A 144,179-nucleotide genomic window follows, 5' to 3' on the forward strand; every position below is an offset into this window, starting at 1 on the left:
ATTTTAGAACACCTAATACATATTATATACAATACATTTCTTCCATGACACCGAATTATCACAACTAGTGGTCGCCTAGTGGTCGAAATTCGACCATATACGATTTAATTTACAATACCACTTAACATACGTTCAAGGATAATTTTTATTTAATGAATTGCTATTAGTTTTGTAAAATTCAAATTAATATATTCCGGCGCATCATGAACAGGAAAACTCTATTCATATGAGACGTGAGAATATCATCGCAATGTCTGTCGATTTTGACGTTTTGTCAAATAGGATCAGATACTATGCATAGTAGTGTGTGTAATGTTTTATTTATTGATTTAATGTACTTTATAAGCATTATTTTTGAAAAATATTAGCGTTCTGCACTTCTCCTACACATAAACTATAAAAGTACCAAATTTTATGCTCCGACGTCCACGTAATTTTCGTAAAAAGGGGTCCAAAGTTTTTGCATCACGTATTAATATATAGATACATACATCTCTACTTACCCCTGTTTAAAATAACATAAGTATTAAGCATTTCGCCCGACCCGGGAATCGAACCTGAGACCCTTTGCCTGGCAGTCGCACTTGCGGTCTCGGGTTCGATTCCCGGGTCTGGCGAAGTATTACTAGGCTTTTTTCAGTTTTTCGAAAATTTCTCTTATTTTATTTGCCTGATACCTTTTTTAGGGTTCCGAAGCCAAGTTCCAAGCCGACTGCCTCGTTGGTCGAGTGGTCGCTAGTGCGACTGCCGGTCAAGGGATCTCGGGTTCGAATCCCGGATCGGGCAAAGCATTATGGGGCATTTTTCGGTTTTACGTATATTTTTCAGTAGTAGCACGGAGTCTCGAATTGTGCCAAGTGCCATTGTGTGTGTGTACGGTAATAGGCTTCCAATTACATGTATAGGGTTATACATATGGTTTCCAATTACAGAATAGCTTAACCGTTCTGACATTAATAACTTTTAACATGTCAAAAGTGAGTTCATTGTCTCGCAATTAATATAAATAACAAAACATGAGTATAGTGTCTGGCCATATTATTAGACGCACCAAACATTTTTAGCAGGCAATTAATAAGATGTTTAGATGTCCCTATCGGCGTTTATCATTCAATGACTTCTCTCGCCTACGACTACCTAGCGGGTTTACCGGGGCTCCGGCTCGAAAAACAGGAGTAGGAACGGGATGGTTTTAGTCAGTAAGAGTCTGACACTCCCTCTCGCCTCGCCCAAGGCAGGAGAAGTTATTAGATGATTTCCCCTATTAAAAAAAAAGAAACCCAAAAAGCCGGCAACGCATTTGTAACGTCTGTGGTGTTTCGGGTGTCCATGGGCGGCGGTGATTGCTTATACCATATGTACTGAATATAAACAGTCAGTATACTCATCTATATACAGTGTAGCGACACATGACAGAAGTCGCACATAGACTATCGACGAGTAAATCAACGGATGACGTCATAAATCCTACATCGCACATATGAAGTTTACATGCGAATAAACATGGATAGAAAATCCCAACGAACAACAGTTGGGCAGAAAGCCCGAAGCCCGCCAGACACGACCACCTCGCCTGGTTGGAGGATCCTCCTTTTCTTAGGGAACTTTGCTCTCTGTTCCCTAAAATGTTTTAAATTGAACATAAAAACAAGAGTGCGTCTACTAATGTGGCCACGGACTGCATATTACACCGATACATAGCAATGATAATCAATATTGACACAGCTGCTTAATAAACTAACTTTCCAACTGTAAGGCTGTATAATATATAATTCTTTGTGTGCAAATAATAATATTTGTAACGTAATAAATCATTGAGAGTACAATGGATGTTTAATACGTATGAGAGTAGACAGAATGCCAGGTAATGCGCATTTAATTATTTCTTTCTCACTTTCCCTAATAGAAATTTAGCCCGTTGGCGGTCTGCGGGAGGCAAGCAAGGGTAGCTCGCCAGAACGGGTGGACCCACCCGCCGCCCGCCAACCGCGCCTCAAAGAGTCATCAGACCTCTACAGATGGGGCCCAATAGAGTTGATGTCCAATCCGGAGCTACGGACTAATTAGCGAGTTACCGGGGCAAGCTGGAGTAGGAACGGGGTGGTTTTTAGTCAGTATTCTGTCAGTACTCTAGTTTGGCACTCCCTCTCGCCTCGTTAACACGTTCGCGGACGCGACGGTTATAGCAGTAATCAGTAGTTTACTCAGGGTGACGCGCCGGCTATAGCCGTATTTTTTGCGCGCTCAAGTGGCATAACGGCTTTAGCAGACGATTTTCTATACTGTTATCCTATATTTCGATATTAAGTGCCCCCAAACTAAAAGTTTCAAATCGCTAGGTGTCATATAACATCACTTTTTACGCCGTCAAACGTGTCGCTACTTGTCGCTATTTGTGTGCGCACGCACACTGACGCGTCGGTCATAGCAGCGAGAATTGTATGGCGATTGGTTCAGTCAGTTCAGTGTTGGCCGGCGAGTGCCCCGCGGAGCGGGAGTGTTGTGACGTTTTTCGCACGTGATTTTTGTTGTGCCGCAACGGTGAGTTTATTTGATTTTTCTGACTAAATAAGACAAATATTTCAATGGAATTTAATGATATTATGATAATGACAATATAAACAAACATTATGATACAATATTTCTACGAATTTCTACATTCTGGTGTAGGTATTTGTGCATAGTTTTGACCTACTAAAATAAGGTTGATCAAGCTTATTTAACGACAATGTTTTGTGTGATGGTTGTGGGATAGCTATTAAACCTGGGTTTAATTGCTATTAAAGGTGATTTACTACTGATACACTGCTTTTTCATTCATATAATTATGTTTAGGTACCATATTTGAGTGTTAAATTATACTTTTCAGATGTCGAGACAAGGACTAAATGGAAATAAACGAAAAAATGACCCATGCGAAAAAGAAAATGAACGAATTATGAAATTATTCAATGATGTGGACACAGATGAGTTGTCTGCTGATTCAGAAAAACCCGAAACTTCAAGCGATAGCGAATCATTGTCAAGTGAGTCGGAACAGGATCCCTATAAGGATTGTGATGGTTCAGACACGACTTACATACCCAATGAAGACAGCTTATCGTCCACAACTCACATATCTGACTCGGAAGAGGATAATGGTAAGCTAAATTTAATACCTAAGTCGAAACACAATAAGGTGTTTTCTATAGATACTCCACATACCTTAGAAGGTGAGAGCGTCCATGTTCAACAACAACAAGTGCCTTTAGTCGATTCCCCAATAACGTTAAAAGAACTGGGAATTCATGTTCGTGTTCCTGCTTCAGTTGAGTCAGCAGATTCAATGGCTGTATCGCCCCCAGTCAATATGGAAAATGTAGATAAGGCAATCCAGTCACTAGACATTATTAACATGTGTTCGTTTAATTCCGATACCACACCACCCAGATCAATGGAATCACAAACGCTCATACAAGAGATTGACTGGCTGGACAGTGAAGGTTCAGTATCTTATCCAAATACCGATGCTACAGAACAAGTTCCAAGATCGCAAGTGGTTGACAATCAGCAGCAACCTATGACACCTCTAGATTATCAGCAGCCTAGTACATCTTCTTTTTTAAACGTACCTAGTGTATCTCATCATCGTCCTAGGTCACCACGTATCACAGACGAAGAATGGCAAACATCCACTGCTCCTATACCAGAGTTTGAATTTAACGACGGCTCTGTTGGACCTCAGTTCTATGTTGATGCGAATACGTCGCCAATTGAAATATTTAATCGTTTTTTCCCTCTGTCTACAATAGAGCAACTTGTTGAACGCACTAACAAGTACGGGGCTGCATTATGCAATATGAATAGACCACACACAAGACACAGCCGAAAAAGAACTTTTAATCCTACTTCCATTGGAGAAATGAAGCGATTTCTGGGCTTATGTATTTTACAGTCTCATGTCGAAACACCAAATATTCGAAAACTATTCACATTCAGTGATCCATTATATTACCATCCCATATTCAATCACTGTATGTCAGGAAGACGATTTGAACAGTTGTTGAGATGCTTGTGTGTTTACGAAGGGAATGCTAAAGGCATAAACAAGGTCTTAGACTTCGCTAATCACATGATTACTATTTTTCAGAGTTTATACAAGCCACATAAACAGCTTTCTCTAGATGAATCTATGTTATTATTTCGCGGTCGATTGTCTTTCAGACAGTATATTAAATCAAAGAAAGCAAAATATGGAGTAAAATTTTACATACTAACATCTAGTGATGGCTACATTTTAAATTTTAAAATTTACCAGGGTAAAACTGAAACTAGTATTGACATAGACACTGAAACTAGTTCAAAATCAAAGACTGAAAAGCTTGTTTTGAATCTGATGCAGCCTTATTTATACCTGGGTCACGAGCTTTATATGGACAATTATTATAATAGCGTGGCCTTATCCGACAAACTTTTAAGTTGCATGACGCATACTACAGGCACTTTAAGGAAAGATAGAAAAGACAATCCAAAAGATGTTATTCGCAAAGTACTTAAGAAAGGTGAGCATGTATGGACCAGGAAAGGAAAGGTGTACGTTTCAGCTTGGAAAGACAAACGAATTGTGACCATGATCACAACACAACACCACCCACGCATGGTCACAACACGGAACAGATTTGGCAAGCAAATAACCAAGCCAAAGGAGGTCGAAATGTACAATAAATATATGTCTGGGATAGACCTTTCAGATCAGATGTTGGCCTACTATTCAACCCCGAAAAAGACAGTGAGGTGGTACAAAAAAGTATTTTTCCATATTTTTGACATGGGCATATGGAATGCCTATTATATATTCCGTAAACATTGCAACGAAAAAGAAACTATGTTGGGCTTCAGAGAACATATCATTAGATATTTATTAGGATTTGACAACTTGACTTGCTCCAACATTATTTCTTCTAGAAAGCCAACAAACCCGAGAACTTCAAATAATTCAGGAATGACTCTACCAAATAGTAATCAGGGCAGTTCCCAAGAAGGCGCGTCTTCGCAACTGTTAAACACACACTGGCCTGAACCGATACCAAAAACAGAAAACTGCAAACGTAACAAAGCTTTTTTAAAATGCCGCCTATGTGCAAAAAATAAAATTAAAAAGGAAACAAGTTATCGGTGCAAAGGATGCACCAGTAAACCACCTTTATGTCCTGGATGTTTTGAGCAATGGCATTGCCAAGCAATATTGACTGATTTATTATAGTATAGATTATAATATTTAGGTAACGATTTTTATTATATTTATATTTTATTAATGCTATTGTGCTGTGACTAAAAATTTAATTATAATTCTTGGCAATGCAGAGTATAAAGTTAATTTAGTCTGATTAGATTTAAGTCTGACATAAAGTTATTTTTTTTATTGATGATACTATTTGATTACCGACAGTACTGTGATTAACTTAAGTCTGATCTAGTTTTTATTCTAGATATAATAATTAAAATAAGGAGAAATGTTATGTTCTGGTTAGAAGTATGTTCATTTATTTTTTGTTATATTATTTTGTCTCAAGAACGAGCTATCACAAAAGTAAAATAATAAAATGTGTTGAAATAGGTAGGTATACAACTTGTTTTAAACAAGATGTCTATATACTGTGATTTAATTAAAATAATTAAGAAAAATTTAAGATTTTTTGTTATGTTTAAACACACACCTTCAACACTTTGTTGTTGGCGCTATGTATGCTTCCTTACCATAAAAATAAATAATTTAATTAGTGTAATATTGTCTTTTCGTTGTGACTTTCCCAGACCCAACCAAACCAATATAAGTATTCACCAGTAACACATCAGCTACAGCAGGTGAAGGCCGTAGCCGCTGCGTCCTTTTAATTTAGTATAAATACGTTTCCGCAGTGACACAGCGGTTATAGCAGCCGAAGGCTACAACCGTTGTGTCCTATTTGTATAGTAATATCTATACACCAGTGACAGCCCTGCTATAGCAGTCGAATGCTATAACCGGCGCGTCCTATCTATGTACTAAAAACTATTAACCATTGACATCGCTGCTATAGCAGGCGAATGCTATAGCCGGTGTGTCCTGTCTATGTAGTACAAACTTCTCGTCCCCGACACCTCTGTTATAGCAGTCCAATGCTATAGCCGGTGCGTCCTGTCTATGTAGTACAAACTGTTCATCAGTGACACCCCTGCTTTAGCAGTCCAATGCTATAGCCGGTGCGTCCAATGTATACAGTTATAATCTATTTACCGGGGATGAAACGGCTAAAGCAGGCGAAGGCTATAGCAGTTGTGACTTTATGTATGTAATTAATTATTTTTATCAGTGACGGTGCGCCTATAGCATTCCATACAAAAATTAAGTGTCAAAGAAGCATTGCAAAATCCGGTCGAGTGTCCGCGAACGTGTTAAACACACACCTTCAACACTTTGTTGTTGGCGCTATGTATGCTTCCTTACCATAAAAATAAATAATTTAATTAGTGTAATATTGTCTTTTCGTTGTGACTTTCCCAGACCCAACCAAACCAATATAAGTATTCACCAGTAACACATCAGCTACAGCAGGTGAAGGCCGTAGCCGCTGCGTCCTTTTAATTTAGTATAAATACGTTTCCGCAGTGACACAGCGGTTATAGCAGCCGAAGGCTACAACCGTTGTGTCCTATTTGTATAGTAATATCTATACACCAGTGACAGCCCTGCTATAGCAGTCGAATGCTATAACCGGCGCGTCCTATCTATGTACTAAAAACTATTAACCATTGACATCGCTGCTATAGCAGGCGAATGCTATAGCCGGTGTGTCCTGTCTATGTAGTACAAACTTCTCGTCCCCGACACCTCTGTTATAGCAGTCCAATGCTATAGCCGGTGCGTCCTGTCTATGTAGTACAAACTGTTCATCAGTGACACCCCTGCTTTAGCAGTCCAATGCTATAGCCGGTGCGTCCAATGTATACAGTTATAATCTATTTACCGGGGATGAAACGGCTAAAGCAGGCGAAGGCTATAGCAGTTGTGACTTTATGTATGTAATTAATTATTTTTATCAGTGACGGTGCGCCTATAGCATTCCATACAAAAATTAAGTGTCAAAGAAGCATTGCAAAATCCGGTCGAGTGTCCGCGAACGTGTTAAAGGCGGGAGAAGGTATTGGATGATATTACCCCTTAAAAAAAACCTCTGCTAACGTCACCAGTAACCGGAGGTGGACAGCTGACGTTGCTAATCGCTTCATATTTATTTCTCTCTGATCTATAAAAGAGTTGATCACAGTCTCCAGCATTTTACTTAGCAATTTAGATTAAACGTCAGACTTATCACAGGGCTTCGCCCGCGTTTTCGTGGGATATATATCATATCACCCAAGTCAGCTCATACCCTGTCTGTATACCAAATTTCATCAAATATCCGTTCAGTAGTTTCAGTGTAATTGATGGACAAACATTCAAACAAACAAACTTTCACATTTCAATATTAGTGTGGTAATTACTACCTTCATTAACGCAGAGTATGTTTTTATACCACTGCTAGTCTTTCTGCGGGTGTCATATAGGTACCCGAGGAAGTGAACATTGGGTTTGGAAGTAGCACTGTCACCTGAAATTTTGAATTGCTATGTCCTACCAGCCCGCCTGCAGAGTGGCTAAGCTACTACAGGCAAGCATGAGGTTATGGGTACCATTCCCGACTCCCATAAAAGATTATTGAGTATTTCCATGTCTGGAATTCTATTTATACAATGTCTATAAGTGCATTAAATATTAGCAGATGAGCAGACGGCTCACCTGATGGTAAGCGATCAGTGACGCCCATGGACACCTGGCACACCAAGGGACTTAAGTTTTTAAACTGACATGGTCACTAACACTAATATTAGAACTTGAAACGGGATATTTACGTTCATCCGTGATCATGGCGCTTGCAACAGTGCCGAAATATCGGAAACTCATAGACACAAATAAACATGGTAAATATCCCGTTTCGACCAAGGGAGTTAGTTATCTACAAGTTTGGTGGCGTTCTGGAGATTAGAGATTACAGTATGATGATTTCAGCATAATAATGATACGTGGACATAGAATGCAAGACGCGACAGTAGTTTCTCTTTATGGTATAAGCCGGTAAACCAACAGACGGATCACCTGATGGTGAGCAATCGCCGCTGCCCATGGACATCCAAAACAGGCGTCACAAGTGCGTTGCTGGCCTTTTGAAGGTTGGGAATTTAAGGGTTGGGGAATCGGGGATTAAGAAAAGGGGTAATTGGGCCTCCGGTAACCTCGCTCACACAACGTAAGCGTGGTTTCTCGTCGATTTTCTCTGAGGCCGTGGTATCATTCCGTATCCGTGCCGAAGCATGGCTCGCCACACTTAGTATTACTCATCTACGTACATAACTGCACGATTAGAGCTGGGCAACTAGCTGCCGTGTAACGTGTAGCGGATTCGATTCCCGCACGGGGCAACTCTTTGTGTGAGCCACAAATTGTTGTTTCGTGTCTGTGTGCATGTGCATGTGAACTTATATGTTTGTAAACGCACCCACTACACAGGAGAAAATACTAATGTGGGGCAATGTTTTTAAAAACAAGAAAATAATGAGCACTGCCTCGTTGGCCGAGTGGTTGCGAGTGCGACTGCCGGGCAAGGGGTCTCGGGTTCGATTCCCGAGTCGGGCGAAGTATGGCTTTTTTCGATTTTTCGAAAATTTCTCAGTGGTAGCACAGAATCTGGAAATGTGCTCAGTATATGGCAATAGGCTCACCACCTATTACATGGGACTTACAACATAAATTGTGAAATGTGGGTGTACATTAGCATTATGTGCCATAATGTGCACCTCTGCCTACCCCTTCGAGGATTAAAGGCCACGTCCTTTGTCACCTATTACGGAGAAAGTCATGACTTTAATACCTAATTGACGTCAAAAAACATTGTTTTTCTAATTAATTATTATATGCCACACAAATAAATAAAAGGGCCGCTTATTGTTATATAAAAACATGTGCAAATGTGTTTTTGTTTGTCATAAGTAGCTATAGGTTTTGAATGCAGTTATTTACTATGACTTGGTATATAAGCCTTTGGTACCGATGGTGGGACATAGAATCACCATGAAGGTTTCTACGGTGCTACTTGTATTAGTGGTAAGTCGGTATTTGTTATCTATACTAATATTATAAAGAGGTAATGTTTATAAGTTTGTATGTAATGGGTAATCTCTGGAACTAATGATCCAATCCTAAAAAATTCTTCACTGTTAGAAAGTTACATTATTCCTGATTGCTATAGTTATTTATGTTTTGTATGGTATAAGCTTCTTCTCACACGGCGAAGGTTTGAGCATTAATCACCAGAACCACGTTTGCTCTGAGGGTTGGCGTTTTCAAAATTATAATTAGAAATTATAAGCCCAGGTTTGCTCACGATGTCTTCCTTCAGTGGTGTTTTAACAATAATAAAAAGTACATATAACTTGAAAAAAGTCACATTGGTACTTGCTATTGGTAGGTTTCAAACCCTCAAACATGAGAAGGAGGTGTTTTGAGCCGCCGGGCCACCAGACATAGGTATTAACTTATAAATAATAAATAAAAAAAAAAGTCAAGCCCAATTTCATTTTTATATTTCTTGTCTGGAGAGATCCATGTCCATTTATTTTTTGTTTTTTTTTTCCTTAAAGAATGTGTTAGTAACTGCAATTTTGTGTTCTATGGCGAAATCAATAAATTTTTGGCCTCTTGCATTTCTTTTACCGAAGCCATTAGGTTTCATGATTAGGTATTCTTCTTTTTTGGGTTTGCCGATTTTTGCGTTTAGGTCTCCCATAAGTATAAAGTCCTTTTGTACCAGCCCTAATGCCTCATTTAATGTGGTGTAGATAGAGTTGATTTCTTCTTCGCTTGCTTGCTCTGTGGGTACACTTGTATGATTGATAGCCGAGTTCCATCGAAATTTAAGTTTAGTCAAGCTACTCTTTCTGTGAGACCGACAAAGCTTTCAATGTAGTTTTTGTAGATTTTCTTGATGAGGAAACCTACTCCATACATTCCTGGTGTACTTCCTGTGTGACATAGTACAAAGTCATCGTATTCTTCTATTTTTGAGCGGCTGCGTCTTGTTTCTGCTATTCCTACAATATCGTACTTTACTTCTTTCAGTGTTTCAGTGAGTTCAATTAAACGTTCATACGATGAGAGGGATCTGACATTGTATGTCAATATGTAAAGTTTTATGGGTAGGTTTCTCTCAGGGTTTGTTTCTTTATCCTTTAGAGGGTTTTGGTCTTGATCTTCCACGGAGACCAACCGGCTTGGAAGATGGGATGTATTTCTTGTTTGAATATTGCGTAAATTTTTTGTGTGCGAGGGGTTCATTAATTGCTATTCATATCTTAAAGATATTCATACCAAATTTATATTTAGCGATTGGGCTACTGTAGGTATTCGGAAGAGCAAAGATAAACTTTTTGAGCTTTATGGCATGAAACCATATAATAACGACCCCCAATTTCAACAATACGTAACTTCGTACTCAAAGACTTTTAGATTAGTGTGCAAAGCCGCAAAACGTCTTTATATCAGCAATAAAATAAAATCAGCTGATGACAAAATAAAGACAACTTGGAAAATAATACAAAATGAAACCGGTAGGAAAAAATACATAATTGGGAAATTAAATTAAGGACTGAAAATTGACAAATTTCTTCAAAATGTGATGTAGCTCAAGAGTTTGAAAATTTTTTTACTAATATTCCTATTAAAATAACTAAACATTTAAATTCTTCAGCCACACTCTCAGCTAGTTTGCTTAAAAAAATGTAAAATCATGTCAACATGACTTTAGTTTTCAATAAACGAATCCTCTAGAGATCGTAAAAATCTTTAAAGAAATTAAAATAAAATCAACTGAAGATCTTTGGGGATTGTCGGTAAAAGTCTGCAAAACAATTATCCAAACTATAGCGTCATATCAATAAAAATATAGATGACGGTGTCTTCCCTGACCTTATAAAATATAGCAAAGTTATCCCACTATTTAAAAGTGGCGACACCAACGAACCCAATAATCATAGGCCTGTATCTGTTTTGCCGGTCCTCAGCAAAGTGTTTGAAAAGTTGATACTGTCTCAGATGCTTCATCATTTTAATAAAAACTCCATCTTCCACCATCAGCAGTATGGTTTCACTAAAGGTCGTTGTACAACTGACGCCGGTGTTACTTTAATGAAAGAAATATTTGGTGCCTGGGAGGAAGCACAGGATGCCATAGGTGTTTTTTGTGACCTCTCAAAAGCATTTGATTGCGTTGATCATGAGACACTTTTGCTAAAATTAGATCATTACGGGATTAGAAACACTGCGCTCCGTCTATTGAAATCATATTTAAGGGATAGGCAGCTAAAAGTTCATATTAACGGTATTAATTCACAGGGGTCTGAGATAAAAATGGGCGTTCCTCAAGGTTCAATATTGGGTCCTTTCCTCTTTTTAGTGTACATTAAGGATTTGCCACTTATATTCGAAAATGAACCAAAAATGTTGCTATTTGCGGATGATACATCACTGATTTTTAAAATAGGTCGACGTACGAATAATTTTGAAGACGTTAACAGCTCCATTCTTCGAGTCTATGACTAGTTTACTATTAATAACTTGACGCTTAATGAGAAAAAAACCAAATGTATTAAATTTTACTTGCCAAACGTACAAAATAACGAATGTTGTGTTGATTTGAATGGACAAAAGTTGGAATTTGTTAAGGAGACTATATTTTTGGGTATCACATTAGATGACAGATTACAATGGGGGCCCCATATATGCTTATGCAGTTAGACAGATTAGGCAGCTAACGGACATAGGTAAGGCAAGCCTTGTTTATTTTAGTTATTTTCACAGCATAATGTCTTACGGCATTTTGCTGTGGGGGGAGTCGCGGATGTAGAATCAATTTTTACTTTGCAAAAGCGAGCTATTCGAGCAATATATAACTTGCCCCGTCGCGAATCTTTGAGAGAACTGTTTAAAACTATAAATATTCTTACAGTGCCTTCTCAATTAATTTACGAAAATATTATGTACGTGAGATAAAATCAACAATTGTTTGAAAAAAGAACACAATTTTAATAGGAGAGGTAAAAATAAGTTTGCTATACCGCAATTCCGATTGTCCAAAGAAAATCCTTCATGGGATTTTGTGTTAAATGTTATAATAAACTACCGTATATAAACGTAATTCATCAAAAAAATGTTACATCTTATACACGTCTAACTAATGTTAGCGTAGTGTAGTACGGGACGTCGTAGTGCATGATCAACTACCATACTGAATCTGAACGAGAAAAAAATTTAATCTTGTATAAAGCGTGAACTGTGTAAACAGGCATATTATAAACTGTCAGATTATATTGAAGATAAAAATGCGTGGCAGCATGTTGGTCCGGCTCCACTGGACACTCGCTCACACTAGACAATGCTCTAATACGATCACTAGTTACACGTTAACTTAAAGTATTAATTTATTCCAATGTAGTCTAGGGATCCTGTGGCATCAAGCAGTTATTTTTTTGATTTGAAAAATTAAATTAAAGATTATTTTTTATTTGTATAGAAGCATTATTTCAAAATTGTAAGTGTACATATGTGGGCACTATGTTTGAAACAACCCGCTATTTTATTTTATATTCTTTACAAATTGGTTTTATTGTCCCATAGTTTTGACGTCGTATTGTCGTTACATTGTTCCTACATACACAACGTGTAACAAAAAGGGGGTATACATATCAATTGCACGGTTTCTAGATAGCATAACAAACGATACGGGAAGGGTTTTTTAAACTCATGTTTTCATGGTACCAAGTTATGAATTTTTCAAATTGCGCCGGCGCGCGAATCAAAATTAGGTAGACAGGTACTAGGCGATCAGATTGACAGAAGAAATGTTTCGTAATATTAGTGATCCCTGTAGTGTTGTGACACGTTTATATGATTTGAAATCAAGAACTATGCGATATAAGTATTTGGTACTAAATTTTTAAAACGTATTTTAAGCTGAAACTTTGTGTAGAGATTCTATTCAACCTGTATTCATCAGGGCTTCTTGATGTATATGGGTATTTTGTTACACGTTGTATATACAATAGGTAAATGCCGTAAATGATCAAATAATGTATCAGAGATATTGTAAAAAACATTTTTTAAAAAAGAGTAACGATGGAGTTTCTTGCTCGTTCTTCTCCATTCGAAGCAACACTTTGGAACGAGCGCCTAGCTTCACTGACAGACAGACTGACGGACAATTCAATTTGACGTTTCAAAAGTGCCTTATTTGGTATTAATTGAAATAACTGTCTTGACTTTGACTTTGCTAATTAATTATTTGTGGTTTTGTTTTCTTGAGTAATTGCTGCGGTGTTAGAAGTCTTGCTTGTTAGAAAGTTAAGCATGCCTGGTTTCACGGTACTTTCTGATATGCTTGACGATCGACGAATTGATGTCTGTGTCTTACTTTTCTTGCTAGCTTGCAACTTTTGCATTTCCGACGTTTGGCTCCTAAGTTGGAACGGACGGGGGCTGCGCTTAAGCGGCTCCTGCCCAACCTCAGGGGGCCAAATGCCTCCTGCCGGAGGTTGTACGCGGGGATCGTGCGGTCCATGGCCCTCTACGAAGTCCCCGTGTGGGCGCCGAACCTGATTCGGCGGCCAGCTCGGGCGCTGCTCACATCCCAGAGGGTCATGGCCATTCGAGTGATCCGCGGATATCGCACGATCTCCGGAGAGGCGGCTAACCTCCTTGCCGGACTCCCGCCGTGGGATTTGGAGGCGAAGGTGCTCGCGCGCGTCTTTAGTTTGCGCGCCGACGCGCGTCGCCGGGGCGAAACTCCACTGCCGCGCCAGATTAGTGCGTGGCGGGATGAGCTCCGGCGCGATCTCATGGCGGAATGGCAGCAGCGACTGTCGCAACCGAGGGCTGGGCTCGCTGTCATTGCAGCGGTAAGTCCCCTCTTTGAGGAGTGGCTAGAGAGGCGCCACGGCGTCCTCACCTACCGCCTGACGCAGGTGCTTACCGGACATGGAAGCTTCGGTAGGTTCCTGTTTCTAATTGGGCGGGAGGAAACGCCCGGGTGTCATCACTGCGAAGACCGCCCGGAGGACACGGTGGAACATTCGCTTGCGGTCTGCCCTGCGTGGGCAGAGCACAGCCGTGTCCTCAGGGATGTGGTCGTCGACGGCGCCCTCTCGCGCCCGGCACTGATACAAGCCATGGTGCGGAGTGAGGGGGACTGGGATGCCGTCTCCTCCTTCTGCGAAGCAGTCATGCTAGCTAAGGAGGAGGCGGGGCGCGTGAGAGAACGAACCTCCTCACGCCCCAGCCGTCGCGAGAGACACTCCGGGCGTCGGGGATCGCGCGACGATCTCCGGCCACCGTAAGTGCGGCTCTGCGGACGGTGAGCAAGGGTAGCTCGCCGCCCGACCAGAACCAGACCCGTGCGTGCGGCGCGGCGCGTCGCGTTCTGCGCGCGCCTCAAAGAGCCATCAGGCCACCACAGATGGGGCCCAGTAGGGCTGATGTCTAATCCGGAGCTGCGGACTACCTAGCGGGTTTACCGGGGCTCCGGTTTGACGGGCAGGAATATCGAAGTAAACAGCAGACTGTTCAAACGACGTCTGACGTGACGCATAAGTCATTAGTGTGACGTTTGTTTTTTTTTCATCTATAATAATATAAAAATAAGTCGAGTTTTCCTTTCTGACACTATAACTACAGAATGTATGAACCGATTTCCAAGGTTTTGCATTCGTTGGAAGGGTCTCGGGCTCCGTGAGGTTTATAGCAAAGAAAATTAAGGAAACATTTAATAGAAAAGCAGGAAATCAGGGAAAATGATTAGTGGCGAAACGGAGTTCGCCGAGTTTGCTAGTACTGTATAAATAACATCTGATTTAAAAAGTTACTAATCGATAAAATAATCGAAAAGGTTGAAATAAAAGAAAGTTTTTTGACATCAACATAATCTTCTTTAATGTAGTATGCGGTATCTTTTAGTGTGCTTCTCTTTTTAAATATCTCTATCTTTGTACCAAGTGTAGAAAAAGTAATGATAGTTGGCCGAGGTTTTTCCCCTTTTATTCCAATTTTTCTTATTTCTTGTATGTCTCTGCGATCCAACTTAACAGAAAAGTATTTTGTCATAAAGTTGATAATACTTATACTATATACAACGTGTAACAAAAAGGGGGTATACATATCAATTGCACGGTTTCTAGATAACATAACAAACGATACGGGAAGGGTTTTTTAAACGCATGTTTTCATGGTACCAAGTTATTAATTTTTCAAATCGCGCCGCCGCGGGAATCAAAATTGGGTAGACAGGTACTAGGCGATCAGATTGACAGAAGAAATGTTCCGTAGTATTCGCGAGTGATCCCTGTAGTATTGTGACATGTTTTTATGAATAGAAATCAAGAACCATGCGATATCAAGTATTTTGGTACAAAGTTTTCAAAAACGTATTTCAAGCTGAAACTTCGCGTAGAGATTCTATTCAACCTGTATTCATCATAGTCCATTGAAATGTTACATGAGCTTTACATTTTTTAGAGGACGCAATTTTATTTTTTGATCATGTAGGGGGGTCAATAGAAGCTTAACTTGAAGTTTGTGGACGAAATGACTTGCTATAGACCTATTGCGCTAGTACCAGTTTTGTCAAAGGTTTTTGAAAAAGTAATCCACGAAAATATATATAACTATTTCGAAGCTAATAATTTACTTGCAAAGGAACAAATAGGTTTTAGGAAAGGTAAAAGAATAAATATGGCAATATTTTCATTTTTACGTAACATTATGCTGGATCTTGATAAAAAAAACTATTCGTGTGCCCTATACATGGATTTAACAAAAGCTTTTGACTACGTTGATCATAATATATTATTAAATAAGTTACATGCCTATGGAATTAGGGGAAACGTCTATGATCTGATAAAGAGTTATCTCAGCAATCGAAAGCAGTCAACACATATCACAAGACTTAACTTTTCAACTAAAACGCTAACGACTTACGAATCTAAGTATAAAAATAATAATTTTGGGGTGCCGCAAGGTAGTATATTGGGCCCGTTGTTATTTATAGTGTATATTAATGACCTACCCGGAGTAACGCTCAATAATACTATATTATTTGCTGACGATAGTACAATTACATTTACTGGAAGAGACAAAGACCAAATGGAAATAGAGATAAATAATACCTTAAACAATATCGTTAAATGGCTGATTTCAAATAATTTAAAAATTAATTTAAGTAAAACAAAATTAATGACGTTTAGAAACAGGGTTGATATCTTAAAAGAAATGGATGTAAGTTACGAAGACACAAAAATTGAACAAGTAAATGTAACAAGATTCTTGGGAGTAGACATCGATTCTCAGTTAAATTGGAAACCACACGTAGAAATGTTATGCAAAAAATTAAATCAATATTCGTACGCAATCTACATGTTGTCAAAAACTGTTAATACACCCACACTTCTTACAGCCTATCATGGGTATGTTACCCCTCTTTTGATGTATGGTGTTATGTTCTGGGGCAACTCTGTAGATAAAGAAATTGTATTCAGAGCACAAAAGAAATGCGTTAGAGCGATGTTTAGGATGCCGCAAACAGAAAGCTGTAGACCAATATTCCCTAAAATTAATGTTTTAACATTGCCCTGTTTATACATATTGGATCTGATTATGTTTGTCAGAAATAACAGCAACTTTTTTGTCAAACTAAAAAGCAAGAGGTACCAATTTAAGATAAGTTTTACTTCTACCAGAACTGGCCTTTTGAATAATAGTGTGTTTTGTATGATTCCTAGAGTGTACAACCATTTACCTAACTCCTTACTCAAAATAACAAACAATAATATTTTTAAAAATCAAATTAAAAAAATACTTATTGACAAATCATATTATTCAGTAAAAGAGTTTCTTGATGATAAATTGTAGGACAGTAGTGACAAAAAAAAAATTCAATTGACTATTTCTGCTCTTTTGACGTATTATATATTTTTTCGATTAGGATTAAGATTAATAACTAAATAATGAATGTTACTATTGTAGGTAAGTTTGACATTTCTTGAAATTGTATTGATTAGTATATTCTTGTTTTCGTGTTATAGTTGCAGATACTGTATACCGTTATTTGTTTATATAATTTACATTTAAATTTGCATGGCGTGAGCCTGATTATGGTGTTTTATAATTTGTTTTTTGAAATTCTTGTTGGAATAATTTAAATTTGAAACAATACATTTGACATAAGCATCATTTGACATATTATGTAATTTTTCTAATTATTTCCTGATTATTATGATTTACTGACATCATTAAAATTAATATTGTACCCTACTATTGTACGCCCAATGGGCAGGACACAGCTGAACTCAAAAAAATTATGATACCAACTGTATTATGTACCTACCTGTGATCTACAATGAATAAATGAATTTGAATTTGAATTTGGCATATATGGTAGGGTGTAAGCAACTCTTAAAATTTAGGGTCAAAGGTTCCAAAAATCGTTTATTTGCGGTTTTTTGGAAATATCTCATTTTCTATGAGTTTTTGGTATTTGTATTCAATAATAAGATTGTAGAAAACAAAATTCTCTACAAATTTGACTAAATTTTTTTTATACGGTGAACCGTTTTCGAGATAGAGGGCGGAGAACGCGCGGTCACTGCATCACATCAGAATTTTTTTTTCAGCTAACCTATCCGTGATGGTTGGTTATGGATAGGACATTAAAAATGACGTTATACTTTCTCAAACCATTTTTTGTCAAATTCAATTGTTTGAAAGATAGACGCTTCCAAAGTGGAAAATTGACCGTGCGTTCTCCGCCCTCTAACTCGACAACGGTTCACCATATAAAAAAAATTTAGACAAAAGTTGATATTTAGACAAAACGATTTTTGGGACCTTTGACCCTGAATTTTAAGAGTTGCTTACACCCTACCATATATACCATGGTTTTGAGACAAGTTTTAGGGGGTCAATATACAAGTATATACAAACTTACAGCTGGTCATCTCGCATTCCGAGATTCTTACCTAATTTAAGCTTGTTTGACTGGACTAATTTGACGAACCCGGTTAACTTCGGAGCGCTGTAACTGAGTTTCTAATGAATGAAATTGAAAACAGTTGTAGGGAAAATTTTTTCTCGAAAAATATTCTACAAGATTGGTCTGAAGCCATTTATTTATAAAGTGTTTAAAAAAAGTTATAGAGCAAAAGAGAAAATTTTATTAAAAATTTTTCACTATTTTACTTATAACTTCTTTAATTGTTAATTTAGGGCAAAAAGGTATATAAACACATTTGTAGGCAAAATAATTTTCTACAAATTATGATTTTAAAAATTTTATTACGATGCATAGTTTCCGAGATATAGCAAAAAAAGTGTTTCCATCCCTTTTTCCGAGATGGCGGCCGGGGGACAAGGGTGGCGACCCCACAAACTTCAAGTTAAGCTTCTATTGACCCCCCCTACATGATCAAAAAATAAAATTGCGTCCTCTAAAAAATGCATTATTCGGCCCTCAAATTGTAACATTTCAATGGACTATCAGCGCTTCTTGATGTATATGGGTATTTTGTTACACGCTGTATATATACTTATACTTACTTATTATTTGATTCTAAGTTTGAATATGATGTATCGGTATCTTCCAAACCGAAAAGTACAATGTTTCTTTGTCTAGCTTGTTTCTCAATAAAATGTAGTCTTTTTTCTTGATTTTCTGTTTTTTCTTTGAGATTTTCATATTTTCCTTCCAAATTTTTAAACTTTTCTTCCAAAATCGAGTTTATGTTTTGAGTCACTTGTTGCGTAACTAGTTCCCCATTTTTTACTATCATTGATTTTTGCTCGTCCAGTTCATTTTGTATTTTTCTGAGTGTGCTTAGGATTTCTTCCATGTTTATAATTTTGTTTTCAGTATTGGTACAACTACCGCCCTCTTGCGGTTCTTTGATGTACTACTTCGTACTTGTCGTTTCGGACCGCAGCGCTAGTTCACACCGTTGTATTGGTTTTCTTCAGGGACTGCATACCGGTATAAATTTCTGTACTTTTTTTCTGTATGACATGACGTCATACAGAAAAAAGTATATATAAAAATTATTTTATTCAAAAATAACGTACAGATATTCAAACAGAAATTATTCGTGTATCTTAATTATTCTTGTATCGTATGATTTTGGTACATATATAACAGATGATTTGGGTAGCGGTAATTTATCTGTATCATTCTGTGATATTCGTTGAAATTAAATTTGGCATCAACGCCGGAGTCCCTCAGGGGTCAGTACTTTCAGCAACGCTCTTTTTGCTGCACATCAACGACCTGCTTAAGCCCGGTATCTTTGGGTATGCAGATGACAGCACAGTTGTTGAAAGGTATGTGTCCGATGCGCGGAGTAGCGGAACACAGATCCGGTCTCTAAGAGAATCCATGGTCGAACGGTTGAACTCGTCCTTGAAGGCGGTCTCCGATTGGGGTGACGCCAACTTGGTCAAGTTCAACGCTACCAAAACCCAGGCGTGTCTATTCTCTGCCAAACGGAGTCAATTTCCGCTGGCTCCCACTTTCCGAGATGTGTCCGTCCCGGTAGCGGATCGTCTTGAGCTTCTGGGCGTAACTCTATCGCCAACGCTTAACTTCGGCTCTTATATAGAGTCGAAGGCGCATCTGGCTGGTAGGAAGTTGGGTATCCTCTCGAAGGTGAGACGGTACTTCACACCGAAACAACTGCTGAGCCTGTACCAAGCGCAGGTTCGGTCATGTATGGAGTACTGTTCTCACCTTTGGGACGGCTCGGCCAAATACCAGCTGGATGCGCTCGAACACATTGAAAGGCGTGCCAAGAGGCTCATCAATGACGATGCGCTTGTGGAGGCCCGGCTTCAAAGCCTTGAACACAGGCGCAAGGTCGCAAGCCTTTCCGTTTTTTACCGGATACATTTCGGAGAGTGTGCGGGGGAATTGCACAACTTGATTCCCCCTAGTCCTTTTCATCATCGAACCACAAGACAATCGGCGAGGCGTCACCGCTTCATGGTAGATATCCCACCCACTCGCACGAAGCGCTTCGCTTCAAGCTTCCTTGTGCGAACTGCTAGGGAGTGGAACTCCTTGCCGGAGTCTGTGTTTCCTGATGGGTATAACTTGGGTGTCTTCAAGGCCCGAGTGAATAGGTTGCTTATGGGCAGACGTGCTCCACCGTAGGCCGTATCATCACTTACCATCAGGTGAGATAGCGGCCAAACGTCGACCCATTAAATGTAAAAAAAAAAAGATATTCTTATGAATTATCGGTTATTCTCGATTGTTTAGCTCATCTGCCCTCACCTATCCGCACCCTGCCCTTATTCCTTCGTGCAATACAGTCCATCTGCCATGCGCCGCCTCGTGTTTCAGTACAGAAATAAAGTATCGGTTAAAATAATCATCATCATCATCATCAGCCTATAGCAGTCCACTGCTGGACATAGGCCTCCCCAATTGTTCGCCACTTTGCTCTATCACTAGCGACTCGCATCCAGCTCCTGCCAGCCATCCTGCGCAGATCGTCACTCCACCTCGCCTGGGGGCGTCCTACACTACGTTTACCGAGACGCGGTCTCCACTCCAGGACTCGCTTACGCCAACGGTTGTCGGTCCTGCGGCTAATATGGCCGGCCCACTGCCACTTCAGCTTGCTGATCCAGTGGGTTATGTCGATCACCTTGGTTCTCTGCCGAATCACTTCGTTTCGAATGCGATTCCGGAGAGAGACACCGAGCATAGCCCTTTCCATAGCCCGCTGAGCGACTTTGAGTTTGTGGACCAGTCTAGCCGTAAGTGTCCACGTTTCGGCACCGTATGTCATTACGGGTAGGACGCACTGGTTAAAGACTTTCGTCTTTAGGCACTGTGGGATTGACGATGAGAAGACTCGACGGAGTTTTCCGAAAGCTGCCCAACCCAACTGAATTCTCCTATTCACCTCACCCTCAAAGTTGTTTCTACCTAACTGCAACGTTTGCCCGAGGTAGACATATTTCTGAACAACTTCAAGGACGGCTCCGTGAATCATGTTCATTGAACATGACCTTGGTTTTGTCCAAGTTCATCCGTAGGCCGATGCGTGCAGAGGAGTCAGCCAGGTCGTTCAGCATCCCTTGTAGGTCCTGCAGCGTTTCTGCCATTATGACGATATCATCTGCGAATCGCAAGTGAGAGATGTGTTCGCCATTGATATTGATGCCAAGTCCTTTCCAGTGCAGCGTCTTGAACATATCCTCCATTGCATTAGTGAACAGTTTCGGGGATATGACGTCCCCTTGTCTCACTCCACGATGCAATGGTATGGGACGTGTTTGCTGATTCTGTACTTGGACGGATATAGTGGCGGCTTCGTAAAGACATCTCATCACTTGGATGTATCGCCAATCAACCTGGCATCGCTGCAAGGACTCCAGGACAGACCAGATTTCTATCGAGTCAAAGGCCTTCTCATAGTCCACAAATGCTAGGCACAGGGGCTGATTATACTCTTCGGTTTTCTGTATAATCTGCCGCACTGTGTGGATGTGGTCTATGGTGCCGTATCCGCTCCGAAATCCAGCCTGCTCCGGTGGTTGGAATTCGTCGAGTAAAATAATTGTTGTACTGAAAACATCTTAACAGAAATTAGTCCAGTATATACATTTGAGTACTCATATATTTCTAATCAAATTTTAATATCTGATACCGAAATTATGCTTCAAAAGCCGGTATATAAATAAGAGTAGTGAAATTTTACTAGTACTATTTAAATATTTTATACCGATATGCAGTCCTTGGTTTTCCGTAAGAAGTGTGCGCGGTCTACGGTAGATGGCAGCACTTGTTGCAGTGATAAATTACAATTTGCAATTTAATGAATGGATGATATTATTTTTATAAGTTTTATATTACACTGATTTTTTAAGGCGGTTTTAATCCCTTTTAATTTGATAGACAGTGTTAATAAGCAGTTTAGTTGCTGTTTGAAAAGTTTTGAAAAGTTTTTAATCACTCGGTGGGTAGGAACGAAATGTTGATTATTAGAATGTTTTCACAAACAAATGTTTTTTATCGTTATTCACTAGCACTGTCCACAGTATCCGATCGAAAACAAAGTCTTCCTTTTCCGATTTGCCACTTCTTGTTATCGTATAAGAGCTGGCAACGTTTTTGAGAGAGCATTTCAAGAAGGCCAGTTTTTAGATATAGTATGTCTCTCACTCTCCCAGACATCATACGGGCTATCTGGCACCTGGTAGTGGTTGCGTTCACCAGTGCGCATCGCATTTGTACAGGTAACATTTCAACTTTTCAAACCATTTTCATTATATTTCCGAAACTGTTGGGCTAACATAGTTGAAACTTTGTAGGTTGATGTGTTTCGGTAATTGCTATTCGAATTTTGAATAAAAATTAATAAATTTAATAATTTAAGGGGGCCACTCCATACATGGAACTGAATCACAAAAATATTTTTTTCAGCTTACAATGCCGTGATTGGAGTCTATGGATAGATCTTTAAAAAAGATGTTAAGGTTTCTAAAGCCGTTTTTCGTCAAAATCAATCGTTTGAAATTTAGACGCTTCCAAAGTGGAAAAATGAGTGTCCTCCCCCCTCTAACTTTTAAAATAAGAGAGTGAGAAAACTAAAAAAAATATATGCTGTAGATTTCAATAGAAACTAACAACGAAAATTGGTTTGAACCAGATATTATTATTAGTTTTTAAGAAATAAAACATTTTCAAAAACCGCAAATATAACTTTGTCGTTCATACAAACACTATGTAAAACCAAGTTATTTTATAACTTTTATATTATGTCATCTACTTACTGTTACGGAACCCTTCACAAGCGAGTCCGACTCGCACTTGACCGGTTTTCTTACTTAAATAACATTATACAAAAATTTCAGCCATACTAAAGTAATTCAAAAAAAAAAAATGCAGAATTGGCGCTTGGCATAGCTTAAACAACAATAAAAATGCCTGGCAATAATAGATTCATGCTCCTATAAGTTCAATAAAAATAATAATAATAAAAAATGACTTCTTAAATGGTTTGAAAAGTTGAAATGTTACCTGTACAAATGCGATGCGCACTGATGAACGCAACCACTACCGCCTGCCAGATAGCCCGTATGATGTCTGGGAGAGTGAGAGACATACTATATCTAAAAACTGGCCTTCTTGAAATGGTTGTTTTTTCGACGTTGCCAGCTCTCGTACCATTATTTTTTATGCACTGTTTATTATTTATTTTAATATATTTTACGGAGTCTATAAAACGTCAGCAGTTCGACTTAGCACCGCAGCGCCCTCCCCTATTAACTTACTTATTACTAACTTAAAATTATTTAATTTATGTTTTCTAACTTTTTTCAGGCCCTGGCAACTGTTCAGGCGTTACCAAAACTATGTATGTATACTATGTATACTATTTATGTTTAAATACTATATTTACTTATTGACATGAAATTGACTGCATAGTTGGTGCAGCAGCTGGGCAACGTGTAACGGGTTCGATTCCCATACGGAGAAAAATTCTCAGTATTAGTATAGAGTTTCGAATTATACCCCGTATATGGCAATAGGCTCAACCCCTATCACATGCGACTTACAACACAAATGGTGAAAAATGGGTGTACATTGTATAGCGGCATTACGTGCCTTAATGTGCACATCTGCCTACCCCTTCAAGCGTGACAATGCAGTATTTTTTAATAACATTTTTTAAATCCAACAGCCGATGCCAGTGATGACAAGGGTATTGAAAGAAAACCCTGCAAGGGAGACCATGAGACGACCAAGAAACAAACGGTTCACGTAGAAAAAACCAGCAGCGGCAGTAAATCCCATAGCAGAATCCAATCCACTTCTCGCAGCCACTACGAGAAGACTCCAGATCACATAAAATCTGATTCGGAATCTAATACTCGTTTCGAAAATGAGAACAGTGGTTACAATGAACATATAAAGGCAAATTCTACTAAAACTGACACTGGAAGTCACGGCAAAGACCATACAAAGAAGACTTCTTCTAATGCCGCTCATGTAGAGAAGACTAGTGGTGCTTATAATCAAGAAACTAAAGGAAACTATTCATCTAACAGCAATTATGAAAAGAAGAATGATTATGAGCATTCAGATTACTCTTCTAATGGCAATATTGAACAGAAGAATAGTGAACACAATGATCAGACTAAAATAGATTCGTCTGCAAATCAGACTTACGAGAAAAAGAAGGGTTATGAGCATAGCGATACTTCTTGTGATACTAACGTTGAACAGAAGAACGAAGAGAAGAACAGTGAAACTAAAATAAAAGATTCTTATAACAGTCATTACGAAAAGGACGGAGATAAGGTAAACGTCGATGCTTGTTCCAATACCAATATTGAGCAAGAGAACACTGAAAATGAAAATGAAACTAAAGTACGGGACTCTTCAAAAACTCATAATGAAAAGAGTAAAGACTACGAACACAGGGATGAATCTTACAATACCAATGTAGAGGAAAAGAACAAAGAGAAGAAAGATGAGACAAATATAAACCAATCTTCTAACGTTCAATACGAAAAGGACAAAGATTGTGAACATACAGATTCGAATTACCACACAAATATTCAACAAAAGAACAGTGAAAGACAGGATGAAACGACAGTGAATGATTCGGGTTTTAAGCATTATGAGAAAAGAAAAGGCCATGAACATAGACATTCTTCTTCCAAAACCGACATAGAACAAAATAACAGACAATACGAAGACGAAACGAATATAGACGTTACAGGAACCGACCACTATGAAAATAACAATGGTAATGAACGTCAAGAATCTTACTTCAATACAGATATTGATCAAGAAAATAATGAAAATGAGGATCATGCAAAAGTAAGCTATTCTTCTGAAAACACTGACAAAAAACACAAACGAGGATGTCGTCATCACAAAAAACTATATGGTGATACCGAACAAGATAAAAATACCAGCGCAGACAATCACGGAGACTTCTCTGCTGAATTTAAATCTAAAAGCTCAGATGAAAGCAGTAGCAGTGATGAATATGATGAAACTAGTGAACAAGGAAATGACACCAACGAAAAGGATCAAAAGAAGCACCACAACAATAAGGGCAACAGTCCTGGAGACAAAGATAATGAATCCAATAATCAACCAAAGGGCAACAGGCCTGAAGACAAAGGTAATGAACCAAAGGGCAACAGTCCTGGGGACAAAGATAATGAACCAAAGGGCAACAGTCCTGGGGTCAAAGATAATAAATCCAATAATGAACCAAAGGGCAACAGTCCTGGGGACAAAGATAATGAACCAAAGGGCAACAGTCCTGGGGTCAAAGATAATGAATCCAATAATGAACCAAAGGGCAACAGTCCTGGGGACAAAGATAATGAATCCAATAATGAAACAAATTGCAACTGTTCTGAGGACGAAGATAATGAATCCAATAATGAACCAAAGGGCAACAGTCCTGGGGACAAAGATGATACAAATAAGCACAAACCGAAGCACCACAAAGGATGCAAACACCACATAACGGATAGTGAACATCCAAGTGGTGACAAGAATCACAGTTCTGAAAGGAATGATGGCTCCAAGGAACCTGAGGGAGGTAGTCCTGTAAAGGGTGGTGAATCCAATAATAAACCAAAGGGCAAAGATAATGAATCCAATGATAAACCAAAGGGCAACAGTCCTGGAGACAAGGATAATGAACCAAAGGGCAACAGGCCTGGAGACAAAGATAATGAACCCAATGATCAACCAAAGGCCAACAGTCCTGGGGACAAAGGTAATGAACCCAATAATCAACCAAAGGCCAACAGTCCTGGGGACAAAGATAATGAATCCAATAATCAACCAAAGGGCAACAGTCCTGGAGACAAAGATAATGAATCCAATAATCAACCAAAGGGCAACAGTCCTGGAGACAAAGGTAATGAACCAAAGGCCAACAGTCCTGGAGACAAAGATAATGAATCCAATAATCAACCAAAGGGCAACAGTCCTGGGGACAAAGATAATGAACCCAATAATCAACCAAAGGGCAACAGTCCTGGGGACAAAGATAATGAACCAAAGGGCAACAGTCCTGGGGTCAAAGATAATGAATCCAATAATGAACCAAAGGGCAACAGTCCTGGGGACAAAGATAATGAATCCAATAATGAACCAAAGGGCAACAGTCCTGGGGACAAAGATAATGAACCAAAGGGCAACAGTCCTGGGGTCAAAGATAATGAATCCAATAATGAACCAAAGGGCAACAGTCCTGGGGACAAAGATAATGAATCCAATAATGAAACAAATTGCAACTGTTCTGAGGACGAAGATAATGAATCCAATAATGAACCAAAGGGCAACAGTCCTGGGGACAAAGATGATACAAATAAGCACAAACCGAAGCACCACAAAGGATGCAAACACCACATAACGGATAGTGAACATCCAAGTGGTGACAAGAATCACAGTTCTGAAAGGAATGATGGCTCCAAGGAACCTGAGGGAGGTAGTCCTGTAAAGGGTGGTGAATCCAATAATAAACCAAAGGGCAAAGATAATGAATCCAATGATAAACCAAAGGGCAACAGGCCTGGAGACAAGGATAATGAACCAAAGGGCAACAGGCCTGGAGACAAAGATAATGAACCCAATAATCAACCAAAGGCCAACAGTCCTGGGGACAAAGATAATGAATCCAATAATCAACCAAAGGGCAACAGTCCTGGAGACAAAGATAATGAACCCAATAATCAACCAAAGGGCAACAGTCCTGGGGACAAAGGTAATGAACCCAATAATCAACCAAATGGCAACAGTCCTGGGGACAAAGATAATGAACCCAATAATCAACCAAAGGGCAACAGTCCTGGGGACAAAGATAATGAACCAAAGGGCAACAGTCCTGGAGACAAAGATAATGAATCCAATAATAAACCAAAGGGCAACAGTCCTGGGGACAAAGGTAATGAACCAAAGGGCAACAGTCCTGGAGACAAAGATAATGAACCCAATAATCAACCAAAGGGCAACAGTCCTGGGGACAAAGGTAATGAACCCAATAATCAACCAAAGGGCAACAGTCCTGGGGACAAAGGTAATGAACCCAATAATGAACCAAAGGGCAACAGTCCTGGGGACAAAGGTAATGAACCCAATAATGAACCAAAGGGCAACAGTCCTGGAGACAAAGATAATGAACCCAATAATCAACCAAAGGCCAACAGTCCTGGGGACAAAGATAATGAATCCAATAATAAACCAAAGGGCAACAGTCCTGGAGACAAGGATAATGAACCAAAGGGCAACAGTCCTGGAGACAAAGGTAATGAACCAAAGGCCAACAGTCCTTGGGACAAAGATAATGAATCCAATAATGAACCAAAGGGCAACAGTCCTGGAGACAAGGATAATGAACCAAAGGGCAACAGTCCTGGAGACAAAGGTAATGAACCAAAGGCCAACAGTCCTGGAGACAAAGATAATGAACCCAATAATCAACCAAAGGGCAACAGTCCTGGGGACAAAGATAATGAATCCAATAATAAACCAAAGGCCAACAGTCCTGGCGACAAAGATGATACAAATAAGCACAAACCGAAGCACCACAAAGGATGCAAACACCACATAACGGATAGTGAACATCCAAGTGGTGACAAGAATCACAGTTCTGAAAGGAATGATGGCTCCAAGGAACCTGAGGGAGGTAGTCCTGGAAAGGGTGGTGAATCCAATAATAAACCAAAGGGCAAAGATAATGAATCCAATGATAAACCAAAGGGCAACAGTCCTGGAGACAAGGATAATGAACCAAAGGGCAACAGGCCTGGGGACAAAGATAATGAATCCAATAATGAACCAAAGGGCAACAGGCCTGGGGACAAAGATAATGAACCCAATAATGAACCAAAGGGCAACAGTCCTGGGGACAAAGGTAATGAACCAAAGGCCAACAGTCCTGGAGACAAAGATAATGAACCCAATAATCAACCAAAGGGCAACAGTCCTGGGGACAAAGGTAATGAACCCAATAATGAACCAAAGGGCAACAGTCCTGGGGACAAAGGTAATGAACCAAAGGCCAACAGTCCTGGAGACAAAGATAATGAACCCAATAATCAACCAAAGGGCAACAGTCCTGGAGACAAAGATAATGAACCCAATAATCAACCAAAGGGCAACAGTCCTGGGGACAAAGGTAATGAACCAAAGGCCAACAGTCCTGGAGACAAAGATAATGAACCCAATAATCAACCAAAGGGCAACAGTCCTGGAGACAAAGGTAATGAACCCAATAATCAACCAAAGGGCAACAGTCCTGGGGACAAAGGTAATGAACCCAATAATGAACCAAAGGGCAACAGTCCTGGGGACAAAGGTAATGAACCAAAGGGCAACAGTCCTGGAGACAAAGATAATGAACCCAATAATCAACCAAAGGGCAACAGTCCTGGAGACAAAGGTAATGAACCCAATAATCAACCAAAGGGCAACAGTCCTGGGGACAAAGGTAATGAACCCAATAATGAACCAAAGGGCAACAGTCCTGGGGACAAAGGTAATGAACCAAAGGCCAACAGTCCTGGAGACAAAGATAATGAACCCAATAATCAACCAAAGGGCAACAGTCCTGGAGACAAAGGTAATGAATCCAATAATGAACCAAAGGGCAACAGTCCTGGGGACAAAGATAATGAATCCAATAATGAACCAAATTGCAACTGTTCTGAGGACGAAGATAATGAATCCAATAATGAACCAAAGGGCAACAGTCCTGGGGACAAAGATGATACAAATAAGCACAAACCGAAGCACCACAAAGGATGCAAACACCACATAACGGATAGTGAACATCCAAGTGGTGACAAGAATCACAGTTCTGAAAGGAATGATGGCTCCAAGGAACCTGAGGGAGGTAGTCCTGGAAAGGGTGGTGAATCCAATAATAAACCAAAGGGCAAAGATAATGAATCCAATGATAAACCAAAGGGCAACAGTCCTGGAGACAAGGATAATGAACCAAAGGGCAACAGGCCTGGAGACAAAGGTAATGAACCAAAGGGCAACAGTCCTGGAGACAAAGATAATGAACCCAATAATCAACCAAAGGGCAACAGTCCTGGGGACAAAGGTAATGAACCAAAGGGCAACAGTCCTGGAGACAAAGATAATGAACCCAATAATCAACCAAAGGGCAACAGGCCTGGAGACAAAGGTAATGAACCAAAGGGCAACAGTCCTGGGGACAAAGATAATGAATCCAATAATAAACCAAAGGGCAACAGGCCTGGAGACAAAGGTAATGAACCAAAGGCCAACAGTCCTGGAGGCAAAGATAATGAACCCAATAATCAACCAAAGGGCAACAGTCCTGGGGACAAAGATAATGAATCCAATAATAAACCAAAGGGCAACAGTCCTGGGGACAAAGATAATGAACCCAATAATCAACCAAAGGGCAACAGTCCTGGGGACAAAGGTAATGAACCAAAGGGCAACAGTCCTGGAGGCAAAGATAATGAATCCAATAATGAACCAAAGGGCAACAGTCCTGGAGACAAAGATAATGAATCCAATAATGAACCAAAGGGCAACAGTCCTGGGGACAAAGGTAATGAACCAAAGGGCAACAGTCCTGGAGACAAAGATAATGAACCCAATAATCAACCAAAGGGCAACAGTCCTGGGGACAAAGGTAATGAACCAAAGGGCAACAGTCCTGGAGACAAAGATAATGAACCCAATAATCAACCAAAGGGCAACAGGCCTGGAGACAAAGGTAATGAACCAAAGGGCAACAGTCCTGGAGACAAAGATAATGAACCCAATAATCAACCAAAGGGCAACAGTCCTGGAGGCAAAGATAATGAACCAAAGGGCAACAGGCCAGGAGACAAAGGTAATGAACCCAATAATGAACCAAAGGGCAACAGTCCTGGAGACAAGGATAATGAACCAAAGAGCAACAGGCCAGGAGACAAAGGTAATAAACCAAAGGGCAACAGTCCTGGAGACAAAGATAATGAACCCAATAATCAACCAAAGGGCAACAGTCCTGGGGACAAAGATAATGAACCCAATAATCAACCAAAGAGCAACAGGCCAGGAGACAAAGGTAATAAACCAAAGGGCAACAGGCCTGGAGACAAAGATAATGAATCCAATGATAAACCAAAGGGCAACAGTCCTGGAGACAAGGATAATGAACCAAAGGGCAACAGGCCTGGAGACAAAGATAATGAACCCAATAATCAACCAAAGGGCAACAGCCCTGGGGACAAAGACAATGAACCAAAGGGCAACAGTCCTGGGGACAAAGATAATGAACCCAATAATGAACCAAAGGGCAACAGTCCTGGGGACAAAGATAATGAATCCAATAATAAACCAAAGGGCAACAGGCCTGGAGACAAAGGTAATGAACCAAAGGCCAACAGTCCTGGAGGCAAAGATAATGAACCCAATAATCAACCAAAGGGCAACAGTCCTGGGGACAAAGATAATGAATCCAATAATAAACCAAAGGGCAACAGTCCTGGGGACAAAGATAATGAACCCAATAATCAACCAAAGGGCAACAGTCCTGGGGACAAAGGTAATGAACCAAAGGGCAACAGTCCTGGAGGCAAAGATAATGAATCCAATAATGAACCAAAGGGCAACAGTCCTGGAGACAAAGATAATGAATCCAATAATGAACCAAAGGGCAACAGTCCTGGGGACAAAGGTAATGAACCAAAGGGCAACAGTCCTGGAGGCAAAGATAATGAATCCAATAATGAACCAAAGGGCAACAGTCCTGGAGACAAAGATAATGAACCCAATAATCAACCAAAGGGCAACAGGCCTGGAGACAAAGGTAATGAACCAAAGGGCAACAGTCCTGGAGACAAAGATAATGAACCCAATAATCAACCAAAGGGCAACAGTCCTGGGGACAAAGATAATGAACCCAATAATCAACCAAAGGGCAACAGTCCTGGGGACAAAGGTAATGAACCAAAGGGCAACAGGCCAGGAGACAAAGGTAATGAACCCAATAATGAACCAAAGGGCAACAGTCCTGGAGACAAGGATAATGAACCAAAGAGCAACAGGCCAGGAGACAAAGGTAATAAACCAAAGGGCAACAGTCCTGGAGACAAAGATAATGAACCCAATAATCAACCAAAGGGCAACAGTCCTGGGGACAAAGATAATGAACCCAATAATCAACCAAAGGGCAACAGGCCTGGAGACAAAGATAATGAATCCAATGATAAACCAAAGGGCAACAGTCCTGGAGACAAGGATAATGAACCAAAGGGCAACAGGCCTGGAGACAAAGATAATGAACCCAATAATCAACCAAAGGGCAACAGCCCTGGGGACAAAGACAATGAACCAAAGGGCAACAGTCCTGGGGACAAAGATAATGAACCCAATAATGAACCAAAGGGCAACAGTCCTGGAGACAAAGATAATGAATCCAATAATAAACCAAAGGGCAACAGGCCTGGAGACAAAGGTAATGAACCAAAGGCCAACAGTCCTGGAGGCAAAGATAATGAACCCAATAATCAACCAAAGGGCAACAGTCCTGGGGACAAAGATAATGAACCCAATAATCAACCAAAGGGCAACAGTCCTGGGGACAAAGATGATACAAATAAGCACAAACCGAAGCACCACAAAGGATGCAAACACCACATAACGGATAGTGAACATCCAAGTGGTGACAAGAATCACAGTTCTGAAAGGAATGATGGCTCCAAGGAACCTGAGGGAGGTAGTCCTGGAAAGGGTGGTGAATCCAATAATGAACCAAAGGGCAAAGATAATGAATCCAATGATAAACCAAAGGGCAACAGTCCTGGAGACAAGGATAATGAACCAAAGGGCAACAGGCCTGGAGACAAAGGTAATGAACCAAAGGCCAACAGTCCTGGAGACAAAGATAATGAATCCAATAATGAACAAAAGGGCAACAGTCCTGGAGGCAAAGATAATGAATCCAATAATGAACCAAAGGGCAACAGTCCTGGAGACAAAGATAATGAATCCAATAATCAACCAAAGGGCAACAGTCCTGGGGACAAAGATAATGAATCCAATAATAAACCAAAGGGCAACAGTCCTGGGGACAAAGATAATGAACCCAATAATCAACCAAAGGGCAACAGTCCTGGGGACAAAGATAATGAATCCAATAATGAACCAAAGGGCAACAGTCCTGGGGACAAAGATAATGAATCCAATAATGAACCAAATTGCAACTGTTCTGAGGACGAAGATAATGAATCCAATAATGAACCAAAGGGCAACAGTCCTGGGGACAAAGATGATACAAATAAGCACAAACCGAAGCACCACAAAGGATGCAAACACCACATAACGGATAGTGAACATCCAAGTGGTGACAAGAATCACAGTTCTGAAAGGAATGATGGCTCCAAGGAACCTGAGGGAGGTAGTCCTGGAAAGGGTGGTGAATCCAATAATAAACCAAAGGGCAAAGATAATGAATCCAATGATAAACCAAAGGGCAACAGTCCTGGAGACAAGGATAATGAACCAAAGGGCAACAGGCCTGGAGACAAAGATAATGAACCCAATAATCAACCAAAGGGCAACAGTCCTGGGGACAAAGGTAATGAACCAAAGGGCAACAGTCCTGGAGACAAAGATAATGAACCCAATAATCAACCAAATGGCAACAGTCCTGGAGACAAAGATAATGAACCCAATAATCAACCAAAGGGCAACAGTCCTGGGGACAAAGGTAATGAACCCAATAATCAACCAAATGGCAACAGTCCTGGGGACAAAGATAATGAACCCAATAATCAACCAAAGGGCAACAGTCCTGGGGACAAAGATAATGAACCAAAGGGCAACAGTCCTGGAGACAAAGATAATGAATCCAATAATAAACCAAAGGGCAACAGTCCTGGGGACAAAGGTAATGAACCAAAGGGCAACAGTCCTGGAGACAAAGATAATGAACCCAATAATCAACCAAAGGGCAACAGTCCTGGAGACAAAGGTAATGAACCCAATAATCAACCAAAGGGCAACAGTCCTGGGGACAAAGGTAATGAACCCAATAATGAACCAAAGGGCAACAGGCCTGGAGACAAAGATAATGAACCCAATAATCAACCAAAGGGCAACAGTCCTGGGGACAAAGGTAATGAACCCAATAATCAACCAAAGGGCAACAGTCCTGGGGACAAAGGTAATGAACCAAAGGGCAACAGTCCTGGAGACAAAGATAATGAACCCAATAATCAACCAAAGGGCAACAGGCCTGGAGACAAAGATAATGAATCCAATAATAAACCAAAGGGCAACAGTCCTGGGGACAAAGGTAATGAACCAAAGGGCAACAGTCCTGGAGACAAAGATAATGAACCCAATAATCAACCAAAGGGCAACAGTCCTGGGGACAAAGGTAATGAACCCAATAATGAACCAAAGGGCAACAGTCCTGGGGACAAAGGTAATGAACCAAAGGGCAACAGTCCTGGAGACAAAGATAATGAACCCAATAATCAACCAAAGGGCAACAGGCCTGGAGACAAAGATAATGAATCCAATAATAAACCAAAGGGCAACAGTCCTGGAGACAAAGGTAATGAACCCAATAATCAACCAAAGGGCAACAGGCCTGGAGACAAAGGTAATGAACCCAATAATGAACCAAAGGGCAACAGTCCTGGGGACAAAGATGATACAAATAAGCACAAACCGAAGCACCACAAAGGATGCAAACACCACATAACGGATAGTGAACATCCAAGTGGTGACAAGAATCACAGTTCTGAAAGGAATGATGGCTCCAAGGAACCTGAGGGAGGTAGTCCTGGAAAGGGTGGTGAATCCAATAATAAACCAAAGGGCAAAGATAATGAATCCAATGATAAACCAAAGGGCAACAGTCCTGGAGACAAGGATAATGAACCAAAGGGCAACAGGCCTGGAGACAAAGGTAATGAACCAAAGGGCAACAGTCCTGGAGACAAAGATAATGAACCCAATAATCAACCAAAGGGCAACAGTCCTGGGGACAAAGATGATACAAATAAGCACAAACCGAAGCACCACAAAGGATGCAAACACCACATAACGGATAGTGAACATCCAAGTGGTGACAAGAATCACAGTTCTGAAAGGAATGATGGCTCCAAGGAACCTGAGGGAGGTAGTCCTGGAAAGGGTGGTGAATCCAATAATAAACCAAAGGGCAAAGATAATGAATCCAATGATAAACCAAAGGGCAACAGTCCTGGAGACAAGGATAATGAACCAAAGGGCAACAGGCCTGGAGACAAAGGTAATGAACCAAAGGGCAACAGTCCTGGGGACAAAGGTAATGAACCAAAGGGCAACAGTCCTGGAGACAAAGATAATGAACCCAATAATCAACCAAATGGCAACAGTCCTGGGGACAAAGGTAATGAACCCAATAATCAACCAAAGGGCAACAGTCCTGGGGACAAAGGTAATGAACCCAATAATCAACCAAATGGCAACAGTCCTGGGGACAAAGGTAATGAACCCAATAATGAACCAAAGGGCAACAGTCCTGGGGACAAAGGTAATGAACCAAAGGGCAACAGGCCAGGAGACAAAGATAATGAACCCAATAATCAACCAAATGGCAACAGTCCTGGAGACAAAGATAATGAACCCAATAATCAACCAAAGGGCAACAGTCCTGGGGACAAAGGTAATGAACCCAATAATCAACCAAAGGGCAACAGTCCTGGGGACAAAGGTAATGAACCCAATAATCAACCAAATGGCAACAGTCCTGGGGACAAAGGTAATGAACCCAATAATGAACCAAAGGGCAACAGTCCTGGGGACAAAGGTAATGAACCAAAGGGCAACAGTCCTGGAGACAAAGATAATGAACCCAATAATCAACCAAATGGCAACAGTCCTGGAGACAAAGATAATGAACCCAATAATCAACCAAAGGGCAACAGTCCTGGGGACAAAGGTAATGAACCCAATAATCAACCAAATGGCAACAGTCCTGGGGACAAAGGTAATGAACCCAATAATGAACCAAAGGGCAACAGTCCTGGGGACAAAGATAATGAACCCAATAATCAACCAAAGGGCAACAGTCCTGGGGACAAAGATAATGAACCCAATAATCAACCAAATGGCAACAGTCCTGGAGACAAAGATAATGAACCCAATAATGAACCAAAGGGCAACAGTCCTGGGGACAAAGGTAATGAACCAAAGGGCAACAGGCCAGGAGACAAAGATAATGAACCCAATAATCAACCAAAGGGCAACAGTCCTGGGGACAAAGGTAATGAACCAAAGGGCAACAGTCCTGGAGACAAAGGTAATGAACCCAATAATCAACCAAAGGGCAACAGTCCTGGGGACAAAGGTAATGAACCAAAGGGCAACAGTCCTGGAGACAAAGGTAATGAACCCAATAATCAACCAAATGGCAACAGTCCTGGAGACAAAGATAATGAACCCAATAATCAACCAAAGGGCAACAGTCCTGGGGACAAAGGTAATGAACCAAAGGGCAACAGTCCTGGAGACAAAGGTAATGAACCCAATAATCAACCAAAGGGCAACAGTCCTGGGGACAAAGATAATGAACCCAATAATCAACCAAATGGCAACAGTCCTGGGGACAAAGGTAATGAACCAAAGGGCAACAGTCCTGGAGACAAAGATAATGAACCCAATAATCAACCAAAGGGCAACAGTCCTGGGGACAAAGGTAATGAACCAAAGGGCAACAGTCCTGGAGAAAAAGGTAATGAACCCAATAATCAACCAAATGGCAACAGTCCTGGGGACAAAGGTAATGAACCCAATAATCAACCAAAGGGCAACAGTCCTGGGGACAAAGGTAATGAACCCAATAATAAACCAAAGGGCAACAGTCCTGGAGACAAAGGTAATGAACCCAATAATCAACCAAAGGGCAACAGTCCTGGGGACAAAGATAATGAACCCAATAATCAACCAAAGGGCAACAGTCCTGGGGACAAAGATAATGAACCCAATAATCAACCAAAGGGCAACAGTCCTGGGGACAAAGATAATGAACCCAATAATCAACCAAAGGGCAACAGTCCTGGAGACAAAGGTAATGAACCAAAGGCCAACAGTCCTGGGGACAAAGATAATGAACCCAATAATCAACCAAAGGGCAACAGTCCTGGGGACAAAGATAATGAACCCAATAATCAACCAAAGGGCAACAGTCCTGGGGACAAAGGTAATGAACCCAATAATCAACCAAAGGGCAACAGTCCTGGGGACAAAGGTAATGAACCCAATAATAAACCAAAGGGCAACAGTCCTGGGGACAAAGATAATGAACCCAATAATCAACCAAAGGGCAACAGTCCTGGGGACAAAGATAATGAACCCAATAATCAACCAAAGGGCAACAGTCCTGGGGACAAAGATAATGAACCCAATAATCAACCAAAGGGCAACAGTCCTGGAGACAAAGGTAATGAACCAAAGGCCAACAGTCCTGGGGACAAAGATAATGAACCCAATAATCAACCAAAGGGCAACAGTCCTGGGGACAAAGATAATGAACCCAATAATCAACCAAAGGGCAACAGTCCTGGGGACAAAGATAATGAACCCAATAATCAACCAAAGGGCAACAGTCCTGGGGACAAAGGTAATGAACCAAAGGGCAACAGTCCTGGAGACAAAGATAATGAACCCAATAATCAACCAAAGGGCAACAGTCCTGGAGACAAAGGTAATGAACCAAAGGGCAACAGGCCTGGGGACAAAGGTAATGAACCAAAGGCCAACAGTCCTGGGGACAAAGATGATACAAATAAGCACAAACCGAAGCACCACAAAGGATGCAAACACCACATAACGGATAGTGAACATCCAAGTGGTGACAAGAATCACAGTTCTGAAAAGAATGATGGCTCGAAGAAACCTAAGGGAGACAATCCTGAAAAGGACGATGACTCCAATGACCATAAAAAGAATAGTAATGAAATTAAAGATATCTCCGATGACGATACAGACACACATCCAGTAACTAATCATGTATGTAAACATCATCCTCACAAACACAGAGTAACTCACATTGAAGTTATTCCAAAACGTAGACATCCGCATAAGAGACATAGATGTCATGGTCATGGTGAACCGTTATTCGACGAAAATGTCAGCGAACAGCAAGACACAGGATCGCACAGCAGTGAACATAAGAAGGTACGTCACCCTAGATGCCATAGAAAATGTGACGGAGTCAACTGTGAAAAATATAAGGATGTAAATGGTACCGAAGGTAACAGCACACACCCTGATGATTATTCTAGTGCACCAAACAAGAAGCCTGAAGACAGTGCAGAAGGTAGTGGTAAGAAGACCAGCGAAGAAGTAAATGTATCTCCGGAACAGAAGAATGGTGGTGAGAATCCAATTAAAGATACTTCAAGTCCAGATATAGAGTCTGATGAAAATAGATCACTACCACATAAGCATGTCCACAAACGCAGTGCAGAAAAGAAATGCAAGAAGAGACACCATCATCCATCATATTCTGAAGATGATTCTTCTAACTCTAGCAGTGATAGCAGTGACAGCTCTCTATCAGACAGCTCTGATCAAAGTGACGAAACAAGTGAATATGTCAGTACAAGAAAGGAATGCACGAAAAGCCATCATCATAAGCATCATATAAAACCTGATGACGATAACACAACTAAACCTCACGATACTGATGATGCTGATGGTGATAATGATGGTGACGATAACACAACTAAACCTGGCGATGCTGATGGTGCTGATGGTGATAATGATGGTGATGATGACACAACTAAACCTGGCGATGCTGATGGTGATGCTGATGGTGATGATGACACAACTAAACCTGGCGATGCTGATGGTGATGCTGATGGTGATAATTATGATAACGAGGACACAATCGAACCTGACAACACTGAAAGCGATGAGTCTAGTCAAAGTTCCGATTCAATCGACATTATAGGAACTAGCGGTAGCGATAGTGGAAGCAAAAGTTTCGAATTAAGCCAAAGCTACGATTCGAGCGAAAGCAATAATATCAGCGAAAGCGACGAGTCCAGTTTAAGCTTTGAAAGTAACGACAGCGATTCGGATAGCAATAGCGATAGTGATAGCAATTCTTCCAGCAATAGCGAATCGTTTAGCTACAGTGGTAGCTCTTCATCAAGCGACAGTGGTAGCTCTTCATCAAGCGACAGTGATGAAAGCTCTGATAGCCAATCAACTGATGAAGATTCTACTGATGATCATAATGCAAAGAACATTTATGAAAAATCCAGTGATACTGAGGAAAGCGAGGACAGTGATGAATCTAGTGACAGCAGCGATTCCAGCTCAAGCGACAGTGACAGCTCTCTATCAGACAGCTCTGATCAAAGTGACGAAACAAGTGAATCTGTCAGTGCAAGAAAGGAATGCACGAAAAGCCATCATCATCATATAAAACCTGATGACGATAACACAACTAAACCTGGCGATGCTGATGGTGATGATGATGGTGATGATGATGATGATGATGACGCAAGTAAACCTGACTATACTGATGATGATAATGATGATGAGGATGACACAATCGAACCTGACAACACTGAAAGCGATGAGTCTAGTCAAAGTTCCGATTCAATCGACAGTATAGGAACTAGCGGTAGCGATAGTGGAAGCGAAAGTTTCGAATCAAGCCAAAGCTACGATTCGAGCGAAAGCAATGATATCAGCGAAAGCGACGAGTCCAGTTCAATCTTTGAAACTAGCGACAGCGATTCGGATAGCAATAGCGATAGCGGTAGCAATTCTTCCAGCAATAGCGAATCGTCTAGCGACAGTGGTAGCTCTTCATCAAGCGACAGTGATGAAAGCTCTGATAGCCAATCAACTGATGAAGATTCCTCTGATGAACATGATGATACTGTTAAAAGAAGATGTATTAGCACTTGTGCAGTATGTGGCAAAAAAGGGCACACGATCATTGATGTAGATAATAACAGCAATACTGAAAACGAGCCATCAGGAGACACAAGTGAACATAAACAACCTGGTAATGGGAAGAAATGTCATAGGAAACATCGTAAAGAAGACAATACTAAGGACACTGAAAACAGCGACTCTTCTGACGTAAAAACTACGTCTTCTGAAAGTGCAGATGGTAAGAATCATCTGAAAAAGCGGCATGGAAGAAATGGTAGGATTGATAAAACAAAAATACATAAAAGATCAACTGATACGAAAGGGCCTAAAGATAAGTCAGGCGATTCGAATGAAAACGAGAATGAGAAGGAAAAAGATATAAATAAAGAGAAAGATGATAAAAACCAAGGCAATAACCAGTGTGGTTGCAAGAAAACTAACGATGAAACTAAAGACACTAATACTAAAGGCGAACATAAGAAAAAGATAGTCTCACATACAATCACTAGACGCAAAAGATCGATACATACTTCAAACAAAACGCACAGATCCAAAAAACGTATCATAAGACGCTCACAAGGCAACGAAGTTGTTGAAAGTCAAGAAACGGAGACTCATACCGCGGCAGCCAAGAAATCAGAACTAAGCACAGTCGACAAAGATGTAGGGGGTACACACTACAGCCAAGCCCGTCAGAATACAGAAGAGCAGAAACAAGAAGGAAAGTCCTACCACGACTCAAAAACAGAACGAGATGCCAAAGGATCAGTTAAAAAGGAAACGGTAGATGAAAAGCAGGAACATGGAGAGTCCAAAGCAGAGAAATACGAGAAAGACTCCGTAAAAAGTGAGAATGAGAATACAGAAATAGAAAGAAGGGATAAGCAGGAAAGTGAATATGATTTGTGCTATAAGAATAAAGAGGTTTGTGAAGATTAATCTTAAAAATTAGATACATAAGTTTAAAGGTACTTTTAATTTGGCCCTTCTTTAATATATCGCCAATCTGGTCTCTATAAGATTTTGTAACAAGAAAAAAATGTTATAAGAACTATCGTAAGACATATTAAATTAACAGGGTAACAAAAATCAGGGTTCACTCACGTACATTAATGCTCATGATGAAGAGTTCCTCTGTGACTCGAAACTAGTAGAGCTTTCCATTAATGTACGTGAGTAAACCGAAAATCTTTGGAATAGGAATAAGGAATTCTAAGTTGTTCTTAACCGACTTAAAAAAAAGAGCCGTTTCTCAATTCGTCAATTTCAATAAGATTTTAAGAAAATTTCTATATAGCCATAATTTAGTTTATAATTAAGTTAAAATAATTATTAAAATCATTTATGTAATTTTACTTAAATCTTAGTTCACTTCAGTATATTGTAATATTATTATATTTTGTGAATATTGTCCAAAATATATTTTTAAATGTTACATTGTACTATACTTATATGCTTTGTATGTACTTATAATAATAAATAAATTCTATTTGCAAATAATATATCGTTGTTTTGTTTATAGACCAGTGTCGAAACCTTTAATAGAGGTAAAAAGTAATAAAAAATAATATTATAGTAGAATGAAACCTATTGGAAATTGAAGAGTATAATGTTAAAAATGGAAGAAAATATTAATTCCACATTACTAGGTACCACTACTTTTGTTTTTGTTGAGGAGGGAAAATCATCCAATGACTTCTCCCGCCTTGGGTGAGGCGGGAGGGAGTGTCAGACTCTTACTGACTAAAAACCACCCTGTTCCTTCTCCTGCTTTGAGCCAGAGCCCCGGTAACCTTTTACGTTGTCCGCAGTTCCGGATCAGGCATCACAGATGGGGCCCTACTGGGCCCCATCTGTGGTGGTCTGGCTCTTTGAGGCGAGCGCGGAACGCGACGCGCCGTAGACGGTAGACCCGTGCGTCTGATTCTGGTCGGGCGGCGAGCAGCTACCCTTGCTCGCTGTCCGCAGACCCGCACTTATGATGGCCTACTACTACTATATTTACGGTGGTACTACTACTACTATATTTTTTTTGGTAAAAAAATTATCGACCCTAGTCTATTATTATTAGTCCACCATTTTAGTTTAATATTTTGAAATCATATCACAAATATTCTAATAATAAATGTGTACACATGACATATAACAGTCTAATAATAATTTTTAAAGTTCCAAATTACAAAATATTATTAAGAAACAAAATGGCGGATGCAATACGGTACCTACACCTTTTTATTTTAATGATTAGTTGCATACCATAATTTGCCTTTATTCACAAATCCATTACTTATTTTCATTTAACTTATTAATTTTTCTTCTTAATTCATAATTGTCTTATTTTCTCTTATTATCTTATTAAAAAACATTTAACACAAAACAGAAATGTTTTTTACTCAAAGTCCGCCAAAACAAGACAATTTTTTTAATCTATGGTACATTTTTTTTATCGAGACGCGCGTTTTATTATGCCATGACTATAATGATTTGAAAGAGGTGATTTTATTGCATGCTACATTAATTTATAATTTTATGTAAATTATTATAGCTTTATTCTAATTATCTAAAAGTTAATTGTAAATCAATTTCTTTAATGCGGCCTAACAAGCGTTAACTATAAACTGTTTTCGCTTTTTTTTTCAATAGTTTGAATATACTAAATGTTGCACGGCTCAATGTTATAGAGCCTATTTTTTATTCACTAGATCTAACAGTACTGTGACATATAAAATAGGTTAGCTGCGGACTACCTAGCGGGTTTACCGGGGCTCCAGCTCGACAGGCAGGAGTAGGAACGAGGTGGTTTTTAGTCAATAAGAGTCTGAAACTCTCTCTCACCTTGCCTCTTTTCCTCCCTCAAAAATAAAAAAAACATAAAATAGGTTGTCCTAAACTTGAGTAAATTAGGTACTACTTATTTAAGTAACTTGTCAAAGTCAAAGTCAAAGTCAAAGTCAAAATCATTTATTTCAAATAGACCAGAAAGGCACTTTTGAACGTCAAAGCAAATATAATAATATTAATAACGTCTGTCTGTCGGTCAGTCCTCTAGTGAAGCTATTTGCTCGTTCCAAAGTGTAGATTCCTATGGAGAAGAACGAGCAAGAAACTCCATAGGTTACTCTTTTTCAATCAGATTTACAATACAATTCTTGGTTACATTGTTTCGATTACTTCAACTATGTGAGAACAATGTAAAACTAATATACAGTCGAAGCGATAGAAAAAGAAAATAACCTAGAGGACAATAAAAATTAATGCAGTCCGGAGCTGACCAGTCCCAGTTGACAGCGCCCGTTCACGAACATGACACGTACACCAGCACCGCCCAACTCAACCATGTTGCAGGGAATCGAGCGATCCAATGCCCGTGCCACCGCCAATGAGACCTTTGAGTGAGCATGACAACTCCAAGCTGACATAAATGCATTCTACTAGTCTAATTTGATTTTAGTTAATTACAGGGCTCTCACATTTACAATGATTGTATAAAGTAGAGAACACATCGAAATATCATGGTTATATTACAGAAATTTTTCGTTATCCTGTGGAGCCGGACCAGCTTGCCTCCAAGCATTTTTATCTTCTATATAATCATTTACTTTGTAGTATGCTTGTCTACATAACGTTTTTTTAATACATAGTTTAAATTTTGATTCATTCAGATTCTGTATTTCCATTGGAACTTTATTATAACATTTAACACAGAATCCCATAAATGACTTACTTATTTTTGACAATCTAAAAAATGGTTGACTTAATCTATCCTTATGCCTAGTTTGATAGTTGTGTCTGTCAGATACTTTCGCAAACAAATGTAGGTTTTTTCTAACATACATAAGATTTTCATAAATAAATTGACATGGAACGGTCATAATATTGATCTCCTTAAACTTTTCTCTGAGAGATTCGCGACGACCTAGGTTGTAAATGGGTCAAACACAAAAGGCGGAAAAAAATGTTCATACAACTTAAAAACCGTTATTTAAATATCATATCAACATTAAATCGCTTTATTAATTATTTCGTCTGGAAAACTTTTTCTGGATCATAAAAAAAGCAGCTTAACCGAAATTTATTTCATTTTTCTCGCTTTTGAATCTGAAAAGATCCCCTTCTGTAGACTGTTCGGATGGCAGGTAGTTGAGTTCAAGTGATAATTAAAAATATATACAGATACTTTTGATACTTTTAATTCGTTTTATTACATCAGTCATATTATCAAATATTCATAACATAACGAATAAAAAAATATATAAAACTTAATTTTGAATTAAACGTCATAAAAATGATGTTCACAAATTTTGGGTCTACTTCTGTAGACAAATAAAATGAGCCTAAATTTGCTAAAGATGAAGGCATCGTTTTTATTTTGTCTCTTGTGTTGGTAGCATTGCATTCTCTGTCATTTGCTCGGTTGTAATTTTACGTAAAGTGCGTCTGATAAGAGAAACTCTTTATATTATTCAAATACACAATTTTTCAGTCGAGATCAGTGTGTCTTTCCTGTGACTAGGATACCTGAGTAAGTAACCTTTGCAAATATATAAAAACATAGATAGTAAGTGCATATGTGGGCGCGGTTTGCAAATATTATATTGCTTAAATTCTAACCTCTAATGGAAGGCTGCCATCTTTGATTTATAAAAATGTGTCTCCCCTGTAGACATCTTTACTGTAGACGTAGTGTCTACAGGAGGGAGGTATGTCAACAGAAGTGAATAATCAAGAACTTTGACTACCTATATTCGAAAAAAAAACAATTGTGTTAATCACTTTTAGCTGATTTATAGATAAGAGGTTCATCTTAATTCATATTATACGTGTATAATGTCTGGGGTCTGTCTGTGGGTTAATTGCTCAAAATCTGATGATGAATTTTTAAGATCATTTAATAAGGTTTTGAAAATATATATTTTTTGTGTTTGATATTATTTAAGATTTTAACACCGAATTTAAATAATTTATTATATAAATGCTAATGTATTATTATTATTGCAACGTATCTCAGCAAAGAGTTTAACGTATATTCCATTATTTGGCACTATAGCGGACGTGGTCACGGCAAAGGTGCACCTGATGGAGTGGGTGGTTGCATAAAAAGAACTTGTGATAACCACGTCGCAAGAAGCCATGATGTGGCAAGTTTCCAAACTTGCCACAACATGAGATAATGTTATGCTTAGAAAACAATTGTAAGGGGATTGAAGTTTATCGAATCAATGAATCCCAAGTTCCTGAAATTCCACAAATTATTGACAGCAGCACTATACGACCTTTTAAAGGAACGTTTGGTATTCATCAGCTAACATGGTGTGTCAAAAACCCAGGAGTTATCCACGCGAGACGATTAAGTTGTTTGGTGTGTCCCCCTCACCAAGTATGTCCACATTATGAAATGGGTCGAATCCAAATAAACCATATTAGGGATTCAATAATGCCTAGCACATCTAGAACGATAGGCACTCCTGATTCATCCTCGTACAATTTGTCACCTGATTGCCTCGAAAGATCGGGATCATCAGGCTCCTTATCTGAGCGTGATTTTGAAATGGCTCCAGCCACACCTGACGCTTCGACTGAGCCAAATTCACCAGGACTTTCCGATAGACTGACACCAGATCTTTCTATCGAAATATTTAACCAGATGAATAAACCCCAGAAGAAAAGAATCTATTCAGACGACTCTGAAGCTTCTGAAGATTCACCACAGAGAAAACGGCCGACGAATTTCATGTGGGACGATTCTGATGAGGAAAACATTTTTTAATATTCTGTATAGTTACTTAATTATGTTTTCCTATTATTGAAACATATTTTACTACACATTAGGATACGTCCACATCTGGCGAATGCGCAGCTCGCAAACGGCTCGCGATGAGATGTTATTAATATGTTTTCATTCAAGTACGTCTACAGAAGCTGATTGTCTGTTCTGTGGACAAATGTCAAAAAAATTTTGTACTGAATTGGTATACGTTTTTATTATGTTTTGTTTAGGGATCGAGGAGAACTCCATTTTAAGTTTTTTTTTTTATTTTTTCTATTCTTGACCTTATTAATATGATTATAATAAAGTCACATTTTGTTCCCTTCTGTGGAAAACACAATCTCTTCTGTAGACATAAAAAAACAAAAAACGTGTTTTTTTCCTAAAATATCCAAGACTGATCTCTAGTGATATTATTGTAAGAATACTAATATGGAACTTTATATAAATACAACATTTTGTAAAAAATAGTGAAGTTTTATTATAAATATTTTGTTATGTTCACTTTTTGTGTTTGACCCAAATAGCTCTGACGGCGCGCTTTTGTAGGATAAAGATAGACTCAACATCAGCAGCCTGTCCCCACAGCAAAATACCATACGACATGATGCTATGGAAGTAACTGAAATATACTAGTCTTGCCGTGTCTATGTCAGTTAGCTGTCTGATCTTCCAGATAGCATAAGCTGCAGAGCTCAATCGTCCCGCTAGCGATGTAATGTGAGGACCCCATTGCAATTTGTCATCTACAGTGATTCCTAGGAAAGTAGTCTGTTTTACAAATTCTAATTTCTGACTATTTAATAATACATCGCATTGGTTAGTCTTAACATTTGGCAAAACAAATCTAATACATTTTGTCTTTTTATCATTTAATACTAGGTTATTTGATGTAAACCAATTTTGAACCTTCATTAGAGCATTATTTACGTCGTCATAATTATTTTTTCGTCTATTTATTTTAAAAACTAATGATGTGTCATCAGCAAATAATACCATCTGAGGTTCATTCTGAAATAAATGGGGCAAGTCGTTTATATATGCCAAAAATAGGAATGGGCCTAGTATTGAACCCTGCGGTACGCCCATAGACATGCTAGCACCCGGTGAGTTTACTTTATTTACTTGTACTTTAAGTTGCCTATCCCGAAGGTACGACTTCAATAGATTTAGTGATATACCCCGAATACCATAATGTTCCAGCTTCAGCAATAGAGTCTCGTGTTCAACGCAGTCAAATGCCTTCGAAAGATCACAAAATATTCCGATAGCATCCTGTGCGTCTTCCCACGAAGCGAACACCCGCCTAATTAGAGCCACTCCAGCGTCAGTTGTACAGCGTCCCTTGGTGAACCCGTATTGTTGATTGTGAAAGATAGAGTTTGTGTTGAAGTGATGCAGCATTTGAGTAAGCATCAGTTTTTCAAACACTTTACTGAGCACTGGTAAGATAGAAACCGGCCTATAGTTATTGGGCTCCGCACTATCACCGGATTTAAACAATGGAACAACTTTACTATGTTTCATTAAGTCTGGGAAGATTCCTTGATCTACACTTTTATTAAAAATTAAAGCTAAGTAAGGTGCTATAGTCTCTATAAAAGACTTACACACCCTAACCGACATTCCCCAGAGATCTTCAGTTGACTTAACTTGAATATCTTTGAACGCTTTTATCACTGTTTGGGGGTTTGTGTGTTGAAATCGAAAATCTATTGAGCATTTCTCGACATTCTTTTTAAGAATATCTATAGATAGTGTTGGAGATGATTTCAAGGCTTCCGTAGTTTTAAGTGGAATATTTTTAAAAAAAGTTTCGAATTCCTGGGCAACTTTTATATCTGTACAAATGCGTCCATTTTCGGTATTTAAATTAAATTCAGAATTACGTTGTTTATTTCTACCTGTCTCGCTATTAATTATGTTCCAGGTAGTTTTTATTTTGTTATCCGCGGTTCTAATTTTACTGCTAATGTACAGAGATTTAGCATGCTTACAAACCGTTTTAAATATTTTAGAATACCTTGATACATGACTGCGAAAATCCTCACTATTATTAAATTGTCTCATACCATATAACTCAAATAACTTTTCCCTACTTATACGAATACCTGGTGTAGCCCAGTCACAAAATATAAATTTACTTTTAATGTTTTTACGTTTTAAAGGGAATATTTTATCAAATTGTGTTTTAACAATGGACAATAAGTTGGCATAAATCTCACACGGGTATTCACTATCATGTATTTGGTCGCATAATTCATTTTGTAAATTCTGGTTCAACGACTCAATTTTTTTATCTGTAATTTGCCTAAATATAATTTCTCTTTTTGGTACAGTTGTAATAGTATTAAAATTTACTGTTAGCCCACTGTGATCTGAAGGTAATTTATTGACAATGTCTTTATTAAAATAATCACAGTTACAAAAAATATTATCGATACACGTCGCCGAAGTGGATGTTACTCGGGTGGGCTCAAGAAAAATATTAGACAAATCAAAACATTTGAAGAGACTTAATAAATTAGTACTATTTGAGCCGTTCTCCAAGAGATCAATATTAAAATCGCCACATACTATGGTACATTTACTATTGGAACACGTTTTCCTCAATACGTCTTCCATTACTGAGCTAAAAGTATTAAGGTTCTGTAAATTAGGAGGTCTATAAACACATACCACAATATGCCTATCCAGCTCAACACAGGACAACTCTATTGTATGCTCTATCGAAAGTGATGCAATGTCATGTCTTTCCTTATATTTTACTGATTTTTTTATTAAAATCATGCTACCACCATGTATCATTATTTGACGGCTAAAATAGTTACCAACACAATAGTTTTTAAAATTTATAGATTCTACTTGATAGCCTTTCAACCAATGTTCCGTTACACAAACAATATCATATTTAAATTTTTCTAAAAACAGTTCAATCTCTAAAGATTTTGATGAGAAACCCTGCATATTTTGACTAAACAATGTCAACAAGTTATTTTGTTTATTCTTATGTACTATTTTGGCTTTAGAGTTAAATATACTGCCAGAAGATACCTTAGCAATGCATGAAACTTGGTTATCTTCTGTTGTCTCAGACATTAGTTTAAACAGTTATCCGGAGTATTACCCACATTTGTCAACAAATTGTGAGTCTCCTTCGTACCATTATATGTACATTTTATCTCTATATTATTAGAATGTCTATATAATATAGATTTGTCACTTAAATTATTAAAAACTAAATTAATAATATTTGCTAGCAGACTAGCAAGTAAAACTTTACATTTTCTTGGAATAAACATGTATTCCTTGTTCAAATGAAAACCACTAACAAATTTGTTAGTGTCAAAAAATATTAATTTGTCCTTATGACAACATGTCATCATAGAAATTATTTTATTTAGATAATATATATTTTTATTTTCTGATTCTGACAAAGTGTCAGAATATGGGAAGGCACATATTGTTCTCAGTCCCACATCTAAATCTAGTAAGGTGTTGATACCATCCACGATGTCCCGCTTTTTTACCCTTGTACTATCGCCCATCAATAACACAACGGGTTGATTTTTTGTGATACAGTTTTGTTTTATTCTTTGTATCATTTGGCAAAATGTTATATTATCATAACAGTAATTAGTTACTTTATTGTTAGGATTAAGGCAATTTGAAATAAGTGACCCAAAACCTGCTCCCATTGAGTCTGTGAACACACTAGCATTGTTAACAGTAGATTTAACAATAGATTTAGTTATTGTATGCACTTGTAATTTACTTGTTGTAAACTTATTAACTTAAACTATTTTATTTATTTTTTTGTTTCTACGAAACAAACTATGGACTGGCTTTTCAATACAATAAAATATTAAATAATAATCACACTTTCTTCCACAGATTTAACGATCTACTTAACAATTATTTCTTAATAATTTTTGTTAATTTTCTAGAAACAATTCTGCTATTTGACGTAAAAATTTAATAAATCTAATAACGCACTATTTCATACAAAATATCGTTTTTGACGTTTCGAAAAAAGTATTGAATTTGACTAGTAGGAAACTAGCCTATTAAGGATTAATTGGGTAGTTTCATAGGTCAAAAATAAATTATTTTGACATTTCAATACAATAAAATATCCCAAAATAATCGTACTTTCATTCATTAATTTGACGATATACTTATTTATTTAATTTTTCTAGCCAATTTTAGAGAAGTAAGTATGCTATTTGACGCAAAAAAATATGACGTCATAAGTTGCGATCTCCTACAAAATTCATAGAAAAGTAACGTTTTTGACATTTCGATAAAAAATACTTTTACTAAATGGAATTTGACTAATTAATTAATTTGAATTTGACGCGCGTGCTCATTGAGTGCCAATGAAGTAATTACTAATTTACATTTAACTTATTTTACTTCTTAATTCATAATTGTCTTATTTTCTCTTATTATCTTATTAAAAAACATTTAACACAAAACAGAAATGTTTTTTACTCAAAGTCCGCCAAAACAAGACAATTTTTTTAATATATGGTACATTTTTTTTATCGAGACGCGCGTTTTATTATGCCATGGCTATAATGATTTGAAAGAGGTGATTTTATTGCATGCTACATTAATTTATAATTTTATGTAAATTATTATAGCTTTATTCTAATTATCTAAAAGTTAATTGTAAATCAATTTCTTTAATGCGGCCTAACAAGCGTTAACTATAAACTGTTTTCGCTTTTTTTTTCAATAGTTTGAATATACTAAATGTTGCACGGCTCAATGTTATAGAGCCTATTTTTTATTCACTAGATCTAACAGTACTGTGACATATAAAATAGGTTAGCTGCGGACTACCTAGCGGGTTTACCGGGGCTCCAGCTCGACAGGCAGGAGTAGGAACGAGGTGGTTTTTAGTCAATAAGAGTCTGAAACTCCCTCTCATCTTGCCTCTTTTCCTCCCTCAAAAATAAAAAAAACACATAAAATAGGTTGTCCTAAACTTGAGTAAATTACTACTTATTTAAGTAACTTGTAATTTACTTGTTGTAAACTTATTAACTTAAACTATTTTATTTATTTTTTTGTTTCTACGAAACAAACTATGGACTGACTTTTCAATACAATAAAATATTAAATAATAATCACACTTTCTTCCACAGATTTAACGATCTACTTAACAATTATTTCTTAATAATTTTCTAGAAACAATTCTGCTATTTGACGTAAAAATCTAAAAAATCTAATAACGCACTATTTCGTAGACAATACCGTTTTTGATGTTTCAAAAAAAGTACCGTATTGAATTTGACTAGTAGGAAAGTAGCCTATTGGGTAGTTTCCTAGGTCAAAAATAAATTATTTTGACATTTCAATACAATAAAATATCCTAAAATAATCGTACTTTCATTAATTAATTTGACGATAGAATTATTTATTTAATTTTTCTAACCAATTTTAGAATATGTATGCTATTTGACGCAAAAAAATATGACGTCATAAGTTGCGATCTACAAGATTCATAGAAAAGTAACGTTTTTGACATTTCGATAAAAAATACTTTTCTAAATGGAATTTGACTAATTAATTAATTATCGGCGAGGTGTCACCGATTCATGGTGGATATCCCACCCACACGCACGAAGCGCTTCGCTTCAAGCTTCCTTGTGCGAACTGCTAGGGAGTGGAACTCCTTGCCGGAGTCTGTGTTTCCTGATGGGTATAACCAGGGTGTCTTCAAAGCCCGAGTGAATAGGTTGCTTATGGGCAGACGTGCTCCATCGTAGGCCCCATCATCACTTACCATCAGGTGAGATAGCGGCCAAACGTCGGCCCATTTAACAATAAAAAAAAAAAAAATAGAATTTGACGCGCGTGCTCATTGATTGCCTATGAAGTAACGGCGGCGACAAAAAAGGTAAGGGCGCCCATAAGGTGGTTGCCTAAGGCGCTCTCTAGATTTGATCCGCCTCTGATACAATTGATTAGTATTAAATTAATTATTTTGTTATCGGCTTACTTACGCCAACCCGCATGAGCAAGCGTGGTGATTAATGCCTTTTGTTTGACATGGGGTTTGAACCCCGTGTCATTTGTAAACGAGACTGCTTCGTATGTCGTCACATACGAATCAGTGTCGTTTATGATCGCGCGCGACCGATGATTTTGATTGGTCAAGACAACTGGCATTTATTGGTAGCCACGAAGACACGGACAGGTGCGCGCGACCAACCGGTAGCATCGTACACAAAACTCGGTTGGGTATTACATGGATGTCAGTACACAGTAAATAAAGTTACAAGTACATTCTGCGGCCACATTACAGTCAAAGAAGAACCAGTATGTTTAGGACCTAGGATACCTAGTGAGGACCTAGAACAGCAAACCTTAGGTACCCTAGAAATGAAGAGTCGACGTTTGCCCGGTAGAAACTTCAAGAAAAAGAAACAAGAAGCACCTACAATGCCGAAGTCTCATCTAGGCACCCTAGAACGCCTAGATAAGAACGAACATCGCGCCAAGGAATCAAGAGTGATAGCCGCCAAGCAGGATAATAAAGCGACGCCCGGCGATAGTTCCTTATCAGTGCTAAGTACAAGATGCCTGATCCGAAGTTGCGGAATACCTAGCGGGATTACCGGGGTGGTTTTTAGTCAGTAAAAGTCTGACACTCCCCCTCGCCTCGCCCAAGGTGGCAAGGTTGGAGAAGACATTGGATGATTTTCCACACTCAAAAAAAAAAAAAAAAGGTGCTACCAAACGCAGATGGAGAGGTACAAGTGACCAGAAGACTCGGACTCCGAAGACCAGCGGAGCGCATTGTCGTGCCCACCAAGGAGTCGCCTGATGGCGACGGCGGGAGAAATGTGCACGACAGCAATGTAAGGTGGCGAGCCGCCCGCGACATGTAACAAACCTGATCGTTCCTGTTAAAAAGCATGTTTAAACACGTATATCAAAGGTGAACGGCGGCGATCCTTTGTTCCGCGCCGCCGCTGTCTGGTTTAAACATGCTCCTGGGTTTGCACGAACTTGTTTCCATCGCAGAACGCCCACGACGTGAGCCCAGGACAGGAATGATCTTGTTTGAGCGGCCCGCCTATACAAGGACGACTCCTTCCGAGACATCCTTAGTGTGTCAATGAATCTCATTATGTAAGTGTCGTAATGATCCTTGTACGTATTGTAAATGTATCGTCAGAGTGTGTTAATGTAGATTAAGTAGTCGCGTTAGTCATTCCACTACGGTGTTAACATCATTTGTACCTATGGAAAATCACTATTAAAGTATTAAGTAAAATCAGTACAAGAGTTATTTCTCCTCTCATCAACATACAGTCACATACAGTCCACTTGCTCTCCGACAAAATCATGGGTACGTCAAGGAATGATCCACAGCCTGATCCCTCCGACCCGTACACTCTGCCTTAGCAAATCGAATGTCCTCGACCGGGGAAGTAAACATGGCATCAAGTTATACTCCACCAGTATAAACTGACCGTCGATTGTGCAGAAAGATTATACAAAGCGAGACCATGATAAACTGGTCTTGTATAGCTCCATGCATCGAGCTATGTATAACCAGTATAAACTGACCGTCGAATGTGTGGAAAGAAAGCCTTGAACACAGGCGCAAGGTCGCAAGCCTTTCCGTTTTTTACCGGATACATTTCGGAGAGTGTGCGGGGGAATTGCACAACTTGATTCCTCCTAGTCCTTTCCATCATCGAACCACAAGACAATCGGCGAGGCGTCACCGTTTCATGGTGGAAATCCCACCCACACGCACGAAGCGCTTCGCTTCAAGCTTCCTTGTGCGAACTGCTAGGGAGTGGAACTCCTTGCCGGAGTCTGTGTTTCCTGATGGGTATAACTTGGGTGTCTTCAAAGCCCGAGTGAATAGGTTGCTTATTGGCAGACGTGCTCCATCGTAGGCCGCATCATCACTTACCATCAGGCGAGATAGCGGCCAAACGTCGGCCCATTTAATATAAAAAAATATCAATACAAAGCGAGCTGCTGACCAACTGGTTTCGATAGAGCTCGAAGCTCAATGAGAAGCCATTTTTCAAGATTTTTTAACGTCTTTGCCATAATATATGTACGGCATTTTAAATGAAACGAAACTTATTTCGTAGACCTTTACACACAAACCTTAAATTTTATTTTATTTCTAAAACTGACAACTGACTTTTACCAAACCCATGACAGGCAAAAGTCAATACAAAAACGTATGATGTGATGTGAACATCTATGAAATAAAATACAAACAAATTATTTAATAAAAAAATACAAAATTCTCCGTATAGCACTGAAAAATTAGAAAATTCTTGAAAAAAAATTGTAAAATGTATAATGGCGTGAGTAACCTATATACTAACCCACTTTTGTATATCATATCAACAGCCTGGGGGTGGTTTTCCACCAGAGATATGCTATGTTGTTATGCTACGAAGATTTAATAGCTAAACTGTGAAACTATGTGACCGTTTCTACTGTTACTACGCGATGTATCGATAGTAGAGAAGCCATCCATAGCACGCTTTCCATATAAAAAACAGTCCGCTGAGCTATAATAATATGTAGGTACCAATGAATATGATTGGTGGAAGCTAAACGCATCCACAGCACCCTAGACTAGCACATCTCTGGTGGAAAAGAACCCTTAAATGGCCACTGCTGACCAAAGGCCTCTTCTCACACGGAGAAGGTTTCAGCATTAATCATCACGCTTGCTCAATGCGGGTGGCGATTTCAAACTTATTAGAAACTAGCTTCCGCCCGCGACTCCGTCCGCGCGGATGTCGGTCTCGCGTGGAAGTTTTATTTCTCCATTTTGAGTAACTCTGACAATGACATCTTATAAATATCTATTGATTAGACCCAAATACGGCGAGGCCCATAATAATTAAGGAGATCCCTCTATTGAGCTACTGCTGTTGAGCTCGCGTTCTGTAGAATAAAACTGAAAAATAAAGATTTTTTCTACGTATTTTTCAAGGATAAAATGTATCCTATTTTATGCCCAGGATAGTAAGGTATAATTATACCAAGTTTCATCGAAATCGAACCGTTAGTTTTCACGTGATGCCTGAACATACAGACAGACAGACAGACAAAAATTTTTTTAATCACATATTTGGGTTTGGTATCGATCCAGTAACACCCCCTGCTATTTATTTTTTCAATATTTTCAATGTACAGACCCAGAATTGACCCTTCTACAGATTTATTATATGTATAGATATAGATATAGATATAGATTATAACCCCAGGCTTCCTCATGATGTTTTCCTTCACCGTTTGTCAGTGGTGTTTAAGTGTGGGAGAGCCATGCTTCGGCACGAATGGGCCAGCTCGATCGGAGTGATACCACGGCCTCACAGAAAACCGACGTGAAACAACGCTAGCGTTGTGTTTCGTTGTGTGAGTGAGGTTACCGGAGGGCCAATTCTCCCCTTCCCAATCTTCCCCATCCCCGATTCCCGAACAACAACCCTTAAATTCCTAACTCCCAAAAAGCCGGCAACGCACACTTGAAACACCAGAGGTGTTACAAGTGTCCATGGGCGAAGTACGTCTGCTCAATTACCGGCTTGTTTCATAAAAAAAAAACAGTGGTTTGATTCTGAGCTCTCGTGCTTTAAGGAATAAAATATTTTACCCACATGAATCACATCATCTTACTGTCTTACTAAATACTTATAAAAGCGAAAATTTGTGTGTTTGTTACTCAATCACGGCAAAACGGCTAAAGGGATCGGGATGAAATTTTAAACAAGGTTAGATTACGATCTCAAATTACAATTTTTTTATATGAAATCGGTAGCACACAAGTCACCTGATGGTAAGCGATCAGCGTCGTCCATGGACATCCGCAATACTAGAGGAGTAACAGATGTGTTGCCGGCCTTTTAAAAACGAGTATGCTATTTTCTTGAAGGTTTGCTATAATTAAGTTCAACGTTAAATTAATTCTCTTTATCTTTGCTACAGTTGTGAAGTATGTGAGCACTGCCAGAGTCCCCTTTGCAGGGAAGAGAGGATGGTCATACGTGAAGGATACAGCTACCACAAGAAGTGCCATAAATGCTGTAAGAATTCTTCTGTCATAAAACCAGGGCCGTATTGCCCCTAATAGGTGCTTAGGGCGCCAGTACCTGTTGAAGCAGTTTGAAGCAATAGTATTTGTCGATAGTCGCTTAGTTCCACCGGTGACCGGTAGAGGCGTTGTAAAATTTCATCGTATTGTCACGCCTTTTATCCCCGAAGGAGTAGGCAGACATTGCGGCACGTAATGCCGCTATACAATGTACACCCACTTTTCACCACTTCTGTTATAACTCCCATGTAATAGGGGGTAAGCCTATTGCCATATACTGGGCACAGTTCCAGAATCCGTGCTACTATTGAGAAATTTTCGAAAACCGAAAAAAGCTCAGTAATATTTTGCCCGACCCGGGAAAATTTCACATACAAAAAATGTACGTCGTCGCTAGCGACTACCGACAAATACTATTGCTTCAAACCCATGGTAGAGGTACAGGTTACAGAGGGGCGCCGCGAGATGCCCGTACCCAACTGCCCATAGAGTGACGGCGGAGACAAACAAAATTGGGGCGCCTGTGAGGTGCTTGCCTAGGGCGATCTCTAGGTTTAATCCGTATCTAGTCTTCCCTATGACAAGAATAACAACTAAAAGTGCAACATTTCTCGCTCCCTTTACCCTAAAGGAGGATGCCAGAGTTTCTATGAAACTTGGTCCCACTTCCAATAGCTATGTGTGTTACTTCATCGGATAGGTAATTTTGAGCTGAATAAAAGTTACTATGGTGCCAAGTTCCAAATCTTCGTTCCGTCCGTTCAGAGTTATTCAATGTCATTATACGTTATTCAAAATTCTCACATTCCAACTAGATGTGTGCAGTGAGACTGACCTGTCCAACGCAGAAGTATTTAAAGGTGTTATATTCTGCTACGACTGTGCGCAGAGGATCTTCCAGGGGTGCTCCACTGCTCGTAAGACTAAAACCACGCATGGTGGTAGGGGGAGAAGAACCACGTCTAAATCCAAAAGGTGAGATGCAGAAGAAAGCATACTTTTTGGACCTCAGAGGTTTCTTTTTTTAATCGTTGCCCTACACACGGCAGCCAGTTGCCCAGCCACCGCACCAACCGTGCAGTCGAGTTAGTCTTCAATGGGTGGCTTCTTATAATAAAATATGATCGGTTGTCTTGTTGGATGCGTAGAGCTGAAGATCGAGCTCATTGGCGTGCCATTGGAGAGGCCTATGTCCAGCAGTGGACGAGAACAGGCTGATTGTCTTGTGGTTATAGTAGTATGTGTTACCATTTCTACAACTCACACATAAATGTGGGAGAGCTAAGCTTTGGTATGAATGGGCCGACTCGACCGGAGTGATACCACGGCCTCAAAGAAAACTGATGAGAAACAGCGCTTGCGTTGTGTGAGTTATGGTGCTCCCACACAGCAGTTATATAACGTTATACAACATTGTGTAACATTTATAACAGCATGTAACATACTCTACAACCACTGTTATAATTTGTTTAAACACAAATGTTATTGTTACACAATGTTGTATAACGTTATATAACCGCTGTGTGGGAGCACCATTAGATTACCAGGGGCCCAATTACCCCTTTCCCAATTTTCCCAATACCCGATTCCTACCCCTTAAATTCCTAACTCCGAAATAGTAATTTGGGTGTCTATGGGTGGCGGCGATTGCTTACTATCAGGTGATCCGAATCTTCTCGTGGATGTCATAAGAGTTGATTAATAGACTGCACATTTTACATAAATCAGGCAGCAGCACTCCCTTATAAACCGCCCTGGGTGGGTCCGGTTCTGGTCGGGCGGCGAGCTACCCCTACTCGCCGTCCCCAGACCCGCACTTACGGTGACTGGAGATCGTCGCGCGATCCTCGACGCCCGGAGTGTCTCTCGCGACGGCTGGGGCGTGAGGAGATTCGTTCCCTCACGCGCCCCACCTAGCACGTAGAGGAGGTGGCAAAGCATCTATTTTGAGGAGACTAGTCCGGCAGTGTACTACCATAATAAATTATTAATAATAATACCTTAAAATCTCCCACAGACGAGACAGAATAAAAGCCCAGGAGAGGAGACTAGATGGGAGCAGAGATGGAGTCATCGAACTAGCTCGACTTGCTGGTTCCATCACCACCTTGTCTGATGATGTAGAGGAGAAAAAATCTAAGAAGACCAGGTATTAATGAATGAATAAAACAAATTAGTATTTAGGTTTGTATGTAAGGAATTGCACGCTGCGCTCCAAAATTCAAATCGTTGACGTTGGTCAGAAAGCCGCAAGTTTAAAATGGAAAATTATATTTTTCAGCCAAGCCGCGATGACCATGGATCCTTTATATGGTGAAAGAAAAGTACATGAAGAGGTAAGAATATGTATACTGATACTAAAGAACTACTTGATGACAACGCCATCTCTGTGAATATAACTGAACTTTTAAATTACAACAATTTAATTTTAGTTGGCAATCCATTCTCGACTTTATTTCAATCTGTTTTAGAACTGTTTCTGTGTGCAGCCAGTTGTCCCATGTCCAATGCAGAAGTGTAGTACAGGTATATTTTTTATTTATGTTTTTTACCTGCATTGAGCAAGCGTGATTGATGCTCATTCGTTCTCCATGCGAGAAGAGGCCTTTAGTCAGCATTGGCCACTTATAGACTGTTGATGTGAAGTCTAAAAACCGTATCAAAATCGTTTCAGCCAAACACGAGATAATCACGCATAAACATATATACTTACATACATACGGGTCAAATTGAGAACCTCCTTGCTATTGAAGGAAAATCCTCGGAAAGATGTTAGATTAAGATTATTTTGTTTATTTTGTGATATATCTTATTTTGTATACATATACTGCTTCTTTAGCCGAGTGGTTGCTAGTGCGACTGCCGGGCAAGGGTCTCGGGTTCGATTCCCGAGTCGGGCGAAGTATTACTGGGCTTTTTTGGATTTTCAAAAATTTCTCAGTAGTAGCAAGGACTCTGGAAATGTGCCCGGTATATGACAATGGGGTCATCACCTATTAGGGACTTACAAGATGAATTGTGAAAATGCCATAATGTGCCTACCCCTTCGGGGATTAAAGGCGGGACGATATGTATGTATGTATATCTTATTTTGTTTTTACCGACTTCACAAAAGGAGGAGGTACTATGTTCGGCTGTTTGTATGTTTTTTTTTTTTTTTTTTTTGTATGTTTGTTCATCGAATACTCCGTCAATTGTCGACGGATTTTCAAAATTCTTTTTTTGTTCGAAAGTAGATAGTTCTGAGGTGGTCCCATTGTCACCAAGTTAGGATCTAATGATGGGATCTTAGAGAAATCGAGGGAACTCCTCAAATATTATAGGGAACTATATAGTGATTTTGGTATATTCATCTAGAATTGAAGCATTTACAGTCAAAAAGTAACCTTTGAAGAGGTGGAACTGATGAAGAAGACCAGAAATGGCCAATGGAACTTCATACTCACATAGAAATCACAATAAAGTTAATTAAGTGACTGTGACAATACAAATAAACAAAGTAGTTATTGAGATACAGAATTTTAACCGACATTTTTAGTTGCGATACTGAGTATCGCAACTAAAAAGTGTGAAATAAAATACTTTTTACAAAAAAATAAACCGACTTCACTAAAAAAAGTTAAAAATAACTTTAATTTCGGAAGTCGGTGTAACAAACAAATAATACCGAGAAACACCGACTTCCGAAATTAAAGTTATTTTTAACTTTTTTAGTGAAGTCGGTTTATTTTTTGTATCTTATTGTATTGTTTTAGAAATGGGAACCACTACAGATGTCACCCAAGAGTTGTTAAGGCAGCTCAACTGTGCTGTTCCCAACTGCACGTGAGTTTTAAACTAATTACAGTATTCTTTGCTTTACGTTTAAAGTAATCAAAACGAGAGCGCGTTCGCTCTAATGGGCTAGCTCGAATAAAACAAGGGTACTGGGTCATATACCATGTCTAGAAGTAAGTGTTAATCGTAGAGAGCGCCCTAAACAAGCACCACATAGGTGCCCTTAATTTTTTAGACGTGAGCGTCTGTGGGGTAATTGGATACACGCGGTGTCGCGGCGCCTTTCTGGCGCCTTAGGCACTTGTCGCGGCTCGCGGCGCCCCTCTGTAACCTGGCGCCCCTCTGTAACCTGGCGCCCTAGGCACTTGCCTAATTTGCCTTAGTGATAATACGAGTACGGCTCTGGATGCCTTTGAAACAAAATTACTAACAAGACTGTCATGTAAATACTTATGTACATTTTTATAAATGTCCACTCAAAATCTCACTCTTATTTTTTCACACACATAAAAAGGAGAATATACTCAATCAACTTAAAAAATCAGGGTTTACTCACGTAAATTAAGACTTGTGACTCCCAATAAAAATCGGTTAAAGGATAATTATCTGCTAGTGCCGGCCACTTTTATGGAATGAATGGAGAAAAGTTCTACTAGTGTAGAGTCACTCTTCATCATGAGCACCGTGCGCAGACACGGCGACGGCGCTGCGAGTAAACCGTGATTTTTTAGTTAATTTAGTATGTCTCACGATAGTTATTATAAAATTTATCCGTTCATAACAGGGCTAAACCCATAACTCCACCGAAACGACATCATCGTAGGAGAAAGGAGCACTATGAACCTGCTGTGAGTAGTTCTTACTATACTACCTTCTGCCAGCGACTTCGTCTGCGATATAAGAAAGAAGCCTGTGTTATTTCAGGCCATATAGCCCACCCCTGTTCCAATTTTAACGCTTTTAAGCAGTTATACCTATTAACACTTTAACTGCCAAGATTAAAATGGTGAAAGTCAAATCTCCGCTAACGTCAGGTATCGGTAGATAACACGACGCTCTTAGGGTAATAACCAAATGCCTAGAAATTAACAAACATAAAATATAAGATCGGGGATAATTAATTATTATCACATTTATCAGGTAGGAGTTATGATATTGGAGATATTCCAATATCAAAACTAGCTTCTGCCAGCGGCTTCGCCCGCGTTCCCGTGGGATAAAAAGCCTATGTGTTATTTCAGACCATAGTCTACCCCTGTTCCAAATATCATGCCGATCCCTTCAGCCGTTTTGACGTGTTTGAGTAACAAACATGCACACAAGCGGGAGAAGTCATTGGATCATTTTCCCTATAAAAAAAAATGTAAAGATTTTGTTAATTTACAGAAAACCCAACCCATTTGCAGTGATCTTCGTATAGCTGGTGAGTTTTTATTAAACTGTTTTACTCAGCTTGCCCCATTGGTTTGCCCGTTCGAGTCGAATTTAGGTAGTAATTAGAATTTCACCCCCTTCCTGACGACAGATCGATCAGATATTTGGTAGGTACACAGTTTTAGAATGCTTTTGCACCAGATAATATGTGTTATGTAGCTAAACTGCGAAGGTGTAATAGCTAAACTGTAAAACTATGTGACCGTTTCCGCCGATATTAAGCTATATAGATGTGTGAGTAAGATGTGCTATAAAGATTCGCCGCGTCAAAGTAGTTGCACGAGGAAGATGCGCAGCTCGAGTATTCGATGTACGGGTAGTAGGGAAACCATTCATCCATAGCACGCATCTGTCCATATAAAAACATAGATTAGCTGAGTCCGTTTCCACCAGTATTAAGCTATGTGTACCAATGAATATGATTGGTGGAAACCAAACGCAGTAACGTAGCATAGCACATCTCTGATGGAAAAGCATGCTTAAACTTGATGACCATTCAATATAAATCTATTTATCTATAAACTGACTGAAATAAATGTTTCAGAGCTTGGGATCTCAACAGAAATAGCAAATATGGCGTTACGCAAGAATTCTGAAGTCCCTGTAATTATTAGATCCAAGTGAGTGTTTTTCAGGATATTTATACTTATAAATATCATCATCATCATCAGCCTATAAGTGGTCACTGCTGACCAAAGCCTCTTATCACGTCTTCTTTTCGATCTTCAAACCCTCGAGAAAAGACCGTAGTCCTTATTAATACAGCCGGCAACGCACCTGTGACTCCTCTGGTCTTGCGGGTGTCCATTGTAGGCGCTGATCGCTTACCATAAGGTGACTCGTCTGCTTGTTTGTTACCTATTCCACAAAAAACATGTTTGTTTGACACGGGGTTCAAACCCCATGTCAAACAAAAGGCATTAATCACCACGCTTGCTTATGCGGGTTGGCGATTTCAAACTTATAATTTAAAAATTATAAGCCCAGGTTTCCTCATGATGTTTTCCTTCATCGTTTGTCAAGTCACTTGTAAATATAAAGTGCTGTTACTATGGCTATTACTCAAATGCAAGGTGTTCTTACTGTTGTAGGTATGTTCCACAACATTTTGTCCCAACTAAATGGGGACAAGGCAAAAGCTTTGTTCAATTTCAAGGCCCATATCTTGTAATATGTTTATAATAGATTAGGTTACGATGGAACTGACATGCGCTATGCGTAAAAGCCCTTTTAAATAAATAAAGAGAGAGAAAAAAAGGTGTTCTTAGGGTAAATTCCCGAACCGGGCATACGCTTTTTGAACCTATGATTTAGAAACATATTTTGGATTTTAAAAACAGTTTTATTTAGCTTGCCTCGTTTCTTTGGGTCAGATTTCGTAACTGTAATTTTATCCCCCTTTCCTGACGACAGATCGATCTGATATTTGGTACACGCTTTTAATTTTGATGACCATACAATATTATAATCTATTTTGTCCACAGCTACCTCCATTATAGATAGCTTAATTGGTGTTTTTTGTTTCAGCTCTAGGCTAAAAGGACGGTCTCGTAGTCTCGCCGTACTGAATCAGGAATCAGGTATTACCTAATACTAATCAATTACTATGTTATCGGCTTACTTACATAACTGTTTCACGAGGAACAGCGCGACAATCGCCGCGACGTGTGATTTGAAATCGCGTCTATGGCTGGAAAGTAGTCGAGTTCCTCGTCAAACAGTTACTAGAGCAAGCCGATAACAAAATATATATATTTTTTTAATACTAATCAATTTTATCAGAAACGCATTAAACCTAGAGAGCGCCTTAGGCAACCACCTTAAGGTACCGGCCCATAACTTTTTTTTATCGCTGCCGTCACTTTAATTTTTTTTATGGAACACAAGCCGGTAAACGTGCAGACGTATCACGGTCATATCATGATGATAAGCAAACGCCACCGCCCATGGACACTTAAAACAGCAGACGCGTTTAGGGATTGCAATCCGGTATCATTTTCAATCCGGCCGGATTTCACCGGATTGATGCTAATCCGGCCGGATCCGTCCGGATCCGGCCGGATTTTAAAGTTACTTAGGGCCTAGTATTTAGCCTAAATAAAATCACTTTTAATTATATTTTTTGGTATTAATTGTAATTTTTGGTACTATTGGTACTAAATCAAATTTAAAATTATTAAACTATTTTTAATAATAAAGTAATCAGTCTGACTCTCACTTATTGCTGTACCTATTTATGTAAGTATCTGAAAGTACTTAAGTTATAATAATACTATTAAACTCTTATTAATAATCTACACAGTTATATAACAAAAGACTTTTAAATTTGTACTTATAAAATCAACAACTTCAGTTCATAATCCTAAGAAACAAAACAAGAAGCATTTATTTTTTGCAATGCAAAATTCAAATGAAAATTATTTCTGTGCCTGAAAAAACGATCTAAGAAAACAAATAGTGTTTATTGTATTGTCTCCTAGTCTGCTTCTGATGGCACTACAAATATAACCTGCGGCAGAAAAGGCCCTTTCTGCCTCAACACTGGTTGGCCTAATCGCCATCAAGTAACTGTAGATCAGCGAAATGTGTTTTCCTTTTACTCCTTCTACTTCATACGCAGTCATTTCTTTTTTACGTCGCGCGCGTGCGACGTTCCCAGATCGTGTTCGCGTATTTTTTGCTTTACCGGATCCGCCTCCGGATCCGGCGCCTACTCACCGGATCCGGTTTGTCCAAAAACACGCCGGATCCGTCGGATTACCGGATCCGCCGGACCGGATTGCAATCCCTAGACGCGTTACAAGTGCCTTGCCGGCATTTTGGGGGTTAGCGTTGTTTCACGTCGGTTTTCGGTGAGGTCGTGGTATCCCTCTGGTCGAGCCGGCCCATTGGTGCTGAAGCATGGCTCTTACACACTTAAATATAGGCACTAGATGGGCACGACCGTCTTGTGGCGCCCCTTTGTAACCTGGGGCCTTAGTCTGCTATTACAATTGTGTCAGAATGGTCGATCACTGATCAGTGCAAGAGGGATGGAGCTATGTAGGTTGTATAGCTCCATCCCTCTTGCACTGATCAATGATCGACCATTCTGACACAATTGTAATAGCAGACTAAGGCCCCTGGCGCCCTATGCACTTGTCTAGTTTGCCTTAGGTATAATACGGCCCTGGATTTTTTTTTATGTTGGAATTATTGACAGATGTCATCATACGTCATCATACACAAGATGATTCCGACTGGACCGATCCACCTTATAGTACTGCGGACGACTCGGTAGCCACGTGAGTAACATTTGAACGTCAAAGTTAAAATCGATGGTAATTAGATGATTATTATAAAGATGCTTAAGTTTCTTGTTAAATCGTTAAGGTTCCGTATTAAATCGAAAGTAATACGGTAGTTTCCGACCATTCAAATACAATACTTTTATGGAAATGACAAAAACGATACTTTTCTATGAATTTTGTAGGAGATCGCAATTAGGAATCTCATCAAATATTTACGTCAAATAGCATTACTTTTCAAAAATTAGAGGGAAAAATTAAAAAAATCAAGTATAATCGTTATAAATTAAGTACCTATAATTTTGTTATTTTATTGTAACTTTCGTGAGACATACTAAATTAATTATTATGTTATCGGCTTACTCACGTACTGTTTCTAGCATGGCTTGAAACTAGTCGAGTTCCTCGTCAAAACAGTACGTGAGTAAGCCGATAACATAATAATTAATATAATTTTGTTGTATTGAAATGTCAAAATAATATTTTTTTTACCTAGGAAAATATCCAATTAGAAAGTTACCACAAAGATTTCTTGGTTTTCGTATAAACCATTTCTATTTATGTTTTCAGATAATAATAATATGTTTGTTACAGAAAAATCATGGACAGGCGGCTACGCAGCTTAATAAAACTGCCATTGAAGTTTTGTAAGTATATAACATACATAAATAGCATTTTTTAAGGGCGGAAAATCATCCAATGACTTCTACCACCTTGGGCGAAGCAAAAAGGAGTGTCAGAATCTTACTGGCTAAAAACCATCCCGTTCCTTCTGCTGGTTTTTGAGCCGGAGTCCCGGTAAAACCGCAAGTTAGTCCGTAGGTCTGGATCTGGTCGGGCGGCGAGCTACCCCTACTCGCCGTCCGCAGATCCGCACATAAGTAGCCTATATAAAACATTAAGAGTGTAAATAAAGCAAAGTCATGATAAACTGGTTTTTTAGTAAAATACCAACCCGCCTTTAGCACGCGTGGTGATAAATGCTCAAACCTTCTCCGTATGAGAAGAGGCCTTTGGTCAGCAGTGGCCACTTTAGGCTGATATTGATAAAGCTGATGTTTTTTTTTCAGTCAAAAATAATATCCTGACACGCAGCTCACGAATCAGTATTCCAATCAGTACTGATCATTGCAAAAATAAGTGAGTCCCACATTATATTTTATAATACCTATTAAGAGTGCGTTTCCACCAGAAATGTGCTATCCTACGTTTCGTCATTAACCTTTCGTCTGCGGGTATTATTTGATATTAGTGCGTTAGCGTACGACGGGTTAATAGACGGCCCCTAACGCTAAGTATATTTTGCAGCAATCTTCGCAGGCGACTAAAACAAATAATGTATGAAGAAGTTACTGAACATCAAAGTAAGTATAATGAACCTTATTTACCTGGCCGATACTTAAGCGGAGATCTCTTCTCAAACATAGTTGCAGAACAGACGGATCACCTGATGGTAAGCAATCGCCGCCGCCCATGGACATCCGAAACACCAGAGGCGTTACAAGTGCGTTGCCAGCCTTTGGGGGTTAGGAATTTAAGGGTTGTTGAGGAATCGAGGATTGGGAAGATTGGGAAGGAAGTAATTGGGCCTCCGGTAACCTCACTCACACAACGAAACATAACGCAAGCGTTATTTCACGTTGGGTTTTTATGTGGTCGTGGTATCACTCCGGTCGAGCCGGCCCATCCGTGCGATGCATGGTTCTCCCACGACCCCTCGCTCCTTTGTATAATCTACCTTTGATCCGAATATTACACGTTATTTGACCGTACAGCAGCAGTATCATTTCTACATCTTCCCAATTTTCTACATTCATGTTTATATGTTTCAGACCGTGGACTCAAAAGATTATATTCGACTATTAACAGAAGGAAAACGCCATATAAACTTGGATGGTGAGTATCTAACAAGCAGAAGCGGATTCAATCTAGAGAGCGCGCTAGGCAAGCATCTCATGGGCGCCCTTAATTTATTTTGGCGCCGTCGTCGCTCTTCCTATACATGCAGTTATACACGTGCGTCTCGCGGCGCCCGCTCTGTAACCTGGCGCCCTAGGGACTTGCTTAGTTTGCCCTAGTGATAATACGAGTACGGCTCTGATCAGCCTGCAAACATTATTATTTGTATTCATAAGTAAGAAATAAAAATGTATTATAACTTTCGTGACACATACTAAATTAATTATTATGTTATCGGCTTACTCACGTAATTGTTTGACGAGGAACTCGACTAGTTTCGAGCCATGTTAGAGGCTCATATTCATGAGCAGTATTCCGCGACAGACGATGTGGCGACCTTTGCGCTGCTACTGGCGAGTTTTTTTTTTTTTTTTTTTTTATTCGACAAAAACTAATGCTTGACTACATCCCACCTGATGGTAAGTAGTGATGTAATCGTTGATGGTGAGGTTACGTGCCCACCACGCCCTCTGCCTGGAAACACGCACATTTTCCGGTGCGCATGATTCCGATAATCGTCCCGTGGTGTTGCAGAATGCTGTTCATGAGTATGAGCCTCTGGCATGGCTTGAAACTAGTCGAGTTTCTCGTCAAACAGTTACCTACGTGTGTGAGCCGATAACATAATAATTAAGAAAATAAATATTTAACAACCATATTTTATTGAATTTCAGGATCGATTTAGTTGCAAAAGTATCAAAAATTGCAAGGTAATGTTATCTATTTTATTTATATTTCATTTATAACCATGAAGCAAGTACAATGAGATACCATTACACGATTGCGCGGGTGTAGTTAGATTATAAGCGCTTAGAAAATGGCACATTAAAATGTGGACTAACTATATTGGCAACGTTTTTGTAGTATGAAGCCTCCCATCCTCCTCTCCTCACTCGCCGAATCAAAAAATACGTGTCTTTTTTCTCATTACCTAACTGACGGACTAAATAGAATCTAATTTTTGTTGGAATTCTAAACATAAATAGTGTTTTCGAACTTAGATTAGTTCCTAATCTGGCCCCTAATTTGACTGCCTCGTTGGCCGAGTGATTACAAGTGGGACTGCCGGGCAAGGGGTCTCGGGTTCGATTCCCAGATCGGGCGAAGTTATTACTGAGCTTGTTTCGGTTTTTCGAAAATTTCTCAGTGGTAACACAGAGTCTGGAAATGTGCGCGGTATACGGCAATAGGCTCACATGCGACTTCCAACATAAATTGTGAAAAGTGGGTACCTACATTGTACAGTGAGGGCCTACCTTTATTAGTAGAATTTTTTGGTCATAATTTTATTTTGCATAACAACGCATGGCAGAAACTTAATTTCGCAGAAAATCATTTGGTATACCATCATTAAAATTTGTAATACATTAAAGACGCATAATTTTGTAAGTCAGAATCATCTTTAGGCATAAATTGATACCCATAATAATTGAAAGGTAGAACAGTCATATTGCAGAATGTTCACTGTCAGAATTGTCTTTTGGCGTAAATTTTATAGCCATAAAAATTAAAAAGTAGAACCATCATATCTCAGAAAGTTCAATGTTAGAATCGTCTTTTGGCATACTTTTCATATCGATAATAATTGAAAGATTCAGCTATCGCGGCATGCAGCAAGCAAGCAAGCATGCAAGCAAGCATGCAGCGTGCAAGCAAGCAAGCAAGCAGCAAGCAAGCATGCAGCATGCAAGCAAGCATGCAGCATGCAAGCAAGCAAGCAAGCAAGCAGCAAGCAAGCATGCAGCATGCAAGCAAGCATGCAGCAAGCATGGTTTATGTCACTGCTCCAGCGGTACCACGTGCGCTAATCGTCGCAGACGGCTTTCGCTCGGCGTTCGCTCGTAGCCGCCTGCTCCTCAGCCCGCGGGCCGCCTCGCCCCTCCGCGCCTACGCTATTTTAAATTGCACTCTAGGGGTAGGGCAGACAAGACCACGTGCAGTCGGTTTAGCAGCGATTTGGTTCTGTCACTTCACTAACTTTTGTAATACAACATATTGACTTTTTAAGACAATATTTTAATTTAAGGTTATGAATATGATTACACTTTATAAAAAGGACAATAATTGTGCCTAATAAAATTATTCCAAATGATATTCTACCATCTTCTTAATATTCCTATATAAACGTTATGTGAAACGTAAAAAAATCTACCATCTTAAAAGTATGCTCTTGAAAATCGGACATACAAACATTCGGCAAAACAATAATTATATTAAATGATTTTTATGCCATATGTATATTCGTTTAAAGAAGATTCTGCCAAGTGTGTTATGCCAAACAAATTTCGGAGCATTAAAATTTTGCCTGATAGAGGGAACCCTATTCAGTGGCATTACGTGCCATAATGTGCACCTCTGCCTCCACTTCGGGAATAAAATGCGTGATGTTGACGTTGCTCATCCCTAATGTCGTTAATTTTTATTGTACTTTCACGTGTTGGACATTAAACCGTTTTTATTTAAACTTGGTAACTTTTAAATATTTTCCTTCAATTTTCATACCCCGTCATCATCCCCATTTGTTGCTTATGTGATTTTGTTTCAGAGATGAAAAAGCTACTAACAGTGTATGTGTCTGTTCGAAACAATACGGGTAAGTAGAGCAAGTATATGGCAATAGGCTCACCCTCTATTCCATGGGACTTATAACACAAATGGAGAAAAGTGGGTGTACATTGTATAGTGGCATTACGTGCCGTAATGAGCACCTCTGCCTACCTCTTCGGGAATAAAAAGGCGTGACGTTGTGTATTTAACTTATGTTTGTTTGGGCCTTATTTAGTAATTGGAATTTAAACGCCTTCCTGACGACAGATCGATCTGATATTCGGTACACACTCTTAATCTTGATGACCATACAATATTACAATCTATTTTTTTCTACAACTCCATGAAACCATTTCACAGAAATGAAATATTTTATGTATTACATGTTTTTTGATTGAGCAAGCGTGTGATCAAACCTCCGTATGAGAAGAGGCCTTTGGTCAGCAGTGGCCACTTATAGGCTGATGATGATGACTTGTTTTTTATTAGCACCTTATCAGCGCCCCTTAATTTTGTTTGTCCCAGCCGCCACACTGTGTGCAGTTGGGCACGCGCGTCTCGCGGCGCCCCTCTATAACCTGGCGCCCTAGGGACTTGTCTAGTTTGCCTTAGGGATAATCCGAATGTCGCCAATTTATTTATTTTAAACGAGCAGACGTATCACCTGATGGTAAGCAATTGCCTCCGCCTATGAACACTTAAAACATCAGAGGCGTTACAAGTGCGTTGCCGGCCGTTTGGGGGTTAGGAATTTAAGGGTTGTTGGGGAATCGGGGGTTGGGAAGATTGGGAAGGAGGAAATTGGGCCTCCGGTAACCTCACTCACAACAACGAAACACAACGCAAGCGTTGTTTCACATCGGTTTGGATTGTTTTATTTCGGTACAAATCTGTTATGTATTTCTTTATGTAATTTCAGATGTAAACACTTCAGGAATTCTCACAGCTACCGCTGCATGAGAGCTCAGGTTATGAAGTTAGCTGGACCTACTCGCAGCCAGTGAGTCATTATATTGTCTTATAGCTTCTTTTTTTTCTTCTGCACAAAGAGGAGTGGAAGGAGAGTAGGGAGGCCTTAGCCCTGCAGTGGGACGACCACGGCTTAACATAAAAAATAGCTTTTAACGGGGAAATGCTCAAAATCCGCATTTTCCAATGACCTCTCGCCTTGGGTGAAGCGAGAAGGAGTGTCAGACTCTTACTGACTAAACATCACCCCGTTCCTACTCCTGCTTTTGGCTAGATTTACGCCTGCGGCTTCAGTCACATGGTTAACAATAACGGACATAAAAAGTAATAACCTTTTTTATAGAATAGGGTAACAAACGAGCAAACGGATCACCTGATGGTAGCAATCGGCGCCACCAATGGACACCCGAAAACCATAGGAGATATAAATGCGTTGCGTTGGCCTGTTTAGGATTTAAGGAGTGGGGGATTGGAGACAGAGAAGGGGAGGAAACAGCGCTGCTGTTAGTTGTTTCACGTCGGTTTTCTGTGAGGCTGTAATATTACTCCGATTGAGCCGACCCATTCGTGCTGAAGCATGGCTCTCCCACACTTAAACCTAATGTATTAAGAAATTGTTTATGAGTTAAAAGCTGATTTATTTTAATAATTTTTGTAGGTTGGCCTGCTACAGGAAAAAAATAAAAGGAATCATGGCGCTACAGTTTTTGAGAAACATTCTTATGAGTAGTAAGTAACTTCTATAATTATTCACAATTATTGGAAGCAAGTATAACAGCTCACACATAGAACCCACTTAGTCTTAAGTAAAATATCCCGGGTGCTTGGCGACTTGCAGTCTCTTTTGTGCCTTTAGGCTTACATTCTGTCTCCTACATTCAATTCAGTTCAATAAAGGGAAAATAGAAACTATCGTTTTCTTTTTCTTCTCCTCTATTAATATCTTCTGATTTATTTCGTTGCGGGATCCAAGACAGTCATTCATGTCCCTGTGACGCTCCGGACTTCAGTATTCCGGTGTTTTCATGGTAGTATCTACTGTAGATCCTGGCTTACAGGAGTTGCACATAAAAAAGTCCGAGTACATACCTCACATTATCCTCTATTTCATTGTCTGGACTTTAAAAGAGACTATGACCTCTGAGTTTGTTTCGGCATTTCTTCTCAGAGTACTTAGTCGGATAGGAAATGCCGGCCTCATCTAGCTATTTGAAATATGTATTTACGTGTAAAAGTGTTATTTTATAACCTATTCGAAGACACATGAAACATAACGCAAGCGTTGTTTTACGTCGGTTTTGTGGTATTCAAGCTCGCTCAGTTAATGCTTCAATGTCAATGTCTTTTTAACAATAGCAGCAGCAGAATACTGTACTGTGTGAACAATGTGCGGTCGGAAGAATGTAGCAGAATTTTACAAGGCACAGCGACGTGTAACGTTTCTGCGCCGTGACGTTCATTTAATACGTTACATTAACGTAAATAATGACCTTCAAACCTTCAAGAAAAGAGCATACTCCTTTTTAAAACGCCGGCAACGCACCTGTGGCTCCTCTGGTGTTGCGGGTGTACATGGGAGGCGCTGAACCTATTCCATAAATAAAAAAAAATTGCACGTCCCGTCAACGTACCGTGACACGTTACCGTATCATTCCACGTTGACGACGTCGTGACGTGGTGACGTGGACACGCTCTTAGAGCGGCCGTACACGGACTGCTCGAGCGGTCGACGTCGACTGCTTGAAGCTGTTGACGGCTTGAAGTGTTCGCGACTGCTCGAGCAGTCGTGTGTACGGCAGCGAATGAATGGCTATAGTTAATCGTGCCGTCGCGGCTTCAAGCAGTCGGTTATAACTGCTTGAAGCCGTCCTTGTACGGCCGCCCTTACTCCGACCGAGCCGGCCCATTCGTGCCGAAGCTTGGTTCTGTGTTCTTATGTGCTGCGAAATGGCCAGAATTGGCCAGATTAAGTATGGTCCTTCTTGTTTATAGATAAAGATTATCCCGCCATCAAGTATTCTCAAGCATGCGGCAGATCGGACATAGAGAAAAAGAGTAAATAGATAATTACAAAAAAAAATCTTTGAATAAAAAGAGTGAATTTTTATGTCAATTGTTTTTTTAAATAAATTGATATGCTCTAAATATGTTATAATTTTGTTTTATTTTTTAATAGTAGACCCGATCCAATGTTCGTATTTTTTTTTTAGTATTATAAATATCTTATCATGACAGATATTCCATCAGACCACCAAAGAAGGGGATTGATGGATTATTATTCTCCAATCATCCAATGAATTCTCCTGCCTTGGGCCAGCCGAGAGGGAGTGTCAGACTCTTACTGACTAAAAACCATCAGGTTGCCGCAACTTCGACTCTATGCAGGAGTAGGAACGGGGTGGTGTTTAGTCACCTCTCGCCACACCCAGGGAAGGAGGCAAATTAAGTATTTTCTCTTAAAAAAACGGTGAAGGACATTCGATTAAGGTTTAATCAATTTGATGCAGTCGTTCAAGAGTAATGCGCGTACATACCTAATTGGTGACTGGCTTACTTGACTGCGTGCGCGTGCGCCTGTACGCTCGCGTGCATTATGAGACCGCATAGTAACGTTTATGAATACTGGTGTTAATGTTCTATGTCCTTATTTCTACTTGGGGCAGAGGGCGTCCATATAAGTCCTACATCGCCAATTGTTTAGCAAATAAAACAAAAAATCTTCATAATCTCATTAACAAATATATTTTCCGAAACTATTTACAAAAAGGGTTGCTTTGTTACATACATACATACATTACATAGGTACTTTATTAAAAACCCATGCATTCATCTCTATTTCACATAGGTACCCGTGGACATACCGAATTCAAATGTTGGTTCGGTAAACTAACTATTGGGTTATCAATTCTTGAAATTCCCCGCAAAATGGCATTACATACGACTCACAACATAACTGATGAAAAATTAGTGTTCGTTCTTCTTCAGTCTTCAATCTTCAGCACTATTTTCCCCAACAAAGTCCTTACTCAAGACTAATTATTTATAATCCCCAAGCGAAGAAAGGAGGATGCACATTTTGGTCCCACCTTCCAATAGCTAGCTTAGCTACCGATAAAACTACCATGTTTAATAAAGAATAACTCTGAACGGACTAAGATTTGGAACTTGACGCTATAGCAACTTTTATTCAGCTCAAAATTACCTATCCAATGATGAAACGCACATAGCTATTGGAAGGTGGGACCAGATTTCATAGAAACTCTGGCATCCCTCTTTAGTTGGGGCTTTCAGTTTTCTTCTCTCGGTGGCTGGTCGCAGTTTTAGGACATACCCGAGTCCATTAAGTCTAATCTTCTAGAACTATCTACAGATCTTCAGCTTCTTCATCATAATCAGGCTTGCCTCCTCTCAACTTGGAGAAGAATCCTCGTCTCCACAGGAGAACTAAGACCAGTACCATTGGGAAGGTGACTACTATACCTGGAAAAAACAAATATCGTTTTATTATAACTACTCTCTTCCTTGTGCGAACTGCTAGGGAGTGGAACTCCTTGCCGGAGTTTGTGTTTCCTGATGGGTATAACCTGGATGTCTTCAAAGCCCGAGTGAATAGGTTGCTAATGGGCAGACGTGCTCCATCGTAGGCCGCATGATCACTTACCGTCAGGTGAGATAGCGGCCAAACATCTACCCATCAAATGTAAAAAAAAGTAGACAGAGTAGCAGCGCGACAATCGCCGCATCGTGTGTCGTGGAATGCTGCTCATGAATATGAGCCTCTAGCATGGCTTGAAACTAGTCGAGTTCTTCGTCAAACAGTTACGTGAGTAAGCCGATAACATAATAATTACCAAATATCGTTTTAATCACACTATCAGACAAGTTTGCGTGTTTGGATGTTTGTCCGTCAATCACGCTGGAACTACGGAACGCTACCCTTAGTATGAGTTTGCTATACGTTTAACGAAAACAAAACGAGAGCGTGTTCGGCGCTGTGATTGGCCAGCTCGAATGAACTAATCAATTACAGCGCCGAACGCACTTCTCGTTTTCGATTAGAGCTGGAAAGTAATCGAGCACGCTCGATTGTTTTCGGGGAAGCTCAATCATTTTGGAGTAACGCTCGATTGTCTTGTGTGTTTTCAATTAATTCCCGAAAGTAATCGAGGACGCTCGTTTAATTTCGAGAAATCCTCGACTGTTTTCGAGTAACGCTAGATTAATTTCGAGAAATGGTCGATTGTTTTCGAATAATGCTCGAAAATAATCGAGAACAGTTATTAAAAATATTAATTATACGAGTATGAGTACTTACCAATCATAATTCCTAGAATAATTGCCATGTTGGATACCTGCGCCTCTGCGATACTTTCAGCCTCCATGCAGACCAAGGTTTTTGAACCCTCGTTCAGTTGAGCAAACGTCAAGCCTTTCAATTCAGCTGGCTTTTTGCAGCTGGAAATTTGAAAAACAATTTTTAGCTTGTATGACGTTAATCCTCCCAAGAGGTCAACTAGTCAGGTATGTTATGAGTTAATCTCTAACAATTAATTAGTCATATTGACTGCACGGTTGGCACGGTGGCTGGGCAACTGGCTGCCGTGCAACGTGTCGCGGGTTCGATTCCCGCACGGAACAACTCTTTGTGTGATCCAAAGATTGTTGTTTCGGGTCTGGGTGTCATGTGCATGTGAAATTGTATGTTTGTAAACGCACCCACGACACAGGAGAAAATCCTAATGTGGGGCAACGTTTTTTTTTTTTTAATTAAATATCCTTTTTTTGCGAGGGAAAATCTTCCAACGAGTTTTCCCTGGTGAGACGAAAGAGTGTTAAACTGACTAAATATCATCCCGTTTCTACCACTGCTTAACCCTAAGACCTCTGAAACCTTTTAGGTCTTTGACAGTGGACTTTTGACCACTCAAACAGTAACGAACGTTCGAATCCTTCTGTGATTTAAATTAGTATTAATCACCACGCTTACTCAATGCGTCGGTAAGTTTCGCACCCGCATTCAGGCATAAAAAGCCTAGTAATCCTACCGTGGTGGCTCGGCACTAGGACACATATCCAATCTTTACTAACTTAAATATGTACCTACTTATTATAACGGGTGATTTTTTAAGTGGTATTTTTTTATTTTCAAAAAATAATGAAAAATTTGATGAAGTCTTTATCAGAATCGATAGAACGATCAATATAATTTAATATTTAATGATGATTTCATCCAAATGCTGGCCGCGGCTTTGGTTTAGATGGCCAATTCGCAAGGCCTAACGACAATGGCCGAAACGTTACTGTGAATACCGTGTAATGATTGGCGATTTTTTTTTTGGCCAAAATGCAAGAATTGGACATGCCTGACATGTGGTTTCAACAAGACGGTGCCACATGCCACACGACACGCGAAACAATGAGAGCCGCCTTCGGTAAACAGTTTGGGCCCGTCAATTGGCCGCCTAGATCGTGTGATCTAACGCCTTTGGACTATTTTTTGTGGGGCCATGTTAACACTCATGTCTACAGGGATAAACCAGCAACGATTGACGCACTGGGAGCCAATATTGAAGCATTTATTCGTGATATACCGGCTGGTATGTTGGAGAGAGTGTGTCGTGCGATTAGGCCATCTAAACCGGAACCGTAGCCAGCTTCTAGATGAAATCATCATTAAACATTGAATTATATTGATCGTTCTATCGATTCCAATAAAGATTTCAGCAAGTTTTTCATTATTTTTGTGTTTTTTTTTTGAAAATCAAAAAAAATACCACGTATAAAATCACCCGTTATAAATATAATAGATATACTTACACCATATTATTGATAGTGGTATTAGCAGACATAGCAACAAGCAGGGGTACCAGTACATCGACCACCCACTGGTTCTTACAGTCACATATAAACGGATTGATGGAGAAGTCCGCAGCCATCAGCTCCTTCCAGTTGTCCAGGATTCCAGAGTCTATGCTGGATAGGTTGTTGTTGTTTAGGTAGAGCTGGAAATACAAGTACAAAAATATGTTAATTTTATCCGATAATGTTGCTCCTGCCATGACTAAGAACCCCTTTTTTTAAGGGGGAAAATCATCCAATGATTTCTCTTGCCTTAAGTGAAGCAAGAGGGAGTGTCAGACTATTGCTGACTGAAAACCACTACGTTCCTACCCTTTTTTTTTTTTGAGGGGGAAAATCATCCAATGACTTTTCTCGCCTTGGGCGAGGCGAGAGGGAGTGTCAGACTCTTACTGACTAAAAACCACCCCGTTCCTTCTCCAGCTTTTCGAGCCGGAGCCCCGGTAAACCCGCTAGGTAGTCCGCAGCTCCGGACGTTCCTACCCTACTCCTGCTTTTCAAGCCGGTGCCCCGGTAAACCCACTAGGTAGTCCACAGCTCCGGACTAAGAGCCCCTAGCTTAGTTTGATATTAGTCGAGTTTTTGTTTTTGTATAAGCCGGTAAACGAGCTGACGAATCACCTGATGGTAAACAATTGCCACTGCCGATGGAGGCGGACCAGAGGCGTTACAAGCGCGTTGCCGGCCCCCCAAGAGGGGGTTAAGAATTTAAGGGTTGTTGGGGAATCGGGGATTGGGAAGGGGGGAATTGGGCATCCGGTAACCTCACTCACACAAAGTAAGCGTTGTTTCACGTGGTATCACTCCGGTCGAGCCGGCCCGTTCGTTATATTGCAAAGTTTGTGGATGAATGAAAATTTCAAAGCTATTAAAACCATAACAATTCTTTAGGCAATCGTAAAATCTCACTTCCTTGATAACTACATCAGTCTCATTCACTCAACAATACATATATATGTTAGACTTTTAATTTTTGATCGACTCACCTCTCTAAGATTAGGCCACAGCTCCTCATCATCTTCGTTCTTCCACACCAGAAAATCTGGGTCTAGATTAGTCAGCCTAGGGTTGTAGTTCATCCTCAGGATGACTAGGTCACCTAGTCCAGCTAAGGCCCCAGCAGACACGTTCTGAAGTCTACTTAGTCTACTTAAACTAAGTTCTTGTAACTTCGTCAGGTTGCCCAAAGCCCTGGAAGAATGAAGAATTAATTTTAATATAATACATACATATCATAAATGCAAAAGATTGTGAGTTTGTGTCTTTTTTAAGGGGGAAAAATCTTGACTTTTCTGCGCTGGGCAAGGCGAGAGGGAGTGTCAGACTCTTACTGACTAAAAACCACCCCGTTCCTACTCCTGCTTTTCGAGCCAGAGCCCCATTAAACCCGCTAGGTAGTCCGCAGCTCTGGATCAGGCATCAGCTCTACTGGGCCCCATATGTGGTGGTCTGATGGCTCTTTGAGGCGCGTGCAGAACGCGACGCGTCGCATACACTGGTCTGGGTCTGGTTCTGGTCGGGCGGCGAGCTACCCTTGCTCGCCGTCCGCAGACGGAGCTGCTGGATGCAGATCGTTTCCAACCAGCCCAGGATGTCATTGGGGGATGTTGATGTTGATGTCTATGTTCAGCAGTGGACGTCTTATGGCTCATATATTATGATGATGAAAGTTTGTGACGTTATGTGTATGCTTGTTATTCAATCACGTCAAAACGGTTAAACTGATTGAATTAAAATTTAGAACAGGGGTATATTATGGTCTGAAATTATACATAGGCTACTTTTTATCCCACAAAAATGAGGGCAAAGTCGCTGCTAGAAGCTAGTTTTCAAATTATTTTTAAACATCCAACTTACATACACCTATAACCTCATGCCTGTCTCCCATGGGGGTAGGCAGAGACAATGGAACGCCAAATGCTACGAATCTTACACACCTCTTTCGCTTCATCAACAATCATCAGTATTTTCATGCTCATCCAACATCACTCTTAGAAAGACCACAAAAGACTTACGTGTTAGAATCCAACGTCTGTATAGGCGTCCTGTCCAGATTCAAATAGACCAGACTGGGGGCTTCCTTCAGAACTGCTGGGATGGTGGTGAACCTATTGTTGCTGATATCCAGTCGTCGCAGCTTCCTCTGTCTTCTCAGTAGACCGTCAGGCAACGTCTCCAGTTCACAATTGCTTAGTCTTAGCTCCTGGAATAGGAAATGATGAATAGAATAAGATATTTTTAACTAAAAGTGTAGAAAATCATTTAGGTAGAGCCTCCATATACAACCAACAGCTTGATAAGTGCCTGGAGCAGTCCATGTATGGCCGTCTTACTTATCGCATATATCTAGATTGATTAGAAACTGTTTTTAAAAACGTTTAGAGAAATTGAAAACGTTTTAGTTTTTGTGGTTGTAAACGTAGGTCCCACTGCAGGGCAAAGGCCTCTCTACCCTTCTACTTCTGTGCAGCTTTGCCCTGCAGGGTACTACGTCCGAATGGCCCAAATCGAATGGCCCATGGGCCATTCGGACGTAAACAGAAATCAGCTACGTCCGAATGGCCCACTAAAGGAAAAAAAAAGGAAAACAAAGGAGTAGTTAAAATAAATGAAAAATTATTAGAAAGTACATTCGCAAACATTATATTAACATAAAAAAAATATTATTAATATTTTTAATATATTGATATATATTTATGTATATATTTTTTTTAATTATATTATTAATATTTACGACATAAAATATATAATTACTATATACTTAATTTAGTGCCTGTCGATGTTGAACTAAACTTTTTTTTTTTGTCGCCAATTTTTTTTTTTGTGATGTAGAAGGCATTTTCAAACTTTTAGTTATAATTTAATTTAAGTTAATTGTATAGTTTTTTCTTGGGGAGGTCTCTCCTTCTCGGGTTTGACCCGGTGAAAATGAGCATCGCGTCCCGCGACCCGCAGGAAAAACGGTGCTCATTGCCCCCTACTAATTATTAATTTATAGCTCTCCTCCTTCCTCTTCTGCTGACTTCTTGAATATAAATACTGTTTGTGTGTTGTTCTGAATTTTGTGTGGATGTAGATTGAATGCCAGTTGTGGAATGTGAGTTTTGTGTGATGGTTGATTGAGTGGTGTGTGGTGTCTGTGTTTGGGATGTCTGATCGGATTCTGGAATGTTTGTGACGAAGACTGTGTCTCCTAGTACTTTGCTAAGAATGATTGTTGTGTGAATGGCGGCTTGTTTTTGTAGTATTGTAGTATCTATTGATGATTCTTGTCTTGATTATTCTTGATTATTGTCTATTATAATTGTATAGTTATAATTGTTATTATATTATATAGTTATTTTAATATTTTGTTGTTTTACTCTTTAAAATAAGACTGATTATTACTACCAAAATACACCGACCGTACCCAAATATACATTGCACCCGAATGTACATTATGTAGTTCCTCATTTGTTTTTCTTTTGTTTTTCCTTTAGTGGGCCATTCGGACGTAGCTGATTTCTGTTTACGTCCGAATGGCCCATGGGCCATTCGATTTGGGCCATTCGGACGTAGCACCCGCCCTGCAGTGAGACGATCATGGCTGAAGACGAAACGAAATCGAAACGTAGGGTACCAATAACACAATATATAAAATCTTAGTTTGGAATTTCAACTCTTTTGAATGACATCTGATTATACCCATAATTTATTTTGGAGGAATATCATACAATGACTTCTCCCGCCTCGAGTGAAGCGAGAGTTACGTTAAAGTATGGCGAGAACATGTTAAAGTATCCTGGTCCTTACAAAGAATAAAAGACTTTATGTCATGTAATGTAAGGTTTACTTACCCTTAAATACTTCAAATCAGAAATGGCACCCATAGTGACCTGGTCTATGAAAGCCAATGGATTATCGCTCAGATCCAAATACAGCAAGTCAGGCATAAACAAAAATAGGTCTTGTGCTAACGAGTGTAGGTCGTTATTCGCTAAACTTAGATACTGCATGGTTTTGAAGTTCATTGGACCGAGTATGCCTAGAGGACCCTGGAAAAAAGAAAGTTATACTTAGTTATAGTTACTTAAAGTTATATACTCTCTAAGCCCAATGGGACGGTAAACCGACACGACTGGAAAGAGGTTTTTTTGACATTTGATGGGTCGATGTTTGGCCGCTATCTCGCCTGATGGTAAGTGATGATGCGGCCTACGATGGAGCACGTCTGCCCATAAGCAACCTATTTACTCGGGCTTTGAAGAAACCCAAGCTATACCCATCAGGAAAAACAGGAGGTTAGGCGCAGGACCAACGGCAACTCGTGCACAGTGCTCACCAAGGCACGGGATTAAATGCTGAACTTCCTGACTCCAGGCTAATAATGGTTATTTTACTCAAAAAGGAGGATGCAAATGCTGGTCCCACCTTCCAATAGCTATGTGTGTTACATCATTGGTAATTTTAAGCTGAATAAAAGTTACTATGGCGCCAAGTTCCAAAACTTAGTCCGTTCAGAGTTATTCTTTATTAAACATGGTAGTTTTATCGGTAGTGCGCTTCTCACGAAATTTTCTACATCGCACAGCAAAACTGTGGAATGAGTTGTCGTCGGTGGTATTTCCGAACTGATAATACGACCTTTAAGAAAAAGCGTACTCTTTTTAAAAGGCCAGCATACTTGTGACACTTCTAATGTTGCGGGTGTCCATGGGCGGCGCTGTTCGCTTACCATCAGGTATAACGTCTGCTCGTTTTACCCCTACTCCATAAAAAATATAATTAAATAAAATACTCACAGCAAAAACCTTCTTATTAATTGCTGAAGTGGATATTTTATTATTTGACAAATCCAAAACTCTCAAATCTTCTAAATATATGAAACTTCCATCTTCTATCGTCTGAATCTCGCAACTGGACAGGTTCAATTCCCGTATAGGTAACTTTGATATCCTCGATATATGTGTGATGGCATTGTGGCTTAGATTCACTGACAGAGGCTTGAAGTCCTTGAGTCCTGAAAAAGATAATTAAGTTTTAATTGAAAAATATGATTTCGATGAAAAGTAATAGAGAGAGTATATCCCTAAGTCCATATTATCCCTAAGTCAAACTAGGCAATTGCTTCGGAGCTGCGAACTACCTAGCGGGTTTACCGAGGCTCCGGCTCGAAAAGCAGGAGTAGGAACGGGGTGGTTTTTAGTCAGTAAGAGTCTGACACTCCCCCTCGCCTCGCCCAAGGCGGGAGAAGACGCTTGAAAAAAAACAAAATGCGCCAGGTTACAGAGCTCGCGCTGCGAGACGCGCGTACCTAACTGCCCCATATAGTGACAGCGGCGCTAAACAAATACGGGCCTATGAGATGCATGCCTAGGGCACTCTCTAGGTTTAATCCGTCACTATTCACACTGGGTTTTTTTTACGAAACACGCCGCCGCCGCCGGCAAACGAGCAGACGTATCACCTGATGGTAAACAATCGCCGCCGCCCATGGACACCCGAAATACCAGAGGCATTACAAGTGCGTTGCCGGCTTTTTGGGGGTTAGGAATTTAAAGGTTGTTGCAGAATCGGAGATCAGAAGAAGATTGGGAAGGGGGTGACTGGGTCTCAGGTAACCTCACTCGCAAAACGAAACACAACGCAAGCGTTGTTTCACGTCGGTTTTCTGTGAGACCGTGGTATCACTCCGGTCGGCCCATTCGTGCCGAAGCATGGCTCTCCCACACTTATTAAATAAATGTAATGCTTACCATCCCAATCAGGTATTTCAAAAAACGTAGTGAGGTTTAGATTGACACAGTTGACCGCACCGTCTGCACAGGCGCAAGTCGTGCAAATTGTTGTTGATAGCGGGTCCGGACTTGTGGTGTCTATGCCTGAAACATAATAAAATATATAACTTGACTTTGACTTTGACTTTGACTTTGAATGATATTGCTTTTATTGGAAACTAGCTTCTGCCAAAAAAAGTTTTAAACAGAGAAGACTGGAAACGGTAGGGAGGACTTTGCCCTGCAGTAAGACGATTATGGCTGAAATTGAAAATTGAATTGAGCTTCTGCCAGGGCTTTCGTCCGCATTGCCATGGGATACAAAGTAGCCTACGTGTTATTTCAGACCATACTCTACCTCTGTTCCAAATCCCTTCAACCGTTTTGACGGGATTCAGTAACAAACATACACAGAACCTCACAGACTCGCATTTATAGTATTTTTAAGTCAGATGTAAGTGAGACGGCCAAGTGGCTAGTAGTCCCTAACTTGGCCTTACACTAGACGAGTTTCTCGGCAAAAATTAAAATGCGTAAGCCAGTAAACATATTTAATAATTAATTTAGGTATTTCTCACAAAAGTAACAATATAACAATTTTAAAACACTATATAATTTCATGCATAACCTCACGCTTGTCTCTCATAGGGTTTTTTAAGGGGGGGAAATCATCCAATGACTTCTCCTGCCTTGAGCAAGGGAGTGTCAGACTCTTACTCACCAAAAACCACCCCGTTCCTACTACTTTTCGAGCCGGACCCCGGTAAACACGCTAAGAAGTCCGCAACTCCGGATCGTCTCTCATAGGGGTAGGCAGAGACAATGGAACGCCAATTGCCACGGTTCTTACATACCTCTTTCGCTTCATCAACAGTCATCAGTCTTTTCATGCATGTTTGGTACTATTAATTTGGCCCTTCTTTAATACAAGCTACCTTCTTCTTTAATGCCTACTATGTATTTCAAAATTACATTCGGTTAATGAACTTCATATCTCACGTGCGGCAATCGGATTGGCATCAACACGATCACCGAAGACATTCCACGAATTTTACTCACGCAACGTCACGCCATTTTTATCCCCGAAAGGGTAGGCAGAGGTGCACATTACGGCACGTAATGCTGCTATACAATGTACACCCACTTTCCACCATTTGTGCTTTAAGTCCCATGTAATACAGGGTGAGCCTATTGCCATATACTGGGCACAATTCCAGACTCCGTGCTACTACTGAGAAATTTTCGAAAACCGAAAAAAGCCTAGCTATTCTTAGCCCCACCCGGGAATCGAACCCTTTAATTACAGTCGCACTTACGACGAATCTACCAACAAAACAGTCTCCTTTCCTCCTCTCCTTTACTAAACTTAGAATAAAACAAGAAATGTACTTACCAACATCAACCTGTGTCATACTTAATTTAACACCAAATATGAGAACAAAAAAGGCACTAAAACTTAATAATTTACAAGACTCCATTTTGTTCAAAAGCACGTCCACACTACCATTAAAAAAATAGAGAACTAAAAAATTTGTTGACTCGATAAAAATACTGATGAGATTGTGTAAAACGACTCGTTTGGGCTTACGTCTACGAAATATCTAAGATATTGGTCGCCAAAGACTATGTAATTGTTAGAAGGACAGATAGGCGTTAAAATCCGCGTGCTTTCGTGCCTATTTACTCACTGAGGCTTTTTTTTATTGTCAGACTGTTACGCACCGTTGAAAAAGCATTTATTTATCAATGGACGAAAATTAACCACATCACACATCAATTAAATAGCCTATAAGAGTTTTTTTTGAAGGACCTTATAAGTGGCTGCTGTTGAGCAACGGCCTATGATCATGCGGAGAAGATTTGAGCATTAATCACGACTCTTGTTCAAGACTAAATGCCAGTAAGAGACTAATACTCCCTCTCGCTTGAGCTCGTACGAGCACCTAGCTTCAATGATGGACAGACTGACAGACTATTATTTTTATTTATTGACGTTTTAAAAATATCCAAGTATTTATGGTTTAATTGGAATAAACTTAGAATAGACTTTGACTTGATCCAGAGCGGTAGGACAGAAAAAAAATCCCCTCTATTTTTATATTTACTATCTGTAGGTACAAAACCGTCACATTAATTGAAACCACTCTACAATATTACTTACTCTTTGCCCAGTCGATACCTTATCTCTAGATAACCCATCGACGTATGTATGAAAATCACTAAGTTTTGATAAAGTTCTGTGTATTTATATCTTAGATATATATATACGATTGGGGTTACGCATTCACGGATATACTAGGTATTATTTGGACAGACAGACTGACGGTCACATTTATTTAATAATAATTAAATATATTAAAGCTAATGTTTGGTACTCTTACTCAGAAACTGCATGATTTAATTTTCTGTGGTAAACAAGCAGAAGGATCACCTGATGGTAAGCAATTGCCGCCGCCCATCGACACTTAAACACCAGAGGTATTACAAGTGCGATGCCGGCCTTTTAGGGATTTGAGAAATGGGAATTTGGAGATCAAGGAGATTGGAGAGGGTAGGAAAGGGCTAACCTAGGTTAGGTTGCTTTTTTAGCAGTGTTCGTCCCACTGCACGGCAAAGACCTCTCTACCCTCCTTCCACTCCTCTCTGTGCAGGGCTTTCTGCGGCCAATTCTTCTCGCAGTTGTCAAATTCATCCCGCAATCATCTGGGTTGCATGACTAGTTTAAAAAAACATTAAAAATAAACCTAAAACAAGATATAAGTGGCGTGCTAAAATAGTATATTTAGGGCCTTTTTATTATTAGAACACAATTTGTTATAATTTTGTAGGCGTAATTAACACGTTTGATCAATCATTGATAACAATTATTTATCGATAAACTTTATGATGTCATTATATTTCGACACCAGCAATTTATACTACGCTAAGTCCAAAAAGCGTACTTTACAGTAGAGGCGTTTAAAGGGAAAAACGTGATAACTTTTACATTAATTAAGATACTTTTTTCAAATTTGGTATGCTTAACATTTAATTTATTCATTGTAATATCTCATATTTATATTTCCTTAATTATTTATATTTTTTGATTTAGCGCAAGTTAGCCGTATATAAACGTAATTTATCAAAAAAATGTTACATCTTATACACGTCTAACTTATGTTAGCGTAGTGTAGTACGGGAGGTCGTAGTGCATGATCAATCATCTGATGCATATTTCAATATTTTTATAAAGAACATGTACTTACTTACAAAAACATAGTCAACGTACCATTAATAAACTAATTAATACGTTAACACATAAGTATTTACTATGTAAAAGTCGCTAAGTCGTTCATTTTACAAACGAACAAGTATACACACGAACGCACTAAACTACGCTAACTATGAGTTAGTGCAGTGTTGCACGAATTTTGACCAAAGTGATCCCCGCGCACACTCCGCTAATAATAGTTGGCGTAATATAAATCGAGTGATTTCAAAAAGTACCTTTACTTAGCGTTTTATAAGATTTGTAACTTTCTTATTTTTACATATTTCTTTTCATTTTTTTTATGACGTATGTAAACACACATTTTAAGCAATTTGGCATAAAAAAACGTTTTTTCCAAATTTCGAGTTAGCGTAGTATAAATTGCTGGTGTCGATTTCTTTGTAAATAGGTAAATAAATCTCGCAATCGATATCGATCACGATGACCAGTCTGTCTAACTAGACTACCCCACTACGGTGCCTACCCTGCGGACTACCTAGCGGGTTTACCGGGGCTCCGGCTCGACAAGCAGGAGTAGGAACTTGTTGGTTTTTAGTCAGTAAGAGTCTGACACTCCCTCTCGCCTCGCTCTGACGAGAGAAGTCATTGGATGATTTTCCCCCCTTCAAAAAAAGACTAGCCCACTAAGCAGGAGATATTATAGTGCATAAATGTGTGCGCAAACACAGGTACACTCTCTGTTCCTTCACTCGCCGAACCTGATAGAACGGCAGACCAACACGATCGGAGAGAAGTCAGGGTCAGGACTAACGGATTCGCTTGCTTTCCGAGACATGGGGATGAAACAACGCCGAACTTCCTGACTCCGAGCTAATAGTCAGCACAGAAAATCGACATGAAACAACCCTTGCGTTGTGTTTCGTTGTGTGAGTGAGCTTATCGGGGGCACAATTTCCCCTTTCCCAATCTTCCCAATACCTGATTCCTCAACAAATCTTTAAATTCCTAACCCCCAAAAAGGCCGGCAACGCACTTGTTAAGCCTCTGGTGTTTCGAGTGATGATACCATTTTCCATAAAAAAACACATATATCTGATACAAATAACAAAGCACGTTCAAGATAAAAAACCTAATTTTATACGAATTTATCTAATCTTCATAATTCAGTACAGCGCCGGAACTGCTTATATTATTATATTTCCTAGTATTGTGACATTTATTTAATGATTCATTACTTACTTCCCTTGTAGTCTAGCGTGTGACTGTAAAAATACATAAATAATAACATCATCACCGTCGTTATTCAGAGGCGGATCAAATATAGAGAGCGCCATGATAGGCAAGCATCTCACCCGGAGCTGCGGGCTACCTATCGGGTTAACCGGAGCTCCGGCTCGACAAGCAGGAGTTGGAACGGAGTGGTTTCTAATCAGATAAGAGTCTGACATTCCCTCTCGCCTCGTCCATGGCGAAAGAAGTCATTGGATGATTTTCCCCCTTAAAAAGAAGGCAAACGTCTCATAGGCATCCCTAAGTTTTTTTTTTTGTCATTGCCGCCATTCTATGTACAATTAAGCAGGCGCATCTGGCTGCGCCCCTCTCTAACTTGGCGGCCATTTTTTAAGGGGATAAAATCATCTAATAGCTTTTCCCTTTGATCATTAGTGGACGTCTTTTTTTATCTTTAAGGGGGGAAAATCATCCAATTACTTCTCCAGCCTTGAGCGAGGCCACAAGTACTGTCAAACTCTTACTGACTAAAAATCACCCCGTTCCTACTCCTGCTTATTGAGCCGGAATCCCGGTAACCCGCTAGGTAGTCCGCAGCTGCGGATCAGGCATCAGCCCTACTGGGCCCCATCTGTGGCAATCTGATGATGGCTCTTTGAAGCGCGTGTAGAACGCGACGCACCGCACGCACGGGTCTGGTTCTGGTTGGGCGGCGAGCTACCCTTGCTCAATACAATAAACGTATATACTAGATTGTACTTAGTTAAAAACAACTTTAATATTTTTAAACTGAATCATATCATCTGCAGTACATGTTAATGATTCATTACTTAAATACTATCGGGTATTGATAACATTCGATAGAATTGCGTAAAATTATTATCTATGTCGTAACTAGACCAGCTAGCGCAGGAGATATTACAGTACTTGTATGTGCTAGTATATATCTATAATAGTATCATCATCTGACCGGAGAGAGGTTCCTTTTAACTAGACTAGCAATTTCTAAATCATACTATTAATTATTCTATGCAGATATCGAGCTTTCCTCCGGTTTTGGAAAGTTTCTCAGTAGTAGCACGGAGTCTGGAATTGTGTCCAGTATATGGCAATAGGTTCACCTCCTATTACATGGGACTTATAACACAAATGGTGAAAAGTGAGTGTACAGTGTATAGCGGCATTACATGCCGTAATGTGTACCTAAGCCTACCCTTTCGCCTTTTGGAGATAAAAAGGCGAAATCGAACCCGCAGGACTACAACCGCAATAATTTCGTTTAGAAAAATAGACATTACTTAAAATAAAACTCAATAGTACTTATAAAATTACTTTATTATTAACTTATCAACTTACAATATAAAATCTAAAAACCTAATTTAAAAAAAAAAAGATGGTAACACACAATTGAAGTTGGCTCTCCGACTATCACCCATAAGGGTGATAGTGTAAGAGCCAAGGACTTAGTAGAGGATGTCATCGGCGGGTGCTCTCTTGTAGAAAGCCCTGGAGACGTCTGCTGGGGGGCGAAGGCCGAGCCAGGCGAAGTAGCCACGACGCCAGAGCAGCATCAGACTCAACATGATTGGAACTGCTAGGAGCACTCCTGGAAAATAAAAAAGAATATGTATGTATGTATTATAAAACTGCCGTGTTCTTCAAGCGCTACTGCCGGATAAGGGGTATCGGGTTAGATTCCCGGGTCGGGCAAAGTAGTTAAGTTTTTCGAAAATTTCCCAGTAGCTCACCCCCTATTACATGGGACATATAACACAAATGGTGGAAAGTGAATGTACATTGTACAGCGCCATTACGTAATATGCACTTCTGCCTACCCCGTCGGGGATAATTTTTTTTATATTTGATGTGTCGACGTTTGGCCGCTATCTCGCCTGGTGGTAAGTGATCAACCTATTCACTCGGGCCTTGAGGACACCCAGGTTATACCCATCAGGAAACACAGACTCCGGCAAGGAGTTCCACTCCCTAGCAGTTCGCACAAGGAAGCTTGAAGCGAAGCGCTTCGTGCGAGGGGTGGGACATCTACCATGAAGCAGTAACGCTTCGCCGATTGTCTTGTGGTTCGATGATGGAAAGGACTTTTTATTAAAGGGGGAACATCATCCAACGACTTCTCCCGCCCTGGGCGAGGCGACAGGGAGTGTCAGACTCTTACTGATTAAAAACCACCCCGTTCCTAATGATGGAAAGGACTAGGGGGAATTAAGTTGTGTAGTATATCGCTTACCAATAAGAGTGCCAAGCAGGATGGCTCCATCTTTCTCGGGCCTGTGTCCGTATTTGTCGACACAACGCATGGTCCTGTGGGAGTCATGGAGGTCTTTCATGGTGTGACCTCGCATCTCTATCGGTTCCTGGCATCTGAAAAGCAAATGGTTTAGTTTAAGTCTTTGACTGCCAATAGAAAACTGTTGAAGGCAAATCCTCCGCTAACGTCGGTCACCGATGACCACCACGGCGTTCAATGTGTTAAAATTATTTGAAATAACTTTGAAATTCTTTCTCTTGTGTTGAGTGATATTGAAGTCGGGGAATGGAGTAGATGACTCATTTTTATTTTAATGTCCGTTTAACACAACACTCCCTCTCATTAAAGCCATGGCAGATACTTTTAGAACACTTTATTTAAGGTGACTGGTAATTATTTAGAACGATATTTAAACACGTGAATGTACTCATGATTACAAACAACTTTCCCATATAATCTTTTTTTGAATACGCATTACTTTCATTTTTATCACAATAACAAATCAAAAAAATTTCGTACGTGTGTGTGCTTTCGCATGATCAGCTGTTAGCAGCGAGGCGCCCGCTTAATCGGAAGACTAGTAGGTATTTTGGAACTTTACGTGCGCGTGCTAATGAAATTTTGTTGTTTTGTTATTGTAATAAAAATAAAACTAATGAGTATACAAATAAAGTTTCTTTGGGAAAGTTGTTTGTAATCATGAGTACAATCACGTGTTTAAATATCGTTCACTAATTACTAGTCACCCTATTTTTATAACTTGTAAGGTAAGTCTACTTACACCATCAGCGTAGCATTAGCTCCCTTGCTGTCCACGATGGGAGCCAGTACATCAACCATCCACTGGGTAGAACAGTCGCAGAGGAATGGATTATCAGACACATCCACCTTCTCCAGGAGATCCCAACGAGAGAGGAGACGAGTGTCCACCTCGGTTAAGTTGTTAGATTTCAAATAAAGCTGGAAAAATATGAAAAATGAGTCACAAAATGTATTGAGAGGTTTTTTAAGAAGTAGTGTGCTTAATCAGCACATTTTAAAGTGTGGGAGAGCCATGCCTCGGCACGAATGGGCCGGTTCGACCGGAGTGATACCATGGCCTCACCGAAAACCGACGAGAAACAACGCTTTCGTTGTGTGAGTGAGGTTACCGAAGGCCCAATTACCAATTATACCCCCCTCCCAATCTTCCATATACCCGATTTCCTAACAAGCCTTAAATTCCTAACTCCCATAAGACCGGCAACTTCAAGTGGCGGCGGCGATTGCTTACCATCAGGTGATCTTTACCGGCTTATACTATAAAAAACTCTTATATGTACATAAAAATAATCTTGCTACAATCTCCAAACTTGACAATCGGCATGGAAATCGCAGTTTAAAACGCACGCCTCTGGTGTTTCAAGTGTCCATGGGCGGCGGCAATTGCTGACCATCAGGTGATACGTCTGCTCGTACAGCGGCGTACTCCATACCTGCGTGGTTCAAAGGTACCAAACAGCGCTACTGCCCGTTCTTTAACATTAAATGTTTGTTGATGTATGTAACATGTCGTGCGGGCCTGCGGACGGCGAGCAAGGGTAGTTCATCGCCCGAACAGAACCAGACCCGTGCGTGCGACGCGTCACGTTCCGCGCGTCCCTCAAAGAGCCATCAGACCACCACAGATGGGGCCCAGTAGGGCTGATGCCTGATCCAGAGCTGCGGACTACCTAGCGGGTTTACCGGGGCTCCGGCTCGAAAAGCAGGAGAAGGAACGGGGTGGTTTTTAGTCCGTAAGAGTCTGACACTCCCTCTCGCCTCGCCCAAGGCGGGAGAAGTCATTAGATGATTTTCCCCCCTCAAAAAAAAAAAAAACATGTAAAACACAGGGAGCTGACAGCGTAACAGGGGGCCTACTCCGGTTCTCGAATCCGAAATTTAGTAAAATTTTATTGATTTACTAATGAAATTACTTAATATAACGTTTTATTTTTAATTTTATATCAAAACTTATTAATTTATTTTCATTTCATTCGTTCATTTTTGTTCACGAAAGTTCCCAATAAATGGAATTGTAGTACGAAATTTGCGAAGTTTCGGACGAAACTTCGTTTTTCGTTGAATTAGAGTAGACCCCCAGTTACCGGGGCTCTGGCTCAAAAAGCAGGAGTGGGAACAGGGTGGTTTTTAGACAGCAAGAGTCTGACACTCCGTTTCGCCTCGCGTAAGGCGGGAGAAGATATTGGATGATATTCCCCTATCAAAAAAGGCTGTTGATGTATATATTGACTGCACGGTTGGTGCGGTGGCTGGGCAACTGGCTGCCGCGTAACGGGTAGCGGGTTCGATTCCCGCACGGAGCAACTCTTTGTGTGATCCACAAATTGTTGTTTCGGGTCTGGGTGTCATGTGTATGTGAACTTGTATGTTTGTAAACGCACCCACAACACAGGAGAAAATCCTAATGTGGGGCAACGATTTTAAAAAATAAAAAAATATATACAAAACATGTCCTACCTCTTTAACCAAAGGCCAGTCGAAAGTTTCTCCAATATCATCAGGTCTAGCCAACGCCTTGGGGTCCAAGTAGCTCAACGATGGATTGAAGCTGATGTGTAGCTTCTCAACGCTCTCGAGTCCCGCCAGAGCCATTGGGCCAATGGTCCTCAGTTTGGGCATGTTGCACATGTGTAGCTCCTTCAGTTTGCGCAGACGAGGGAAGGCTCTGGAAAAGTGATTAATTATGACTATTAGGTTTGGATGTTTCTTTTTTTTTAAACGTTGCCCCACACTAGGATTTTCTCCTGTGCCGTGGGTGCGTTTACAAACATACAAGTTCACATACACATGACACCCAGACCCGAAACAACAATTTGTGGATCACACAAAGAGTTGCTCCGTGCGGGAATCGAACCCGCTACCCGTTGCGCGGCAGCCAGTTGCCCAGCCACCGCACCAACCGTGCAGTATAGTTTGTCATGAGGTTTTAAGGCGTATAATAATTTTAATGAATTTATTATTATACTAGCGGACCCGACAGACGTTGTCCTGTCTACACGTCTTTAATTTGAAAATTTGTCGGATCCAATGTAAAACATTCCAAAATCAACAACTACTAATAAATAAAAAATTAAAAAAAAAACACTGTCCAGCGGACAAAATTGTGAATCTAAACCATTCTCAGATCCCCTTGAACACACACAAAAAAATTCATCAAAATCGGTCCAGTCGTTTAAGAGAAGTTCAGTGACATACAGAATAACATACAGAATACACTTACAGAAGAATTATATATAAAACATAACCCTCCTTCTGGCGCAGTCGGGTAATAAAGATTGTGACTCTTATGGTGCTTTTCCACCAGAGATGTGCTATGTGGTTATGCTACGAAGATGTAATAGCTAAGCTGTGAAACTATTTGACCGTTTCTGCTGATACTAAGTTATGTAGCTGTGCGAGGAAGATACGTAGCTCGAGTATGTATACGTTATATCGATAGTATTATATAGTAGAAAGTCCTAGCACGCATTTTTTCATATAAAAAATATAGCTTAGCTGAATCCGTTTCCATTAGCGCTAAGCTATCGGTACCAATGAATGTGATTGGTGGAAGCCAAACGCATCCACAGCAACGTATTATAGCACATCTCTGGTGGTTTTGCTCACTCAACCAACGAGGCAGTCTAGAAAGACGTTAATAAAGGTGTAATATTTTATTTAACAACTATCATCTAACATCGTTTTATTTGACAACTGAATACTCACGGATACTCGTCAGAGTTGACGTCTATTGCGACAATTGGATTCTGGTTTATGTTCAAGTAAACCAAGTCTTTAGCCTCTTCTAATTCTTGCGGGACAGCCGTCAACTTGTTGTCACTGAGGTCCAGGTTCTCCAAATAGCGTGGAGTATGCAGAAACTTGCTCGGGATCTCGTCTAGTTCGCAAGAGCGCATTCTTAAAACCTGTAAAAGTACAAGATGTAAGATCAACGCCATCTGTTGTCGGGTAGGTGGAACTAAAATATTTTCATTGCCGCAAATTAATTTAAATGAAACAAATTTAAGTAGAAAAAAGTAATTTCGCAGTCTATATTAAAATAAAAATGTATTCGGTAATCTAAAATAGTTTAAAAATAATAATAAAAGAAATTATATAACTAATTCATTTTGATATTTTGCGCTACTCGACACTAGATGTCACTAACCTTTAGCATCGGCAAACTGGCAATAGCAACCAATGTGACATGGTCTATGGTTGTCAAGGGATTTCCACTTAGGTCCAGTTCTTCTAATTCTGGCATGTGCTCGAATAAGTCCTGGTTCAATGAATGCAGGTCATTGTACGCCAAATTCAGTACTCTCATCGATGCTAGGGGCTCAAATTCTTCAGGAGCGTAACGACCCTGGAAATTAAAAAATAAATATTCCAACACGTCTAACACTGCTGAAGGGCGAACCATTCACCTAATAAGTGCATATGAACTTGTATGTTTGTAAACGCACCCACGATACAAGAGAAAATCCTAATTTGGCGCAACGTTTAAAAAAAAAGAAGTAAATGCTAACCTCAAACCAAGGATAGCATCAAATTTTCGTCAACAGTTAATTTTTTTTAGGTTATGTTCATTCATTCATTCATTCATTCATTCATTCATTAAAATGTTCTTCCACTGCCTTCACCCGCCTCCCCGTGGTATAGATAATTAGCTTATGTGTTATTCCAGACAGTATTATTTGACGTGATTGAGTAACAAACATACACACAAACTTTCGCATTTATACATATAATAATATTAGTAAGATAAGATTTTTTGTTAGATATATGAGAATGGATTGAATTGGAGATTTGGATTGATCGCAAAAGAGTGGCGGGAGATTTTAAAACAAATTATACTAAAATGTCATCACATTTCACATTTTGATTTCATTCGAATATTCATTGGATCTATTTCGTATGATTTTACGTACAAATGTGCTTTTCTGATTTATTTAAAATAAATAATTTTAATTTTGATTTTGCCTGGTCCGGGAATCGAACCCTTAACATTGCTTTAGGATTTTCTCCTGTGTCGTGGGTGCGTTTACAAACATACAAGTTCACATACGCATAACATCCAGACCCGGACCAACAATTTGTGAATTACACAAAGAGTTGCTCCGTGCGGGAATCAAACTAGTCACTAAACTAACGAGGCTATTATTTTCGTATTATGGGTGATGAATTAGTTTTAAGTAATTCAAATTATTATACTTTTTATATCACTTTAACTGTATAGTGTATTGGCTTGAGCTTCAAAAATAATGCCTGTTTTTGTACCAAATAAATAAATAAATTATTATACGACATATTAGTAGAATACTACATTGATAAGTATGTCTTTTGGAGATTTCAATAATTAAAAAGGCAGAAATAAAACAAAACTATCTACCCTTGCTTGACAATGAGCCTCAAAAATTTAATATAACATAAGACAAATATAACAACATTATTCCACGGTACCTCAAAAGCGTGTGGGCTCAGTTTGTCTGAGGTCAGCTTGTTATGGCTTAGATCAAGCACCCTCATTTCTTGCAGATCCCTGAAGCTAGCATTCTCAATGTATTCAATGTTGCAACGGGATAGATTCAATACTTCTATTGTCAAATCGGCGATCACTGTGATGTTTGTGAATCGATTCTCGCTTAAATCCACCGTCGATGGCTTGAGGTCGATTATGTCTGAAATTTAAAGAGATTACGGTTAGTTATTATTGTCTGCCAAGTGTTTAGAGTATGGCTCTTAAGCCTTTTAAGTGTGGGAGAGACATACTTCGGCATGAATGGGTCGGCTCGACCGGAGTGATACCACGGCCTCACAGAAAACTGACGTGAAACAACGCATGTGTTGTGTTTCAGTGTGTGAGAGAGGTTACAGGAGGCCAAATTATATCCTTCTTCCCAATCTTCCCAATTCCCCAACAACCCTTAAATTCCTAACACCCAAAAGGCAACGCACTTGTAACGCCTCTAGTGGTTCGGGTATCCTTGAGCGTGCCTACGTTTACTCATGAATCTCTTGATGCGATTTTATGTCTTCTAAAAACGTATAACTACAAATGCAACTAGAATAAATATCTTCAAGCTATTTTCGACTTTACTGCCTATCAATATTAAGGTGGAAATCTGCTTGACCATTTCAAATGTAATGTAATTTTTCTTACCTTCCCATTCTTTTATCGTGAAGAAAGTCGTGATGCCCTGGTCAAAGCAATCTACTTTAGTGTCCTCACATTTGCACAATTTGCAGATATTAGAATCCTGGTAAGGGATTGGTTTTGATGTAGTAACCGTAGTAGTAGTAGCTGCTGCAGTGGAGTTTGTCGCTGAAAAAAAATTAAGAGGTTAGTAACGCTATTCGATACTAGATGGCGCTGTATTTAGTTTTAGTCGTAAGTTACGCACAACGTTCAATATAAATTGGATTGTTGCTTTATCAACTGATTTAAATGGATGTAATAAGTTGTTTAAACGTTATTTTTAATAAGAAATTACATTCTAGATGAACCAAGTTTGAACTATGTAAAGTTGCAGCTATTCCCCAATAGATGGCGTTACTAACCTTCATCACAGTTCACTGCAAGTGCTAGACATCCTAAAATGACACACGCTAGCACGCGCACACCCATGTTTCCTGCGAAATAATATGAAAATACCAATGACAAACAGTTGTAAGGCGTTACTGATATTTTATCGCACAATCTTAAAGATAAAAACAATACAATCAGCAGTTTTAGTCAAATTCAACCAAATCTTGTTTCATTTAAAATTACTAAGGAAATTATATATTTAGAAATCATTTTCAATATTAGCAACTCATGAAGGATGTAGCGAGGTTGACTGTCCAGGCGACACACGTACTTAGGTATCGTCATGAGCTAATGTTCACATGTAAACAGCAGCTCATGTAGTGTAGATGTCCAGTCAACAAGGATGTAGCCAGGTTCACTGTCCAGGCGACACACGTACTTAGGTATCGTCATGAGCTAATGTTCACATGTAAACAGCAGCTCATGTAGTGTAGATGTCCAGTCAACAAGGATGTAGCGAGGTTTACTGTCCAGGCGACACACGTACTTAGGTATCGTCATGAGCTAATGTTCACATGTAAACAGCAGCTCATGTAGTGTAGATGTCCAGTCGACAAGGATGTAGCGAGGTTGACTGTCCAGGCGACACACGCACTTAGGTATCGTCATGAGCTAATGTTCACATGTAAACAGCAGCTCATGTAGTGTAGATGTCCAGTCAACAAGGATGTAGCGAGGTTGACTGTCCAGGCGACACACGTACTTAGGTATCGTCATGAGCTAATGTTCACATGTAAACAGCAGCTCATGTAGTGTAGATGTCCAGTCAACAAGGATGTAGCGAGGTTGACTGTCCAGGCGACACACGTACTTAGGTATCGTCATGAGCTAATGTTCACATGTAAACAGCAGCTCATGTAGTGTAGATGTCCAGTCAACAAGGGTATAGCGAGGTTCACTGTCCAGGCGACACACGTACTTAGGTATCGTCATGAGCTAATGTTCACATGTAAACAGCAGCTCATGTAGTGTAGATGTCCAGTCAACAAGGATGTAGCGAGGTTCACTGTCCAGGCGACACACGTACTTAGGTATCGTCATGAGCTAATGTTCACATGTAAACAGCAGCTCATGTAGTGTAGATGTCCAGTCAACAAGGATGTAGCGAGGTTGACTGTCCAGGCGACACACGTACTTAGGTATCGTCATGAGCTAATGTTCACATGTAAACAGCAGCTCATGTAGTGTAGATGTCCAGTCAACAAGGATGTAGCGAGGTTGACTGTCCAGGCGACACACGTACTTAGGTATCGTCATGAGCTAATGTTCACATGTAAACAGCAGCTCATGTAGTGTAGATGTCCAGTCAACAAGGATGTAGCGAGGTTGACTGTCCAGAGTGTGTTTCTCGGAATTTATCATTGTAACATAACTTAGTTCCACTGTATCGTGATAACGTATCTGATAGATAAGCTAGTACACATTTCTATTCAAAGAATGGAAAAAAATATATTATTTTAGGTTAAAATATCTACCTACATTGTCTAGAAAGATCATACAGCCCATTTAACAAATGGCCTGCCCTTTTTTTGAGGGGTAATATCATTCTATGATTTCTCTCACGTTGTTCGAGGCGAGAGGGAATGTCAGACTTTTACTGACTAAAAACTACCCCGTTCCTACTCCTATTCTTTGAGCCGGAATCCCGGCAACCCGTTAAGTAGTCCGTAGCTCCGGGTGGGACCTACCCTAGAATCGTCTCTAAAGCTCCGTACTCAAATACGGTATTACTCGTTGGAGCTAAGCTGACGAGTAAAATCAATGGCATGGGCTTTCGTCCATACATTCAGCATTGATCTATAGAGGGATGCCCGTCGTTCAGTATTCACCGAACAATTTGAGCCAATCGCTCAAGGATGGAGAAGTCATCGAATGATTTACTTCTCCTGCCTTTAAAAAAGGTATTACACAAAGACGGTATTGCTCAAAAGATTCAAAAGAGATTTTTCAAATTGGGTTTTTCTCGTATACTGCACTTAGTAACAGATACGATGGAACACGTCTGTCCATAAGCAACCTATTCACTCGGGCTTTGAAGACACCCAGGTTATACCCATTAGGAAACACAGACTCCGGCAAGGAGTTCCACTCCCTAACAGTTCGCATAAGGAAGCTTGAAGCGAAGCGCTTCGTGCGTATATAGATAAATATATTAGTTCGCCACAAAAACTACAGAACGAAGTATGATAAAATTTCACACACAACATAAATCATGACCTGGATAAACAAACACAACATTTTTTTTATCCACATGCACAAAAAAATACTAGTAAAACAATTTTAAATTACCTTCTTTCCCCACTCTCCTTAAGAATTAAAACATTAAACACTAGTTTCTTTTATATGTAAATACTTCTATAACACATCAACTTTGCCCCGTAGTATATGAAGCACTGCAATTCAAAATGTCTGCCGTGTATTATCAGTATTATCACCTGTTATCGCTATCACAAGTACCTAGATATGACTCACGATACAAAACACAATAGGGCCATCGGTTAGTGTGAAAATGTTGTATAGTTCTTGTCTACTTATAGCCAGGGTATAGATAAATCAATTATTAATGATTGAATTGTTTTAATTTTACAAATTGACTGGCTTCTGCTTGCGACTTCGCCCGCTTTCTGGTGGGATAAAAGTGGCCTATGTGTTGCAGACTATAGTCCAGAGCTGCGGACTACCTAGGGGGTTTCCGGAGGTCCCGGCTCGAAAGGCAGGAGTGGGAACGCGGTGGTTTTTAGGCAGTAAGAATCAGACACTCCCTCTCGCCTCGGCCAATTCGAGAGAAGGTGTTGGATGATTTCCCTCTCTCGAAAAAAAAACAAAAACGAAGACCATAATCTCTTACCTCTGTCCCAAATTTCATTCCGATTCCTTCAGCGATTTTGACATGATTGATTAACAAACATACACGCAAACATTTGCATTAAAAATATTAGTTTGATAAGATTTCCTTTCCTAATATATTTCCTTTTTTCCCAGAATATATAACTGAGTCAATAATATTTAAAGAAATATAGAAATATTTTTAGTCATGCTACCGTTATCCAGTTTCTCATATCTTATCTTCTATTTCACTTGAAAAAACATAAAATGTTAATGAAAAATGGTGTTGTATCCTTTTGTGTCTTAAAGGACATGTAAGGTCGGTTCATATCTGACGTAAAATACGTCGAGCGTATCATCGGTCGTACTGACGTATCATCGGTTGAGTGTGAACGGTCAAGTGTTTTTCTATACATTTGTCTGTTCTGGCGTTACGCGCCGTCAGCTATAAATCTTCCCGTAGGTATATTGTGTGAAAATATCTGTTCGCTTTTTGTCAAAACATGGGGACAGGGTTAAGAAAATATTATAGGTAGGTAAATAAAGTCTTGACAATCTATTGTGAAAATTTTATTTCAACGTTCCAAAGTGTTTGTTTAAGAATTAAGTGTGGGAGAACCATGCTTCGGCTCGAATGGGCCGGCTCGACCGGAGTGATACCACGGCCTCACAGAAAACTGACGTGAAACAACGCTTGCCTCGCGTTTTGTTGTGTGAGTGAGATTACTGTAGGCTCAATTACTCCCCTCCCCGATTTTTTCAATCCCCGATTCCCCAACAACCCTTAAATTCCTAACCCCCAAAATGCCAGCAACACACTTATAACGCCTCTGGCGTCCATGGGCGGCGGCGATTGCTTACCATCAGGTGATCCATCCGCTCGTTTACTGACTTATAACATAAAAAAATGCTATGACTTTAAGTTTAAAACTCTTAGGTTCTTCTACATAAGAGGATTTATCCGGAGCTGGGGACTACCTAGCGGGTTTACAGGGCTCCGACTGTAAAAGCAGGAGTAGGAATGGGGTGGTTTTTAGTCAGTAAGAGTCTGAAACTCCCTCTCGCCTCGCCCAAGGTGGGAGAAGGCAGTGGATGATTTCTCCCCTCTAAAAAAAGAGATTTTACTGTACCACGCTTGACAAGAGGGTTGGTTGGAGATCGCTGTTTGAAAAAGTTCTGGTTTATCCGACAGCGTTGCAGCCTGCGTACACAAAATTCCCAACCTCAAAATCAGATGATTTTTATTCAACACAGCAACATGAGAATTTTAACAAATCGATAAATTCATTATATAATTAATCTTTTGATAAAAATACAATAAATTGTTTTATCATTAAAATATCGTTTAGTGGGTGATCATGAGCGTTCTTATGACTTTGACGTCACGCCTTATATCCCCGAATTGGTAGGCAGAGGTGCACATTACGGCTAATACCGCTATACAATGTACACCCACTTTTCACCATTTGTGGTATAAGTCCCATGTAATAGGGGGTGAACCTATTGCCATATACTGGACACAATTCTAGACTCCGTGCTACTACTGAGAAATTTTCGAAAAACCGAAAAAAGGCCAGTAATACTTTGCCCGACCCGGGAATCGAACCCAAGACCCTTTGTCTTAGTCGCATTTGCTACCACTCGACCAACGAGGCAGTCTAACTTTGACTGCCAACAAAAATCTGTTAAGGGCAAATCCTCCGATAGCGCCGGTCACTTTTACCCCCCATGGCGTTTAATGTGTTAAAGAAGGTCTCGAGATTACTAATTCATGTTCATATCCATGGGACTATGGGCCCATGGTCTCTATGCAGAATCAGGGGGCCTACTCTAATTCAACGAACGAAAAAACTTCGCAGATTGCATACTACAATTCTATTTATTGCGAACTTTCGTGAACAAAAATGAACGAATGAAACGAAGATAAATAAATAGGTTTTGATAAATATAAAATTAAAAATAAAACGTTATTTCAAGTAATTCTATTAGTAAATCAATAAAACCTACGGCCAAAGATTAAACGAAACTTCGCTTTCGATGGGTGATTTTCCAAAAAACTTTAACTTTTATTTAACAAATCATTATTCTCCCGCGTATTAAGCATAGTGGTAGCTTATTATCATCCTTATTTTTATTGGATTGGTTGAGAGCAGTGTCACAGCTTCATTTATTGAAACCAAATTTTGTGTTCTAATCTGCAGAATTGTTAACGTTTGGTTGAGGATAATGACGCCGTTAACATTTTGTGTTTTTTTTTCGAAAAACCACCCCGGAGTAGCCCTACAGACGCGAGCGTACGTTGCAACGCGTTCCACATACACCTTAAACAGCTATCAGACCACCACAGATGGGGCCCAGTAGGACTGATGCCTTATCTGGAGCCAACAAATAAGGAGTTCCTCACGACCTTGTTTCTTTGTTTTCACTTAATAAAGTGCCTTTTGTAATCTCGTTTCAATAAACATGAGAATTTATTTTAATCTGTGTGTGTGACGTTATGTTTTCTTATTTAGATTCTATTATTTCTATGTATACTAGACTGGCATAATAATATGCCAGTTACTTCGACCACGTTACTACGGGAAAAAAGTAGCCTATGTATTATTTCAGACCATAATCTACTGGAGCTGCGGACTGCCAAGCGGGTTACCGGGGCTCCGGCTCGAAAAGCAGTAGGAACGGGGTGGTTTTAGTCAGTAAGAGTCTCACACTTCTTCTCGCCTCGCCCAAGGCGGAAGAATTCATTGAATGTTTTTTCCCGCTCAATAAAAAAAGATCATTATCTATCCCTGGTCTAAATTTCATACAGATCACCTTTGCGGTTTTGACGCGAATGAGTGACAAACATACACTCACTCAGTTACATGGCGTCACTCCTTACTCCTTTTATTCTTCATGGGGATAGGCGAAGGCCGTGACAATCATCCTTAATAATCCCTTTTTTTAAGGGGGGAAAATCATCCAATAACTTCTCCCGCCCTGGGTGAGGCGGGAGGGAGTGTCAGACTCTTAATGACTAAGAACCACCCCGTTCCTTCTCCTGCTTTGAGCCGGAGCCCCGGTGACCTGTTACGTTGTCCGCAGCTCCGGATCGGGCATCAGCCCTACTGTGCCCCGTTTATCTATACTTATAATAAATCTGTAGAGAGGTCAATTCTGTACATGAAATATATTTCCAAAATAACTATCAGCGGGTGATTAGTGATCGATACTGACGCCAAATGCAATCAGAAAAATTTTTGTCTGTCTGTCTGTCTGTCTGTCTGTCTGTCTGTCTGTCTGTCTGTCTGTATGTTCTTTATAGAAACAAAAACTACTCGACAGATTTCAACGAAACTTGGTACAATTGTTCTTTATTCTCCTGGGCAGGTTATAGTATACTTTTCATCACGCTACGATCAATAGGAGCAGAGCAGTGAAGGGAAATGTTGGGAAAACAGGAGAACTTACTCCATTTTTTAAGCTTCCGTCGCGGCAGCCTTAATGGTTAAAGCTACACAGAAATAATGTATGACGGAAATGTTCTCCTTAAAATTGTTTAAAAAATATTCTACGACAGCAAATGTCTATCTTCTATGGTTGACTCACAATAACACGTATAACTCCCGATAGCTTAGCAGTTCGGAGCTTTCTGATTAGATTTGTCTACACTCACGTTTATAACACTCATTCATTCATTCATATATTATAATAAATCTGTAGAAGGGACAATTCTGTGCATCAAAAATATAGAAAAACCGGCCAAGTGCGAGTCGGACTGGCCCATGAAGGGTTCCGTAACAGCAAATAGATGACATAATATAAAAGTTATAAAATAACTTGGTTTTACATAGTGTTTGTATGAACGACAAAGTTATATTTGCGGTTTTTAAAAATGTTTTAATTCTTAAAAACTAATAATGATATGTGGTTCAAACCAATTTTCGTTGTTAGTTTCTATTGAAATCTACAACATATATTTTTTTTTAGTTTTCTCACTCACTTATTTTAAAAGTTAGAGAACACTCATTTTTCCACTTTGGAAGCGTCTAACTTTTAAACAGTTGATTTTATCGAAAAATGATTTTAGGAACCTTAATGCCTTTTTTAAAGACCTATCCATAGACACGCATCACGGATATGTTAGACAAAAAAAAATTTTTTTGAATGAGTTCCATGTATGGAGTGCCCCCCTTTAATTTTTAAATGTATTAATTGTTATTCAAAATTCGAATAGCGGTTACCAAAATACACCAACCTACAAAGTTTCAACTATGTAGGCCCAACAGTTTCGGAAATAAATGGCTATGACATACGGACGGACGGACGGACGGACGGACGGACAGACAGACAGACAGACAGACATGACGAATCTATAAGGGTTCTGTTTTTTGCCATTTGGCTACGGAACCCTAAAAATAATATAATAGTAACACCCAGGGGATGTGGATCGATACCAAACCCAAATATTTTTTTTGTCTGTCTGTCTGTCTGTATGTTCGGGCATCACCTAACGGATCGATTTCGATGAAACTTGGTATAATTATACCTTATTATCCTGCATAAAATAGGATACCGTCCTGAAAAAATACGTAAAAAAAAAACAGTTTTATTCTACAGAACGCGAGCTCAACAGCAGTAGCTCAATAGAGGGATCTCCTAATTATTATGGGCCTGCCGTATTGGGGTCCAATAGATATTTATAAGATGTCATTGTCAGAGTTACTCAAAATGGAGAAATAAAACTTCCACGCGAAGCGACATCAACGCGGACGTAGTCGCGGGCGGAAGCTAGTCATTAATAATTCCTTTGCCTTCCAATCAGTCAGTCAGTCATATTGGAATTGTTGAAAACGCGACATAAAACATTAAAAACAAAATACTGTTACTTTGTGCCCTCAATCAATAGACCATTATCTAATGATAAAAAGATAAGGATTGTCAACCTACACATAATTACCCAACAATCTACACACGAATATCAAACCTATCACGTACGTAACAAAACTGAATTTCCCATCTACATAATCTTAAACACCACCAATTTATAAAGAACTCTGTATATATGTAAAATACATTGTTGCGAAGATCAGCTTATACTGGTGGTTGTTTGTTATAACAAGTCCCGATGGAGTGTAATCCGATGCGCGCCATCTAGCGTCAAGTAGCGTAATCACTTGGTAATTGACGTTAAGCACTTTTTGACGGTAATATGGCTGTAATTGGGCTTAGCTCATTGCTGACGTATTCTTTATTAATTTTATTAATGATATTACGTAATATGAGTTCTTTGCTTGCGTATTTCGTAGGGATAAACAGAGGAGTACAAGTTTTATCAAGTACCTATATACAATGACTTCTCACGTCTTATTTTTATGGTATAATATAAGCCGGTAAACGAGCCGACGGATCACCTGATGGTAAGCAATTGCCGCCGTCCATGGACACCCGAAACACCAGAGGCGCTATAAGTGCGTTGCCGGCCTTTTGAAGGTTAGGAATTTAAGGGTTGTTGGAGAATCGGGGATTGGAAAGATTGGGAGGGGGGAGGGGTAATTGGGCCTCCGGTAACCTCACTCACACAACGAAACACAACGCAAGCGTCATTTCAAGTCGGTTGTCTGGGAGGCCGTGGTATCACTCCGGTCGAGCCGGCCCATTCGTGCCGAAGCATGGCTCTCCCACACTTAACCTCTTATATGGCAGTATATAAGACAACAATAGAAAACACATTGTGTCTCGCGAAGCCCTCGCGCTCCCGGCATATCTATAGTATATCAGCATATCTATAGTATATAGTATAGTATATCTACTATATTATAAAGCTGAAGAAATTGTTTGATTGTTTGTTTGTTTGTTTGTTTGAACGCGCTAATCTCCGGAACTACTGGTCCGATTTGAATAATTATTTTTGTGTTGGGTAGTGCACTTATTGAGGAAGGCTATAGGCTATAAAATATCACGCTATGACCAATAGGAGCCAAGCAGAGCGGGTGAAACCGCGCGGAAGTAGCTAGTTATATATAAAACAATCTTTGGATGAGACGAGAGGGAGTGTCAGACTTTTACTGACTAAATACCACCCCGTTCCTACTCCTGCTTCGAGCCGGAGCCCCGGTAACCTGCTAGGTCATTCGGTGGTGAGGTATCGGTTCTACTGGGGATGGGGATCTGTAGAGATCAGATGGTATATCTTTCATTTCATACTAAGATATTTGTGTGGCGACACATTGACAAGTAACAAGTGACAGATGACAGAAGTCGCACATAGACTATCGACGAGTAAATCAACGGATGACGTCATAAATATCCTGCATCGCACATATGAAGTTTACATGCGAGTTAACACGGATAGAAAATCCCAACGAACAACAGTTGGGCAGAAAGCCCGCCAGGCATAATCACCTCGCCTGGTCGGAGGATCCTCCTTTTCTTAGGGAACTTTACTCTCTGTTCCCTAAATTTGCAATAAAAAAAAAACGAAAATTAGATCGGGTCTACTAGTCAAAAATAAAACAAAATTACCTATAACATATTTAGCACATATCAATTTATTTAAAAAAACAATTGACATAAAAATAAATATTCACTTATTATTCGTTCATATTCAAAGATTTTTTGTAATTACCTATTTAGTATTTTTCTCTATGTCGTGTCGGAAAACTTGATGGCTGGATACTCCTTATCTACATATAAACAGAAAGGTCCAGACTTAATTAGTCCGGAATCAAAGGGTTTACACTTTACAATCCTGTTTTTATTAAAACATTTCACCTCTATTATCATGTCACCCTATTTAATTAGAAGGGGTAGGTAGGACGAGTCAATATAACGGCGATGTTATCGAAATGCCACTCCCCACGGCGATGCTTAACCTTTGTAGCGCGCAATTATGACTTTATTGACGATTGACGATCCCCCTTTACAAGGTTGGTGCTGACGGTAGTGTTTTTAGTGATGGTTGGTTTAATTCAGTTCTTTTTTTTGTTTGTTTAGTGTTATTGAATTTTTTTTTATTAAATTACTGCAATAATTTAACTGGAGTTTTGGGAATCTGGTAATCTCATTCACACGGTGAAACTTAAAGCAATTTTTTTTTTTTTAAAGAGTAACGATGGAAATTATTGTGGGAGAGGAGAGAGTACAATACTTATTACCTTTAAGTGTGGGAGAGCCATGCTTCGGCACTGCTGGGCTGGTTCGACCGGAGTGATACCACGGCCTCACAGAAAACCGACGTGAAACAACGCTTGCGTTGTGTGAGTGAGGTTACCGGACGCCCAATTACTCCCCTTCCCAATTCCCGATTCCCCAACAACCCTTAAATTCCTAAACCCCCAAAAGGCCGGTAACGCTACTGGTGTTTCGGGTGTCCATGGGCGGCGGAGATTGCTTACCGGCTTATATCTTAAAAAAAATAGCAGTTAATTGAAGTTTTGGGCCTCTGATAGGTAATCTGATTTACACGGCGAAAAATACATAACAATATAATTACACAGCTAGTTGCAGTTGGTCACTCACTAACTCACTCACTCACCCACTCACTCACTCACCAATAATGGCAGATTTTTATACCTATCCCATTCTTTATTACTCTCAACATCAAACAGACTTCGAAAATCATATTTAGTTCTATATAATCTACTTTATACCACCTTTTACGCCCATTCCACCCCTTAAAACCGGTTCAATCTGGCTCTAACTGGATCAAAGCGACGAATTCCGGCTTCTAATAACTGCAAATTACTGGATATCAAGTCAATTTGACGTTTTTAAAGGATTCTCGACCTTGTTTTTGTGGGAGTAAAGTCTGTTTTGATATTGGGGAGCGAGTACGGGTTTGTGCTGCCCTTTTTGTTTTTAAGTTTGGTTGGGCATGATGTAAGTTAATGGCAGTAGGGCAATAATATTGTTTTAAAACAGTAATATTTAGCTTGCCCAGTTTGTTAGTTAGGTTGTCTAGGCAAGCATAGTGTTAGATGGGGCCCAGTAGGACTGATGCCTAATCCGGAGCTGCGGACTACCTCCCGCCTTGGGCGAGGCGAGACGTGGTGTCAGACTCTTACTGACTAAAAACCATTCCTGTTTATCTAGTCGGAGCCCCGGTAAACCCGCTAGGTGGTCCGCTGTCCGGAGCTGCGGAATGCCTAGCGAGCTTACTGGGCAAACCTTAGAGAAGTCATTGGATGATTTACCCCCTTTAAAAAAAGCCCTGGGTGAGTGAGAGAGAGTATCAGACTTACTGACTAAAGATCACCCCGTTCCTACTGCAGCTATGAGCCGAAGTTAAGTATTCCGCGACTCCGCATATTTTGTGTGGACTTGACTTTGAGTTCGATTCCTGCCATGTGTCGAGGGGTGAGATTGAGTGAAACTCTTTTAATTTGTGAACAGAAGGTTCAATATCAAACTGATTTGATTATAAGGGGGTCGGCAGAACTGTGTAGAGAACCATTTTTATATATTTTTTTCTTTGAACTGAGTATACTCATGTGTACCTTGAAAGGTAGGGTTCGATTAGCTGCGGACTACCTAGCGGGTTTACCGGGGCTCTGGCTCGAAAAGCAGGAGAAGGAACGGAGTGGTTTTCAGTCAGTAAGAGTCTGACACTCCCTCTCGCCTCGCCCAAGACGGGAGAAGTCATTGGATGATTTTCCCCCAAAAAAAAAGGATTTCGATTCCCGAGCTGAGATTTTCCTGTTTATTGCTAGTCATGTTATAAATTTTGGACTTTAAATAATAATATCTTAACTTTAAAACCTTAAAATATACTTTGCATGATACAAGAATCAAATTTGAGTTCTCATTTTCTTTAGTCGTATTTAGGTCTACCAGTCTACTTCATGGAAGCAGTGATATTAATTTAAAAACACATTTTTTTTATCTTGGTTACTTTTAACATAATACCTGCCTCTCTGCTTATCCCCTACCTGTAAGCTTGATAGCACCCTTTTATGACATCTATTATGTGACAATTACACCTTATGTCAACTTTGACATATTATTTATTTTATGAACGAAGATAAACAATAGGGTAGGTGACTACTTTTTATTTTAATGCCCGTCTTATAGATTATTTTAAAACATTAGACACGTATTTTACGCGTGTTTTTATTACAAAGAAAAAACTATCAAGGCTATGTTAAATAATGTTAAAGGTGCTTTTCCACCAGAGATGTGCTATGTTACGTTGCTATGGATAGCTTCCCTACTATCGATACATCGCATACTCGAGCTGCGTATCTTCCTCGCACAGCTACATAGCTTAGTATCAGTGGAAACATTCACATACTTTCACAGCTTAGCTATTACATCTTCGTAGCATAGCTACGTAGTACATCTCTGCTAGAAAAGCACCCTTACTATCTACCAAAGGTTACTAGGCATGCCTATAGTGGTACCTACCTTTATTTATTGCAAAATATCCTTTTAAAATCTAATCAATGAAATTACGAAATTTCATTCAAAGTTAATTGAAATCACATATTTACATTTTTGACAGGCAAACGTGGCGATATGGTGTACTGCACGAAATCAATAATTATTTTCTAGTTGGTTATGGATTTAATATTCATTAAAAACTAATCGATATAGGGTTGTAAGATTTTGAATTGTGGATGGCTTCCCTACTATCGATACATCGCATACTCGAGCTGCGCATCTTCCTCCCAAAACTACATAGCTTAGTATCAGTGGAAACGGTCACACAGTTTCACAGCTTACCTACTGTAACTTACATCTTCGTAGCATAGCTACATAGCACATCTCTGGTGGAAAAACAAACCCTTTTTGAGGGGGGGGGGGGGGGGAAATCATCCAATTTCTTCTCCCGCCTAAACCACCCCTTTCCTTCTCCTGCTTTGAGCCGGAGCCCCGGTAACCTGTTACGTTGTCCGCAGCACCGGAGTGGAAAAGCACCCAAAAGCGTCGTAGGGGCATTCTAACAATCAAAACAAACAAATTTTCCCATAATTATCTGAACTACGAACGAAATAACAAGTGAAAGTAAACAATAACTTTGGAGTGGGGTGCGTACAATGCAGAAATTAGTGGCAATTGTGCGTATGATTGTTGTGTACGCCGCCGTAACAAGGTTACTGCGGCCAGCATAACTTTGTTATAGCGAGCGATGACGGGGGAATTAAGTTGTAGTGTCGATGTCGTGTGTTTTTCTCAGAGATTTTGTTTTCTAAGATCAAATACTGCAAGAGTAACCAAGCATTGTATTAAAACAATGTAACCAAGAATTGTATTGTGAACGTGATTGAAAAAGAGTAAACCTATGGAGTTTCTTGTTCGTTCTTCTCCATAGGAATCTACACTTTGGAACGAGCAAATAGAGCAACTAGAGGACTGACCGTCAGACAGACATTTTGTTTTGTTTTTCAATATTACAATGTTAAAAAACAAAATATTTGCGTTGTCTTTCAAAAGTCCCTTTTCGGTCTATGTGATATTTTGTCTTCAACTTTGAAAAGGTAAATGAGTAAACGTATCATCTGATGTTAAGCAATTACCACAGGCGTTACAAGTGCGTTGCATTTTGGTGGTTAGGAATTTAAGGGTTGTTGGAGGGGAATTGGGGATTGGGAAGATTGGGAAAGGGCTTAATAAGTAATGAAACAACGCAGGCAGTGGTATCAGTAGTCGAGCGGGCTCATTTGTGCTGATGCATGGCTCTCCCACACTTGAAGATATGTCTTGCTCGCCATGCCATGTTGGATGCTGATTACTAGCAGTGTTAATTTATGCTGAGTTTTTTTATACATATGTGGTGGTTGTTTGACCACTATATCGCCTAGTGGTAAACGATGATGAGCTTATGCTGAATTGGCGGCAATCTATTTGGCATAGGTACCTATGTTTTTTTTTTTGAGGGTGTAAAATCATCCAATGAGCTCTCCCACCTCGGGTGAGGTGGAAGAGGTCTCTTTCTCACTAAAAGCCAGCCCGTTCCTACTCCTTTTTTTCGAACTGAAGCCCCGGTAAACCCGCTAGGCAGACCTAATCACATGTTTTTTAGTATTGATAGGTAATTAAAACAAAACACATTTTTCAAATAAATTTATTTAAATACCTTACATTCTACATCACAAACAAATGTACAATAGTGGCAACAATTATTTATTCTATTCATTATTATAATCACTATAATAATACCTACAATAATAGGGATGATGACGGGGTAGGAAAATTAAAAATCTATTTAGTCCGTCAGTTAGGTAATGAAAAGATTTTAGACACGTATTTTTTGTCATATAAGAAAACAATAATTAGATAAAATAAAATAAAGAATACGTGTGTAATGTTTTAAAATAATCTACAAGACGGACGTTAAAATAAAAATTAATCATCTACCCTATTATTATTAGTTAACTATTTTGCAAAAACTAATCCATCATCTATTGTAATCTATGTAAAATCTTTTATTTATTACCTTCCACGACAAAAATAAGAATCAGAGATTTAAAAAAATATAATGTTATGTTAAACTGTATGTTAAACTGTTTCAATGAGCTGTATTCTACCAATGAAGCCTTTACTCTTGATATCCACAATGGAGGTGATTCCGTGGAGAAAATAGATTATAATAATAGGACCATAGCACGGTTGGCGCGGTGGCTGGGCAACCGGCTGCCACGCAACGTGTAGCGGGTTCGATTCACACACGGAGCAACTCTTTGTGTGATGCACAAATTGTTGTTTCGGGTCTGGGTGTCATGTGTATGTGAACTTGTATGTTTGTAAACGCACCCACGACACAGGAGAAAATCCTAGTGTGGGGCAACGTTTTTTTTAAAAAAAAATATATAGGTGGTCATCAAGATAAGGGGGTTTTTCCACCAGAGATGTGCTATGCTACGCTACTGTGGATGTTTGGCTTCCACCAATCATATTCATTTGTACACATAGCACTGGTGGAAATAACAATTTGTCTTCTACACTATTACATCCCATATCTTAATTTATCGTGGATAGGAAATCATCGAAAATCTATAGATTTCTTTGTTTTATGAAATTGCTGGCTTCCACGCGATTCGGTTTCCGTTTGAAGTATCTCTTTTCGTGATCCACAAATTGTTGTTCCGTGTCTGAGTATCATGTTGTAGTCTTTTACCGTATGGAGAAACCTCTTATGACTTTATTTAAACCACATATTTGTTATCATCTTGGCTGAAAACTAAGCGAAATAGGTCTAGTAGTTAAGCCAAAAAAGGCATTATTCTCTTTAAGGTAATTTGAACACTCTTTACAAATACGGCATTGTAACAGCCTCGTCATATGTCGGTAACATTCTTAGACAACCTACAACATTACAGCTCTACTGTGGTCAAGGTAACTTGACACATGAAGGTACCTTGGTATACATGAAGCTTATCCCACAGAATTTAATACTAGATTAATTATACATGCCTAATTTATTTTGTTTGAGATTTTTTTTAATATTCGTATTTTGTTGAAATATTTAGTTGTAGGTATTATGCTTCTGTGGACGAGTACTACTTGTAATTTCATTTAAATCATATGAGTGATCTTCATACTGTATGCTGTAAACACACTCACGTCACAGGAGAAAAACCTGGTGTGATTGTGGTAACGTTGTATTATAAAATGTAACGTTCAAACATTTGAACGAAAATAACCAACAATTTCATAAAACCTATATTTATTGTTAAGAAAAAACCATGTATTGTGTGGGACAGCCTATATTTCATTGTTAATACTAATTATTGAGCCTTTCTATGTAAATTACATAATTATTTACAACTTAATTTTATTATAATTATATTCTTTCTAATATCTAATGTAGAAAGATCCACAATCTGTAATAATAATTAATTATCGTGAGACATATTAAATTAATTAAAAATAACGATTTTATTCACGTGAAAATTGTCAAGAAACGCTCAACTAGTTTTGTGTCACAACGGAATTCAAAACATGCTTTTTATAATTCAAAAAATTTGATGTGAACTTGATAGCATTCTCGCTCGTCATTGGTCGAGGTTTTCTCATTCAAAATAACCTGAGGTAACTGGGCAGAAAGCTTGGGTGCTATGTTGCTTATATTTTCTGGCGAAACTTCCGTCTGACCATTAATACCTACTGTAAATTATGCATCATCAATAGATAATAGTAAAAATATGCTATTAGCCTTGAAAATCGCTGAAATATGCAAATGCATATGCAAATATGGCATATTATCCGGTCTCTACTCATAACCAATGAATGACGGACCGCGATCGAAGCTATGTTTTTATATGGACATAATATGCGTGCTATGGATATGTGAGATGGATGGCTTCCCTACTACATACATCACATACTCGAACTGCGCATCTTCCTCGCAAGGCTATCGTAGCTAAGTATTGTTCCGGAGCTGCGGACTACCTAGCGGGTTTACCGGGGCTCCGGTTCGAAAAGCAGGAGTAGGAACGGGGTGGTTTTTAGTCAGTAAGAGTCTGACACTCCCTCTCGCCTCGCCCAAGGCGAGAAAAGTCATTGGATGATTTTCCACCCACAAAAAAAAAAAAAAAAAAAAGCTAAGTATTGTATCAGTGGACACGGTCACATAGTTTCACAGCTTAGTTATTACCGGAATCTTTGGTGAAAAAGCGCACTAAGAGTCTTTTTGTGACTTGAAATTAGTCGAGCTTTACAAAATTTAGTTCACGTCAGTAAACAGTTACTTTCAATTAATTAATTGTATTTGTATCTGACTAGCTCAAACGGTTTTCTTCATAATGATTGTATTTTCAACAAAATAAAATATACTCAACAAGGAACTAATAGTTTTATGCATTTGAAGGAAATATCTGCCTAAACTTATAATTTATTTGCAGGTAATTTCCTGATAAACGAATCCTGCTAAATGAAAAAATATTACTAAAAAATAAATTATTAATTAGTATAAAACATTAAGTATTATTATTTTAGTGACTAGACTAAACACTCATTAAATCAGTTTATTATTATTTATACAAAATAATACTATTATTGCACTTATTTTATCTATTAACATTACTACAATATGTTGACTAGATTTCTTATTAAAATCGACTATTTAATAATACTAAAACGTTTCCTATAATTTTTTATCCAAATGTCAAATAGTACTATTATTTTTTTAAACTTTGAATGATTATGTTCTTATTTTCAAGATCATAAAATGTCAAACATTACTAAAAATCTATTTTTAATTATTATTTATTTGTCTTTGTCATAATCTGAATTTAAATAATAAAACACTATGTTTTTTTTACAAAAAGGGAGCGTCGCGTCTTGTGTCGTATACCATTCGTAATCATAAATGAAGGATTTAAAATAAAATAAATCTTCTTATATACATATAAAAATGAATCGCTAAATGTGTTGGTAAGCGCATAACTCAAGAACGCCTGGACCAATTTGGCCAATTGTTTTTTTTTAATATTCGTCGAAGTTCAAGGATTGGAAGGAGGAGAGGAAGGTTTTTACGGCGAGAAAATATCAAATAATTGACGGAAAAGCCCTAAAAACAGCCCTTTTCTTTATACCATACAAACATGTTCTAATACGTAGAGTCAATTAGAGGTACACCGATAGAATAGACCCTGAGGAACAACATAGGCTAAGTTTTATTGCAAAAAAATAGGGGAGAATGGGTAAAAATAGGGGATGAATGCTCATATGGAAATTCGTCATTTTAAAAGCTGTAACAGTGAAACTTTGTATTTAGACACTTAAAGATAAACGAAAGAACATAGGCTACTTTTTATTGCAAAAAAATAGGGGAGAGTGGGTAAAAATAGGGGATGAATGGTCATATAGAAATTCTTCATTTTTAAAGCTGTAATAGTGAAATTTTGTATTCAGACACTTAAAGAGCAACGAATGAACATAGGCTTTACTTTTTAATAAAAAGAGTAGAAGGCGTAGAATGGCTGATAGAGGAAATTAATGTTTGCTTGAAAATTCGTCATTTTCGTTAATACGTTGCCTGTGGCTTCACTCGCGTTCGACTCGTACTTACTTATTTTAATCGCTAATATCCCTACTACCATACTAATGTTATGAATGCGAAAGTAACCCTGTTTGTCTTGAGTTTGTCTTACACTTACACGAATGTTTTTTATGGAATATAACAATGAAACAATGTATTTTTTTATATAGGAAATTAAAGGATAATAATATAGATAACCTTGGCTACTTTTCATCATGATTATAAAATGATGAATCGGCGGTCGTGGTCTCTATGGAATACATATCTTTAAAAATGCTAACAGTAACATATTCTCAAGTAATTCACATTGTACATGACATACGGCAGTATTTTGACCACAAACCATTAACACAACCACGCGGACGAAGTCGCGGGCAAAAACTAGATGTTTTCAATATTTGTACATGTCAAATATTTGTTGTCCATCCTGTCAAATACTGTAAATAATGATTGACATTTATGCATAAACTATTTGAAAAGGGTGAATAAACAATTGTCTGTATTTTTTTAAATCTATTGAAAATGTTAAAAAAAATGCATTAAGCATTAATAGAAATTCGTCAAAAATTTATTTTGTGTAAATTAAAGTTTCTATTTACGTTTTCGAACAAACGATGCTCTTTCAATATAATCTATTGGTGTGAATGACATTGACATTCGTATTGCGCGTTTTTTTAAATAATATGCAAAATTAAATGTATATTTTTCAATATTTCTGAGAGATTTTCTTAATATTTTTTCGAGTTTTAAAGACTAAGAAGATTTTTTTTTTTTGCTAATAAGTGTTTATTAATCAAGGTAAGTTCACATCTTCATATTGATTTTTAGTAACTTTTGGTGACTACACAATACTACAATTTGGTATACATGGTTATGTAGAAAATGTTTGAGAGCTTTTTATTTTCAGTTGGAATTTCGTTTTTAACAATGCTACCAACCAGACGTACAAGCTTAGGCCGCAGAACTCGAAATACGGCAAGTCAAAGAAATATAAGAGCAAATCAAACTGATGAGCAACGCTAAGCGCGAAATGAACTTGAACTGAATCGATATCAAAAAAATAGAAATGTTGTGTTTAATCCCCACAGAGCTGCATTCAATTATAATATTGTATTTCTTTTTTCTTTGTTGTAAATTTTCAACATTTTAACTGTATAATGTATTGGCTTTTTTTTTTTAGGGTGGAAAATCATCCAATGACTTCTCCCGCCTTGGGCGAGGCGAGAGGGAGTGTCAGACTCTTACTGACTAAAAACCACCCCGTTCCTATTCCTGCCCGTCGAGCCGGAGCCCCGGTAAACCCGCTAGGTAGTCCGCAGCTCCGGATTAGGTATCAGCCCTACTGGGCCCCATCTGTGGTGGTCTGATGGCTCTTTGAGGCGCGCGCAGAACGCGACGCGCCGCACGCACGGGTCTGGTTCTGGTCGGGCGGCGAGCTACCCTTGCTCACCGTCCGCAGACCCGCACTTACGGTGGCCGGAGATCGTCGCGCGATCCCCGACGCCCGGAGTGTCTCTCGCGACGGCTGGGGCGTGAGGAAGTTCGTTCCCTCACGCGCCCCGCCTCCTCCTTAGCTAGCATGACTGCTTCGCAGAAGGAGGAGACGGCATCCCAGTCCCCCTCGCTCCGCACCATGGCTTGTATCAGTGCCGGACGCGAGAGGGCGCCGTCGCCGACCACATCCCTGAGGACACGGCGGTGCTCAGCCCACGCAGGGCAGACCGCAAGCGTATGTTCCACCGTGTCCTCCGGGCGGTCTTCGCAGTGATGACACCCGGGCGTTTCCTCCCGCCCAATCAGAAACAGGAACCTACCGAAGCTATAATGTATTGGCTTAAGCTGTAAAATTATGTACCTATGTTTTTCTAAATAAATAAATAATGTGGCAATTGATTACAGTTCAGAGCAAATTGTTGCTATTGGACTAATGAATATTGTGTGTCCACATTGGGATTGAAATTCAAAAATGAAGAGTCTGGATTGTGTTGCGCCAGCGGCCAAGTCAAATTGACGCCATTGATACCGCCACCAGAGCCACTACATTCATTGGTTAATTTTTTTAACTCATATCCCGCAGTACAATAATTGCATTCAAATGACATCATTTGGGGCGACAAAAGTTATACGAGACAATTTTATGCCTATTTTTAGTAAGTATAATGGCAAACATTTTTTTTTAGTTTTAAAACCATGTAGCTGATGCAAAATATGTCAAGTCAGTGATGTGTTTATTTTGTAAACAATAAGTCAAATACATAATAATAGTCTATAATCCGAAGACTTAATCAGCAACATTTTATAACATGTTGTATTTTATAGTGGCATGAGCAAGATGTTCTTGGTAAAGCCTACTACCTAAAGCTGCCGTGGAAGGCTGTTTAATGTCGAGGTTTAAAGTAGTTTTAATTTGAAATGATATAAAGTATTGTGGCAGTATTTTGCGAGCCACATGGTGGTACAATTAGCTATGCAATTACCTGTATACATATTTATATTCTTGCAGATTCAGGGATTCAAATATATCATCAAACAGGTTCCTTATTGCCAGTGCCTGTTGAAGACTGTACATTTTTGCAAATATATTTTATGGACAATTCAGCAAGAGAAGTCGATCAGCGTTGCGCATATAACAACTCAGTAAAAAGATCCATTGTGGAACAACTTCAAACATTTTTCCATCAACACAATGAATTAGTTGCATTATTCACAAATGCATTAGACCGCATGCCATCAGATAATCACAAAATTGTCATCAGAGCCGATAAGGCGCCTGCAGGACAAAATGCTGGACGTTTTAATGTGCCAACAATTGATAAAGAGCGCGCGTGGTATTTAACTCAGTGTTTACTTAAAAATTATCATCTAGAATGAATGCAATAAATGATTTGAATTTGAGTTTGAATGCCAAGTTCTTCAATAGCGATTAGTAAAAATAGTAGTGAAATTATTGAATCCTATGGAATAAACACTATTATGAAAATATATTTTGTTTTTTATTAAATTAGTAAAGTCCTTTTCAGGTATAGTGAGACCAGGAAATTATGGATTCATTTTTATATGGAGGATATTATAGATTCCAGTTCAAATTGAATTGCGAAGGCAGTATGAAGTTCGCTGGGTCAGCTAGTAAACATTAAAATAAAAATCAAGAAAATAATTTACTTATTATTCTACGACATGTCGTATTACTTATTATTAATTAATATTAAATAATAGTTCTACGTATTATTAGCGGAATAGTGTTGTGCGTAGTTCGTTTCACCGACGATATCGATATCACTGTCGCTGTGTTCCGTGTCCGAATCTGTCGATATTCTTGAATTTTCTGCCTAAAAAATCAAAATAGTTTTGTTTTTACTTTTGATATACGAAACGGCTATACGTCAAGCAATACAAAACCAGTATAAACTGACCGTCGAATGTGCGGAAAGATCATACAAAGCGAGACCATGACAAACTGGTTTTGTATAGCTCCATGTATGTATGTGGGGATACCTCTTATGGCTTAATTTAAACCACATATTTGTTATCATCTTGGCTGATGATATACGAAAAATGAGCGAAATAGACCCAGTAGTTAATGTAGCTTAATGTATAAGGTGTTCTAAAAGTATCTGCCAGGACTTTAATGGGAGGCAGTGTCAGCGGTGGCCTGGTAGTGTTGTGTTTGAAGATTACAATAGTGAAGAAATTTCGTACCCCGCACCAGTTAAAGCTGTGGCAGATAGTTTTAGACCACCTTATATATGACGTAAGTTATTAATGTATAAATTATAATGTAATAGCGTACTTATTGTTGAAAAGCCTAAAATAAATAAATAAAAATATCTGCCAATCGGTGTCGTCCACTTACTTTGCGGCACTCTGAATGCGTTGATGCGTGTTTTGTAGTGAAGTCTACTGCTGTTGCCCCTGTGAACAACGAGAATTTATTCATTTATTAAAAGGCACATCAACAGAAGACATATTATACACTTGTTATAACATAGTGGCAGTACAAAATAAAATCTGAGTGAGGTTACCGGAGGCCCAATTACTGCTCCTTTCCAATCTCTCTAATCCTCGATTCTCCAACAACCCTTAAATTCCTAACGCCCGAAAGACTAACAACGCACTTGTAACGCCTCTGGTGTTTTGGGTGACTAACAACGCACTTGTAACGCCTCTGGTGTTTTGGGTGTCCATGGGCCGCGGCGATTGCTTACCATCAGGTGATCCGTCTGCTTGTTTACCGGCTTATACCATAATAAAGTCACGCGTCGTCTTATGTACCTATAAAGTACATTATTTATTACATTATATGAATTTTCCCTTGGCCCCCCTATCTATAAAACACAGTCCACCATCTTGAAAAAGAATCAACAACGCAGTAACTTCACAAAAATCATTAAACCCAAGACGTTCCTCAACGAAGAAACGAAATCAAATTACACTCCACACGCAATTCCAACCTTTATCACCACGTATTTTGAACCATTTTCGCGTACACACGATTACACCCCTCCCCCAAATACCATTACCAACCGATTTTGAACCCAAAGCTTAAGTGGTAAGTTGCGAAATGGCTTGTCAACGATTCTAAGACGTTGGTTGCCTAGCAACGACTCCATATTGCTTATAATTAGATTTCGGAGCATCTTGAGTTGTGGCGCCGAAGAGGCATTATTAAATTGAAGTGTCTTGAGGTTTAAGAGGGTAAGTTAGGAGGGAAAGAGGAAGACGGAGAATCTAAAATAGTCTATTGTCAAGGAATATTCTTTATTCTGATGGAATCAAGACAGGAATTAGAAAAACACCAAAACTACCAATATTATAATATTTTGAAATAATGTAGCGAGATTGACTGTCTGTCCCCCCTAAATAAATGGCATTTAGATACACAAAAAAGATTTTTATATTAAACGAGAGAGAGAGAAAAAAATCTAACAAACAAAAATATATTTTTCTTGTTTTTGTCAAAATAATAGTAATCAAGATTCAGAATGTGTACCAAATATCAGTTCGGTCTGTCGTCAGGAAGGCTATGCAATCCCAATTACTAATTTTACAGTTACTAATTAAAGGTCATGACCCATTTTGGTCCAAATTAGAAAGTGGCAAAGTGTTTATCTGTCGTTAGATACGATAACCTTTTATTGTTACAATAATGTTCCCGAAAAATTTCAACCTTGAATCAAAGCGCGGTTATTGGCGCCATTATAAAACATGCTTAAGAGGTCTAGTATTAACAGATTATAATATTTTTTCATCTTGGCCGGTAGCTACGAATTTAAACCATAATTGTACCAAACGTGGGTGATGTCCTTTGACCCAAACAAACAAACGGGGCTACGGAAAACCATATATTAATAGTTTGCCGATAAGGAGTCGCAGCATCTTGTGAAATACCTAATCTTTATTGTGTCTATCTAATGAAGCGAAGCCGCAGTGGTTTTGAATCGAGTAATTCTGTAATACAAGAAACCAAATACAAGCCGCACTTACGGTTTTTCTGATTTGTTTTACAATACAATTTAACCACAGAGTTTAAAATCAAAATAATATCGATGATTGAGAGGCTACTTGATCTAAGCGACATTTTTTTGCGATATTAACTTATATACATATTCGGAATCACCGAATAACTGAATATCACAAGAAAATGTCACTTACAACCATAGTTATTATAAATGTGAAAGTTTATTAGGATGTTTGGATTTTCATCCGTCGGCAAAACTACTGAACGGATTTTGATAACATTTGGTATACAGACAGGGTACGAGCTGACTTGGGTGATGGGATACTTTTTATCCCACAGGAACGCGGGCGAAGCCACTGACATAAGCTAGTTATGAAATATTTGCCAACCAATCCCACCTCTGCTTACCCCTATGCGGATAAAAAGGCATGACGTTGCATTCATCTTAAGTTTTACATACTCTAACAAAGTTAATAAATTATCGATACGCACGCTCCCATCCCTACCGCATAACAATTTAGCTCGAACAATACAAGTTTATAGTTCACGGAACAACATAGTTCGGGAACTTTGCAAGAAATACCTCTTGTGGTAGTTCCACGGCGCTTCGAACTAGCTTTAATTTTATCGATAGTTACTTCGGAATTTCGTGTTAAGTTTCCCAACACTATGGGTACAGTCAGCATAGTTATTTACTATGCAGATTAGAAAATAAAGATTAATTCGGTACAGAGACAAAAGCTCTGTATTTTTTTGTAATAACTATAATATTTTCTTTGTAATAAAATCATCCAATCACTTCTCTCGCCTTAGACGAGGTGGGAAGGAGTTTCAGACTCCTACTGGCTAAAAACAACCCCGTTCCTACTCCTGCTTTCGAGCCCCGATAACCCGCTAGGTAGACCGCAGCTCCGGATCAGGCATCAGCCCATCTGTGGTGGTCTGATGGCTCTTTAAGGCGCATGCCGAAGGCGACGCGCCGCACGCACGGGTCTGGTTCTGGTCGGGCGGCGAGCTACTCTTGCTCGCCGTCCGCAGACAGCTAGGATGTGAGGAGTATCGTTCCTTCATGAGCCCCACAACCTCCTTGGCTAACTTCCTAATTACCACGACCTAACGCAACGCGCCGTACACACGGGCTCGTCGACGGCAGACCCGCACTTACGGTGGCCGGAGATCGTCACGCGATCCCCAGCGCCCAGAGTGTCTCTCGCAACAACTAGGACGTGAGTAGATTCAGTTCATCATGAGCCCCGCCACCTCCTTAGCTAACTTCCTAATTACCACGACCTAACGCAACGCGCCGTACACACGGGTCTGGTTCTAGTCGGGCGGCGAGCTACCCTTGCTCGTCGACGGCAGACCCGCACTTACGGTGGCCGGAGAACGTCCGAGATCCCCGACAGCCGTCCTAGCTACCACGACCTTTTATATATTTGTTTCTTTTATGGAATAGGTGGCAAACGAGCAGACGAGTCACCTGATGGTAAGCGATCAGCGCCGCCCATGGACACCCGCAACACCAGAAGAGTCACAGTTGCGTTGTTTTATAAATAAACAAAATAAAATTTCAGGATGGCAGACCTCTCTGTTGCTGTTGTTTCCTCATCTGTTTCTTGTGCTTCATCCGTCGGTTCTGGAACCAGGTCTTGACCTGAGTCTCCGACAGGTTCAGGGCTCCAGCTAGCTCCACGCGCTCAGGAGTTGACAGGTAACGCTGTGACTCGAAACGTTTCTCCAGACCTGGGTGAAAAAAGAAAATTAAAAACCTTTGTAACTAGAACACTAAAATAAAGCAAACATCACCGTATATTTTGGAAAATCTTGTAGCTAGTTTCTATAGACACCCACGGTATACACAAAAAAAAAATTAAGAGGTAGTTTATATCTAGAAAAATAAGGCGGGCGACGTCTTTGTTATGGGTAGTGGTAAACAAGAATATGGATCACCTGATGGCATAAAACGGTGAGCACTGCCCATGGATATTGAGTGAGCGAAACCTTATAAGTTTAGGGAACAGACAGTAAGAAAAGGAGGATCCTCGACACGGCGAGGTGATCGTGCCTGGCGGACTTTCTGCCTGTTGTTTGTTGGGATTTTCTATCCATGTTTATTAGCACATAAACTTCACATGTGCGATGTAGGATTTATGACGTCATCCGTTGATTTGCTCATCGATTATTTATGTACGACTTCTGTCATGTGTCGTCATAGTGAGTAAATGTAAATCATTTATCTTTATATTACTTTAGTTAATTTAGTCTTTACTTATTTGTCCCACGTTACTTAGTTACTATAAAAATAAAGAATTACCCTAAATACCTAAGGTTAATCACAATGCAAATTGCAATTACATCACTACAAGGTACAACACATTATAAGTAACTAACTGTCGCCAAATGCATGACATTAGGCCTAATTGTTAAAAACAAGCGAAAATACCTAAATATAAAGGTGTTCTAAAATTATCTGCCACGGCTTTAATGAGAGGTAGTGTTGTGTTTGAAGATTACAATAGTGAAGAAATTTCGTACCACGGACCAGTTAATTCAATTTGAGAACATAAAGTTAATTATTATGAAAGGAAGAGAAAGAAAGAAATATATTTATTTGCTCCAAAACATTGTATATAAAGATCTTAAAATTTAAATGGGATACACACGTTTTGCTTAAATTAAAAGCATGCAAATATTTAAAATTATCACAGAAATGTGAGTTTGATGATACAACTTAGACGTCGAAGTACTCGTTCGAAGAGGAGAAATAAATAAGTTAAATAAACATTGTCTCTACTCTGCATAACGTGGTTCACAAATACACACGAAGCGACAGAGAGAGTCAAAGAGATAGATTTTTCATAACAAACTCATACGTGGACTTTTTATATGAAAAAATAAATACTCATAATCAATAATTTATATTTACTATTGTAATCCTCAAACACAACACTACCTCCCATCAAAGCTGTGGCAGATACTTTTAGAACACCTTATACAGTATGGAGATCACTCATATGATTTAAATTAAACTACATGTAATTATTTTCAATAAAAATTAATCAAGTATTAAATTCTGTATGAACAGCTTCATATACCTTGACCACAGAAGAGCTGTAATGTTGTAGGTTGTCTAGGAATGTTACGGACATGTGACACGGCTGTTATAATGCCGTATTTGTAAAGAGTTCAAATTAGCTCAAAGTGATAAAAGCAAAATGCTTTTTGGCTTACCTACTGGGCCTATTTTGCTCATATTTCGTATATCGCCAGCCAAGATGATAACAAATATGTGGTTTAAATTAAGTCATAAGAGGTTTCCCCATACGGTAGATTATTTTAAAATGTTAGACACGTATTTTTTATTTTCTTACGGAAACAAAATATACTTTCGAAGATTTGAAATATCGAGTGACGTCACCTCTAGGTACGTTTTATACGTAGAAATGACGTATTTGCTCCCTGTATTTTTAATTAAATCATATATGAGATCTCCCCATACGGTATACCTATATAAAGGTGCTCCCACACAGCAGTTATATAACGTTAGAGACTGATTTAACATTTGTGTTTAAACAAATTATAACAGTAATTGTAGAGTATGTTACACGCTATTGCAAATGTTATATTGTTACACATTGTTGTATAACGTTATATAACTGCTGTGTGGGAGCACCTTTAGGTATTATACCAATATATAACACACTAGCTACATCCGCGCTGTTTCACCCGCTCTGCTCGGTTCCTATTGATCGTAGCGTGATGATTTATAGCCTATAACCTTCCTCGATAAATGTGCTATCCAACACAAAAAGAATTATTAAAATCGGACCAGTAGTTCTGGAGATTAGCGCGTTCAAACAAACAAACAAACTCTTTAGCTTTATAATATTAAGTATAGAAGTATAGATAGTTAGTATATAATAACATACATACTAACCAGTTAGCTGTGGATCGGAGAAGACAGTCCTGGCCTTCCGCCGGCGGCAGTGTTTGAGCGCGGACAGTGAGAGCTCGGACGGCGTGAACAGCGCGTGGTACGGCACTCCTGAAACAATACTTACTTACAAACAATACTTACAATACAATTTTAAGTGTGGGAGAGCCATGCTTCGGCACGAATGGGCCGGCTCGACCGGAGTGATACCACGGCCGAGCAGAAAACTGTCGTGAAACAACGCTTGCGTTGTGTTTCGTTGTCCCTTCCCAATCTTCCCCATCCCTATTCCCGAACAACAACCCTTAAATTCCTAACACCCAAAAAGCCGGTAACGCACTTGTAAAGACTCTGGTGTTTCAAGTGTCCATGGGCGGCGGCGATTGCTTACCATCAGGTAATACATCATTATAAAAAAACAGCTTTTTATTTCTTACAGAATATACATAGATACATTTTTTTAACTACACGTTTAACGCAGTGGCCAGGCAAATTACCTGCCATGTAACGTGTCGCGGGTTCGATTCCCGCACGGAACAACTCTTTGTGTTGTGGATCACACAAAGAGTTGTTCGATTGTTGTTCCGGGTCTGAGTATCATGTGTATGTGAACTTGTATGTTTGTAAACGTACCCACGACACAGGAGAAAATCTTAGTGTGAAGCAACGTTTTTTTTTTAAAATGAAAAAAGAAACGAAAATAAACATAATAAATTGTTTTATTATAACTTTCGTGCGACATACTAAATTAATTATTATGTTATACACTGATGTCGCGGAATGCTGTTCATGAATATGAGCCTCTAGTATGGCTTGAAACTAATCGAGTTCCTCGTCAAACAGTTACGTGAGTAAGCCGATAACATAATAATTAACAAAAAATAGTATTAACTTATATTGTAGGTACCTATAACACATTTAGGATTTGAAACAACATACTTAGGTATTATTTATAATGTCTAGAACTGCGGATTATTTGATGTAGGAACGGGGTAGTGTTTAGTCAGTTAGGGCGGCCGTACACGGACGGCTTCAAGCAGTTATAACCGACTGCTTGAAGCCGCGACTGCTCGATGAACTATAGCCATTCATTTGCTGCCGTACACACGACTGCTCGAGCAGTCGCGAACACTTCAAGCCGTCAACAGCTTCAAGCAGTCGACGCCGACCGCTCGAGCAGTCCGTGTACGGCCGCTCTTAGAGTCTGATACTCTCTCTTGCCTCACCCAAGGCGGGAGAAACAATCTGATGATTTTCCCTCTCAAAAAAACACCGGGTTGTGAAGAAGATACCAGTAGCTCCATGTAAAATACTGACACACTACACTCAAATCTGTAATTGGATTTTTACCCTCTTTCTTACGACAGATCGATCTGATATTTGGTACACTCTTAATGTTGATGACCATACAATATTATAATCTAATGTTTTCCACACAACTACCTCCATTATGGATATCAAACGAAAAGACATGATTGGTTGGTTTATTTGTGCCTGTCAATCAGATCCCCTCATTTCGATTACTTTAAACGTAAAGCAGACTCACACTTAGGGTACTGGACTCATAAACAAAAACAAAATTATTTATATTACTTGTCATACAATTTCAAATAGGGTGTGTTTAAGCATGACACTCAGACCCGAAACAACAATCTGAGGCTTAGCATAATGACTTAGGAATAGGTTATATTATCCTCTATTTCATTGTCTGGACTTTAAAAGAGACTATGACCTCTGAGTTTGTTTCGGCATTTCTTCTCAGAGTAGTCGGATAGGAAATGCCATTTGAAATATTGACGTGTAAAAGTGTTATTTTATAACCTATTTACAGAAATAAATATCATTTATCATTTATATTATTTTAAAATGTTCAGTAGCACATAATCACCGCCTAACCCGGCAAGTTAAATAATCTATCCTAATACAGGGTATAAACGGAACGCTCGCCAACCATAAAACCGGTGATGGTAAAAACCTCGACTAATTTAAAAAAAAATTACGGTATTAAATGTTTATTTTATATAATAATTTACAATAATATATATTAACATATACATATTATGTTATACCTTAATTTTGTGGATTACAACTAAAAAGTTTGTAATCAATTCCTTGAGGCTGACGTTACATGAATAAAACTAAAACGATTAAATTTATAAAAATTAATGTGGCTTTCCGTTTACAAAGCTTCCTGTATACAGGGTGTCCCTGAAATCGACGTCCAACGGGCACTAGATGATCAGCAAGGTTCCAACTGTTATCAGAAAACTATAAAAAATAATTCAAGTCCTACATTTGCCAAATCAGTCCACCCGTTTTCGAGTTATTAACGAGACTAACTGAACAGTCAATTGACTCTTTTTACAAATCTTTATATATAGACTAGCGGACCCGACAGACGTTGTCCTGTCTACACGTAATTTAATTTGAAAATTTGTCGGATGCCAATGTAAAACATTCCAAAATCAACAACTACCAACTATAAATTAAAAATTAATTTAAAAAACAAACGGATGAAAATGTGAATCTAAACCAGTCTCAGATCCCCTTGAACACACACAAAAAAATTCATCAAAATCGGTCCAGTCGTTTAAGCAGAAGTTCAGTGAAATACACACTTACAGAAGAATTTTATAATTATATGTATAAAGATAAAGATTGTGTAGCTTTCCGTTTACAAAGCTTCCTGTACCTGTATAAAGCTGAAGAGTCTAAGATATTACGTTCTAACTCATCATCACCATCAGCCAGAACTCATCCACTGTTGGACAAAGGCCTCGCCTCGCATTATTATTGTAACTTCTTTTAACAATACAATATAAAGACTCTTATTCTTAAAAACCAGTACCGACGGCTTGAGGTACTTTTGAGCTACAGAGCAAATAGCTTTACTACAGAACTGACGGACGGATAGCCATTTTTTAATATTTGCTTTGACGTTCAAAAGTGCCTTCCCGATTAGTCTATTTGAAATAAATAATTTTGACTTTGAAGCAGTAAGTCCATATGGTGGCCCGGAGGTTTAAGACTCTCGCTTCTCATGCATGAGGGTGCGGGCTCGAAACATACCGACGGCAAGTATCAAAGACTTTTTCCGAGTTGTATGTACTTTCTAAGATTATTTAGACACCACAGACAATAAAAAATACATCGTGAGGAAACCGAACTAATCTATAATATAAAAATAAGTCGGGTTTTACTTCCTGACGCTATAACTCCAGAACGCACGAACCGATTTCCATGGTTTTGCATCGGTTGGAAAAGTCTTCGGCTCTGTGAGGTTTATAGCAAAGAAAAATTCAAGAGAAAAACAGAGAAATCATTGGTGGCCAACCCACATTGAGCAAGCGTGGCGATTAATGTTAAAACATTATCCGTGCAAGAAGAGGTCATTGGTCAGCAGTGGCCACTTATAGGCTGTTGATGTGAGGTGAAGTGAAGTAAGGTTCAAAATCAATCGTAATTCACAGATTTTTATTGAAAACGGTTATTGATTTAGTAATTTTTTTTAATAAAACGTTGCCCCGTTATAGGATATCCTCCTGTGTCGTGGGTGCGTTTACAAACATACAAAACCCGAGCCGAAACAACAATTTGTGAAATGCGGTACACAATATCTAGATATTTAAAAATAAATCAGAAATTACCTTGAGACAGGAAATAAGGTGCCTCCACAGCCTTATAAGTATTTGGTGTGTGCAGATATGCACCTAACGCCCCCATAGCCACTTGCAAATAGGACCCTTCTCTGCCTGGCACCTGAGGTCTCATCTCGTTAGGTACCGGGAAAAAAGGTTTAGGGTCTCTATCGTAGTCAAATCTTCTCTGGTCCGGGGTTTTAAAATTTCTATTTTCATGGCTCCGGTATAAAATATCTTCGATTAGAAATGAGGTTTTCGATGTGTGTTCCTGTCGACTGGTTTCTGTGGGCGAATCGCTTCGAGTTTCTGGATCCATTTTTTCTTAATGTTATTTTCTTTTCGTTAGCATGAGTTTTGACACTGTATGTTTTTTTCTTTTAGTGTAGGCACTTAAGTTTTTCAGTCACTGAGTTTTTAGTTTTTATCGTTCGTGTATTATTGATTCTGATTCAAGCTGTTCACTGGTTTATGTGTGTTTTTATTAAAATATTGTTTGATTTATTTCTATAATTAACTATCGTGAGACATACTAAATTAATTAAAAGTCACGGTTTACTCACGTACATTAATGGAGAAAAGCTCTAATAGTTTCGAGTCATAGAGGGACTCTTCATCATGAGCAGGATGCGCAGACGGCGACGTCGCGCAGCCTACTGGTTTTATGTGCCCATTAATTTACGTGAATGTATTTTTTTTTATTACATTTAATGGGGCAACGTTTGGCCGCTATCTCGCCTGATGGTAAGCAATGATGTGGCCTACGATGGATGACACGTCTGCCCATAAGCAACCTATTCACGAATAAACCGTGATTTTTAGTTAATATTATTTGGTTGTTTATTTTACTGAATATAAAGTTGCTAGTTAGGTATTTTCTTTCGTTTTCTTTCCGTTCCAAAATGTCTTAATTTTTAACTAGATTTTTAGTTTATAATTTTCTTCAATGCAAGTGTCATTAAATTAGGCTCGGTTCATATCTGCCGGAACATGCGTCGCGTATCTTCGGTCGCGTAACACCAGAACAGACAAATGTATAGAAAAACAATTGACTGATCACTCTCAACCGATGATACGCTTAACGTATTTTACTTCAGATATGAAACGACCTTTCATGTTACTTAAAATGTTTCTCTTGAGTTGGTTTCTATCCCGTAGGAAAAACGGGATGAAAATGGGCCGAAGAGTAAGTCTTGCAATGGTAAAAAAAAAATAGTTTTTTTCTGGTATAAGCCGGTAAACGAGCAGACGTCTCACCTGATGGTAAGCAATCGCCGCCGCCCATGGACACTTGAAACACCAGAGATGTTACAAGTGCGTTACCGGCTTTTTTGTCGATCTTTTTGACTGAATTATTAGTTTTACATTTGATTGTTCTCACATAATTGAACCAACGAAACAATGTAAACAAGAATTGTATTGTGAACCTGATTGAAAAAGAGTAACCTATGGAGTTTCTTGCTCGTTCTTCTCCATAGGAATCTACACATTGGAACGAGCAAATAGGCAACTAGAGGACTGACCAACAGACAACAGAAATAATTTTGACGTTTTGACTTTAAAAAAAGTTGCTGTTATAGATATTAGTATAAGTTTAACAAGCGTAATATATAAAACTTGAAAACTAGAAAATTTTCAGTTGTTCGAAGACTTTTGTATTTTTTGACAGTGAATATATTTGGTTTTCCAAATGGTGGGTTTGGTTTTCCCGTCGCAATTTTTTTAACACTTGTAATTAACTTTTAAATTATTTTACACTGCCAACTTCACGGTTTTCTTTAAATTAATATTTGTCGCACTAATATTAAAAAAAAAACACACCACTTCAAATTTTCCAATCTACCAACCAATTAATTAAAATCCACAAGACACTTGTCCAAAAAAAACAACAAAATTGTAAAAACCCGATTTCAACCCGACAATCGGATAACCTAACCGATTTTTCTGATTACGATAATCGTTGACAATTATTCGAGTAATCGGTCGCTTTGTGCTGTATGCCAGAAACTGCCCGTATGGGGCGAAACGCAGCGATAAACTGTCGTTAGGTGGGTGGGGGGTTGAAAAGGGGAGGGGGTGGGATGAGCCCGCTAAGGGTGGTGGGGGTGAATCACTTTGTATTTTTTTCAACACACTCCTCGCTTTTATTGGTCGGTTTAGATACCGATTTTTAAGTTCGAAGTCGGGTTGCGGTTTTGTAATATTTTTTAATGGTCGATTTCATTCGATAATTATTGTATTGTGTAGTTTTTTTATTGTGGATGTTGGTTTATTTTGTATAGCTTTTATAATAAAGTAATTTTTAACAAAAAAAAGAACCGACTTCAAAAAGTAAAAAAGTTCTAGTCTAAAGCAAAAAAGTTAACTAAAAAGAAAAAAATAAATTTCGGCACAAAGTAATAAGTTCGTATTTTTTCTTTGTTAAATTAAATTAATGATTACTTAAGTAAATAAAAAATATTTTATAATTTTGAAGTCGGCGCCAAGTAAATACTACAACAACCTTACTACAATATCAAATTACTAAGTACACAAATTCAAATTTCAAACACACAATATTATTAAATATATCAAACAGTAACAGTATTACAAAATATATATGAATCGGTAGCTACTAACTATTAAAGTATTTTTTTTAATATTTACTTAAGTAGGTACTGGCTTACAAACAATTAGTACTAGTATAGTACCTAGCACAAGAACTATGCCTCCCTCTGCCGCCTGTCGGCGCGCGGCGCCGCGCCGGCGGCAGTCGGCCCGCGGGGTGCGGGAAGGGAGGCGTGGTTAAGTGAGCGACCCGAAGCGGGCAGACGCGCGAGGGCAGACGTCGTTGATGGTTGTCTCTGATTGCACAATTTTTCGATCTCCCACAAAGCGTTGTTTTTAGATAGGTTTTCGTAAAATAGGTACCTACCAATTTTTCGCAAGGTTAGGTTAAATATATTCGTATTACTTTAAGTGATTTTGGTTTCATACTTCCTTATTATCCCTGTTTTGCTCACAGATTTTCTGATTTCTTTTATAATTTTAGTTATTTGTCGTTCTTTCATATATTTAATAGCAAGATACTTTGTTAGTTTCTAGGTATTCATATATTTTTCTTATTGTTTGTCTAATAATATTGTGTCTACTTAGTAATTTTGTATTGTAGTAAGGTTGATTATTTTGATATATTTAATAATATTGTGTGTTTGAAATTTGAATTTGTGTACTTAGTAATTTGATATTGTAGTAAGGTTGTTGTAGTATTTACTTGGCGCCGACTTCAAAATTATAAAATATTTTTTATTTACTTAAGTAATCATTAATTTAATTTAACAAAGAAAAAATACGAACTTATTACTTTGTGCCGAAATTTATTTTTTTCTTTTTAGTTAACTTTTTTGCTTTAGACTAGAACTTTTTTACTTTTTGAAGTCGGTTCTTTTTTTGTTAAAAATTACTTTATTTAACGATTTTGAGTGATGGGTAGACCGAGCAAGGATGCCTCTCGAATGAGGAAACGACGGTTACTTGAGACGGATAATGATAGGCGGAAAAGATTAAACATAATTAAAGAAAAAGCAAATAAGAAGAGACAAAATGAAACGCCAGAGGAGCGCGGAAATAGATTGTCGGCTATGAGAGCTTATATATCAGATAGATTATCCAACGAAAGTAAAGAAAATCGTGACCATCGTTTTTCTTTGATTCGAGAGCGATTATCAAATGAATCCGAAGAAGCCCGTGCCCACCGGCTCAGTTTGATTCATGAACGATTATCCAACGAAACGGAAGAATCCCGTGCCCACCGGCTCAGTTTGATTCATGAACGATTAGCTAAAGAAACGGAAGAAGCCCGCGCTCACCGGCTCAGTTTGATTCATGAACGATTATCCAACGAAACGGAAGAAGCCCGTGCCCACCGGCTCAGTTTAATTCATGAACGATTATCCAACGAAACGGAAGAAGCCCGTGCCCACCGGCTCAGTTTGATTCATGAACGATTAGCAAAAGAAACGGAAGAAGCCCGTGCTAACCGGCTCAGTTTAATTTATGAGCGACGATCAAATGAGTCTGCAACTCAGAAATCCAGACGTTTAAGTAACTTACGCAAGCGTTCCACACAGAGAGTGCTTAATGAAACTCCAGAAGAAAGGACCAGTCGATTGGCCGTCCTGAGACAAGTGTCAAGTCACTTAAGAAATACTTGTTTATTGGGAGTTGAACAATTCCGAGCAGCGATTAATGTTTTTGCAGATGTACCATGTGCTGTATGTAATAAATTGCTTTATCCACAACAGCGCATCAATTTACAGACGGCAGCATTGAGTTCTATCTTACCATCTGAATTAAGCGCAGACGATAGGATATTAACATGTTCTCGATGCAGTAATACTTTAAAAAAACGAAAAATTCCATCTCAAGCCTATTGGAATAATATGGTTGTTGCTAATGTGCCACACGAATTAGCCGATTTAAACGAAACTGAAAAAGATTTCTTTGCAGAGTGGTGCCATTTATTAAAATAATAAAACTACAGAACCGATTTAGCCAAGATTGGTGTAAAGGTCAAGTAGTCTTATTCGCAAAAGATGTCGTAGAGTTAGCCGAACAACTACCACTTCACCCAAACCAGGCTGGACTAATACTTATTGTAGAAAGTCTAGAAAACCTTCAACGTACTAAAGAGTTTGTGGTTGATATTGATAAATTAAAAATTGCGTTAAGTTGGTTAATGTCTAACAACGCTCTTTATAAGGACGTTCGACCTCATTTTATCAATGCAATTGATATTTCCGAATCGATACAGGTGACCGGTGAACTACCCAATTATGAAGAAGACACTGAGGCAATAACGAGAACAACTAGAACTATTGAGCATTTTAAGTACTTAAATAACGATACAAGTATTTTGCATGGTTCATATCATCAAGGTGATGCAAGGTTCAGTCCTGAATCTCGGGGCAGACAATGTACTGCTATTGCAACAGTTTCTTGTGTGGCTTTTCAACTAATTGATCCAAACTCATTGTGCCAAAGTGATATCGACTACATTCTGATTATAGGTGACAAATACTATTGTGATTGCGTAGCAGCTCGACCGGTACCTAACACTGAGGATTCAAACTCAGAATATTTAGCAGCTACAGAACTTTTGCCATGCATTACATATAATAGACAACAGGTTAACATTAGCGGTAATGAACAACCTATTTTTAACGGTCATTTAGTAAATGACGACAGCGAAAATTTTTTCCCTAATTTAAAGAATGCTCTCAATAGATTTTTTATTGAACATTCGTATGGTTTGATAACCGCTAACCAAACAACCGTAGCTGTGCATTGCAAACGTCAATTAGACTCTGCTACGTATTATTTGTTTGATTCTCATGCACGTGGCGCAAAAGGTTTTAAGGCACCATTGCACGGAGCAGCTTGTTGTATGAGATTTACAAATGTTGATAGTTTATATAACATTTTGCGTAGGAATTTGTTTATGAAAAATCTTCTAATGAATACACATTGAATGTTTATTCATTGACGTCACTTATTTTGACATCAGTATCATTTAATGACAATCAACCTGATACTAATACAGATATATCTTTACCAAACTCTACTCGTACAATTGAGACCCGTGAACAAGCATTACAACGAGCTCGAAATTCTGAACCTGTAATGATAATAGAGACTACTAGTATGCTTTGCAGTGTTGAGGAAACAGTGCCCGCCTTAGAAAGTGTAGTTGATTTCAATAATGCAGATTCAGTATCTGAGTTAAGATTAGCCGAAATTAAAAGAAAAACCGCCCCACCGCTGAATTTGGAACGGGAGCGTCGTCTCGAAGAGCTGGCCTGGTATTTTCTCTTCCCAGATGGTAAAAATGGCCTTCATGAGGCAAGAAATATACCTATTACCCCATTAGATTACTTTCAGAGCCGAATAATGTCTAATGACAGACGTTTCCATAGAAACGATTATTTATTTTATGCCTTATCAGTGGTTGAGTATTATCGAGCAAAGTCTAGCATTTCTGTGTCCTGCAGAATGCGTCAAGCTCAGGGAGAACAAACTCCACAAGGGCTTGTTGATAATATTCACCTTACAATGAGAAACATAAGAGGTTCGGCATCATATTGGAGGAAATGTTGTTCGGAACTTATAGCGATGGTAAGAACTTTAGGGCCGCCTTCGTGGTTTTTAACTTTCTCATGTAATGATTTACATTGGCCCGATATGATAAAAGCGTTACTTATTGCAGATAATCGAGAAATTAACGAAATGGACCAACTTACATTTGAAATGAAGCTTAATTTAGTTAAAAAATATCCGATAGTAGTTGCCAGGCAATTTACAGTACGCATTAATGCGCTGATGAAATACATTAAAGGGAATGATAGCTGTTTAGGAGGTAAAGTTGTGGATTATTGGCACCGAATTGAATTTCAAAATCGAGGTAGCCCACATCTCCACATGTTGGTATGGTGTGAAGGTCTTCCTGACTTTTCCACCTCAGAAGGAACTGCAGTTATTGATAGAGTGATTTCTTGTTCCTTAAATCCTGAGAATCATACATTGAAAGCATTGGTAGAGAACGTACAAATTCATAAGCATACTAGCACTTGTTATAAGAACCGCACTAACCAATCCTGTCGATTTGGTTTTCCTAGGGCACCTAGTGATAATACTGTTTGTTTAGGACCCGATGAAGCTCTAGCTAATAATGGTCGATTTTGTAACCTTAGACGAACAGCTGAAGAAGGTATGGTCAACAATTACAATGCAGACTTGCTAGAACTATGGGAAGGCAACATTGACGTGCAACCTTGCGGTAATGTTACTGCAGTTTCTTATTACGTCGCTAAATACGTTAGCAAATGTGAACCACATGATAGTGGCGATGTAATACGTGAAACAATTACCAGGGCTAAGAGACAAGGGGGCACTGTATGGCATCAGTTATTCACTGTGGCAATGGCAATTTTGTCACAACGTTTGGTTAGCGCCCCCGAATGTGCTTATAGGTTATGTCATTTACCTCTTAAGATGAGTTCACGGAAAACTGTGTTTGTAAACAGTTGCAAACCAAATGAAAGATTTCGGCTTTTACGAGTTGAAGGCAATGAGTCATCAATTTATAATAATATTTTTGACCGCTATGTACAGAGACCTGATGATCTTGAAACCCTGAGCCTAGCTGAATTTGCTGTACGTTTTGAAACAGTTTCAAACCTGGCGTGGAATGAAGAAGATGGCGACGAGGATTTGAGAGAAACGCATAATGAGCCCCAACGTTTTATTAGATTGAGAGATAATACTCGAATGCGTATACGTAATAAGCATGCAGTTCTTCGCACTAGATACTACACTTTAAATAGTGACAAAGAAAGTTATTATTATAGCTTACTTGTATGTCATCTCCCTTTTCGCGATGAATCTAGCCTCTTACTAGATGAAGAAACTGCAGAGTCTTGTTTTTTGAGACGGCAATCGGAATTACGACCGTTGCAAGCTAATGTTAACCCTGAAGAATTTGCTCATGCCGAGCAAATAATACAGCAAGCATTAGCTCAAGCAACTGCGTTACATGCTGCTAGGCAAACTCTTCCCACTGACCATGAAGGGTTACTTTGTGCAGATGATGAAGTTCTTATTAACATTAATGACAATGGTGATGACAATGGTGAAAGAATAATAATGCCTAATGATGTATTCATTAATAGTATACGTGGACTTAATATTCAACAACAAAATTTGTTCCAAAAGGTCTCTGTTGCGGTTGAAGCCGATTTAAATGGCGCCAATGATCAATTGTTACTTTTTATAACGGGAGGTGCCGGCAGCGGCAAGTCGTACTTGTTAAAATTACTTGTGGAACACATCGTACGTTGTTACGCACCGACTGTTGACTCTCTGCTTAAACCCAAATTTGTCGAAGTAGCATCATTAACAGGGGTCGCTGCCCGACAAATATTTGGTAAGACTCTGCATTCTGTATTTTTACTACCTATTGAGAAAAGCAATTCTATGTCTTATAAACGTTTGAGTGGAAATAAACTAGAACAAGAGAGACGTAGATGGCGCCATATCAGTTGGCTCATAATTGACGAAATTTCGATGGTGTCGTATGAAAACTTGCGCATCATACATTTACGGCTACAGGAATACAAAAACAATGATAAGCTATTTGGAGGAGTCAACCTGCTGCTATTTGGCGATATAATGCAACTGCCTCCGGTCAAAGGAAACTGGTGCTTTTGCAGCCATCGTGGTTTGCCGCCGAAATTAATTTATGGCATCAATTTTCATTTTGCGAATTAACTTTAAACATGCGCCAACAAAATGATGTTGAATTCATCGAATTGCTAAATAACTTGCGGGTCGGTGAATTGACTACGAGTCAACTTCAATTACTCTGTGAACGACGCAGAATACCTTTGACAGGAGACTTCGCTGACGGAGTTGCTGTGCGAATCTACCCAACCGTTAAACAAGTAGACGATTATAATGATTTAATGACAACAGAAAATTCTAAAGTGCACAAAACTTATGCCATAACTGCTGTAGACGAGTCTCGTGAGGTTGCCACTTATGGAAAGACGCCACCGCCCAACGTAATACCGCGTAATGTAAATAGCTGTGGAGGTTTATTATCAACGCTAAAGTTAGCTGAAGAATCACGCGTTATGCTAAGGCGAAACATATCGGTTTCCGATGGCCTTGTAAACGGAGCAATGGGTATTGTTAAAAAATTTAAATGGCCTGCTCTTCGGAGAGAACAAATTGAAGAAGGGGAATTACCAGAAAGTGTGTTTATTCAATTTGATGATGAGACGATTGGAAGTAGAATTAAGGATGAAAATGGCTGGGTACAGATAACTCCTACTGTTGCAACATTTCAGGCAACCAAAGGATACGGAGATGTCGAGCGCCGAATGTTGCCTTTGATTTTAAGTTGGGCAGTTACGGTCCACAAATTACAAGGCACAACACTAGAAAAAGCTGTTATAGATCTGGGCAAGAAAAATTTCGCCAAAGGACAGGTCTATGTTGCTCTGAGTCGGGTCAAAACCTTGGAAGGAATAGCGTTGTCTGACTTAGATGCAAACAAATTGTTGAGTAGGCCACACGACGAAAGAGCTTTGCAAGAAATGACGCGATTACGCAACCTAAATTCAGTCTCTTGATTTTTGTCCTTCCTCATTTATACAACGTGTAACAAAATACCCATATACATCAAGAAGCGCTGATGAATACAGGTTGAATAGAGTCTCTACACGAAGTTTCAGCTTAAAATACGATTAAAAAAAAAAATGTGTCAAATACTTGGTATCGCATGTTTCTTGATTTTAAATCATACAAACATGTCACAACACTACAGGGATCACTCGCTAATATTACGAAACATTTCTTCTGTCAATCTGATCGCCTAGTACCTGTCTACCTAATTTTGAATCACGCAGCGGCGCGATTCGAAAAACTCATAACTTGGTACCATGAAAACATAAGTTTACAAAACCCTTCCCGTATCGTTTGTTATGTTATCTAAAAACCGTGCAATTGATATGTATACCCCCTTTTTGTTACACGTCGTATAAAGACAGACCTCATTTATATAAGTTCAAACACAAGGTTCTTTAAATCATTGAAGAGTTCCCTGAACTTCCTTCGTCTTCATCATTAGATCCCAAATGAGTCATAACCCATAATCATCAAAGTCGGTTCATAAACGACACAATTATACAAAGTTATCCACGAACAGACATTAGAAGTTAAAAAAAGTTTTTGTTAGTTATCTCCAAAAGTGCTGAATCAATTTCGGTAAAATTTTAATTGCTGATGTAAGACCTACGAAATACAACAATAATCATCCAAATCAGTTCATAAACGACACAGTTATTCGCGAACAGAAATAGTAAATGTTTGTATTGATATTTGATTTTGTTAATTATCTCCAAAAGTGCTGAACCAATTTCGATAAAATTTTAATGGAACAACGTCTGATGTAAGACCTACGAAATACAATAATAATCATCCAAATCAGTTCATAAACGACACAGTTATTCGCGAACAGAAATAGTAAATGTTTGTATTGATATTTGATTTTGTTAATTATCTCCAAAAGTGCTGAACCAATTTCGATAAAATTTTAATGGAACAACGTCTGATGTAAGACCTACGAAATACAATAATAATCATCCAAATCAGTTCATAAACGACACAGTTATTCGCGAACAGAAATAGTAAATGTTTGTATTGATATTTGATTTTGTTAATTATCTCCAAAAGTGCTGAACCAATTTCGATAAAATTTTAATGGAACAACGTCTGATGTAAGACCTACGAAATACAATAATAATCATCCAAATCAGTTCATAAACGACACAGTTATTCGCGAACAGAAATAGTAAATGTTTGTATTGATATTTGATTTTGTTAATTATCTCCAAAAGTGCTGAACCAATTTCGATAAAATTTTAATGGGACCACCTCTGGTATAAGACCTACCAAATACAAAAAGAATCATCAAAATCGGTTCATAAACGACAAAGTTATCCGCGAACAAACATAAAAAAAAAAAAAAAAAAGCATATATACGGTCGAATTGAGAACCTCCTCCTTTTTTTGAAGTCGGGTAATAAATACTAGCGACCCGCCTCTACTTCGCATGGATGTAATGGTGATATATTATGCATGTATTATACGTATAAACCTTCCTCTTAAATCACTCTATTAAAAAAATCACAGCAAAATCCGTTACGTAGTTTTAAAGATTTAAGCATACAAAGGGATTAGGGACAGAAAAAGCGACTTTGTTTTATACTATGTAGTGATGTCCAGTAAAATGAATAGCTATGGTTAATGTCGTATGGTGGGCAGAGTAGAATATTTTTTTAGGCCTATTTCACTATCTCCAAGTAAAGTTGAGTAGTTACTTGTCGATTAACTTTACTTGGCAAGTAAAACTCACGAGTAACTTTTGTCAATTTCACAAACAAAATTGAAGCTCTGAATAACCACTTGTCAGTTAAGCGGATGACGTCACAAATCGTACATTACATTCGTTCAATATTACGTCAACATTACTCGGCAGACGTTGTTATTGGTGGGTTAGCTGACGTTTACGACATGCGTGTGCATAAGTGTGCATGTGCGTGTGTGTGTGACATGTAATGTGCATGTTGTTTGGTTAGGAAAGTTTTAATAACTCGTGATACGGAGATGATTTAATTAAATAATTACAGAGTCATACCCCCTCAAAAAAAATTTCATTAAATTTTATTGATACTTAGTTCACTGTAGATATACTTCTATAAACAAATTCTAGTTAAAACATCAGTTTTATCCAAGTCCAATCAACACGGGATTTAAAGACACGAATTGTTGATGCCCGTTGCAGCATAGAATACATAAAAAAAAAAACGTTTTTAGGCAACATATCGACATATTCAAACTCTGTGATTAGATTTAACCGACAAGTAAACTCGCTAATTGGCAGATGAGGTGGCAAGTAAGTTACGGGTCACTTTAATCATATGATTAGTGCTACTCGCGGGTCGTGAAATTGACACATGCAGTTACAGGGGACTTTAACCGACGAATAGTCTACTTTGCACTTTACTCGAGGGTGGAGAAATAGGCCCTTAGTCTTTCGGCGGGTGAGTTAGAATAGGGATGATGACGGCGTATGAAAATTAAAAATCTATTTAGTCCGTCAGTTAGATAATGAAAAAATATTAGACACGTATTTTTTTATTTTGTCATATAAGATACCAATGCTGCATAGACAAACGTCACTTCTACGTATAAAACATACCATAGAAGTGACGTGATGCAATATTTCAAATCGATATATTATTTTCGATAGTATTTGTTTCCAATGCAACGTCACGCCTTTTATCCACCAAGTGGGAGGCAGAGGTGCGTCATTACGGCACGTAATCCCGCTATACAATGTACACATTTCACCATTTGTGTTATAAGTCCCATGTAAAAGGCAGTGAGCCTATTGCATATTGGGTATTTGATTCCGTAAGAAAATAAAAAATACGTGTCTAATTTTTTAACGGCGGAAATAAAAATAAAAATTATTCATCTGCCCTAGAGAAGGCCCATACTTACCACTGACTAGGTAGGTACATATTTCATATTTTTTGTCAAATGCAGTCGGCAAAAATGTAAAAAATACACAAAATAACCTCACTACACATACCTCTATACATACACTACCGTCCAAAAGTTTGGAATCACTAGGGTAATTTTAATTAAAACGACTATAATATGTGTAAAGTGTACTTTATTACACTTAAATCTTAATCAAATAAGAGATTAGCATTCAGTTAAATATACTTAGTACAATTAAGACCAAAAGTTAACACTCTTCGTTAAATTTAAGCTTCGTCAAAATGGCCACCCTTATTCTTTATTACTTGTTCAAACTAACTCTTTAGTCGTAAATAAGTACAACTCCCGCGCGGTTTTATCCGCTGCTCGGCTCCTAGTAATCATAGTGTGATGTTTTATTGCCTATAAGCTTCCTCGATGAATGGAATGGTCTCTAAGAATTGAGCAGAGCGATTGAAACAACGCCGGAATACTTACTAACTAATGTATGAGCTAAAGAGTTTGTTTCTTTGAACGCGCAAGTCTCCAGAACTACGACATAGAATCGAATTATTCCTTTTGTGTTTGATAGTCTATTTATTGAGGTATGATTTATGAAACATTACGCTATGCTTAATAGAAAGTGAGCATCGATTGAAACTGAACAGAAGTAGTACTAATATTTTAAGCTGAAGAATTTGTTAGAACACGCTTATCTCCAGAACTAGTGGTCCGAATCGATTTTTTTTTGTTAGTTAGTCCATTTGTCAACTTATGCTGTTAACTATTAGACATCATGCTACCTACAATTATTAATAGAAGCCGATCAGCAGGTAAAACCTCGCGAGTATTATATAAAACGTGTTTTATTTAATTAAAACCCCGGATATCTCACGAATGAAAAGTTGGAAGAGTAAAAGTGATGAACCATTTTTGTAGAAAATTGTATGATCTACAACTCTGTTGAACATATTTTTACGATAAAACTTACCGTTTTCGAGAAAAATCGAAAAAACCGTAATTTTGACCTTTTGACCTTGAATATTTCTTTTAGTAAAAGTCGAATCGATGGGGATTTTTGACATTTTGTTTATAATCATGTAGTTAACATCTATACCAATTTTCAGCTTCATTAAGCGATTTGGAAATTATGGCAAGGTTGCGACTTAATTTCGTCTATTTTTGGTTGTAACTCTTTTGTTCCATGGTTAAAAAAAAAAGAACCATACCTAATGTTAAGCAAATTCGACCGGGTTGTTTGTACGGTCGTAAAAATACTAATCTTCAATAACAATATGATTTTTGATGGATTTATTGCGGTATAGTTTTTCTGTCGACGAAAATTGGGGTGATTCCAAACTTTTGGACGGTAGTGTATGTATAGCTACAACTCTACCTACCCCGTATATAAACATTAAGCCGGATTCGGTAAATGGGAGTGGAATTTTGTATCAAATCGAGAGATTCCGCTACAAATTGACGGAAGAATGTCTGTTTTAAGCGTGGTACACACTGTTATACTGTTTTATAATATGCTAGCTTTTGCCCCCATCCGGAGCTACGGACTACCTAGCGGGTTTACCGGGGCTCCGGCTCGAAAAGCAGGAGTAGGAACGGGGTGGTTTTTAGTCAGTAAGAGTCTGACACTCCCTCTCGCCTCGCCCAAGGCGGGAGCGGTTATTGGATGATTTCCCCCCCTTAAAAAAGCCTTTGCCCACGGGTTCATCACATCACATGAACAGCCTATAGGTGGCCACTGCTGACCAAAGGTCTCTTCTCACATAAATAAGGTTTGAGCATTAATCTCCACGCTTACTCAATGCGGGTTGACGATTTCAAACTTATATACATAACCTCAAGAGTTTGACACTCCCTCTCGCATCGCCCTCTCCCTCTTAAATAATAAAAATTACACACAGTCAGTTTCACTACGCTACGTAATATAAAACAAAATCGTTCTGCACCGTCAGTGTGTCTGTATGCTTAGATCTTTAAAATTACGCAACGAATTTTGGTGCAGTTTTTTTTAATACACAGTACGATTCAAAAGCAGAGTTTATATATGTAGATATTAATATAAATTAATTATTATTAAGCGCGTTCGAAGCCATTTCAAAAAACTGGTTAATTTATTTACACACCAAAACTAACCCTTTTTGAGGGGGGAGGGGGGGGGAATAACCCAATGGATTCTCCCGTCTCGGGTGAGGCGAGAGAGAGTATCAGATTTTTACTGATTAAACACCAGCCCATTTGTACTCCTGCTTTTCGAGCCGGAGCCCCGGTAAACCCGCTAGGTAGTCCGCAGCTCCGGATCAGATACCTAAATCAATCCCTACGTTATTTCGTCCCGCCAGTGTGTCCTCAGCTTATCCACTAGTACCTACATGTATACGAAGCTGTATACATCAGATAGCGAACTAAATTGATGTAAGATGTTGTAACCCACTCTCTCGGATCATCCCTAGAATGCAAAATGGGAGCACAATGACGGAACAGTCTTGATATTTTTTGAAAATTCAATGGATTTAAGTTTATTTTTTACCTACTTAAAAAGGAAAGTTCTCATTTGACGTGTATGTATGTATATTTGTGCGCGATTATCTCGGAATTGGTTGAACCGATTGTGATACGGTTTTCAGCATAGTATTTTTCAGACTAAGGAGTTAAGTATTACCCGCCTTAAAAAATGGAAGTTAGCACTTCTATCGTTTGAAGGCCCTTCCCGTTTTTTAATTATTTTTGAGACACTATTTTATGGGCATTGGGTTACCATTAGTCTTCATCTAATTTATCTGACTGCACGGTTGGCGTGGTGGTTGGGCAAAGGCTGCCGCGCAAGAAGAATCGAATCCGATACCTCAAGAATTTAATCAACGACTCTTTCAATGTTTTTATAATAACTATCGTGAGACATATTATATTAAATAAAAATCACGGTTTACTCACGTATATTAATGGACAACGCTGCTCATGATGAAGATTCTCTCTGTGCCTCGAAACTAGTAGAGCTTTTCTCTATTAAGTTACGTGAGTACCGTGATATTTTAGTAAACTCTTTCAATAGCGTATTTTACATTAGGTACCGAACACCTACCGTTTAAATCTAAACCATATTCAACATAAATTAAATTCCACAAAGCATAACATAACAACTACTAAACAAATTAAATAAATAATAAAATTATTTCACAATAATTACGCAATGCAATTAAAATCCAACGAAAAACAAAACCTGGTAATCTCAAGGATCAAGACTGATTACACGTTAAGCCAACGTGCGCCCCCTAACCGCCCCCCCTAATCCTCGAATAGGGGCGTGGTTTATTACAATGGACCAATGGGAACGCTCTGCGCGCGCCAGTCCGCCGTCTCGACCAATAGGGTAACGCCAATTAGGGGTCAAAAGCTTGACGATTTGGGGTTGCATTTCACATTTCTCGTTTTGATGCCGTCAGTTACAAAAGACTAGTTGTATGTCACATGGGTTTGCCTGCGAATTTTAATCCTGTTGAAATTAAAGAATTGGATAAAATAATTTGGGTGCCTCGTTGACTCGAGTGGTCGTGAGTGCGACTGCCGAACAAGGGGTCTCGGGTTAATTCTCGGGTCGTACTGCCGACTACCTCGTTAGCCGAGGGTTCGATTCCCGGGTCGGGCATAGTATAACTGGACTTATTTTGTGTTTCAAAAAATGTCTCAGTAGGTAATAGCACGGAGTGAGGAAATTTGCCCGGTATAAGACAATAGGCTCACCCCCTATTACATGGCACTTATTTCATAAATTGTGAAAAGTGGATGTACATTATACAGCGGCATTACGTGCCGTAATGTGCACCTCTGCCTATCTCTTCAGGGATAAAAAGGGTGACGATAAAATAATTTATTACAGTATTTTCTTTCAAAGATTTGTAGATCGAGTCGCTAAGCTACTTCCGCGGCAGTGACTCTCGGATCGATTCCCGGCATTTTTTTATTAGGATTCGGGATTTTTATAAGAGCGCTTGTAGACGTCTGTTTTTCGCCGGATCGATCTCCGGGGCATATACAAACCTTAATAAAATGATACATCACCACGGATCCGGTAAAAACACACATTATTCGCTGAAAAAAAAACGCAACCGTTATTTTTTCGGTTTATCGAGATTTTTCGTTAATTAGGAAAAATAATAATACGACAAAACGTACTCCACGTTACGTGTAGTGGTTGGGTTACCAGCTAATGTGCATTGTGCATGGGTCGCGAATTCGATTTGAGCATGCAAGAAACTCAAATTATATCAAACATGCGGGGTGGCTGGGCAACCGGCTGCCGTGCAATGTGTAACGGTTTCAATTCCCGCACGGAGCAGCTCTTTGTGTGATCCACAAATTGTTGTTTCGGGTCTGGGTGTCATGTGTATGTGAACTTGTATGTTTGTAATCGCACCCAGGACAGAAAAAAATCCCAGAGAGGGGCAACATTCTTTTAAATAAAAAAAAATCATGTTACTCGTATACTCCATACAATTCAAACTACTTACACAGTACAATAAATACTACAAAATAACTCAAGAACGGCTTAATCGATTTAAGTAAAAGATTGGTAACTTAGAACCAGGGCGGTAACTTAGAACCAGGGCGGTAATTGAGGGCTGGGCTCGCTGTCATTGCAGCGGTAAGTCCCCTCTTTGAGGAGTGGCTAGAGAGGCGCCACGGCGTCCTCACCTACCGCCTGACGCAGGTGCTTACCGGACATGGAAGCTTCGGTAGGTTCCTGTTTCTGATTGGGCGGGAGGAAACGCCCGGGTTTCATCACTGCGAAGACCGCCCGGAGGACACGGTGGAACATACGCTTGCGGTCTGCCCTGCGTGGGCTGAGTACCGCCGCGTCCTCAGGGATGTGGTCGGCGACGGCGCCCTCTCGCGCCCGGCACTGATACAAGCCATGGTGCGGAGCGAGGGGGACTGGGATGCCGTCTCCTCCTTCTGCGAAGCAGTCATGCTAGCTAAGGAGGAGGCGGGGCGCGTGAGAGAACGAACCTCCTCACGCCCCAGCCGTCGCGAGAGACACTCCGGGCGTCGGGGATCGCGCGACGATCTCCGGCCACCGTAAGTGCGGGTCTGCGGACGGTGAGCAAGGGTAGCTCGCCGCCCGACCAGAACCAGACCCGTGCGTGCGGCGCGTCGCGTTCTGCGCGCGCCTCAAAGAGCCATCAGACCACCACAGATGGGGCCCAGTAGGGCTGATGCCTAATCCGGAGCTGCGGACAACCTAGCGGGTTTACCGGGGCTCCGGCTCGACGGGCAGGAGTAGGAACGGGGTGGTTTTTAGTCAGTAAGAGTCTGACACTCCCTCTCGCCTCGCCCAAGGCGGGAGAAGTCATTGGATGATTTTCCACCCTAAAAAAAAAAAAAAAGGGCGGTAATTGAGCCTCCGGTAACCTCACTCACACAACGCAAGCGTTGTTTCACGTCGGTTTTCTATGAGGCCGTGGTATCACTCCGGTCGAACCGGCCCATTCGAGCCGAAGCATGGCTCTCCCACACTTAGATATCATACATACATAACTTCACGCCTGTCTCCCATGGGGGTAGACAGAGACAATGGAACGCCAATTACTACGATTCTTACATACCTCTTTCGCTTAGATATCATATGGGACTTATAACACAAATGGTGTAAAGTCGGCGTGGCTTATACAGTGACATTACCTGCCGTGATATGACATTACCTACCCCTTTGGGTATAAAAGGCGTGACAATACGATCTTTATTATGTCTCATTTATATTACCTGCAAAACTGACCCCTAATATTAGGGGTAAAAGCCCTCCCCCGTTAATAAGCACTGCCCTTATTAACTCCCTGTAGTTTGCACGGCTTTGTTGTCACTATAGCACCACTTCTCACCACTTATGTCACCACTCGGCGTGTTTGCAAAATGTTAGTACGTGACTCCGATGTAGATTCGTTATCTAGATGTCGCTAGTGGGTTTTTGAGGGTTGTTAATTAGTGTTTTGATGGGTTCACTTTATGGTGAAGTTGTTTGGTTTGATTGTTATAATCCAGTGGTGGCCAACTTGATTAGACATAAGATCTACTGTTTACTAACGAAACCCTGTGCGATCTACCACTTACATACTTCTTGAAATCTTAAATGAAACAGCATAGTCACAATCATAAAATATATTTACTAAACAGTCTTAGCAAAAGACTTACTGCGTAGAATAGATAATCTTAGTAGTAAATAAATACCGTGACGGAACAGCGATTGAAAAATGATATATACAACGTGTAACAAAAAGGGGGTATACATATCAAGTGCACGGATTCTAGATAACATAACAAACGATACGGGAAGGGTTTTTAAACTCATGTTATCATGGTACCAAGTTATGAATTTTTCCAATCGCGCCGTCGCGCGAATCAAAATTAGGTAGACAGGTACTAGGCGATCAGATTGACAGAAGAAATGTTTCGTAATATTAGCGAGTGACCCCTGTAGTGTTGTGACACGTTTGTATGATTTGAAACCAAGAACCATGCGATACCAAGTATTTGGTAAACATTTTTTTTAAACGTAGTTATTTTAAGCTGAAACTTTGTGTAGAGATTCTTATCAACCTGTATTCTACAGTGCTTCTTGATGTATATGGGTATTTTGTTACACCTTGTATAAGATGATGCTGTATTAGTTAGTAATTACGTTGCGCAATATTTATTTATTTATATTTTTTGCCTTACCACGATCGGCTGGACTAATGGTCGCGATCGACAGGTTGGCCACCCCTGTTATAATCTAATTATTGGTTGAGTAGTATGGTCAGTTTGTTTTGTAGCTGATAATCACGACTATGATAATTCTAATGACAGCAGAATTAAATAGACACATTTAGTCTTACCTCGGACATCGTAAAAACCGAGTAAGGAACTGCATAACTAACAGAGACAACAGCGTTCTCTGCTAAACTTGATCCTTTTAAACTGCAATCTCCAACTCACTTGTCATGCGTGGAGATAATGGCAAACCTCTCTTTTGTAGAGGAGGTTAATCCAGCAGTGGACTCTCTGAAGCTACTAGCTACTAGCTACTGACTACCTAGTGGGTTATCGGGGCTCCGTCTCGAAGAACAGGAGTAGGAACGGGGTGGTGTTTAGTCAATTAGAGTCGAACACTCTCCTCTCGACTCATTCAAAATGGATGATTATCCCTTAAAAAAGCTCTAGACAACTATCTCTCCGGCTTTTGATAAGGAGCTGTCAGGCTATTCTGTAATTTTCAATGCGAAAGATCGAAGGGAATTTTTATCTGTCTGTGTGTATATTCGCAAGCATCACGCAAAAACTACTGGACCGATCGCGATGAAACTTGGTATGATTATACTTTAATATCCCACGTATCACACTGCGTCACTCTCACACTTCCAAATAGCTGAAGGTATGAGGATAGAATTTGAAACAGTGGTACATT

General features: G+C 39.2%; 8 protein-coding genes and 2 long non-coding RNA genes across 13 annotated transcripts; 7 read left to right on the top strand and 3 right to left on the bottom strand.

Moving 5' to 3' along the window:
• The first annotated feature begins 2,161 nt into the window (after positions 1-2,161).
• Positions 2,162-6,411, top strand: LOC118280451 (piggyBac transposable element-derived protein 4). Its single transcript, XM_035600492.2, has 2 exons — positions 2,162-2,541; positions 2,870-6,411. The coding sequence occupies exon 2, from the start codon at positions 2,870-2,872 to the stop codon at positions 5,240-5,242; it is 2,373 nt and encodes a 790-aa protein (XP_035456385.1). The 5' UTR covers positions 2,162-2,541; the 3' UTR covers positions 5,243-6,411.
• A 17,417-nt stretch (positions 6,412-23,828) lies between these two features.
• LOC118280201 (putative uncharacterized protein DDB_G0282133) lies at positions 23,829-25,277 on the top strand (the record flags this gene model as incomplete). The annotated part of the gene is made up of 1 exon (XM_035600086.2): positions 23,829-25,277. A coding segment is annotated over one exon (1,449 nt), but the record flags the coding sequence as incomplete, so codon positions are not given.
• Positions 25,278-25,301: 24 nt separating this feature from the next.
• On the top strand, positions 25,302-40,088 carry LOC126912014 (dentin sialophosphoprotein-like; the record flags this gene model as incomplete). The annotated part of the gene is made up of 7 exons (XM_050702021.1): positions 25,302-25,902; positions 26,443-27,075; positions 28,801-29,409; positions 31,570-31,617; positions 33,004-33,183; positions 33,592-34,425; positions 36,778-40,088. Coding segments are annotated over 7 exons (6,120 nt in total), but the record flags the coding sequence as incomplete, so codon positions are not given.
• A 12,914-nt stretch (positions 40,089-53,002) lies between these two features.
• On the top strand, positions 53,003-71,041 carry LOC118280518 (uncharacterized). Its single transcript, XM_035600599.2, has 21 exons — positions 53,003-53,171; positions 54,808-54,905; positions 55,729-55,888; positions 56,931-57,062; positions 57,195-57,249; positions 57,385-57,439; positions 58,669-58,738; positions 59,475-59,538; positions 60,077-60,113; positions 60,669-60,744; positions 61,652-61,704; positions 63,327-63,408; positions 64,006-64,058; positions 64,482-64,551; positions 64,720-64,775; positions 65,244-65,307; positions 66,045-66,080; positions 67,916-67,963; positions 68,837-68,917; positions 69,545-69,615; positions 70,879-71,041. Exons 1-21 carry the CDS (start codon positions 53,167-53,169, stop codon positions 70,947-70,949), a joined length of 1,437 nt encoding a protein of 478 aa, XP_035456492.2. The 5' UTR covers positions 53,003-53,166; the 3' UTR covers positions 70,950-71,041.
• Positions 71,042-71,605: 564 nt separating this feature from the next.
• Positions 71,606-82,083, bottom strand: LOC118280510 (leucine-rich repeat transmembrane protein FLRT3-like). The gene is made up of 9 exons (XM_035600589.2): positions 81,895-82,083; positions 80,481-80,606; positions 79,527-79,744; positions 78,582-78,779; positions 76,761-76,948; positions 75,732-75,936; positions 74,704-74,888; positions 73,202-73,341; positions 71,606-72,366 (listed from the first exon to the last, which is right to left on the bottom strand). Exons 1-9 carry the CDS (start codon positions 81,977-81,979, stop codon positions 72,251-72,253), a joined length of 1,461 nt encoding a protein of 486 aa, XP_035456482.2. The 5' UTR covers positions 81,980-82,083; the 3' UTR covers positions 71,606-72,250.
• A 4,176-nt stretch (positions 82,084-86,259) lies between these two features.
• LOC118280202 (leucine-rich repeat neuronal protein 3) lies at positions 86,260-96,278 on the bottom strand. Its single transcript, XM_050701937.1, has 10 exons — positions 96,111-96,278; positions 93,794-93,865; positions 93,396-93,557; positions 92,696-92,913; positions 91,401-91,598; positions 90,959-91,158; positions 89,711-89,918; positions 87,993-88,171; positions 87,191-87,324; positions 86,260-86,548 (listed from the first exon to the last, which is right to left on the bottom strand). Exons 2-10 carry the CDS (start codon positions 93,858-93,860, stop codon positions 86,406-86,408), a joined length of 1,509 nt encoding a protein of 502 aa, XP_050557894.1. The 5' UTR covers positions 93,861-93,865; positions 96,111-96,278; the 3' UTR covers positions 86,260-86,405.
• On the top strand, positions 93,872-95,832 carry LOC126911998 (uncharacterized). 4 transcript variants are annotated; one of them, XR_007706603.1, is made up of 3 exons: positions 93,872-94,096; positions 94,421-94,636; positions 94,853-95,832. It is a non-coding gene; the product is annotated as an uncharacterized LOC126911998 (long non-coding RNA). The 4 variants fall into 4 exon arrangements; XR_007706605.1 differs by having other exon boundaries at positions 94,083-94,204; XR_007706606.1 differs by lacking the exon at positions 93,872-94,096 and adding an exon at positions 94,187-94,282 and having other exon boundaries at positions 94,391-94,636.
• Positions 96,279-111,778: 15,500 nt separating the features above from the next.
• On the top strand, positions 111,779-113,012 carry LOC126912009 (uncharacterized). The gene is made up of 2 exons (XR_007706618.1): positions 111,779-112,407; positions 112,517-113,012. It is a non-coding gene; the product is annotated as an uncharacterized LOC126912009 (long non-coding RNA).
• Positions 113,013-113,823: 811 nt separating this feature from the next.
• LOC118280516 (brain-specific homeobox protein homolog) lies at positions 113,824-125,162 on the bottom strand. The gene is made up of 5 exons (XM_035600594.2): positions 124,649-125,162; positions 121,005-121,112; positions 118,652-118,810; positions 115,463-115,521; positions 113,824-114,938 (listed from the first exon to the last, which is right to left on the bottom strand). Exons 1-5 carry the CDS (start codon positions 124,956-124,958, stop codon positions 114,828-114,830), a joined length of 747 nt encoding a protein of 248 aa, XP_035456487.1. The 5' UTR covers positions 124,959-125,162; the 3' UTR covers positions 113,824-114,827.
• A 7,789-nt stretch (positions 125,163-132,951) lies between these two features.
• On the top strand, positions 132,952-133,809 carry LOC126912057 (uncharacterized). The gene has a single exon (XM_050702233.1). It carries the CDS (start codon positions 132,952-132,954, stop codon positions 133,807-133,809), a length of 858 nt encoding a protein of 285 aa, XP_050558190.1.
• Positions 133,810-144,179: the final 10,370 nt, after the last annotated feature.

Source organism: Spodoptera frugiperda, chromosome 21 (genome assembly GCF_023101765.2).
Source record: "Spodoptera frugiperda isolate SF20-4 chromosome 21, AGI-APGP_CSIRO_Sfru_2.0, whole genome shotgun sequence".
NCBI lineage: Eukaryota > Metazoa > Arthropoda > Insecta > Lepidoptera > Noctuidae > Spodoptera > Spodoptera frugiperda.

Bases quoted from the DNA above. Each gene is read 5' to 3' on its own strand.
- LOC118280451 (XM_035600492.2), top strand. From the start codon at position 2,870: ATGTCGAGACAAGGACTAAATGGAAATAAACGAAAAAATGACCCATGC.
- LOC118280518 (XM_035600599.2), top strand. The intron at 54,906-55,728 runs GTAAGAATTCTT...CATTCCAACTAG, and splicing joins CAAGAAGTGCCATAAATGCT to ATGTGTGCAGTGAGACTGAC. The intron at 55,889-56,930 runs GTGAGATGCAGA...AATCTCCCACAG, and splicing joins ACCACGTCTAAATCCAAAAG to ACGAGACAGAATAAAAGCCC.
- LOC118280510 (XM_035600589.2), bottom strand. From the start codon at position 81,979: ATGGAGTCTTGTAAATTATTAAGTTTTAGTGCCTTTTTTGTTCTCATA. The intron at 75,937-76,760 runs GTAAGTCTTTTG...TCATTCTTCCAG, and splicing joins CAGACGTTGGATTCTAACAC to GGCTTTGGGCAACCTGACGA. The intron at 72,367-73,201 runs GTAAGTACTCAT...TGTTTTTTCCAG, and splicing joins TATTCTAGGAATTATGATTG to GTATAGTAGTCACCTTCCCA.
- LOC118280202 (XM_050701937.1), bottom strand. From the start codon at position 93,860: ATGGGTGTGCGCGTGCTAGCGTGTGTCATTTTAGGATGTCTAGCACTT. The intron at 93,558-93,793 runs GTTAGTAACGCC...ATTTTTTTTCAG, and splicing joins TGCAGTGAACTGTGATGAAG to CGACAAACTCCACTGCAGCA. The intron at 87,325-87,992 runs GTAAGTAGACTT...TTTGCTTTTCAG, and splicing joins GCTAATGCTACGCTGATGGT to ATGCCAGGAACCGATAGAGA.
- LOC118280516 (XM_035600594.2), bottom strand. From the start codon at position 124,958: ATGGATCCAGAAACTCGAAGCGATTCGCCCACAGAAACCAGTCGACAG. The intron at 121,113-124,648 runs GTAATTTCTGAT...GTATTGTTTCAG, and splicing joins ACCTTATTTCCTGTCTCAAG to GAGTGCCGTACCACGCGCTG. The intron at 118,811-121,004 runs GTTAGTATGTAT...TTTTTCACCCAG, and splicing joins CTCCGATCCACAGCTAACTG to GTCTGGAGAAACGTTTCGAG.
- LOC126912057 (XM_050702233.1), top strand. From the start codon at position 132,952: ATGCGCCAACAAAATGATGTTGAATTCATCGAATTGCTAAATAACTTG.